A 144,179-nucleotide genomic window follows, 5' to 3' on the forward strand; every position below is an offset into this window, starting at 1 on the left:
AGACTCCTGGAAGAGGATTCATCCTGTTTTTCACACTTCCTTGCTCAAACCTTATATTGCATCCACCAGATCAGCTCACTGACCTAACCCAGTGCTTGTAAACTATCAGATTGAATTTGAGGTTTCCAGGATTTGCGAGCCTAGATATAGAAGAGGTCGGCTACAGTACTTAGTGGAATGGAAAGGATATCCTCCCAGCGAACGAGCATGGGAACCACTCTCTAACATGAATGCCCCTCGCTTTGTGCGGAAATTCCATCTAGCTCATCTGGGCAAACCCGGTGGATCGAGTCTTAGGAAGGGGCATGCTGTCATGACTCGCCATTTACGCCCCTTCTGGACTTCCTGGTCCATAGTGCACCGTACAGCTGGAGCCGTTCTCCTCTCAACATGGCCGGCGCATCAGCCACGCTGCGGTCTAGCATTTACGCCGGAGCCCCGGCTTCCTAGAAAATGGGCACGCCCCTGCAGTGCTCAACACTCCTTTTCAAGTTTGCAACTAGTGTGTTCATTGTTTCCTTCCTTTTCCTCATACCAATTGTCAGATGCCTTCCATATTCCCTTTTTCATTCCTGGAGTATTAGTAGCGGCCTGTTGCCTTCTCCGAGACCGTCCGTGCATTCCTTCCTGGGCCCACTTCCATGCTTCCGTGCTCGCAACTACATACCAGTACTTTGCGAGTAGTGCTTCCCTTCCCTGGTTCCGCGCTTAATCCCAGACATTGACTGCTCTTACCTTCCTGGAATCCTGAACTCTTGTCTTCCTTTGAGTTTGCTCTCGTTCCACGCTGGATACGGAGGACCACCGGCCTTACCTGTACAAGTCCCGGACATCCCGGAAGACAGAGAAACCTTCAAAGAAGAAGATGACAAAGGACAAACAGGTAAAACCGGGGGTAGAGTGTGACAATTTGCTTAGGCCAATCATTTACTATCACGCGGTATTCATGCCAAATATACTTTTACATGCAGACCTCCAAGGCTTCATGTTCCAGATACAGAACGCCTGGCCGCTGCCATGGGGGACCAAGCCAGGGCCTTAAGTGGTCAACCTCCCTTACCACCACCACCACCTTTGCATTCTACACAGGAAGTTGGCAACAGCAGCGACAGCCCTTCCAATCCATAATAGCTGTGCGGTCCATGTACCCATGGACGGAATAGTTTTTTCAACTTTCACACATGTGGGTATTGACGTGCACCCTGCCCTTCCCCCTCCTGGGTGGACCCTCTCCCCAGTCCAAGATGGATTTTATTTTCTTTATTCCACCCCCCGACCAGATGTTGGCATGTCATATTTTGTTTTGCACTTTCCTGGTGGTGGTCTTTGTTATTTTTTGCATTCATTGCCCTTGAAGTGTGCCATTAACTCCTCAGGGACTATACATGTGCACTGGTGTACGTGCAGGCATGCCTGGTAAACTAATCTAGCATGTTTGCATGGTGGTTCACTGGGGGGCATGTGTAGGTAATCATAGCCTTGGTTTTTCAGTGGCACGTGTGTGCTGTGACAATTGTACTGCACATTGTCTGTTCTGATATGTTTGCCCATGTTGTTCCAGTAATACATGATGTGGCGGTGACTGCTGTCCCGGGTGAGACACCAGTCAAAGTCCACACTCCTCATGCCCTTCACCAGACAATGTTGGTCGTTTATCAAATTAAGAAACACACTTACTGGTGAAGGTCATGTAGGATTTACACATTCGGACACCGTTATTTGGTAAGCATTTGCACTGTCTTGCATGTTGTGCATGCTTCATTGTTGGTCATCTTTGATGCATGTGTTGGTTCTCTTATGTATCCTTTTCATGCTCACATGGCGTTGTGGTCATTTTATTAGAGCTCATGTCACTGTGTTACCTACTTATGTGAATACCTGAATGGGCACACTGACAGTGCTATGCAGCATGTCATTGTACATTGTTGAACCAGGCCATTGACTCCTTGATCTGTCATTTCCTTGTTCATTCTCTGTGCCACTCTCTGTCTCTCCCTCCCTCTCTCTCTGGTGTAGTACACTGTACTCCTGCACATATCAATGTCAATGGACATTCACCCTGTGTTGCTCCTGCACTCTGTGTTGTATGCATATTTTCTTTCTGGTGTCAACTGTGATAATGTATGTGCATGTATTTTGTGCTGTTACTCTGCATTTCATTCCATGGAGGTGGAGCGTCTCACGATGGTGTGCATCGTATGCAAGGCAGGTGAGTTCTACGGACAGGTCAGTGCATGGCATTTGCTGACACTTTGGTGGTGTTTGCATGGGAATGGGACACTGTGTATATGCCCCCCACACCCCGTGGTCACCTGTGATATTGTGTTTGCCCCCCATGGTTGCCTGTGATGTTGCATATGCTCTTCCCTGGTCACCTGTGATGTTGTGTATGCCCCTCCCTGGTCACCTGTGATGTTGTGTATCCCCCCGGTCACCTATGATGTTGTATATGCCCCCCATGGTCACATGTGATGTGTATGACCCCCACACCCCCACCACCATGGTCGCCTGTGATGTTGTGTATGCCCCCCTGGTCGCCTGTGATGTTGTGTATGCCCCCCACCCCTGGTTGCCTGTGATGTTATGTATGCCACCACCCACCCACCCCCATGGTCGCCTGTGATGTTGTGTATGACCCACCATGGTCACCTGTGATGTTGTGTATTCCCACCCCCCATGGTCACCAGTGATGTTGTGTATGTCACCCAACCCCCATGGTCACCTGTGATGTTGTGTATGCCCCCTGGTCGCCTGCAATGTTGTGTATGCCCCCCATGGTCACCTGTGATGTTGTGTATGCCCCCCCACCCCTGGTCGCCTGTGATGTTGTGTATGCCCCCCCACCCCTGATCGCCTGTGATGTTGTGTATGCCCCCCACACCCCCATGGTCACCTGTGATGTTTTGTATGCCCCCCACCCCCTCATGGTCACCTGTGATGTTGTGCATGCCCGTCTGGTCACCTGTGATGTTGCGTATGGCCTCCCATGGTCGCCTGTGATGTTGTGTATGCCCCCCACCCCCATGGTCGCCTGTGATGTTGTGTATGCCACACCCCCGGTCGCCTGTGATGTTGTGTATGCCCTCCAGTCACCTGTGATGTTGTGTATGCCCCCCCATGGTCGCCTGTAATGTTGTGTATGCCCCCCAGCCCCCACCCCCATGGTCGCCTTTGATGCTGTGTATGCCCCCCCGGTCACCTGTGATGTTGTGTATGCCCTCCATGGTCACCTGTGATGTTGTGTATGCCCCCCACCCCCCCGGTTGCCTGTGATGTTGTGTATGCCCCCCACCCCTGGTCGCTTGTGATGTTGTGTATGCCCCCCTGACCCCTGATTGATTGTGATGTTGTGTATATCCCCCACCACCATGGTTGCCTGTGATGTTGTGTATGCCCCCATGGTCGCCTGTGATATTGTGTATGACCCCCCACCGCTGGTTTCCTGTGATGTTGTGTATGCCCCCCACGCCCCTGACCCCCATTGTCGCCTGTGATGTTGTATATGCCCCCCACCCCTGGTCACCTGTGATGTTGTGTATGGCCCCCCTCTCATTGTCCTCCCCCTTCCCGCTTCCCTCTCCTCCTAGCCACGGCCACCTAAATTGATTTTCTGCTTTTGGATGATGCTGCCACCCTGCAACATGGGGCTAGGCAACATGTATGTTTTGACAAAGCACTTATGTAACTGAGTAAGCCTTCTGTGACAGCGCTGTCATGGCCAAGGTCTGTTGTGCACTTTATATATGCAAATGATATTGAAAATAAATATGGGACGGTTTATGTGACACACAGGACATTGGATGTCTAGTTTGGCATGGTGCTAGTGGCATAGTCCCTCATCTATGTGTTTCTTTTGGAAAGCCAAAATAATAATTCATTTTAGTTCTAAGGGATTCACACAATGTAACACTTCCAAGGACACATTCTCAGAGTGGTTTGGTGGGCCCAGATGATTGGCCCTTTGTCATCATTGAATGGCACCTAGAATGTGCCACGGCTGTGTGCACTCCACAGGGGTTGGATTTTAGGTGAAAAATTGTGCGTCAAGCTGGGTACGGGCAGCCTCACAACGTGCCCTTTGCCCTACCATGCACAAGCGACGTGCATGTGGTTGGGGTAGTGGGGGTACCACCATGTCCACCAGTACACTGCGCTGTGTTGCAACATTATGCAGGACACATTCTCCCACAATGATCCTGCACACTAATGGTGGTGCATATAGCACCTCAACACCAGAGTGGTCAAGGGAGCGGAAAAGTGATTTGAGCACTCCGAATGTGCCCTCCAATATCCCCCGAGTTGCAATATGGGCTGTGTTGCATCTTACCTGGGGTGGTGTGGTAGGGTTCCGTATTGGCGGCATCATGTAGGTGCTCAGAGGGTAGGCGCTGTCCCCTGTAGAAGTTAAAATGTTTGTCATTGCTGTGTATTTGTCTGTGTGTGACATGTATGCATGTGCACAGGCATTTATACTCACAATGAGCCATGTGTTGCCATGCCTCCCGGCTTCCAGGGTCCGGTGTAGGGGTGACATTCTGAATATGAAGCTATCATGGGTGGACCCTGGATAGTTTGCATATGTAAAGAGACCTTTGGCATCACATACAACCTGCACGTTGATGGAATGCTAGTGCTTGCGATTGCGATAGATGTTCTCTGTGGCCCTAAGTGGACATAGAGCCACATGGGTGCAATCAATCGCACCAAGCACTTTAGGGAAGTGTGCCACCCCATAAAATTCTTGGACCACGGCCTGCATTTCTGCAGGTGTTCTGGGCATGTAGATGTGCCTGCGGACTGAGGGGCGTGTAGTCATGATTGCCAACACCTGGTGTAGGCAGCGTGACTGTATGGGCTGTGAAATGCCCCCAACTATGGCAGTTGTCCGCTGAAATGACCCAGTGGCCAAAAAATGCAGAACATGGAGCACCTTTTGCAATGGGCTCAGTGCTTGGGAGCACAGGGTGGGTGATGTAAGGTGATCCTCCCATTCCGTGACCAGGTCTAATATGATATGAGGTGGAAACCTATACCTGCCATAGACCTGGTCATCAGGCATCCAAAAATGCTGGTCCTAGGTAGACAAATCTGTGCCCTGGCCATCCTCCTCTTCCTGCGGTGTCCCACGATCACTGGTGCGACAAATGGTTTGTTTGTTTGTTTGTTTGTTTATTTTATTTCTATAGCGCTCCGGACCCAGGAGTATAGGGGCGCTTAGTACAAGGTTACAAGGCACAGAACAAGGTAATAAACAGTGATGCTAGAACAATTTAAAATAGCAGTTATATACAGGCAGTGACATAGGTGAGCACAGTACATGGTATTAAATAGTGATGCTAGAACGATTTAGATAGCAATTATATACAGGCAATGGTGGTGATAGCACCCAATATTGACCTAGGTGAGGCATGGACAGATAGTGCAGTATATAGCTATGTCTGGCTTCAAAGTTGACTATTTGTCAGAAGCCACCCAATGACAAGTTTCCTGAATGACTGAAAGAAATTGGATGATTTGATGCTCAGTGGCAGGGTGTTCCAGAGTTGGGGGGCGAGGACAGTAAAGCTCGAACCTCCGGCTCTTTTGGAATTAAATCTGGGTACTGTTAGGCATAAGGTGTTGGAGGATCTCGTGGTTCTAACGGAGGGTTTCATTCATCGTAGTTGTATATGCACATTTGTTGTTCACGCGCCCTTTTTATGCATTTGTTTTAGTGCGGGGTACCGCTTACGGCAGCTTTTGCGTGACGTACGTGTTTCCGGATTTGCACGTCTTTTTCAGCGCAACTGAGAGCCTTGTTCAATTCCATGAGTATGGGTTTTTAGCGCGCATATGGGCATTGCGAGGATTTTACTTTTGCAAATCCCTTGTTAGGCCCATATGTTCGCTTGCTATTCCCCACTCCACGTGTTTTATCAGCCCACAGCCACTGTGCTCTGCCACTAACCCTCCCCAACTGCAAAACCTGCTCCTTAAATAGTCCCACCCTTATCCCTTATACTGCTCACTCCCAAGTCCTTCCCTATCATTGCATGCCCAGTGTGCCTGTCCTACCTGTCCTCCTAAAAGCAGAATACCCGCCTTTTATGCACTCCCTAAAATCCATAAGAATCAACATCAACCTCCGGGAAGGCCCATTGTACCTGGCTGCGGATCAATACTCGAACCTATTTGCAAGTTCGTGGATTATTTTTTGAAACCCCTGAGTCAGGAGACACCCACCTATCTGCGGGACACGATGGCAACCATCTCTATCTTTGAAAATCAGCCGTTGATTCCCACAGAAGAAATACTAGTTACAATGGACATTACCAGCTTATATACTAGCATTCCACAAGACTCCGCTATCGAATGCATTAGACATCATCTCACACACAACATGAGACAGACCCGTGTACCAACGAACTTCATAGTAGAACTACTTGAACTGGCCCTCCGCAATAACTTCTTTACATTTGATGAGATCTTCTACCTCCAGGTGAGCGGTATTGCAATGGGCGCGGCATTTGCGCCCAGCCTGGCAGTGATTTATATGTCAGAGTACGAACAACAGTTCATTTTTCACGCCAACAATCCATTCCGGGACAAAATCTCACGGTGGTTCCGATACATTGATGATATTATTTTCATCTGGCGGGAGAGTGAGACATCTTTGGATAACTTTTTGAAATGGGTGAATGAACAAACAAGTGAAATTCAGTTCACTTTGGAGAAAAGCAATCAAAGCATCAATTTCTTGGATGTAACCAACTCGGTAAAAGAGAACAAACTAATTTGCTCCCTGTTCAGAAAGGAAACTGATCGTAACACTCTCTTGCATTATAGGAGCTTTCATCCTAATAACCTCAGAAACAACCTACCATTTGGCCAATTTTTAAGATTGAGGCGCAATTGCACAGAGCTAGAACAGTACAAGGCGAATGCATCCATACTTCAGACCAAACTACGGAACCGAGGGTACCCCAAAAAACTGGTTAACAATACAAGGAAAAGAGTCCAGTATATACCGCGAGAAACCCTCCTCTCTCCCAGAGTACAGAATCCGGACACGTCACAACAGATGACCTGTGTGACCACCTTTGGCCCGGATACAACCCATGTTAAGGCCATTATTAAAAAATGTTGGCCTCTTATACAAATCAGCCTACCTGATGAACCACTACCACGGATGGCACTGAAACGTGGAAAAAATTTGAAAGACATACTCATTCACTCCAGACTTAACAAAAAATCACAAAGATCAGAAATGTGGAGTATGCGAGAGATTGTAGGACACCATCCTTGTGGCACTTGTAACGTATGCAAACTAACCAAAAAAACTACATTCTTCAAGATTGGGGATCAAGATTGGCAGATAAAACACTTTTCCAATTGCAAAACTTCAAATGTTATTTATGTGATTGAATGTCCATGCGAAAAGAGATATGTTGGTCAGACCAAACGACAAGTGAACAAACGGATAGGGGAACATAGGTCACGTATCCGGTGCAGGGTACACACAGCGCCCCTGGTTTCACATTACATTGAGTATCAACATGGAGTAGATGACATGAAGTGGTGGGTTGTTGACACTATCTTTAATAACACCAACACCACCAATGCACTTAACCACAAAGAAGCATGGTGGATTTTTAAATTAAAAGCCACCACTAGAGGTCTTAATGAGGCGGTACCCACAAACTACAGCTAAAGTATACTTTCTCCGAGACTATATTGGAAATATACACCAAAGGGGCACATGTTGCCTTTCTAGGCAGGCCTAACCTGCTACACTGCCCAGAATGCCACTGCGACTCTTGCCTTGCTCTGATCCATCTTTCTGAACTCCGAAAAAAGGTGACATAATGGGATGCCTCATTTGATAGGTCTCGATCTGTTTAGATGCCTCTTGTCCCCTGCCCTCTGCCTTTGAGTGCAGTGATGCGTATGTCTTTGTGCATCTCCATGTGATGCTTTGTTGTATTGATTCAAATTTATCTACATATAGGATGCACTTTACAGTATATGTACATAAGACAACGTGTTGATTCAAATTTATCTGCATATAGGATGCACTTTACAGCATATGTACATAAGACAACGTAATGTGATGCTCGATATGTCGGACCCCGATCTATATGAGTATCTTGGGCCTTTGTGACATTGCTGTAAGGACAGTCATATGTACTTTGCAGTGCATCTTCCTGAGGTCTCTTGATGTATGGATCCTACTATTTCTATATACAATGTGCATTTTACAAAAATTGTTAGAGGCACATGAATGGTTAAAACGTTGGATTTTGGTATACACCTTACACATCTTTTTATGCCTCAGTTCATTGCAAATTGATATGCATTTTACAAAAATTGTTAGAGGCACACGAATGGTTAAAACATTGGATTTTGGTATACACCTTACACATCTTTTTATGCCTCAGTTCATTGTAAATTGATATGAGACGCTCCCTAAGAACGGGGCACGCCTTCACTGACCTATAGCCACTTCCGATGGCAAATTCGATGCGCCCACAATCCGCTACAAACACACTGTCCAGGTCTCCATAGACAGAAGCCACGGACGCAAGAGAATAAGCATTCCTTGTCTCCTCTTTGACATCCACTTTGCTGTCATCTCTGCCCATGCGCGATATCAGGGACACTCCACACTCGCACATGCGCAGGAGCCCGGTTCTATGCTGTGCGCATGCTCAGTAGCTATCGACACACAGCTCCATTTTCTAAATGCTAGCTACAGCGTAGCATTCCATCGCTGACACAGCGCGCTCCAGGTGACTCATCCTGCCGCCGCACAACAATCCTACCTTCTGCTAAGACCCTGTTTGTATCAGGTAATGCTGCGGCCCAAACCCCCCCCCCCACCCCAGTTAATGGGGCCGTCGCTGCCTTCGGGCAGGGACGCAACGGTGACAGGGCTCACTACACGTCATTTAGGACGGCCAGCCACCTAACCGTGTCTTCGTTTCTTCCCCTCTTTTTCTATACAGTGGGTGACTCAGCATCCACAACGTGGTACGTGCAGCCTCCTTATTTTTCCGTTGCAAGCGGGTGACGAAAATAGCCTCCTGTCCCTGCAAGCGTCCTGGCTCTGGCCCACAGCACTTCTGCACGCCCCGAGGTCGCCTAAAAATTACCATCTTACAGATATAGGTAACTTTAAGCTTGCTACCTGTGATGCTGATTTCTTTAACAGTTGATCCGCACACACAGTTTTGTTTTTTGGCCACCAGTGGCATATTTGAGCAACAGCACTGACGCTTACTACATGTATGTTCCTTTTTCTCTCTTTCTCTATCTTTCAGGCACAGAACAGTGTTTGCCTTAAAACTCTGTCCCAGGCCACTTTTCTCAAATCCACGCCAATGGAAGTTGAATCCCATTCCCATTTCTAACACATTCAGGTCAGTTACTGGATAGCACAAGCCACAAGTCGAGTATTTATTTTAAACCTGCTGGGGGGCATTTTAATCTCAATTAAATCTATTTGTTTTTGTTTGTATGCCATGCTAATATCCTGTTGTGTTTTTACAACAACACAATAATGCCCGATTTACATTAAATCCTTTCCCATCTGATTCCCCCATGCAGGGAGACTGGGTTTTTCCCTTGAAGAAGGCGCTTCCCGCCGAAACGTCACGGGACCACACCCCCTCTGGCTCAGACATGCCGGTCCCCTCACACCACTTGATCAACATCTAGACGTAGGCCAAAGACCTGGTTACCTCCCTCAAAATAATCCAATGCAGCTTGGAAACAACTACCAGGATGATCTATGTTAAAACCTAACTCCAGTTCATGACTCACACCTATGTATTGTCTTGATCATAATTGCTGAAATAACTGTCTTGCTCTTATGCTCATGCACTAACAATGTTACGACTATGTACAATAAGTTTGTGAATTATGTTTAGAATTTGCTTTCTGTTTCACTCCATTTCGAACATGTTTGCCAACCTAGAGGCAAGTGTTGTTTTGTAAAAAGCACTAAATATTAAGGGAAACTGAACCCTTGCTCTACCTTTTTGTTTTGACCTTAGTCAAATAAATAAGCTAAAAGTCAAACTTGGGGTTTCTTTTTGTACTTATATCTCTTATAATCACGAGTATACAGTGTCTCTGATATTCAGCATGACAAATGAGATAATATTTGCAGGAAATTATAATGCAAACTGACGTAAATGTATGTGGCAGGATGCCACCATTTTGTTTCAAATGCTTGTAGCTCTGAAGTCCTACCACTTGCTTTGAGCAGTCCCTCCTGTTACCCACTGTCCTACCTCACTCAACATCCCCCACTCTCTTACCATGCCCACTTTCCTCTGCCCTCCACCTTTCTGGTCCCACTGCTTTTCTCTCCCTAGCTCCCTCCACTGCCTGCCCACGTCCCTTCGAAACCCCTTCATTACCCAAACCATCGTTTCTACCCACACACACTCTTTCCTTTTCCCAATCTCCTCTTCAACCACATCCTTGCCTCCCAGCCCTTTCCTCCCTACACCGAATTTCGTTACCAACTATCTTGTACCAACCATACCAACTATCTTGTACCCACCATTTCCTCTTACTTTCTCCACACTTCTCCTCATCCTCTTCTACTCCCAACCCCAACTTGCCACCCTACCGCCCAGCTTTTCCTCCAAGCCCTTTCCTTCCTGACCTCGTTTAATTCCCTATTCCCCTCTTCCAAATCGATTCTCCTCCCTCAGCTCTATCCTCTCTATTCTCTCTCGCTCTCCTTCACTCACCCACCCTTCTATTTCCCATCCCATCACCTCCCCATTTGGGATCTCCCATGCCTATTGTCCATATTACCCCCCAAATCGCTTACTGAAACTCACATTTCTCTCACAATACACAACATCCCTTCCCCACCTCCCTATCCCTGCCACTCCATCTGTTCTCCCCACCTGTCCCTATCCAGCCCCACCTCTGACCCTTTCCTCTGTGTCCATCCTCTTCCCTCAGCAGATTTTCCACAGCCACTCCATATGCTCTTCCACACCCTCTCCCCTACATCCACCTCTCATTGTCCACTCTACTCACAGCAATCTCTTCCACCCATCTCCCCTTTCCTCACTCTTCCAATCCTGTGTTTCTCTCGTTCACACATCTTTACTCCCGAGCTACCTATACTCTCCCCTAGCCCTACCATCTCTCCTCCAACTGTTCCTTGTATACTTTACCCACCCCTCTAATCCTTCACAGCCCACCCCTCCTTCCTACCCCTCCATACCCACTCCAACTCTCCCAATGACCCTTTCAACCATCTGTTTTCCTATTGCCCTCTCCTCCTCCACCCCCCCAACTTCACTATCTAATTCGAAACTGCTCCTTTCCACCTTGTCCTCCTTTATCCTATATAACCGTCATCCAACACAATGTTTTCTCTCCCATGCTTTGCTTTCCCTTAAACCCCTTCTTCCTAGACCTCCTTTTCTTCCCCACTGTCTCTTCAGCCCCTTTCACTCCTTTCTGTTCCACACACCCTTCTTCCCCTACAGCCCCGAAAGTAGACAAATCCTGTGAAGAAATCATTCAGTCCCTGAGTAGGTTCCGCTGTTCTCTTCCAGCTGCAAATGCCACTCCCTAAAAGTTTGAATTGAAAAGATGATCTTGTGTGTCTGTTACTCGATGCAAGCTATTGTCAAGCCAGATGTTTAAAGATAACATGCTCAATTCTCAGTGCACCATAGCATAGGGTAAAAATCTTAGACCAAACATCTCGTAACTTGTCTTCTTTACACCTACTTCACTTACACAACCGACATAACTTCCCTGTACATTTCCATTCCTAGGTCAGATGTACATGCATAGCCAGAAAAAAATGTCCTCAAATCAAGTAATAGCAATATCCAAATCCAAATCTAAATTGTACGCCACTTTCTGTGGTCATCTGCTATCGTGCCCCAAAACGCCCTACCAAAAGAATTTGCAGAAGAAAAATGATAAGATATATCTACTACTCCATGCACGCTTCTCAACGACTTACAAGCCAGTTGATTAATAGCTAAAATGTATAAGTATTCTTGGCGCATCAACTCATAGGTTAAAAACTTTTGAACATCCAACTTGTAACTTGTCTGGTGTGTACCCACTTGACATAGTCTACCAGCATTCAAAACATTGCTCAACTTCACGGTTGGTTTTCAACTGCAGGTCAGGTGTAAATATCACATGAGGTACAAGATGCTGTGGAACCCAAGAGTGGCCAAAAACTAATCAGAAAAATCTGAAGAATCTGTAAAAAACAACAGGCTGGAGAAAACATCCATCCTGCTGATCTTTCCATCTTTATATCCTGACATAAACCTTCACTGCTCAGTAGATTTTGCATCTACTGCTCCATGAAAGGTCTGCAAATCTTGTTCATCCAGAAGTTCAAAAGGTAAAGTTCATAACACTTTGTGCACCATCACATAGGGAAAAAACCTTTAAACAAATACAAATCTAATTGCTGCTTTCATCCCACTTGACTTCCAGTGAGAAATGTCCTATAAAACAGTGGAAACTTACATGTTGCTTCTCATAACAGATCAGGTGTAACGCCATTTTTACACAAAGACTTACAAAAAAAACATCAAATCCTGTGGGACAGAGCATTGTCCTCTGCTACCTTCAAAAATCAATCGCTAAAAGTTTAAAGAGAAAATTAGCAACTTTGTTTCCCCCTCTATGTGAGCTCAGCAACTCCCATCAAGCCACAAGGCAAGGTTCAAAGTTATAGTTCATATCACTTTGGTGCACCATAACATAGGGTAAACATCTTTGATTAAACAACTTGTAGCTTGTCTGCATTGTATCCACTTACTTTACAGAAGGGGGAACTACTTACACCACATTGTCGAACTCACATGTTGGTTTTCATTTTCAGGTTCGGTATAATTTTCATGAACCAAAGAGAAAGCTAGAAAACTCACAGAAAAAAACATGAGAATCTATGAAAAACCTTTGATCTGTTGTACTTTTGTTGGTCTTCTGCTTTCTACAAGATCCACTGCATACATGTTTGAGGAAGAACTGATTAACAGTTATCTTCTACCCCTTGCTAGCTCCACAACTTTAGTCAAGACACACGTTGAAAAGGTAAAATTAATTTTTTAAAATTTGTTTATGGTTAAACTAAACCTTTACAAAAAACTAAAACATTTTCCATATATACAATTTTGAGTACATGCATATTAAAACATTAACATTTTAGTTGACCATTTTGTGTGAAATACAAAGTATTAAACAGTTTGTTATCAGTGAATGGAACACTTAATGTCCCAATCCGTCAATGCATACCTATTCAATCATTAGGTAGCAATAAACATGAAGCAACGCTTAATCTAAGAACTCATTTTCGTTAATTACAAACATGACCTTCGTGTCATAATCATCACATACCTATTGTAGGGGAGGATAGGTCATTAGGACCCCTCCCTCACATACATCTCCGATCCAGGTGGAGACTCATGACTCGTCGGCAGCCCCCTCGGCCTAAGGGCTCAGGAGGCGGGGGGGCTGCGGATCGACACGTGAGGCTGCACAACTACAGTATAAGACATAGCATAGACCCCATTTTGTATTAAGACAACTCCATTTTCTGTAAAAAGGCGCTAAAATCCAGTCCATGCAAAGTTGCTCACACACTCGCAACACAGAAAGATGCAGCCTGACCCCTGCTTGACTGCGCTCACAGGAGTATTCACTCCCCCCCAGCCTCCACCTCATTTTAGATCCGCTGAAGGCCTGTTCTCACGAGCAACCAGACATGAACAAACAACAAAATGAACACTGTATCACTTGGCCTTCTGCAGTACATCACTTGCCCCAGCCGTGACAGGGCTTGTTAGAAGGTAACTGAAACCAGCCCAATCCTGCATGCCCTGATGCTGTACCAAGCCCTCTAAGTTGGACTGTGTGGCGCCCCTCACCCCCACTAATCCGCGAGGCACCTTGCATAACAAAATAAGTACTTGTGTAATATATGTCGTGTTGACTAACGTGTGCTGCTATTCTGGAGATGTGTGATTTAAGAATAATATGCGATCACTCCTTTACATGATGTAACAAAGCGCATTTGTAATGCACGATGATCAGCCGAGACAGTGGAGCCAGATTGTACTGTGATGTAATATGCAGTGCTCTCTCTTACACACAACCCAACCTAATGCTACCTCACGTTCGTATGTCAACTACTGATGTGAAATACTGTTTTACATGGCAAAACCCTCTCCAGCCTCTGTTCCCATATTAATGTAAACATATGTGTATAATACCAGAAGCACCAAGTGTTGCCACCCACCGTTGCCAATAGTACGGGGAGCTGCCCTGTGCAGGGAAACAGGCCCAGAGCTGCAAGGTCGTCTCCCCGCTCCTCCCTCCCAGGCCCGCCAGGGATAGCTGGTGTTCGAACAGCACAGCCTCACCTCCCGTCCCAATCTTGCTGGACCCGCTTCAAGCATCCACCTCCCCCATGTCAAGAGGCCGCCACAGCTTGACTCTATGAATTACGAGCTACCTGGTCCTAAATCCCACCATCTCCCGGGCACCGGTTACATGCACCCCACGGCCCATTGGTATCCCCGTTCACCCCAAGTTAATGGCCCTCGAAGGGGGGCGCCCACCCTTGTACTAACAGATCGTAATACCGTCCCTCATTATAGCCACCAGGACCGGGACGATCGAATAACCCCCCCTCTGTACCCCTGGCCCTGCACATGGACTCTTGGGACTACCATACTTGAACCCAAATGTCACTACAACAGATGGATAGGGCTACCCCCTATCACATATCCATGCCCCTGTCTCCTCCTTGAGCTAAGGTCAATGTGTCACAGGATTTACCAGACACCTGACATTGTAGAATGTGACGAATGATTGGGAATGTGTGGCCACAAGGGCAAGTGTTAGAGCAGCCACCAATCATCAATACAAGTTATGTCCGGCTGGCAGCTCCACCCCGAAGAGCCCACCTGACCCGTCAACCCGCGTGGCACCTCACGGACGTCCGCCAATCCTGGTACAGCAACTGTATACAATGTATACCACCTAACCCTGACCACCCAATCCCTAAGACTATGTGCCCCCTATAGCTTGTGTCATGCGTGACGGTAGTTTTGTAATAAGTAGGACTGTCTTTGCTATTGTCAGACAGAGCGCTCTCAGAGTTTGCAGAGTCCTTTGCATGCCCTATATTGACTTAGATATAACCCTTTTGATCTCACCCGCACTTGGTCCTTGTCTCATTCCCCTCCTGGGGTGTGTCCATTATTGCCTCTCACTAAGGGGGGTACGTTTTTGGGGGACGCTCACATTCAGTGGTGACCCCATAGACGTGATTTATTTTAATAATTGTCCCCTTTGCACGAGACGGCCCCAGTCGCAGTGGAGACGCACGGCGTGCCCGCTCAACAGAGCCGCCCACCTACGGCAACTGGTACGCAGAGAGGTGCGCACGCAGTTAGGGTGAGAGTGTACGGGTCCCGTTTGAAAAAATCCTTAGTACTGCTCGCCGGAGCCTGGTGGGGACATTGAGTGCGAGGCCGCACCGCTTGGACGGACCAAGTCCGGAGAGTCTTGGATCAAGATGGGCACGTGAGTATTAAGTGTGAGCGGTACTAAAAGGGGAAACCAGGGGAAATAAGTTGGGGACATAGAGGGGACTTTCAATTTCTAATACTTTCTCTTTCTTTGCATATGGCCATTAGGAGATAAAAGTGAAAAAGGGAAAAGAGGACGGAACCTAACTCTGCAAGGGGGTAGAAGGCGGCACCCCATAGTGCTATCTCGACCAGTGTTGGGAATAAGTAAAACAATGGAAAAATAAATTGAGGGTGTCTGAATGAAGAGACACGGCAAATACGTTAGAACTAGCCTTTCTTTCTCTTATTCCTCTTATTTGGGGTAAAACAAGGTCCTGATAAGGGAATTAGAAATATATATACATATATATATATATATATATATATATATATATATATATATATATATATATAAACAAAAGAAGCTGTGTGAGGGTTAGGGGGTGTCGCTGTAGAGAAAGGCGAAGGGCCAGGCAGGGAGGGTAAATGCTATGCGTGTATGCCGAGGTATGATGAATGTCTGTCGTGTGTTGTCCACATTGTGTGTTTAATGGTTTTTTGCAATCAATTGTCTCTATATATCAATACTGATTAAGTGATTTCCAGGCGCTATGGTCAATGTAAGTGTGACCTGGTAAGATTTGACAAAGAAATGTCTTTGGTTGAGTAAAAGTATAAGTTGATTGTTAGAAACTGACAGTGAGTAGAGCCCCACATACACAGCTGCACACGTATAGTGACAGAGGAGATTGACTGAAGAGAATAGAGTAACACAGGTCTAAAAATGGGGGCAGAGACACCCTTAGCACACATTGTGTGCTAAGGACATGCGGAAAGAATAACTAAGTACCATGACCAGTGGGTCACGGAACTGAAGGGGCAGGGTCTCCCCCAGGTTTGGCCACAAGGAGGGTCCTTTGATAAGAGCGTTCTGGATATGGTAGCCACCTGCATATTCCTAAAATACAATGGACAACATTTTCATAACAGGAGAGAAATACTAGATCTGTGGCGGCTATTCGAGGAAATACCCCCACCGAAGAAAATAGACACCACACTCGATCAACCTGCCCTCACTGCCACCCCATCAGCAAGAGCAGAAGGTGGTAAGGAGGACTGGGGGAAAGAGGGTTCAGTAGAGGTAACCCGATTGTACCCACTCTTGAATAAGCCTCCACCTGCTGAAGGGTATAGTGATCCCACATACGTGCCCACCAGCACCCATGCCCCACCGCACGACCAACAGCACCAGCACCAAATGATTTCCCCCAAACAAGTGGGCAGGCGAGTACGCCACCAGTGAATATAAGTAAACTAACAGAAGACTTAGATACACGACTCTCAATAGCTAGAGAAGAGCTATCAAGGATACAAAGCATATGTGAACAAAGTGAGCCAGGCACGACAAGATCAGAGCGATTGTCCCGATCACACGCCCTAGATAAATCGAATGAGGAGGGGTGGAAAGAGGGGGAGATACTAGTCAGGATACAGGAGGAACCCACAAGGATAGCAGAACTGGGAGCACACAACCTTGGAGGGAGCGCAGAGAGGGAAGAAGTGGCGGACGAAGGGAGAGAAGAGCTATGGTGTGATATAGAAGAGGACGAGCTAGAAGCTGGGAGATTAGGGATGGCCACAAGAGGTGATTTAGTGGAGTTTGGGGAGACACCAATAGGAAGAACAATGGACCAAGAATGGACAGGGAGATTAAGTAACAGGATGGGAAGGATGACCCTGGTGAGAAAGAAAGGGGCAAAGGTGAGTATTGGGAGAGGAAGCAAGGGACGCCTACAACTCCCACTGATACACCGGGGTGCGGGAAGACCAAATTACATACCCTGGGCACAAATAGATAAGACTAATTTATTAAAATCATTGCCCCCGCTATCTGGCCATAGGAGATGTCAAGAGTTTACTTGTGTCAGCAGTAGGTGACCAATCAGACCGGGTATGGGCAAAAGCAGGTTTCCCGGGAATAACATTGGACAGTGACAGACATGACGGCGCTGCTTTCAATACAGTGCGAGCGCGAGTTTGGGACGCGTTGAGGGAAACCTTCCCGGACACGCCAGATTTACAGTCAGTGATGCAATGCACTATGAATGATGGGGAAGAGGCTATGGATTACATTTTCAGAGTGCAGGAGATGTGCAGAGCTGAAACGGGTACGCCGTATGAGCAATCAACATCCTTATTTTACTTCATAAAAAAGAGGGGACTCCCGAAATAAGTCCAAAAAGCGCTTGATAAAATAGCAGGGATTGAGGCGAAGGGATGGCCAGAAATACAGAGCATAAAAGTTCACCATTGCAAAAGAATCAAAGAAACAGAAAAGGCGGTGGTACAAAAAAGGCTGGCAGATTAAGTTAAACTAATACAAACAAAACTAGTGAAGGTCGCTGCAGCTGTAGCTGCACTCCCCCACGACAGAGATGCAGAGGAGGAGGAGGGATTGGTAGTGATACAGGGGAGGATGGCTGCTAACTGGGCAGACAACGGGCAAAGACAGTGGAATGGACAGGATGAATACGGAGGGCAGCAGTGGCAAGTGTGGCACCCCAGCAACAGGAGAGGTGGGTACAGGGGGCGCCGGGGAGGTGGACAGGGATACGGAGGTAATGGCAGAAATGGGGGACCAGGTCGCAGAGGAGGCCAAGGAAACTGTTGGAATTGTGGGAGGTGGGGACATTTCTCACGCGAGTGTAGAAGCAGACCAAACACAGCTTACCAAGATGAAAAGTATTGCGGGCACCCCCATCCAGGGAGCCCCTACGGATTGCCCGGGACGGGGGAAGAGAAAAGCCAGAATACAGAGGGCAAGAGCAAAATAGGGAACAACCACATAATTTTCAACAACGCCTACAAAGTAGCGAACACCTCCCCTACACAAAAAATAACCCCTTGACCACGACACAGAATGGCACACCTGGCCCATATGGAGGCGTAGCGGTAGTGTCAGGTAATGTTTTCAGTGAAGGGGGAACGACGAGACAGCCCACAGGGAGCACTTGCTTGTCCAATCCTATCGACAACCTTCAATGCAAATGAGGAACCATGATAGGGGCAGAGATAGGGAATAAGCAGTTCATCTTTATGGTAGATTCCAGAGCCGAGAAGTCATGTATACCTGAAGGCCGGTTTCCGCTATCTAATCGTAAATTAGAGACGCAAGGGTTCTCTGGGGCAGTGGTCAAAGTTCCTTACACAGAAGATTTGGATGTAACAGTAGGGGGAAAAACAGTAAGGGCACCTCTATTGTATTATGAGCAATCCCCTGTCAACCTAATGGGGAGGGATCTCCTCAGCAAGCTTAACATGACTATTTTGTTTACCAGAAGAGGAGGGATTGTTTGCTCAACCCCAGGGATGTGCTCTATGCGTGTAATGCTAGTAATATATTCGCGAGCAAAATGCCCAGAGGTGCGCGGCATACCGGTGGACCCAGAAATGTTCATCCATGGATTAAAAACATTGGCCCGGGTGGTCCCAGAGTTAAAAAAGCTAGAGTGGAGGGTGCCAGCAGAATTTGTTTTTCGTCCAATAGCCCGCCCAGAAATAGTGCCAGGGGCAGTCATGTCACTGGACATACATGCAGTACAAGTCTCAGCCAAAAGAATAGCTGTAATTGCAATGGAAATACACGGGTGCGAGTGGCGTACAGTGTTATGCATAAACGCCGACATTGCACTCCAAGATCTGTCAAATGAGGAGCTTTTTTCAGATTCAGAGAATGAAGGAGAAATCATAATGGAGATAGCGATCCCTTGTGAAATAATGATACAGCAAAGGCAGGTGCCAGTACAGCTCATGGCGGTAGTGGGGGCCCCACGGTCGTTTTTTAATGACGACATGCAATCAGTGCCCTGCCAGTTATGGACATCAGGACCCCATGACATAGGGCCACTACACCGGGTCACTCCAGTGAAAATTAACCTTAAGCCTGGAGCCATACTGCCCCGGGTAAAACAATACCCTCTGTCCTGGGAAGCAGAAGAAGGGATAAAAGAAACCATCAAAGCACTATTGACACAGGGGATAATAGTACCTTCAAACTCCCACTGTAACACATGCATTTACCCCATCAAAAAAGCAAAAGGAGAGGCATAGAGGATGATCCAAGATCTACGCCCACGTAATGACGTCATTCAGAAAGAGTTCCCTTTGGTCCCAAATCCTGCATCTATTCTATGCAGTATCCCAAAAGATGCATCTCACTTCACCGTGGTGGATTTGAAGAATGCTTTCTTTTCCATACCACTCGCAGAAGAGTGTAGATACCTGACAGCATTCACCCTAGGGGGAGGAGGTACGAACACTGCAGATTGTCCCAGGGTTACTGTGAGAGCCCCAGCATATTCAACAGAATATTGCATGAAGACCTTGGAAACATGACAGATACAGTGGGACTCAGAATTATGTGATGCATTCACCTCACTCAAAGAACTCATTTCAAGCGCACCAGTGCTCGCGAACCCAGACTATAAACGCGAGTTCTACCTGTTCTCGCAGTGCAAGGGAACAGTCATGACAGCAGTCCTAACACAAAAGACATCAGTAGGTCACAAGCCTCTGGCATACTACAGTGGGACACTAGATGCAGTAATGCAGGGACACTTCGCGTGTGAACAGGCCCTCACAGCCGCAGCGTTCGCCATTGAAAAAAGCGCCACCATAGTAATGGGATGTTCAGTGACGCTATACGTGGAACATTCCTTGTTCGCCATACTAGAACGATCAAAAAGCACACTGACCACACAGAGAGCCACTGCATATGCGCCAACATACATGTAGTAAGGTGTAAGGTAGTAAACCCACAAGATTCATTTCAGAACCATGCACTTTGGAGGATGTACAAGCACATGACTGTGCAACATATCAAGGAGAGGAACAGGGAGCAACAATAGTGAGTGAAAACGCACTGGCTGAAGGTGAAATATTTTTTATAGACTGGTTAGCCTCCATAAATTCAGAAACAGGAGAAAAACATGTAGGGGTGGCTGTCATGTGTATGGAAGAAGATGAGTACGAAGTTCTAATACAGCAGCGCCTGCCCGCCCATTTCTCAGCACAAGCAGCAGAGCTCATAGCATTGATTGAAGTGCTGCGTGCTGCAAGGGGGTGTGCAGTCACAATCTACACGGACTCAGCATACATGACCACAACAGTACATGGCGGACTTGCAAGGTGGGGGAGAAGGGGATTTAACAGGGCTAATGGGTCCCCAGCGCAACATGCAGAACTCTTGAAAGAGCTCATAGAAGCCTTGAAAGACCCCACTGCAGTAGCAATAGTCAAATGCCAGGCCCATACTACCAACACCGATTTCGTCTCTTTGGGAAACGCGGCAGCGGACGCTGCCGCAAAATAAGCATTCTATTTTGTAAAAGAAAGGACAGGCGAGTACTTAGTGAGGAAGGAAGCAGTGGAGGGCCTCCCAGACGGTTACAACACTATGCCCATGCCACAAATATTAGAGCTACAAGAAGGAGCAAGAGAAGAAGAAAAAGAACTGTGGGAGAAGAGGGGATGCAGCCAGTCAGCAACTGATTTATTGTGGCGACAAAACAACACAGGGAAGGTGGTTATGCCCACTAAATTATTAGAAGTGGCCTTCTAGCAATTGCATTTTCCCTTACACAATGCAAAACAACACATTGCTGCAGAAATACAAGAACACTAATTCATTCCTGCGTTGCAAGAACAACTTTCAAAATTATGGAATGTAAAATGTGCCAGATATACAATTCAGGCATGACTCTAAGAACATTAAGAGGGACAATACCCAAGCCAATAGGCCCATTGAGAGAGCTGCATATTGACTATGCAGACATGGGGGAAAGGTGCAATGGAGTTAGGTACATGATAGTGGTAGTATGCCCATTCTCAAGGTGGATCGAGGTGGGACCATGTGCACGTCCTGATGCGAAGTGCACTGGAAAATTTCTGGTGAGAGAGTTATTCCCCCGCTGGGGAATTTGCGATGTAATTTGCTCAGACAACGGCACTCACTTTGTTAATGACCTCTTTAAGGAAGTAACATCGATGCTGGGCATTAAGCACAAACTGTGCTCGATCTATCACCCGCAAAGCAACGGTGTGGTAGAAAAAATAAACGGCCTTCTTAAAGGAAGTCTCTCAAAGCTTTGCTTCACTCTTAAAAGAAATTGGGTGCACTGTCTCCCCTTGGCCCTATTCGAGCTGAGAAATCTGCCCAGCAAGGACCACCATCTGTCACCCCATGAGATTGTGACAGGAAGACAAATGCACACAGCAAACTCACCCCTTTGCAGACATTCTGACGCCCACAGGAGCACCACCATGCTGGGAGAGGAATTTAATGAGTATCTGACAAAACTCACTAAAGCAGCCCGCATGACAGCAAGGCAGCTTGCACCGCCATTCACCGGCGAGGGAGAAGCAGACGCATCAAATACAGGAAAAGAAACACCAACAGGGCAGCTAGAGCCAGGGGAAATGGTGTATGTCAGAAGCTTTGTACGTAGGTCGAATGCCCCAAGATTTCATGGCCCATATGGGGTAATTTATTGCACGCCCACGGCGGTAAAAGTGAAGGGCCTGAGATATTGGATACATTTAACAGACGTAAGGAAAGCTTATGACAGTGTGCTTAGGACAGTACTGAAACAGATCAGGTTCAGGACACACAAGAGTAGGAGGACAAAGGCATAGCTGCACTAAAGTTCACATAACTGTGCACATGAAAATGAATGCTGATATACGATGAGGAAAGTACAAGTAAAAACAAAAAAATAGTTGAAAAGAAAATCATAAATAAATGTAATGTATAAATATTCTATGTGTGCCAATCATTAAGAAGAAAGTATAAATAAGTGAAATATCTCTCTCTCTCTCTGCCTATCGTTCACTTCCTACTCACACTGTTGAAAATGTGAGGTTTTGTTTATGACAAAATGCTTAATACCCCTTTATGTTTCAATATGTAGGAGAATCCATGGCAACAAACAGGCAGCCTGCAATGACTAGGGATACGGAACATAAGAATGGACATGTAACATTCAATCTGCATACTTATTCATACCAGTGTGGCATGACTGTTTGTGCAATTATATTCTGCACACTAATGTTCAGGCTTGTCATTTACTGGGCCGTTGCATTTATCTCCATTGAGATAAATGAGGGGGGAGGTAATGGAACCACTATGGAGAATGCAACAAAACCGTTTAAGGAGGGTAATTATTTGATATGGGATGGTTTCCAGCTGGTATGGAGGTACGGCCCACACCCCAACCAGGCGAAGCAGCATAATGTTACCAGTAACAGCCCATCTAAGCTCCCAAAGCCCCAACTCAATGTAAACATTTTTAGTGTATATGATTTAAATGATCGCAATCCCTCTGCTATATCATGGTTATATGACACCCCTGCTACTCTGCCCAACCCAGCAACCAGTCAACCAACAGGAAATGTTTACATCACAGATAGAATGAAAGAAAAGGAAATGCAGAAATGACTAATAACTTCATGACCCTGTGCGACGAGTGGAAAAAGTGGGGGGAGGAGGAAAGGGATACACTACTACGAGCAGCCAGGAATGCGATAAAATTCCTTAAAAGCACTAGAAGGAGGAGAGAAGCGGGGAGGAAAAGGTATGATGAATACTCTGGCCTAGGGCTAGATACAATAGAGGACCCCAGACACCCAGACCAGTCTAATAAATGGTATGCAGACATGAGCTCCACAGCAAAGCAAACAACAAATGAGAGTTGCTATGTGTGCTCATTGATCCCCCATGCCTCAGGTACACATAAGGTCTTGCTGCCACAAGAATTGCCTCTCACAGATGCCCAATGTCTCCTTCATCTTACCCTGTGCAGAATTAAGAACACCTTCCAGGCACACACGGTATCTTTTGAAATGATGCAAAATGAAAAAACATGCTAATCCAGAGCAAAAGGAGTGGTGTGCATGAAAGAACCTTTTTTCGTTATAAACGGAACATTGTTTTCTGAAAACAAATGGAAGGATGACGTGATAACATGCAAAGCAGAAGCACTGCAAGGATTGCCAATAGAAAAATTACAGTGGATCGAGAAAACATTCACCCCGGTCTGGACCAAACATATCTCTAAGCTAACATGGGTGAGCGCAATCGAAAAACCATTCAAACTGCAAAAAGAATTGGACTATGAATTGTGCTTCCAAGGGGAAGGAAAAATGGACATGGGAAGAAACAAAAACTGCAGTAAAACGCTCACGATTCCTGATATGGGGAAGGGAACGGCAGCACTCATGGACACTTACTGGGTGTGCGGCAAACTAACATACCCGCACCTCCCGCTATCTTGGAGGGACACATGCTCTCTTGCGATGCTGCACTCTGCTCTAATGGTAATACCAGAAAGCCACATCGGAGAAGGGCGAACACCAGCAGCTCGAGACACGGAGAGTGTATAACCAACTGAAGAGCCACCACTGTATGCCCTGTCGAAGGACAACATCCAAGGGGTCGTATCCAGGAAACGAAGGTCGTCTAACTACATATCCAAGGCCTCATCTGAGCTACTGGCACAAATCCCAGACTGGTACAGACTGTTCAGCTCTGCCAAAACTTTCTTTGCAACCCTTGTCCCAAGCATCCAGGCACGAACGAATGCAAAGTGGCTCCAAATCACACATTGGCAGCTGATCCAACAGGCCAACGACACTGAAGAAGGGTTCAACGTGATTAAAGTGGAATTAAGGGCTCTGAGGCTAATGATGATGCAGAACAGGTATGTCCTAGACCTGTTGACGGCGATGGATGGAGGTGTTTGCCAAAAAATCAGTAGCACGTGTTGCACCTTCGTGCCTTCTGAAGACCAGATAATGGGACACTATCACACGTTATCACCGCAGTGCACAACTTGGGGGAACGCATGAAGAAAGAAGGCAGCACGAAGGCAAGCACATGGTTCGACAACATCTTTTCATGGGAGCCTTCCTGGATGGGACTCGCCGTCAAACTGCTGATGCCCCTCATCATGTTTTTTCTCTTGTTTTTTGTGTGTGCCAGCTGGGTCTTCGCTGCTGTGCAGGCGCAGTCCCCAATGGAGCAATGATGATGGTGACAATGGGCAATGCTAGAGGGGCATAAACGCAACAGGAGGCACACATGCAGACTGGTGAAAACTCTGAGCCAAAGTTTAGAATGGTCCCGATGTACTATGATGGAGATATAGTGGATAGGTTATATCACACTACGATAAAGGAGCCTTTGGAACTAGAATGGTACACGGAGGTATGGGTAGACCTGGAGGGAACGGGGACTGTATATGTATGGCCTGCATGCCAGATTAATACGCTAGAAGGGGGGAAAGCCTCCGGGGAGTCTGCAGAGCCTGGATGCCTATAAAAGGAACACCAGCATGGGAGGAGGCAGTGTTAGATGAGAAGGAACGTGAACGGTTGGGGGAGCTGCGTTATTTGTTACTTAAGTAATGAAAGGGGGGAGATGTAGAGGAGGATAGGTCATTAGGACCCCCCCTCACATACATCTCCGACCCAGTTGGAGACTCATGACTCATCGGCGGCCCCCTCGCCCTAAGGGCCCAGGAGGCAGGGGGGCCGTGGATCGACAAGGGAGGCTGCACAACTACAGTATAAGACATAGCATAGACCCCATTTTGTATTAAGACAACTCAATTTTCTGTAAAAAGGCGCTAAAATCCAGTCCATGGAAAGTTGCTCGCACACTCGCACACACAGAAAGATGCAGCCTGACCCCTGCTTGACTGCGCTCACAGGAGTATACACTCCCCCCCAGCCTCCACCTCATGGTAGATCTGCTGAAGGCCTGTTCTCACGAGCAACCAGACACAATCAAACAACAAAATGAACACTGTATCACTTGGCCTTTCGCAGTACATCATTTGCCCCAGCCGTGACCGGGCTTGTTAGAAGGTAACTGAAACCAGCCCAATCCTGCATGCCCTGACCCTGTACCAAGCCCTCTAAGTTGGACTGTGTGGCACCCCTCACCCCCACTAGCCCCCGAGGCACCTTGCATAACGAAATAAGCACTTGTGTAATACATGTCGTGTTGACTAACGTTTGCTGCTATTCTGGAGACGTGTGATTTAAGAGTAATATGTGATCGCTCCTGTACATGATGTAACAAAGCGCATTTGTAATGCACGATGATCAGCCGAGACAGTCGAGCCAGATTGTACTGTGATGTAATATGCAGTGCTCTCTCTTACACACAACCCAACCTAATGCTACCTCACGTTCGTATGTCTACTACTGATGTGAAATACTGTGTTACATGGCAAAACCCTCTCCAGTCTGTGTTCCCATATTAATGTAAACATATGTGTATAATACCAGAAGCTCCAAGTGTTGCCACCCATCCTTGCCAATAGTACGGGGAGCTGCCCTGTGCAGGGAAACAGGCCCAGGGCTGCAAGGTCATCTCCCCCCTCCTCCCTCCCTGGCCCGCCATGGATAGCTGGTGTTCGAACAGCACAGCCTCACCTCCCCTCCCAATCTTGCTGGACCCGCTTCAAGCATCCACCTCCCCCATGTCAAGAGGCCGCCACAGCCTGACTCTATGAAATACGAGCTACCTGGTCCTAAAGCCCACCATTTCCCGGGCACCGGTTACATGCCCCCCACGGCCCATGGGCATCCCCGTTCACCCCAAGTTAATGGCCCTCGAAGGGGGGCGCCCACCCTTGTACTAACAGATTGTAATACCGGCCTTCATTATAGCCACCAGGACAGGGCGATCGAATAACCCCCCTCTGCACCCCTGGCTCTGCACATGGGCTCTTGGGACTACCATACTTGAACCCAAATGTCACTACAACAGATGGATAGGGATACCCCCTATCACATATCCATGTCCCTGTCTCCTCCTTGAGCTAAGGTTAATATGTCACAGGATTTACCAGACACCTGACATTGTAGAATGTGACGAATGATTGTGAATGTGTGGCCACAAGGCCAAGTGGTAGAGCAGCCACCAATCATCAATACAAGTTATGTCCGGCTGGCAGCTCCACCCCGAAGAGCCCAGCTGACCCGTCTACCCCGTGTGGCACCGCACGGACGTCCGCCAATCCTGGAACAGCAACTGTATACAATGTATACCGCCTAGCCTTCACCACCCAATCCCTAAGACTATGTGCCCCCTATAGCTTGTGTCATGCGTGATGTTAGTTTTGTAATAAGTAGGACTGTCTTTGCTATTGTCAGACAGAGCACTCTCTGAGTTTGCAGAGTCCTTTGCATGCCCTATATTGACTTAGATAAAAAACCCTTTTGATCTCACCCGCACTTGGTCCTGGTCTCATTCCCCTCCTGGAGTGTGTCCTTTATTGCCTCTCACTAAGGGGGGTGTGTTTTTGGGGGACGCTCACATTCACTATCCATTACTTACATGTCAATAAAACATCATCTGATGTCACTCTACATATTACCATGGGCATAGACGGCTGCTACCTGCCTTAATGCCGGTAGGAACAGTATTTTACATAAGAACAATATCACAGCATAGACCTTGCACACTCATAGATGCTTGAGAACGTGCACCTCATGAACCCCCATGAGGGCTCATTTTCATTGATTAGATGCATTACCTTCATATAGTAGTTATTACATACTTGTCCATTTCATACATGCCAATAAAACATCATTTGATGTGATTCTAAGTGTTACCTTGGGTTTAGAAGGTTACTATCTGCCTTAATTCCAGTAGGAACAGTATATCACCTAAAAGCAGTATCACAGCATAAACCTTTCTCGCACATAGTAGATGCTTGAGTACTTGCGACTCATGAACACGATATAACAAATCTACCCCTTTGCAAGCATTTACAAGCTCAACACTAGTTCGGCTTCAATAATTTTTAATAGCTGTACGAGAGCAAAAGTAAGAGGATTATAATTGCGCACCATCATCCTTGCCCATAGGAGTTCGAGAGAGTCTTCAAAAAAATGTTGACAAATTTCATCGAAAAATTGGTTGTAGAAACCATAAATTGTGGACATTCGAGCACTAATTGCTTGCGTGTTTCTGTTGATTCTTCGCATCTCTGGAATCGACAGTTCTCCTGTTGATCTTTACTTTTACCACTTCCCCAATACCTGCACCGTTCCCAGGTGTGGAATTGGTTAAGTTTGAAGCGCATATAATACGCATGAATACACATACAGGGAAAAATACTGATGTATGTGCAACATGGCACTCTTTTCCAGGTATGCTTTGCATACTCTCTGTACGTACTATAATCCTTGAGCGGATCAAGAGTACGACTCCAGTCACTCTCGAATAATTTTGTTTTCACATATGCTGGTCTAATGCATAAGTCAGTGTTTGTCACTGCAAGTTCTTCGAGAATACTCTGCATTCTCCTCTGATATTGAGTAATTGAGGTATCACCCTTTGCTTGTAAGGCTTGTTGCAAATCCTGATACAGAGAGTTTTTAGGAGGATCCAAGAATTTAGAGTAATTAGCCAAGGCTTGCCATTCTGCTCTAAAAGACAGTGAAATTAGCCAGAACTCGTGTCGAATTACACAGTTTGGTATTGAGAGGGTGAGATGTAGTGAGTTTTTCATTAAGCACCCCCTGTATATTATCGAGTTTTTTATTGAGATCAAAGAAGCACAACAAAGGTAAAATTCATGAACACAGCTTTGTACACCAAACTTTTCTCACACATATAGCCTGATTCATGGAATTATTTGTGTGAAAAACGCAGATTTGTGTTCCTTTCTGCCCGAAAAGCCCCATACTTCAAACAGGGATTTTCGGGCAGAAAGGCGTGCAAATCTGCATTTTTCATGCAAATAATTCCATGAATCAGGCTGATAGTCTCCTTTCTCTCTCTACCATCATCCTCTTCTCCCTCTCATTTGTTTACTCTCTCCATGTCCAACTTATTCCTGCCTCCCTTTCCAGTCCCCTTTTGTCACTCATCTGTTTTCTACCTGCACCCTTCTGATCTCCTCCTGCCATGACTCTGCTCTCTTTGCTGCTGTAGGAAAAGAGGCGCTGAATTTTAACTAAGGGTCTGAATTTCAACAAAAATGAAAACTGACCCCGCTTGTCAACAAGAGTGTGAGACAAGAGTGTGAGACTCGGGCTGAATGTGGTCTGAGTCAGTATTGTGAGTGCTTTGAAACACACAAGGTAAAAGGGGGTTTGAATTTGGCACTGCAGAACAGCTGATGTTATCACGACACACCAGACCACAGTAATATGGACTGAGTGCAATGAAGAATAAAAATGAACACTTACTAATTCTACTAACGACCCCAAAACTCTAATTTATCCCATTACTAATATTCAAGGCAGATCAGTCCATAGCCATATGGTGCAAAATATTGGTGCAAAATATTGATGACAAGCTGGTTCATTTTAAAAGTGAATAAATGTGCAGAATGGAAGCTGCATTATTTCTAAGGAAGATTTCAGCTAAGTGAGGTGGACATTTGTACTGTTGTAGCTCCATTATTAATTTCAAATACCAGTGCAGAGATGTAACTTGTTGCTTCTGTTTTCCTTCTTGCTAATTCACAGTCAAAAGTGCAGGCTGATCACCTGCTTTTTGAAACGTTCTGAACAATTCGAGGTGGTTTGACTAGCACATGACATCACTGTGAGAGGCATGTATTATTCCTATACTTTATGTACATTTGTGGGAAGTCAGACAGGGGATTTAAAAAGGACTGTCAGTCAGAGGGCGTGGACTCTCTTTTGCTTCTCCCTCAGCTCATGGGGAGTGCTGCATTAGCTGGCAGGAAATCAGGCTGACTCGGAAGGCTTTGAAGGGTTCATTCATGCAGAGAGGGAAGAAAACCAGATTAAGAAATACTCCAGTTCGCGCAGTGTCCAAACAGATGGAAAAAAATAAGGTTCAGTCCAGGTTGAGGGGTTTCTGGCTTCGCTGTGTGGAGGCACACAGAACCAAGTGTGTTTTTGGTGCGTTCCAGTAAAAATTGAGGTGCATGGATTGAATTAATGTTTTTACAAAAATATTTCACAGGCACTTGTAGGCTGGCAAATCTTGTCATACATTCACAAACATGGGTAGTTTATTTCAGGTGCTGTGCAGTGCAAGTTTTTATATTTCAAAGGGTTTTTTGATAAGTATATTTTACAAACATTTGCAGCCTAGAAAAGAGCATTCACGTTCATAAATGTAGACAGATATCTTTCATGTGTTTTTGACCACCCATGTGACCATCTTTAGATGTAATAGAAGGTTTATGAGTCACCAAGATTAGTAACACATTTGAAGGTCAGTTTTAGCAGAACTCTTGCCATTTATTGCAAAGAAGCATGTTTGAAGTCTGTCTTGCAGAAAAAGCTATTTACCGTGTAGAAATTTACTCATGAGATGCATATGTGTTGATGTTTATTCTTACTTTTGAATCAGAGGAAATATCATGTGAAAACACTGTGCATTGCATGTTTTGTTTTTGTATTTTGCATAAATCTAATCTCTTATAAAGCACAAAAAAGAGAAAGGTGAATCAATCTCAGACTGCTTATTATGTGTCCTGCTTTCTTGTGATAACATACAGATATCTTTGTGTTACCGCAAGCGGTATCTCCATTTTAATGCGAGTGGTAAAAACTCAAAACCAGACTGGTCACTGTGAACTGGGTAAATCAAAGGGGCTGGTTATATGGATAACTTTTTTCAGGTTCTATGGTAAGTATATTCTGGGTTACCACCAAAGTGGTATTGGAAATAAAATACCATATGATAGTGAAATTTTGATTTAGGGCGCACCAGGTCCTGTTTTGGCTTACCATTTATGATCCCAATATAAGAATAATATTAAGCAGTCCTGTATATGTTGGGCTCACCAAAATACCACTAAATACCCCAACAGGCTCACAAAAATATACAGCACAATACCCCTAGCACTCCCATAATCCATCCTCTCTCTTCTCAAATACTCCTTCCCTTTCTCCTTCCTTCATTCCAACAGGCTCCAACACCACCTCATGTATTCTTCAGCATACTTACTATTCTACTCACCTTTTGTCCCATCCCTCCCCATCCGTGATGCCCTCTTTCACCACCACTTAATTTCCATATCCTCTCCCCAACCCATATCCCCAAACTCTTTATTCAGCTATTCTGTCTATTACTACACCGAATCCAACTCCCTCTGTCCTGTTACTCATCTACTGTATGCCTCCCCTCTCCGTTCCTTAAACTATGCTCACTACTGCCTGCTACTTCCTCTTTCACTCTTTCCCAACTACCCTTTTCTCTCCCCATGCCTATTTCCTTTGCTGCCTTTCCTCTTCCTGCACCCATTTCCACATACCACTGATTTCATCCATCTCCTTCCAACACCACCTCTGTACCACTACCAGTTGTTCCCCTCTTCTTTCCCCCTGCTGACCCTACACTAAACATCTTCTTCCCACATCCCTCACCTTCCCCAACCTCCTTATCTTTATAAACACAACTCCTCCCCTCTGCATCCACTCCTTGCTTCTCCCAAACCATCCATTCTTTCTCCTTCTTTCATATATCTCTCTCTCTCTTCATTCTGCTTCCTAGCCATTCTCAACCCTATGATGCTTTCCCCTCTCGTCCCCAACTCCTACATGACCCCTCTGCTTTCTCCACACCAGCACCCTCTTATTACATTACATCACATTATATCTTTATTTATGGTTGTTGGTGATTTGTTCAGCATCAGACATTCACCACACAACCCATGCACACCTCACTCTCCTCCCCAAAATCCTGAACTATGCACACCCTAACAACTCTCTTGCCAACAACCCTCTTCCCCACTAATGTCCCCTCCTCCAAAGCTCTTTCCCGCACATGCATTTGTGCCCATATTATCATGCGCACCTTCTGTCCCATCTTTTCACATTCCCGCCTTCTGACATCACTTCTCATTTCACCCCCTATCCTGCTTGCAGCACCCTTTTTTCCTTAGCCATTTAACTACTTCATCCAATTTTGCTCCACTTTTCGGCTGTTTTTCAATTGCAGGTCAGCTGTAAATTAAATATCAGGCACAGGATGGTGTGGCACGCAGGGGATAGCCAGAAAACTCCTAAAATACTTGAAGAATTAGCAAGAAAATGTTCATCCTGCTGAACTTTCCATCTTTATCTCCTAACATAAGCTCCACATTCTCCATTATTCCCCTAAGCATTTGCTCTCAACCCTCCTCAAACTCTCTTCTCTACCCACACCCATTAGCAGCCCCAGCCTCCATTTCCTCCCATACCACACTTTCCTTTCTTCGGTTCTCGCCAACTTCTCCCTTCTACACTACCATGTATTCCCACCTATCCCCATTCCCCACTATTCATGTCCTCCCCAATACCAACTCCTTCTCCCTACGTGGATGTCTTTTTTTTTAAACTCTTTTTATTACTGAAGGTCAACACAGATTAAACTCATTGCACCTGCATATGTCAGTACATACAATTCAATTGTTGTTAAAGGCATAGCTCAGAAATCATAAAACAATTTACACAGGCATTTCCTCATCAGAGGCCATTTCACATAAGTACATTCTAAACGGGGCCCATATGTCCTTGGGGCGACATCTCATTGTCACAGTCATGGTATATTGTTCCTCACATTCGTTTATGTAGGCCAGATCACGAATACAATGTTCAGTTTTTGGCGGCGATGTACTTGTCCAACATCTCAGTATACACCGTTTATATACACAGCACATGCTACATTGAACAGCCGTCTGATCTTTTCACCTTGTTAGCCTATATCTCTGAACAAATATTTTGGTGGATGCATGTCCACAGGGATTTATGTAATGTCTTCAAGTATCTCCGCCACTTCTCTCCAGAATGCAGCAACAGGGGGCATTCCCAATACATGTGATATGCTCCCGCTTGGCTAGCCTTGCATTTAGGGCAGTCCCCCGAGTGTGTCGTTGAGAACTTGGCCATCTTTGCAGGAGTGTAATGCAGTCTATTTAAGATCTTGAACTGAATAAGTCTGAGCCCTGCGTTCATGGATACAGCTTTGGTAAGCATACAATGTTTCGCCCATTTTTCTTCCGGGATATTCAAGTTCAGGTCTTCCTCCCATTTGGCTTTTACCTGGTTTGTGGTGGGGGTATGTAGTTGTACCAGTGCATAAGGTTTAGAGACTCCCAACCCCGTACCAGATGTGGTGGCTTGTATGCAGGGATGGGATGGTGGCTCGTCCAGGAAGAGTGGCCAGCGTGCACTGAATGAAGATTTCATCCTATGGTATTCAAGTGTTTTGGTTGGTCCCCCCCCCTAATGCCTCCCTGAGTTCCACGAGCGTTACAAATCTGCCATTCGGGAACATGTCTCGCATTTGGATTTCCCTGTCTGGGTCCCAGTGTCTTTGTATCGTCTTTTCCAATGTGGGTGGTATGCCGGAGTATTTCCAAAGGGGTACATCTGGGTCATATGGGGTATCTATCTTCAGTTTTTTATATAATGCCTTCCATGCGCGTACCGTGGTCCCGACTGGGTCGAAGGGACAAGGATCTTTGTATTGAGAATAAAATATTATAGAACGGAGGTCTATGGGATGTGCCGCAAACTTCTCAAGCCATATATGGGGCGATCTATCCTCGGGGTCATACCAGTGCTTCGCGAACTGCGCCTGTGCTGTAAGATAGTATAGCTCGAAATCCTGCGTGGTTAGCCCCCCTGTACAGTAAGGTTCAGTGAGTTTTTCCCATTTCATTCTAGGGGTTTTCCCATCCCACACAAAGGAGACCACCATTGATCTTATTTTCTCAAAAAAGGTTTTGCCTGGACAGATTGGTATATTAGTAAATAAATATAGTAACTTAGGGAGTACGACCATTTTAAGGATCGCAACCCTGCCATTCAGGGATATGGGTAGCTTGGCCCACGTTTGCAGTTTTGCCTTCAAAGTCTGCATTATTGCTTCATAGTTGTCTGCAAAGAGTGTTTCTTTGTCTCGAGACACCAGCACGTCTAAATATCGGATGTGTCCGGTTGCCCACTTAAGGTTTCCAGTGGATCCCGGGCATGTGGTTTGAGGTGTCAGCGGTAGTATTTCAGATTTTTCGTTATTTATTTTATATCCCGCTTATTTAGCAAATTCATTTATATCTTGCATTACAGGCCTCAGGTTAGTCTCAGGGTTCCTAAGGTACAGTAAAGTATCATCCGCATATAAAGAGATCGATTGGGGTGGGCCGGACATTCTGATTCCTTTATCCCTGTGTTTTAGCCTAATCATTATGGCCATTGGTTCAATAGTCAGTGCAAACAATATTGGTGAGAATGGACAACCCTGCCTGGTACCTTTGCCCAGTGCAAAGAACTCAGAGACCACAGTGTTTGTAAGGACCCTCACCCCGGTTTTTCTGTACAGTAATTTAACATAGCTAATGAAATTGGGGCCCATTCCAAATCTTCCTAATACTTCAAATAGGTACACCCAGGACACCGAAACAAATGCTTTCTCGGCATCCAGTGACACCGCCACAGCTTGAGCCTCTGGGTCGTTCTGCGCCATTATTGCAAACAGTCTGTGCAAATTGAACGCAGTGGATCTTGTAGGGATGAATCCGTTCTGATCCGGATGAATCAGAGACGGCATGCTTGGTAATAGTCTATTTGCCAGGACTTTGGCGAAAATGTTAGCGTCGACGTTAATGAGTGATAATGGCCTGTACGATGACATATCCTGTGGGGGACGGCGGGGCTTCGGTAATACTGTTATTACAGCTTCTCGTATGGATCCGGGGAGCTCCCCAAGTTCCAGCGCTTCCTCCCATACTTTTAACAAGATTGGGGCAAGTTCCTTTTCAAATTCTTTGTATAGTTCCACCCCCAACCCATCAGATCCCGGGGCCTTTCCCGAATGCAATGCTTTTATGGCTTCTATGATTTCTTCCTCCGTGATTGGGCTATCAAGGGCCAGTTTTGTGTCTGGTGGGAGGGTTCGGAATTCCAGGTCATTCAAGTATGCCTGTATTTCCGGTACAGTTTTCTCATCTGCATTTGAGTACAGTTTCTTTTAAAATTTCAGGAATTCACCATCCCATTCTCCATGCTTTCAATGCATGTTATCGGAGTGTGTTGGCGATCCGCCCTGATGATGTTGGCCAGAGCTCTTCCCGCCTTGTTCCCCTCCCCGTATCTACGTGCCCTGGCTGGGGCTGCTATGTATTGCAGTTCTCTTGTGGCCAGCTTATTAAATTCCTTTAGGAGGTGATTTATTTCAGCTAACGTATCCTTATTTCGGGTCTCGCTATAAGAGTTCTCTAATTGCCGAAGTCGCGTTTCTGTTTCAGTTAGTTCCTGTCTCACTGCTTTAAGCAGCCCCGAGGATTTGGAGATCAGAGTTCCCCTTATCCAGACCTTGAAAGCCTCCCATACTGTTGAATATTTATCCACTGTTCCCATATTGTTGTTAAAGAATTCTTCCATTTCTATATTTAATGCCTCCGCAACATTGGGGTCTTTGAGTATATGTGTGGGCATTCTCCATCTCTTCTGCGGTTTCGGGACATCCCCAAACATTAAGTCCAGGGATACTGGGGAATGGTCAGATGATGTTTGTGGGTATATTTCATAGCTTTCTAGCCCTTCCAGCATGTCTTCCGACACCCACCAATAATCTATACGAGATTCCGAGTCATGTATGCTCGAGTAGTACGTGTACTCCTTTGCATCCGGATGCAGTGCCCTCCAGGCATCACGCAGCATCAGCTGTGGCATAACCTGATCTAGGACTATAGATGCTTTAGACCCCACCCGCTTGGCTCTGGAGGATCTGTCTAGATTTGGGTCAAGTATTAAATTGAAATCTCTCCCCCCCAGACAATACTAGTAGTATCAAGTGTAATCAGTAATTCCAATATATTGAGATAAAAGTCCGGGTCATCTATATTGGGGCCATAAGTGTTATCCAATGCAATCGATTTCCCCACAACCTCTCCCCAGATCAGTACATATCTCCCCAGGGGGTCCTCTTTATGTCCTTTGGTCTGGAATCCCAGTGATGGATGTAGTATGGTTATGACTCCTCGTGCCTGAGTGGAATATTCTGTGTGGTATCTTTGCTTGCCCCATGCGGCCAGTATATTTGTGTTGCTGGGCCCCTGTGTATGTGTTTCCTGTAACATGACTATATGGGGTGAGTGTCTATTAATGTAAGTTCCTATTTTCTTAGTTTTGGAGGGTTTGTTCAGCCCCCTGACTTTCCACGACAGCAGTCTGATTTTCATCCCTTTGCCATTGTCAGTGCCACCAGCCATTGTATCTGCTCACCATAACAGTGTTATCCAAATACTGTGCAACATGCATGGCGCAATTATCTCTTCGACCTTCAACAAAACAACTTTTCAACTTTTCAACAAAAGGTCCATTTTCTCCCCTTCCCCACCACCCCCCACCCCCTTCATTCGCCCAAACTGGATGATTTAACCTTACAAACTGCTGGAGATCTCCTGGGGTTGCCATGTTGTCGCTGTATGGCCGCCCGCTCAAGCTCTCAGTCCGACTTCCACATTTTCCTGTGGTGCACCACCGCTTATTCTGTCTCATTCCTGTTCCGTTTTTGTGGCAGGTATGTGCTTTGGTTCCTCCTGCATCAGGGTATCATCGGTCGCCTCGGGGCGGGGTCCGCCATTTTGATCCGGGCCCCGGCCTACTGGGGGAAGAGGTATATGTGACTCGATATAGGCTATTTCAGCCGCCGGATTCTCAAAAAAGTGTGCTCTTCCTCCGTGCTGAATACGCATTTTGGCAGGGAATATTAATGCATACTGGACCTGACATGCTCGTAACAGTCTTTTCACTGGTTCGTAGGATTGTTGGTTGGCCTGAACGCCTGCCGAAAAATCCGGGTATTTGTGGATACAGTTCTCCTCATAGTGTAGTGTGCCTTGCTCACAGGCTTTTTTAAGAATCGCATCTCTGTCCCTATAATTTAGAAGGCGCGCTATGATTGTGCGGGGCGGCGCCCCTGGTTTTGGTGTCGGAGCCAGTGTGCGATGTGCCCTTTCTATCAGAAAGTGTTCTGAAAAAGTTTCAGGTCCGGAGAGGGTCTGTAGGAGAGCTTCTACTTGTTGTTCCATAGCTCCCTTGCCGAATTTTTCAGATACCCCAACAATTCTTATGGTATTTCTTCTTGAGCGAGATTCAAGATCCTCGCATTTAGACTATATTCGGAGAAAGTCGTTTTTTAATTACATTATGTCTCGAGCATGGCTTGCAATAGTGTCCTCGTTGTTACTAATTCTGCCTTCAGCCTCTGTTATTCTGGAGCTTTTTTTATCCACTCTTGCCTTCAATGACCCAATAGTTGAGACAATGTCATCCAGTTTCACGTTTATCGCAAGGAAGCCATTTTGTACAATCGTGGTTAACTTGTCGACCTCACTTACAACTTCAGTTCCGATGTTAGGGGCAGCGGATGTTTCTGCCATCGAATCCGTCCCTTGGCTGTTGGTGAACGAGTCCATTGGGCCCCTTTTCCTAGTCCTGCTCCTTTCGTCGGTTTATCAGGCATTAGTGCTGTCCTCGTGGCCAGGGCCAGCAGTCTCTACAACACCGTCTCCTCCTCGAAGCACTCACAATACGTAGCTTAATGGCGGATTTGGTACGTGTCGCTTGGGTTACTGTGCCGTCTACACTCCTCACCTGTTCCTGCCACACCTTCACTGTTCTTCTTCCCACCACAGACACGTTGGCCGCCTCAGCGTGTATGAAGCACCCTTTGGTTCATTCGCTTGTTGGTGTCGGATCGCCGGACCTCTATTGTCTGCTGGCTAGGGCGTCTGCGGTTGCTTCCAATATCCGTGTGGATCTGAGAGGCGGCCCGCGTCCCCCACTCTCACCGCCAACAGTTGCATGCGCTCTATTTCCGTCCTACAACAGCGTTTTTTTTCCGAGATTTCTGCCGTTGAATGCAGGATTGTTCCACTGCAGCCACCACTCTTCAAAATCATCCGCGGGGTGCTCCAAGTTAGGATCGTTTTATTAAGGATATTTGTCGGAACGGAGCTCGCTCTCGAGGCGGCCATCTTGTATCGTGCTCAACAGCGCCCCCACGTGGATGTCTTTCCTAACCCCCTTTCCTTCCCACATACCATTTCCTTGCCCACCCTGTTTCAACTCCTTTCCTCTTCCTGCCCCATTTGAACAGAAATAGACATTTTCATTGCATCCAAGCTCACCTAATCTCATTTTACTACGGTTATGTATGCCTTTTTAGCATGGTCGGTTGGGGCTACTGATATAGAAAGGTGGATGAGTGGTGAAGGAGGTGAGATGCGGAGTAAGAATGTGGTGTTTACTTAACCCACAGCACTCTACTATTCCTCCACTCTTGTCCTTGCACCCTACCACCTCTCCCTTCCCATCTTCCCTGCTCATCTTTCCTCACAAACACCCTTTTTCTGCCACACCTTATTGTCCCTAAGTCCTCTCTATTTGTTCACCCCACTTTACCTCTCTCCTTTTCCCAGTCCCCCTTCTCACTCACCAACAATGTCCTCCCTTTCTACTCAACCACCCCTTTCTTATATCTACCCCATTCCGTTCACACCACACTTGCCTCTAACACTCTCCCACCTCCTACCTATCTTGCTACTCACTCATTCCCTTCCCCTGCACCGCTTTACCCATGCAATGCCCTTGTTGCTTCTCACACCCTCTCCACCACATCTTTCTCTTCACTCCCATTCTCCTTCCCAACTGCACTCCCTATTTCCTCTCCACTTGACTCATCTTCTCCGTTCTCTCCTCATCATCCCCTATTGCCTAAGCACCCTATCTGTCTGCACCCCTTCCGCGTCTCCCTTCATCCACTATACCATCCTCTACTGCCTCACTTGACCCCATTCCAATACCTCTATCTTCTTCATATATCTTCTCCTCCCTACACACTCTGCTCAACTATTCTGCTGTTATCCACCACCCCTGTCCATGCATCCCTGTCTTCTCCCCACCAAACACCCACACAGGTTTTCCTCTCCACAAAACCCTCTCCTCCCCTTACTCTATATGTTCTTTCGTTTCTCCATCCTCAATCCTCCTTTTCCCCTGTATCTCATCACTCATCCTTCCTCTCCGTAGCTACCGTCTTTTCCTCCCCATCTTCTCTCCTCTGTAAACTCCTCTCGTCTCTCCCCAAGACGCTATCGCTTCCACAATTTATAACATGTCTGCTTTGAACACATTTTCCTTGAAGGGGGATCATACACTCAAAATGTTATATGTTCATGTTACTTGCATTTTGAGGGAACGCTGGATTTGAACCCAATGAAAGAGTGAAAACTCTCAAAACAAAGTCAGCAGAAAAATCTGAGAAATGTAATGTTTCCTTAACATACAGTTCCTCAGACATTTCTGTTGTTCTCATCTACCTTCAAACACCACTCCCTAAAATTTCAAATAGAAAAGATGATCTAAGGTCTGTTACTCCATGCAAGCTCTGCAGCACTTGTGCAGCCAGAGGTTTTAAGGATAACTTTTGCAGCAGTTCCTCTTAAACCATCATAGAGGGTGAACATTTTAGCGCAAACATACTGCAACTTGTCTTGTTTGAACCACACTTTATGTGGACAGGATACCTAACATTTGCTGATCTTCCCCGGGAGGTCACATTCCTAGGTCAGGTGTACATAACAGTAAGAAAAAGATTTAATTGAGCCCAGGCATTTGCAGGAAAACTCGTTGGAGATCAACACACATTTTGGTGACATACACTGTGAAAAAAATCCAAATCATATGGCACTTATAGAAAGCATATGCTACATATGCTATTGTACCCCAACACTCCCCAACAAAAGAATTTTCAGAAGAAAAACATTGTATGTACTACTCTATGTAAGTTCTACAACACTTGCCAAGCCAGACAATTCTTAATACCACAGCATATAGGTGAACAGTCTTTCAACGTATAATTTTTAACTTGTCTCGTTTGCATTCACTTGGCATCGACTAGCAGCATTGATGCCAATGCTGAACTTCCTTTCAATTGCAGGTCAGGTGCAAACGTACAAGGTACAAAATGCTGTTGGGTGGCAGGGATAGCAAGAAAAAGCGAATCTGCATAAAATAACACTGAAGAAAACATTCATCCTACTGAAACGTCCATCGTTATCTGGCCTCATAAGCCTTCACTTCCCAAAGGATTGCATACAAAATGAACACGAACTTCTACTCCATACAATATCTGCAAATCTTTTTAAGCAAGAAGTAAGGTAAGCACATAGGGAAATAACTTTAAACAAACAAATGTAGCTTGTTTTCTTTCAATCCACTTGACTTCCAGGAGAAATTTCATACAAAACAGTGGAAACTTACATGTTGCTTCTCATTATCAGATAAGGCGTACATTGAACATAAAGGAAAGCTGGAAAACTCACCGTAAAAACCCAATTTATGCAAACAACACTGAGAAGAAAACAGCCATCCAATCTTGTTGCACATTCTGTTGTCCTCTGCTACCTGCCTGATACCCTCCTTGTAAATTCAAAGAAAACAAAATGATTAAATATTTTCTACTCCCTAAAGCTCAACAAATCCAGTCAAACCTGAACTTTCAAAGTTAGATTGAAAAATGCTCTCCTACTCCATGCAAGCTTGATGACTCCAGTCAAGCCACAAATTCAAAAGGTAAAATACATAACACTTGCTGGCACACTGTCATATGTCATTTTAATATGCTGTTCAACGCTATATACTGAATATATGCCCACAATATTATCGTCCGGGAGGCCAGTCAGTCTCGAGAGACCAAAAGGGTGAGAGCTCTCGAGCCACCCACATCAGGCCAAAGTTTCTATAGACAAAAAACACAAAACTACAATATATTCCAGACATGAAGTAAATGCAAATCCCTATTCTCCTACCGGCTCTTGCCATTTACAAACCTAAAGATTGTCATACATTATCCTACTCTATTGGTTAGTACATCACACGTGACATTCCAAATCCATCCCCCTGCAGATGACCTAATAGGGCAATTAGTAAAAGTGAAATCAGCACCTCATTGCAACAATATTAGCTACATTAACATCCGTTCCCATTCCACCAGACATCTTGGCACCCTACACAGTTCTCAGAACTTGCAGCTGCCTCACTGTGAAACATATGTATGCAACTACCCCACTGATGCATGTTGCTTTACCCATTAGGCCAAGGACAGAAACTGTTAGTTTGCAGGATGTTCATTTTGCCTGGGAGAGAGAGATGCTAATAGAAAAAACATAACAGAAGTCACACTTTGGAGAAGTAATTCTATTATTTGTGCTAACAAGCCACTCTGCCACACACTCTGCAGTCCTAGGACTTTACTAGAGGGCAGTAGATCCCAAACCTGATTCAGTATTTTGGCAGTGCCTAAACCCAAGGCCCAGTTTACACCAGAGCATGTCTTTTGCAACCATTATATTTCTATAGGACGAGTGCTAAATATATAAATCATTATTATTCTGTGTGCTCAAATTCTCTGGGAAAAGTTTCAGGAGAAAGGATAACAGGAACATCATCTATGAAACAATAGCTAACATGATGAATATTTGCACTGCTTTGCTATCCAGTGGTGTATTTGGCAACTTGAATAGTTCTCTATGATGCAGCAGAAAATACAAACTAAGAAAGCCCATAAAACACAAGTCTGAAACCTCACCAAAGTCCAGAGGTCGGGATGTCATGCATGATACTCTGACACTCCTGCCATCCCCCTCCAATGTAAGATAAATAGTTGCCAATGAAGGCACCCACTCATATACGTGTCCCAATAATCATGCAAAATAAGATAACACACCCCATCAGGGAATGAGACCAAGAGATACATTGCAAGGGTAATAAAAGTTTATATCAAATAAAGAATGGCAGCAAAGAACTTTGCTGCCCGAGAGCGCTCTACCAAAAATTACATGGGCAGCACATTATAAAAGACATTTGCGTCAGTGATGCTGATTTTCAACTATAGTAGATGTGAGGTTGCTGGTTGGTGGTGCACCTATGGAGAATGGAATATAATATATTGGAATGCTGACCTCCACATTCAGGGCTTCTCTGATATTGTGTTTCCTGCTCCCAGGTAAATCAGGTATGTTTATAAAATCCTTTATTTCCGACCCAATCCGCAGGTGGTGTGGGGGTTGCCAGACTGTCTAACTGCCGCTTGTCCCCCAAATACATTTTATGGCATGCTCCATCACTGCCACCTGAGCAAGCTGGTGATTAGCGGTAGGGCTATGCCTATCAAAGATCCTATGAATACACCAGCTTGAGAGAGCAGATTTCTTTTTTTTTTAAATTCTAATATAGTTTATTACAAACCTTTCACAAAAACAACAACATAAAAAGGAAGAAAAAACAGGAAACCCATAAAATCGCCATAAAACAGCACAAGCAAGTAATTCCCATCAATACGTTTTCCTCCAAAATTAAATAAAATATATAATGCAATCTTCAAAACAATTAAAAAATAGATACAACTTTCCTCCAAAGGAGGGTAAAATCTATAATGCAGCCTTCATGATTCCCACTCATGAACAAATCGCATACTTCATCAGAGGGCAAAGTTATCATCAAGCCTGCAGCTTGTAACGAAGCTAGCCTTAAGTTGTGTAATGACTCACTTTTACACAAAACATGTTTTACAGACTCTATAAATCTCTCTGCACACATGCCCCCGCGATTTCCCTAGTCTTGACGATATTACATTTCAGCTGTTAGGCTGAAGGAATAACTGGGGGCTGTGAGTTACAAGAGCTCATCTTTGACTCCTCTCTCTCCTTCTCTCTTCACATCAGGGACCTTGTGAAGAAGGTCCCTGGTCCACTTTCGGCTGCACCGCCTCAGCCCATCCAGCCCCATCCTCGCACTTAGCATATGGACTCTCATTCCCCTTCAATCTCTGCATTCCCCTGGCACTTGTCCACCTGGCCTTCCCTTATCACTCGCCTAGCCCAGGGGCCACCCTTGCCCCCTTTTTCCTCCCCCCTGCACTTGTGCGCAGTCCACTCTGACCTGCACTTCCTTTCCCTGCTTAGCATCATTGCATTCCGCTCGGACTGGCACTTCCCCGCTCAGTTTTTCATATGTCATCCCTGCCCCCCAGGGCCCTTCTTGTCTTGTTGTGCCGTGAAACACTGGTTGCTGTTTAGGCACATTATAAATACCCAATAAATAAATTACAAAGGGGAAATATCATATGCAAACCAGTCTTGGTTCCACCTCAAAAGGGGGCCAGTCCAGCCCAAAATGCTTTGTCACATCCCTTCTGCTCAGGACCATAAGAATCCCCAGACATATTTCAGCCACATTGGGCCACATCAGTGAGGAGTAGATTGGATCTCTAGGCCCAGCACGAATGGGACCCAAGTCTGTGCATACCCGTCCCCCTTAGGGTGACTACAGAAAAACAAAAGAGGTGATGGCTGGAAAGATTTGAATACATCTTAACCTCTGGCATTGCTCTGGGCTACCCTCCAGACCATCATTCTTTGTCTACCAAGCCATTACAAAAGGAGAAATACCATATGCAAATCAGGTTTGGTCCCACCCAAAAGGGGTAGTCCAGCCCGAACTGCTAGACCACATCCCTTCTGCACAAGACCACAAGCATCCCCAAACATGTTTTGGCCTTGTTGGGGTTCATCACTGAGGAGTAGCTTGGTTCTCTAGGATCAGGAGGCACAGGGCATCACATCTGGACATACCTGTCCCACTTGGGGTGACTACAGCAAAACAAAAGAGGTAATGGCTGCAAGGTTAAGAATTAATCTCAACCTCTGGCATTGCTCTGGGCAAACCTCCAGACCATTGTTCTTCACCTGCCAAGCCATTACAAAAGGGGAAAGACCATATGCAAATCAGGCTTGGTCCCACCCCAAAAGGGTCAGTCCAGCCTGAACTGCGAGGTCACATACCTTCTGCATAAGACCACAAGCATCCCCAAACATGTTTCGTCCTTGTTGAATCTCATCAATGAGGAGTAGTTTGGGTCTCTAGGACCAGACACACGGCACCCACGTCGGGGCATACCCATCCCACTCAGAATGACTAAAGCAGAACAAAACAGGTGATGGCAACCTCTGGCATTGCTCTGGGCAATCCTCCAGACCATTGTTCTTTGCCTGACAAGCCATTACAAAACAGGAAAGACTGTATGTAAATCAGGCTTGCTCCCGCCTCAAAAGGAGCAGTTCAGCTCAAACTGCTAGGTCACATCCCTAAACATGTGTTGGCCTTCTTGTACCTTAACAGTGTAGAGTAGCTTGGGTCACTAGGCCCAGCAGGCACGGGACCCACATCTGGGCATACCCGTCCCACTCGGGGTGAGTAAAGCAAAAAAAAAGAGGGGATGGCTGGAAGGTTTAAAATTAATCTTAACCTCTGTCATTGCTCTGGGCAACCCTCCAGACCATGGCTCTTTGCCTGCCAAGCCATTACAAAGGGGGAAAGACCATATGCAAATCAGGCTTGGTTCTACCCCAAAAGGGGAAGTCCCGTCCGAACTGCTAGGAGACCCAAGCTACTCCTCACTGATGAGGTTGAAACATGTTTGGGGATACTTGTGATATTGTGCAGAAGAGATGTGATCAAGCAGTTTGGGCTGGAGTATTAAAGAAGTATACCATATACCATACCTCATTTTATTCTTGAAATTGATGAACATTGTGCGAGACCTGGCAGGAAAGTATACAAGGTCACCAGCAAGTCTGATTTTTCTTGGTGACTTTAATCTGTGGGCAAATAAAAGCTCTGATTCTGATGCCACCTCCCTTGTAAATACTCTTGAACATATTGGCTTTTTCCAACATGTCTAAATGGCCTCTCATGTAAAGGCCAACACCCTTGATTGGGTGCTGACCCAGAATGTCACAATATCCCTTATTTCTCTGGCAGAATGCCCATGATAAGACCACTTCTTAATTTCTTTTAACCTCTCCCTTCTTACATCCCTCTTATCTTCATACACATTATTCAGAAAATCTAAACAGGTTAGGGATTCTAAAAAAGCGACTCCTGATGATTCTGTTGCTCTGGTTTTGCCTCAGCTTGCCAACTTACCCGCTACCATCTCTTCTGAAGTTCTTATAAGCCAATTTGAACAAATTACCAATACAGCTTTTGATGATTTAGCTCCCTCACGCACTATAATTCCTAAAGAGGACATGAAGAGGAGTACCTGGTTTAATGACAAAGTCATTTCATCCAGGAAACAGAAGTGTGATCAGGAACATATGTGGTAGAAAAACCCATCTGCTGCTACTTTATCCTCACATAGAAGTGCAGTAAAAGAATATAAGAAGGTCATTCTTGATGCCAAACGTGCAAATTATACTGAAAGAAATACTGCAGCAAAATCTAATTCCAGAAAACTTTTCTCTATCTTGCGCAAACCTGAAGGAAAATCTCACTGGTGGCAATATGTTGGAGTTGATAATATCTGGTGTCAATCCATACAGGATGAGTTTGGAAAGAAAACTCATTGTGATCAGGAATCCATCAATAATTGCCTGGTTCTCTTAGAGAAATTTCCCTTAGCAATATATTAGTCAATATTAGATCAAGAGACACCTGTCGTTGATCAGCTTTTGTTCTCCTTCAGGCAAGTAACTGAGAGTGACGTTCATAACATCGTGAAAAATATGAAACCCCCCACTTGACAGGCAGATGTATGGCCGTCTCACCTCCTCAAATACTCTCTGAATACAGTATTATTAATACCTCCTTTGCAGATGCTTGAGTTCCCATATGTCTCAAAGAGGCCTGTATTACCCACCTTCTTAGGAAAGACAACCTGGCCATTCTTGCAAATTTATTTTGCTATTCCGTCTAGAAAATCTGGTTAGGGTCGCCTAGTGCCAATTGTATGAGTTAATTGAAGCCCATTATGTACTAGGAATTTGACAATCCAGTTTGCATATTAAACAAAGCAGTGAAACTGCTTTATTGGATTTAAAATCAAACATCAGCAATATTATTGATAAAGATTGTGTTGCTTCATGGATGCTCTTAGACCTATCCGTGGCGTTCCACCTGGTGGACCATGCCTAATTGGTGGAAAGCCTGTCTAAAATTGAAGATGCTCCACGGAGGCTGCTTCATGGAGTAAATCCTACCTGGGACCATGACTTGCAAGGGTGGCCAAGGAACACTATCAAGCCACACCCATTTCCTTTACATGTGGGGTCTGAAAGGGCTCCTGCCTGTCTGCGCTCCTATTTAATGTTTACACAAAATCTCTGTGTAATCTTCTGGATGGGATGGGAGTGTCATACACAAATTACGCAGATGACACGCAATGATAAAAAAAACAGAGCTGCTTATGATAGGATCTGCACCCAGACTGGAGAAGCTGGATCCTCTGTATAGTTAATTCTCCATTGGCGGCTGCCCTATCCCAGTTGTTCATCATGTTAAGACCCATGGGGCCTTATTCACAGAAGCATTTTACAATTGTGCAATCGGTTCTGTGAATTAGGCCCTTGGAATCTATTTGGATTCACAACTTTCTTTTAACAAACGTGTGGCTAATCTTCGATCCTCCTGCTCTTATACGACTAAACTTCTCTGCCAGATATGCCACTATCTATTGGAAAAGAACAGGGCATTAATAGCTTCTGCTATCATCAATGCGAAGCCAGATTACTGTAATAGTATTTTAATTGGCACATCTCTAGCCACTTCCAAGAAAATTCAAGTTATTTTGAATGGGGCTGTATGTGTAGTCTGTGGCCTAGGGAATCAAGAACATGTCACCAAAGCCCATTGAAAATTACACTGGCTTCCAGTGCAACACAGGATTCTGCATAATGCCCTTACCCTTGTATATAAATGTATCACTGGAGATGCTCCATGTTATCTCTCTGATTGCTTTAACTTTGCCTCGCATAGGAGAATTCTTCATTCGAACAAGGACAACTTGCTTGAACAACCATATTGTGCTCTGAAAATGTATGGAGGGTCGTTTGTTGATGAATGGGCTACATCACCATGGAATGCACTCCCAGCTCCTCTGAAGGATACCCCTGTTAGATGCAATTTAAGAAGGCCTTTAAGACTTATTTCTTCAACAGAGGAGTTGACTAACTGCCCTCCCTTTTGTTCTTTCTGCCCCTTTTCTTTCTTTTTGTCGGTAATCCTTTGTTTGTCTCTTTGTGCGCTGTGAGGCCTATGGGTTTGTAACATCTGATAAATAATAAAATAAAATAAACTGTGGCCCTCATTCCGAGTTTGGAGGTAAGTTCTGTCCGTTACTGGCATGGCGCAAATAGCGTGTCCGAGCTGGCAACAGCCGCTAAAAGCGGGCTATTACGACTTCGCGGGCACGAGCTTTGCGCCATGCCGGTAATGTACCTAGTGCCATGCCGCAAAAGGGCCCCAAAAAGACCGTACCGGCATGAAGTGCACCGTAGATAACACTACCGCCATAGTCCAATGCAGCATTAGCGGTGACCGTAAATAGCGGTGACCGCTAATCACGGTCACCACTATTTACGGTCACCGTTAAATAGCGGAACTGGAAATAGCGTCATCGCACAGGAATGGGAAGGAGCACGGCGGCCATCTTTAAAAACACAATCCATTGCCATCTTCACCACACAGGACCCCTGGGACACTGGTGATCGTCTGGAAAGTTAATCTGACCATCCAGGAATGCCTAAAGCACCCAAAAAGGGATCTGCCTGCCTCCGAAAGGAGCGTTTCAGCCAAGATGAACTCCAGATGCTCGTAGACACCCTACACGAGCATGCAGCAACATGAGGAGGGAGACTGTGTTGCGAAAAAAAGAAATTTGGGCACTAGTATGCCAGAATGTCAGCGCAGTGGGCAACACCCTATGCACGGTCAAGGATCACCGCAAAAGGTGGGATGACCTGCAGATGAGGGTGCATAAAATTATTTCTGCAAACCGTGCCCAGGCCTTGGAGACCGGAGGAGGACCAAATTCTCCAATTAAGCTCACAATGTGGGAGGAAACATGTGCGAGCATGATTGGGCCAGAATCCATAGAAGGGGTCGGAGAGATGGAGTGTGGCGCCACGTCATCAGCTGATGGAGGTGAGTGTCCAAAGCAAAAGTTCCTAATCCAAAAGTGATGACAGTCAAGGCCAATGTCTGTCTAAAGAGTGACGCCATGGTCAGCCACACACACACTCCCTGTGAAGTATGCTAAAGCAAGTGAGACAAAAGCCAGTGCCTGGTGAAAGGCCGTAACATACATGACACATACCACACAAAGTAGCAAATTCCATGAGGCACACAGCGTCCATGATCTAAATAGTGTGCATCTCAGACGGCACAGTACCTAGCCAACATGAGTGACACCGACATATACCTGCATGTACCACCCATGTATGGAATGATGTGCCGTTCCCTACACAAATGCCTATTACCCAACAATTGTGTGGATGTGCAATCGTACAAATGTATGAATGCTGGCTATCCAAACATCAATCATGCCGTCCCTCTCTTTCACCCCCACAGGCAGTGAGCATGACAGTGAGGAGCAGGACAGCAAACGTCCCTCCACATCCAGGGGCCAAGCCAGGGGCGCCGTGTCCCAGCAAGGAGGCCACCACTGGGACATATACCACCAGCAACAGCGAGGGCACACCACCCCCACCCCCACCCCTCACTGCACTGCCTACAGACACCTGTCCAATGCCACATTCTGAGGAGTACAGTGTGGCTGGGGAGGTGGCAGCCACGGCCCCCTCGCTGTTGAGGACAGCCCAATGACATCTGGGGAACCATTGAGGATGACTCAGTGGAAGTAGTCCACACCCCAGCACATTTGTCAACCCCTCAGGTATCCATGAGTGACACTGGTGATACCAACACACCGGAGCAGTCTGGGCAAGAACAGACATAGGGAAACATCAGTCCCGTATACAGTCCCGGGGAAGATGAGCCAGCTGGACATGGCAGCCCGATCCCCAGCAGGGCCACTGGTGCAACCGCAGGAGCACAGCGGGCTGACCAGCTCTCTGCCCTAATATTGGAATTTGTGCAGGACAACCGGCAGGCCAGGCAGGAGTGGCAGGTGGATTTGAGGGCACTGGGCCAGTCCATCACAGAAAACACAAACCGCCTCTGCTCGGCCGCATGGTCGATGCTTTGGAAGCAGCTCTTCCCGGCCAACAGCCTCAGCATGAGGACACACGGTCCACAAGCAACTCCACACAGACCAGCCCGCTCTGCCGGTCGCTCCGTGCACTGCGCCGACGAGACATGCCACCCCCTGGCTCCGGGAGCGCAGAGTGACTGTACTTGCAGCCTCATGTGGGCTCCGTGGACCCTATGGGACTTGGGCTCCGTGGACCCTATGGGCTCCGTGGACCCTGGTTGGCTGTGTGGGTAGTTGGGGGAGGAGAGGGAAGGGGGTGAGAGTGTGTGGGGGAGTTGTGGGGGGAGGGGAAGGAGGCTGAGGGTGTGTAGGGGGAGGAGGAGGAGGGTGATGGTGTGTGGGGGAGTTGTGGGGCGAGGGAGATGAGGGTGGTGGAGGGTTTGTTATTCACGTTCATATTATTACTTTCAATACACTGGTTGTGTTACAAGAAAAAAAACAGAGTGGACATTCATCATTGCTCATGTGTCATTTAATCTTGCACAGTGCATAGTGTACATGTATCCCCACACCCAGTGCCCTATGTCATAACATTATGTCACCCTCTGCTGACTTGTGTGTCAGAAATATTGTGCGATCACTGACTGCCGCACAGCACGTCCCTCCTGTGCATCGGCACCGTGATGATGTCCTGCCACTTCTTCCTCCTCCCCTTCATCATCATCAGGTGGTAGCAGTTCCATGTCAGGGGGCAGGGGCACATTCCGGCAGATGCACATATTGTGCAGCATTACACATGCCATGGTGATCTTGGCCACCTTCTCATGGCTGTAGAGAAGTACCCCACCCGACCGGCTGAGGCAGTGAAATCGTGCCTTCAACAGGCCAAAGGTCTGCTAAATTACGACACGTGTACGGGTATGGGAACGATTGTAGTCCTCCTCATGCCTATTCTGTGGGTTCGGACAGGGGTCAGGAGCCACAGCTTCAAGGGATAGCCACCATCACCTGCATGAGAGGGGAATGAAGGTTAATGTTCGCACATTCATGTTGGACAACTGTACTAGTCTCACACGGCTGCAGGTAATTTGTGCCCACATGCACATGTCCCTGGATGCATTGACCCCATTTCAGGTCCCGCTATGTGTCCTGTGCAATGTACTAATGGTGTGGGTTGCATCTTCAAGATGATTCATGGTGTGCACTGACATCTTGTTGCACATGCATCGTATATGCATACAGCAGTGTTAGTATAAAATTAGTGATGTGTTGTGCTCTGTGAGATTTAGTAGTAGGGAGCGTTGCCTGTAGTGTGTACAATATTGGGCATTCTGCGCTGATCATTTCCATGATGACATGCAGCACTCCTATGGGTGTGCCAGACCAGTGACACACTGTGGAATCCCTGGTTGGCTCAGTTCAATGCACTCCCAGGGATGATTGTCCTGTGTGGTGATATGCTGGAGACAGCAACATAGTGCATATGCACTGCATGGTGCAGGATGGCCTCACAGTGTGTGAGGCCGCTGATGAGTGGTGCATGTGTTGTGGGATGTGGTGCATGTGCTGTTAGTCATGTAGTGATAGGTGTCGGCCTTACTTCATCACTATGGGATTTGGGTGTCATGTATCGTTTCTGATGCTTTGGGGCACAGTGTTCGGTGATGTGCACATCGTGCACTGACATCAACATTCCCACCCAGGTGGAGTATGCATTCGCCCCTTCCCACACAGGTGGAATATGCATCCCCCCTTCCCACCCAGGTGGAGTATGCATCCCCCCCTTCTCACCCAGGTGGAGTATGCATCCACCCAGCTCACAACCCTGATGCACTGCCATGGCCCAGTCAGGCAACTCACCAAGCAGCCAGGCACGTCGCCCAGCATGTTGCTCCATGAAGCGTGGTAGCGTGGAGTTCCGCAGGACCAAAGAGTCATGAGTTGATCTGGGATATCGGGCACAGCAATGTGTGATGATCTTGCTGGAGTCGCATACCATCTGCACATTAATAGAGTGGTATTGCTTGCGGTTGCGATACACCACCTCCATGGCATGCAGGACCACCAACTCCACGTGGGGACCGTCGAGGGCACCTACACAATTCGGAATGCCTGTCAGTGCATGGAAGGCAACTTTTGTATCAAATATCTCCTGGGGTGTCCGTGGTAGGGATATGTAGTCCCTTGTGTGCTTGAGGAGGGCATCCAGCCCTTGGTTCAGAATCCGGGAAAATAAGGGTTGTAATATGCCATGCATGTACCCCACTGTGTGCTGGTAGGTGCCTGTGGCAAGGAAGTGGAGCACAGACACTACCTTCAGTAGAGGGGGGATGGCGGTGTGTATTTCTATGAGGCTCACTATGTCAATGTGTATCAGGTCCACTATGGTGGTGATGGTGTCCCGGTCAAGCCGGTACAGAGTGTGGATCTGTTCAGGGGTTAGATTGAATGGACTAGCTCTGATGCAAGGGATTGTGGGCTGCTGGGGTGGTAACGGTGGCTGCACTGGTGGGGCATGCTGGGCCTGTCTCACCATCCTTCTCCTCCTGTGTTTCCTCTGTGGTGGCGGCTGTTGTTGTTGATGTTGAGGCATTGCAAGAAGGGCCTCCAGCTCCAGAAATGCTACTACTATTGGTATCATCTTGGTGTGGGAGGGGGTGTGGTGTGTGGGTGTGCTCCTTTTGTACTGGCCCTGACTCCATTGCCTCCACCTGTGCTGATTGTGTGCACCTGTGTCAGTTGGTAGCACTGCTCCGGGCTCTTTACGCCTGATGCCAGTATTTACGCCATGCCGGTATGCACTTTTTCTGCCTTCATGAGGCCGTTATTTGCATGTCTGCCTCACTTGTGATCCTCTCCGGTTTATGGCATGCCGCTAATGCCGGCATGGTGTGTCGCACGCGCGCGCCCAGACCGCTATTTACGGCATCGTACTTTACGATATCGTTAATAGCGGTCTGGTTGGTCAGAATAGCCCGTAGCGGTAAGCGATGCCGGTAATCCTTTACCGGCATAGTTTTTCCCTTACCTCCAAACTCGGAATGAGGGCCTATGTGTTGCTCGATGACCACCTGTTCTAGAACCTTCCAGAAATAACAAGAGTGGGATCTGTCTTTAGGACACTATGCATAGGTATGCAGGCCTAAGAGATTTTACTTGCTTCTTCTTTAGGGTGTGTGTTTGACTTGCAACCACCCCCTTGGTTATTTTATGTTGGGTGCCTAGCTGAGATAGTGCCCTACCGCCCCTTGTAAAAGCATTGGGCATGAAAAGAGTCCCTTAAGATATGTATTGGGTTTCTAATATACTGTGTGTTTTTAGTACTTTGTGCAATGTTATAAGTACTTATTTAGCCTGATAGAGAGCTATATGTATAAAAAAATATTAAATTGAGCTTTTATATTGTGGTTAATGCCGGAGATCAGCCTCCAAGCGCAGGACTGGGATTCAAACTCGTGATGCTCTGCAGTGTCTTGATTACAAGACTACTACTTGTCCCCTCAGCTATCATCCCAGTAACATAGAAAATGTATACCTTTCAGTACAGTTTCAGTGGTGCCTTTCTAGAGATAAGCATGTGGATGAGTTGCAACTGTGAGAAACCAGACGGCGTCTCACCAACTAGTCCTCAGGGATCTGTCATCCCGGTGGTCAGCACACAGCCATCGCTTTTGGATCCAGTTCCTGGGGCTGGATCAGTGCGGGAGGATTACCTGGGTGAGGGGTCTTCTGGGAGTGGGAGTGGGTCACTGGATGGTAAGACGTGATATCTCCTTCCCTGTAACACCTTTACCCCATCCTATCAGGTGGGATATTTAGAAACTCAACCCCCCATCCTTTTACAACACAAACCCATTCTCACGGACAGCCCGCTATGAGAAAAACAGACCAACACCTGAGCCGTATACCTGACGTGTCCCATTATAAGGGTCATTCAACATCAGGCAATTACTGACTATCACACACCCCTGACTTCCATTACACTTACACTTCCCCACATGGATAAAAGGTGGAGCACAAGAGCACACTCTGAGCGAGGCAAAGCACACGAGAAAACAGCAGTTACAAGAGGAGAAAGGTGGCGAAATAGAAGGGGATTGCAAGGAGGGAAGTTCCCTTGACCTTTTTCGACAAGGAACCATTACTTTCATGAAACCTTTAGAATAGAAAACGTAAGACCAAGAAACCCAGGTGAAGAATTCTGCATTGTGTGCCTGAGGTACCCGGCACCTCCTGCATCGATAACCCAGACAGGGAGAATCACCAACTGCCATGGTATTGTCCTTGGCTCCAACGACAAAGCAGCATCAGTGAAATCAACACAACCAGTGAGTGGGAGAGACCGATACAGGACCGGTCTCTGGTGAAGCCAAGGTTGCAAGCAGCAACATTGTATGGCGAGGGCTGAAACGAACATTGTTTGAAATGCGTGTCATAACCAGTGCAAGGAAAGTGGAATGGCAGATGAGTGATTGAACTTTGAAACCAAGATACAATACTTTTGACAGAGTGGTCCGGCACCGTGAGTGTGCATAGTCGAAGGTCTCTGTAAGGTATCTAGCTGAGAGTTAACAAAAGTGAAAGAGTGGTAAAGGATTGTGAATCAAAGTGGTCCTGCGAAAGGGTCAAGCAGAATCCTCTGCACAGCCAAAAGTCTTCAATGTTGATAAAGAAAGTTTATAGCAAAGTAGATACAGTTGGTCAGACCCCAGCAGAGGGAGATCAATTGAAAGTTTTGGGTTAAAGCAAGTGTGCGTTATTGGTCCGAGCCTGGCAGAGGTAGACTGATTGAAGATTTGATGTTGAAGTGGATCTGAGCCTGACGGAGGGGGATCTGGGGTGAATAGTGTATCACCCGAGAAATTGGATATGTGAAAATCCTAAGAAAAGTGTTTAAAGTGGATCTGAGCCCGGCAGAGGGGGATCCGAGGCGGATAGTAAAACACCTAAGAAAATTGTGTATATGTGAAATACAAAAGGAAAGGAACTTTGTTTGTTGTATCCGGCCCTCTGAAAGAAGAGACTTTGAATGGCAGAGACTTTGCCACAGAAGGCCATGATGTTGAAGTTTTGAACTGCACCCTCGGCTAGAGAAGCCATGGACTGTGCTAAACTCAAGCGGTTCACCTTGCCCCATGCTAAAAACATGGGGAAGGGAAGCCTAAAGCTTGAATATCCTGACATATGATTTCTTGAAAACGTTTTTGTTTTGCATAACATTGTTTCCTACACTATTTGTATTTAGAGGTAAGGATTGGCAATATGTTTATTAGTATAGACCCTTTTTATTTTTACAAGTAACCACTAGATTAGTGAGTGGATGGCCTATAATCAGCTCCAATTGAGTGCTGAAAAACAGAGTGTATTCTGTTTTGACCTGAACATCTCCTTACTGCCATGAAAAAACAGCCAATTCCTAATCTACTGGGAGTAGAACCTACATTTGCTGTTAAAGTAAAAAACCTTGGCTACATCTGGCAGGACAACTTGTGCTGTGAAAGCCAGGTTGGAGCCAAGCTGAAAGCAATCTTCTACTCCCGAGACTCCTTCGGCAGATTCTTCTGTATATCCCGGAAGAGGATCATGCCCCGTTTTTAGGAGCACTTACAAATGCCCATTTGGACTACTGCAATAGTCTATTGATGGGTATTCTAAAAAAACAACTATATAGGCTCCAAAAGGCCGAGAATGCCACAGTTAGGCTGGTCTGTGGACTGAGCAAAACCTCCCATGTTTTTCCCTCACGCCGATTACTTCATTGGTTAGCAGTTGAGGACTGCATTAAGTTTAAGGTGGCATGTCTGGTATTTAAGTGTTTGAACAATCTAGCACCAGACTACTTGAAGGACACTCATTTGTGCCCACATGTAATTATGACTATATTGAAATGCAAATTGACCTATTTAAGTTTGTACGTAAGCTAAACAGGGACGTAATTTAACCAAAATGCCAGGGGTTGCGGAAGTGACATCACATGGCCTTTGACCTCTGATGACTTCACAGGAAGTGATGTAATTTGACCCCATCCCGAAGTGACATCACGAGAAGCGGTGGAAAACAACCTTTCACCCCTTGACAATACAGAACGTGGCATCACATAGCATTGTTCCGAAATACACTATGGAAAATATGGTTACGATATCACTATAATGTGATATACATTTCATACAGGAATGGATAACCACATGTATTGTTAATATCAGTGTGTATAGGCCCATGTTACCAAATTACTATGAATGCAAGCAGATGTCCAAGGACAAACGATAATGATGTGTTATTATATAGCACTTATGCTTAAGCGCTTTATATAGAACAAATATACATACATTTTCACCCAACCTGTGTTGCTACTAATTTACCGACCTCAGAAGAATGAAAGGCTGAGTTGAGGTGTTTAAGAACAGATTCAATCAGTGACTCACCCACTGAAGGGTGCCTGAAACAAACCTTGAATGAGTCTAGCAATTATTGTATAGAAGTCCAGAAAGACATATTATTTGTTATTCCTATTCTTTCTTATTTAGCGTCACTGCTAGAAGTGTTACACTTTTGTAACCCCATGTTTTTTTAATATGCCTGAGCAAGAAAGCCAGCCACTTCAAAAATAAAGAGGCACATGGCGCTGGCCACAGCCCAGGAGCGTACAGTTTAAAAAAATATATATATATATAATTTATTTCTTTTTTTTTAGAGGTAGCAAGGGAGACCACAGGGGTTTCAAGGGAGATCTCAGGGGACACAGTTGCGACCCCTGGCAACCCCTAAATGATGTCTCTGAAGCTAAAGCTAAAAAAGTTCTTTGCTACACAAGTAAAGAAACCTTGTACAGTACCGGAACATCATAAGAAAAGTTCACTAGTGATACAGTAATATACACACTTTAAGATCATTGGAATCAGAGTTAATAGAGATGCATGAAATCTTACAGGATCTACGAATAACACCGGCAAGCATCATGGAAAAGGAAATTAAACTAAAATCAAAATTCACGCCTCAATTGGCGCCGGATAACTTGATTGACGCCTTCTTCAAATCAGTCTTGAATGACATCAATAGAATAGCTGAACAGGAAAGGCAAACTGGGAAGAGATGAAAGTACAAGAGCAATTTAACGGCGAGTGAACAGCAAGCACTTAAATAACTAAAATGGCGATTCAGAAATTGTCATTAAAGAAGCCGACAAAGGCGGAAATATTATTATTATAGACAGAAAAGATTACATACAAATGGCACTGAACCATCTAGAAACACCACTATGCTATGAAAAATTACATTCCAACCCTACCAATGAAATAAAGAAGCAATTAAATGATTTAATAAACAATTGGGCAAGAAAGGGATTAATTTCAGATGATGAAAAGGCCTACTTACTGGTGAGACACCCAATTGTACCAACCATATATTTTCTACCAAAAGTGCACAAGAGGTTTGAGCACATACCGGAGGGAAGGCCTATCCTCAGCGGTATTGGATGGGCAACAGAAAATGTATTTTATTGACAATGCTCTGCGACCAAGGGTGCCGGAGTTAAAGGCATTTATCAAGGACTTCACTGAGGCAATCATAATCATTGAACAGATATATTGGCAATCCACCTACCAATTAGCTACCTGGGACGTTTGAGCACTCTACACATCCAATAGGTATGATTCAACCATACAAACCATTGATTATGCATTCAACGATTAGTCTGCTTCTCATTACCATTACAGTGAAATGTTGAAGGAAATGCTGATTGCTACATTGGAATACAATATATTCTTGTTCAATGACCAATATTATCAACAAAAAAGGGGGGCAGCTACGGGCACGAAGTATGCCCCGGCTCTTGGGAACCTCTTTATGGGTATGTTTGAGGACCAACTAGTGTACAAAGACAAAATATTCACAGAAAAGGTTGTACGATGGACCCACTATATTGACGATGTGTTTTTAATTTGGAAGGGGGATGAAATAGAACTTGATGATTTCAGACAACGAATGAATCACAATGATTTAGGAATACACGTTACTGGACACGTCAGCAACACAAGCATCAATATTCTTGATCTAACTATATATGTGGAACAGGACCACCTTCAAACAAAAACCTACAGAAAAGAAACAGAGATAAATTCAACACTTCATGCAACTGGTTGCCACTACCAGTCAGTAAAACAAAACATACCCACAGGTGAGTTCATCAAAGGCCGAAGAAATTGCAAAGACCAGAGTATGTTCTCCAAAGAATGTGAACTGCTAAAGACAAGATTCAGACAGAGAGGATATACCAACACGTGTACCCAAGAGGCACACAAGAAGGCCACAAATTTGATGAGGCAGCAAACCCTTATACCTGGAAAAAGGAAACAAGCAATTGACACAGATAAAGTAACATTTATAACTACATATTGCGATAATAACCACGTAAACAGAAGAATTCTTAAAAAGAACTGGTACCTTTTGAAACTTGACCAACATTTGGAAAAACATATTGATGACCACCCTAAGATAACCTACAAAAAGGCTAGAACACTCAAAAGAAACTTGAGCTCTTTACTACTCCCAGAGCCACCTACTAAAATCACCGAAACCTGGTTACCAACTACAATACTAGGTTTCAGGAAGTGCAGCAAATGCAGGATATGTAAATATGAACACAAACGCACTAAGACTTTCCAGGATGCAAGAGGAACACGAATGACAATCAAAAACAATATTAATTGCAGATCAAAATTTGTAATTTATTGCTTAATTTGCGTATGTAAACGTACAATAAGGGAGTTGAGGATAAGGATTTGTGAGCACATCTCATCAATTGGCAGCCAAGATGAATCACTCCCACTTGCGCATCACTGGCAACAAAAACACTAGATGGAAGACAAAAGGAATTTAAGATTAGTAAGATTACAGAAAGTAGAACTCGGAAGAAGAGGGGGAGATAGAGAAACCATGATGAGACAAGCTGAAGCATGTCTATTATGTACATTTCGTTCAATTGAATTTGGAATCAATATGGACAATAAAATGGTGCATTTCCTATAATAATATGTACAATACTTGCAAATAGAAAGACGATGACATGCGTTAGTTAGGAATATGTTAAGGTAATGGTTAATTATTCACAGCTGTGAGGACATCGAATGGATGGGACTGAATACATGTGAGTGGTGTGACACTGACAAAGTTGGGACATGGAATAATACGCTAATTGTAGAAGGAGTAGATGCACCCATGATCAGCCTATGTGGTATAGGGATAGACATATGCTGGGGTAGATATAATGATTAAGCTGGTATGTGAAGTAACATGTCAATTTTAAAAGGAGTGATTGCACCCATGAGCTGTCTTTTTGTGTATGCACAGGAGGTGAAAAGAGCTTCCATCGCCTATTGAAAAGGGGTAAGAAAATTAGCTCTTTATTCAGGTATGAGAAGCGGGCCTCTGTGCGTGTATCGATATAGATTCACATGAAATACGAATTTACAAATAATCTTACATACATTAAAATAATTAACAGCTCTGTAAATTACATTAGACACACAAATTAGTGTTTATTTTGAAAAAGCTAGAGCATTTACATCAAAGTATGTGATCAAACACATAGAAACAATGCAGAAAGCCGTTAACTGTAGCCCAAAATATGGCGTCCAAGGTTGTAGGGAAACAAACACAGAAGAGGGACTGTTTGGAACCATGACAACAGCCAGAAGCTGAGTACCTTGCAGCACCACGCCGCCATTCATATTAGGAAGGCAACGTGAGGAGACTGGACCTCCAATTTGTAGGTAAGCCCTAACCCCAAAGTGAAAAGTACCACGCGATAACGATTATTTAACAAGTGCATGATGAAGGGAGGCAGTAATGAAGAGGGTGCGACTACGTAACACCAGACACATCAGGAACAATGTGCTTAAATAACACGATGACAACAATAAACTGAGGCTTTGAATTTAGCGGGACTGGTAAATACTAACATGGCCATTTACAATTAGGATTAAAGAAGTATTAAAGCGATTTCTGTTGTATGCATATTACTACGTAATAGTGGCATTAATTACAATGATACGGAATTAGACGGATAGTGCGACAACGTAACACCAGGCACAACAGGAACAGTATGTACAAAAAACATAATGTTAACAATAAAACAAGGTTTTGAATTTAAAATTACAGCAGAAATGGCAGATCCTAACAGGGTTACATACAATTAAGATCATATAAGTATCACAGCGACCTTTATCGTACACGTACTACTACGTAATAGTCACATTATTTATCTGAAGTCAGGAAGCTCCACGTATGAATGTGAGTGTGACATATGACTGGGACGTGCAGAATAGATGATAACAGCAGATAAAATCTATTTCAGATGGGATTTGAACCAGAGAAACGTGTGGACCATTCAGAGATTTCTAACGAGGATGAACCCTAAGTAATTAAAAAAGAAACCATGGGTAAGATCAACTGTACAAGGATTGGGGGAACTAGCTACACTGTTGTCAGAATGGGTTCTTGAATTATGGAGTCTTAAGTAATTGAACACAATATGGGCAAATTGTAACTAAACAGATTGACTAAGAGAACTCAATGGAGAATGAACTAATGTAAGGGCTGCACATTAATAACTATGCAGGCTATGATTAATTACAGCAATACTGAGATTGTATGTATTAATGGACCATTCTAATATTCGGTTTTTATTTTTGTCTTTTTATTATTTTTTGTCTCAAACCCTACTTATCCGACCCACCCATCCTCATTGTCTGTCTTCAAGACTATTTTTAACATTGATTATTTGTATATATATATTTTTTCTGATTGTATGTCTACATGAAGTGATTTTGTTTGAATGGGACATTTGCCCTGGTTTGAGAAAGGCACATGAAGTGCAGAAACACATGTAATCAAAAGGGCTCTCTTTCTCCTTTAGGAGACACGATTATTTGGTTTACAAAACAAACCATAAAAACTTTGAAACTAATTAACAAGTGTGGCGCACTATCTACTTCTACTTCTACTTCTATTTCTACTTGAAGGACAAGATCAGTCAATACCAGCCTTCCAGATGTCTACGTTCAAAGGACCAAGATTTTCTGGTTATTCCCCCCGTCTACATTTGTATCAAGAGGGGGACAGAAGATTTGCAGTGTTTGGCCCCAGACTCTGTAACAGTATACCAAGGGAAATTAGGACCCTTGATTCACTCTCCAAGTTTCGTAAGGCCTTAACAACTTTCTTGTTTAAATAAGAATCAGCCATTTTTTGTTCCTGTTAGGAACCTTTCTGGCTCTAAGGATGGGATTGAGTGTATTTATATAATTATGGCAAATGTTTTTCTCTGGTGTCATCAGCACCATTATGCCATTGTCCGGGGGGGAGGAAATAACTGACGGGCCCATAGGTCAGCGCTCACCCACTAGAACTTGTAAGACAAGATAGCTGCACCATGTGATGAAAGGGGGTGCAGGATTCACTTACTCAAACACGACTCAATAATGAGGACTCAGTAAGTTGGCAAAGGGAAGTCTGTTTAATGACAAGTACATCAAACAGAGAAACAGAAATCAGCAGCATTGCGATCACCTGTCTCGCTCCAACTTCCTCGAACTTCAGTCGAACAGTCATTGTTATAGGGTAAGATCGTCATCACTGACGTCTAATTCTATAAAAAATCATCATGCAATATAATTGGTTCGAAAGGTAACTTAAGTATAGGTGTTATATCTGTATATGATAATAGGGCATGCAGATTGGATAACTCTTATCGGGTGGGCGTCTACGCCCATACCTCTACATCACGCGTGATAGACGTCACTACAACTACAACATCCTATTGGTTACAGTATCTATAGGACTCCAGATAACATGGTCCATTGAGATTGGGCAGGTTACACCCCTGGACATAAATTTCCACTTTTAATTAGCAGCATACAGAATGGACACCCCTGTGCCTGGTGTCCCAAGTTTCACCCTGCCTTCCTTCCATCAATCAGTGTTTTAGGGCGATGTGTCAATTAGTTGGCTAAGGATGGCCTTGAAACTGTTGTCTCTTATCGGGAAAAGTTACGGCATCCTCGGGTCCTGGATGACATCAGGCGATGGTACTTCTTCGCGCCTGGCTGGTCACGTGTTAGTTCACCATGAATCTGCTTCAGTTTCCAGCCTTTAGTGCATTTAATTCTGTTTCAGCCTCACCACCCGCATGGGCCCCCCTTATCTTAACCTTCATGAGGCAGGCTGGTATGCTCTGAAGTTTGAGTCTTGTTAGCTGACACTCTCCTCCCCTTCTCTGGTTGACCTCGATTTCCTATGCATGAGCTGCTCTTTGTTGAGTTTCGATTCCGCTCCTTCTCTTGCCTTTGGCTGGGTTACGAAACTTGGCCTGTCAGGCCTCTGGCTGCCTGGGTACATTTCTGCCTTCCGCCTGGCAACATCCTGATTTCACTACCAACAATAGAATTGTTTTCTGGGGAAGGTATATCGATGATATTATTGTAATATGGAATGGCACAGAACAACAACTACAAGAATATCACTCTTTTCTGAACAACAATGACTACAATTTGAAATTCACCATCTCCTACAGCGAGCGGTCTATAAACTTTCTGGACCTCCATCTCTACATACAGGACCAAACCATCCATAGTACTCTATACACGAAAGAGACGGCTGTCAACAGTGTTTTACACCCACCAGCAATCACCCCCATCATATCATCCAGAATATACCATTTGGTGAACTGCTGCGAATAAAAAGGAACTGCACATCAGCAGAGGAATTCAAAAAACATCAAGATATGGCAATCAAGAAATTGAAGAATCGTGGATACAGTCCAAAACATCTACTACAGGACAAACTACAGGACAAACCTATGAAACCATCAGAACCAGATAAACACAGGTTCATCGCAACCTACAGTTCAAATAACCATGCCATTAAAAAGATTCTACAAAGAAATTGGAACATTCTGACTACAGATTCGGAACTAATTACCTTTTTAGAAAAAAAGCCCAATATGGTCTTTCAGAACGGTATTCATTTGAAGAAAATGATAAACCCATCTTACTTTGATAACAACAAATATGAACAGTACCAACAAAATCAAACTAATATCACATCATCATGCCTAGTACCACCCTCAAAAGGGAATTTCAAATGTAGCAACTGCCAGATCGGTCCATATATGTGCAATGGGAAGAAAGAATTTGTGCAACCAAATGACAAAAAAATTACAATCAAACAACTTATCAACTGCAACAGCCAATTTGTGACATATGCCATATTATGTCCATGCGATAAAATATATATTGGCAGCACAATCAGGAAATTTAAAATTAGAATGGGAGAACATCTGCGAGAAATCAAAAATAAGGACATGAAATCACCATTAGCCTTTCACTTTTATCAACACCATGAGGAGTCTGATATAACCAAAATCAAATGTTATGGAATAGAAAAAACTGTCCACACCAAGAAGAGGAGGGAACATAGAGAGACTCCTTCGTAAAAGGGAAGCCTTTTGGATATGGTCCATGGATTCAATTCACATGGGTCTAAACGTGGTCAGGAACTTCACCATTTTCTGTGACAAACATAGTGTTATATGATGAAAAAAAAAATGTTTTCTCCTGCGGTGTCATTTTCTTTACTTTCTCTATTCGATTTAAAAGGAACATGCAATTCGAAACATGCATACCAGCATGATCACATATCTAATTTTGGTTCAACAGAAAGAATGTTTTGGAATGTATATATTATATATATTTTTTTGTTTTATTGACATGGTTATATATGGTTTATGGCAGTGTGTCACTATATACTATACGTTTCAAGTTCTATCATGCGTCAGTACCAAGGACGAACCATGTAACTGATTAGCATGTCACGGCACATCGAGTAGATTTATTATTATCGCCTCCTTGGAGAGTTCTTTATTTGCACCATATCAAGCTTAATTGTTTCTTAGCCTGTCAAACACTGCATTTTACAACAATGAGATCTTCACGACAGTTTTCAGTTTAAAAATAGTTATAGTTAACTTACAATTTTTCGAACCTACCAGAATCAGACTGTTTTTTCCTGTGTATTTTTACAAAAATGACACAATATAATTCGAAATACAATACAATACAATTGAATCCGCAACAATTTTCGACCATAACATGATTTTCACCCCAATCCAACATGGCGCTCTGCGAATGGCACCACGTCACAAGATCACGTGACACACGCGTTCGAAATCAATTGCTCGCATTGCTGGTTCAAACGCGATCGTGCGAATTACTGAGCTCTCGGCAATCGAACTGCTTGCAGAAACGATCTCTGCTCACAGCACGGCAATTTCCAAATCCAGGTAAGACGACCACATTAAAACTCTATAGAATGTACACCGCCGTTAGATAAATACAAACATCCATATGGCAAACTTATACAAACCTACTTTTTGTTTACATAGTGCCCTTACGAACTCCATCCAGGAGACACCTTTGCATACTCCAACTGGAGACTCCATGTATTACGAACAGACTTACAGATTATACATGTAAGTTGAAACCTTTTTTCTTCCCCTTTTTTCCATTGCCCTTTGACTTTTGTTTTGCTTTTTAACACTAATCACCTGTGAATATTCAAAAACTAGTCCTGAAGATCTCATCTTATTCATGTCAATAATTCCAAGTTCCTTATCTATTTTTTACATTTTATGTCTCAACAGATATTCTTTTGTGACAATTATTAGCCATTAAACCCCTGAAGAACCGCCAGAAATTAGGCGGGGAAACACGTGTCGGGAACGGCCTGGACATTAAAATTATAATTTTGTTAAGAAATAATTGACCTTCATTTCATCAAGGACATCATGTTTGAGTTTAAATGACTCTACAATTCAAATTGAAGACATTATTTCTAACAACAAAGTCAATAAATTTAGGCTAAGAAAATCAGACCAATTGCCTTATTTAATAGTGATTTTGCGCAATTTGTTTGCACACAAAACAAGGTATTTTTCAAACTTTTCCCTTTGTTCAAGCACGGACTACAACAAGGTCTAGTCCTAATACGATTTAACATTTCTGCTTTTACAAAATGGAGTCGCACTTGTATAATGTACCTTATTGAGGTAGATATATGGTTGGCGCTTGCCGCTCTATCTTCTACTAAGCATTGCAAGCAGTATCAATTTCTTAGCATCTTGCGTTTCAAGCCTATTTACACACGTTTAACAGGTAGGTTGCTTCCATCTTGTCTCGTAGCACCGTTTCCTTACGTTTTAACATTGTCTCTTCTCTGTGTCCATTACATTTATTTTCGTAGTTACTCGCACTGGCGTGCTTGTCTTCGATAGCCGCTTTTGTTCATTCACGAGTCCGTTCAGGCCCTGGTGTCATTTCCACTGCCCTTCCTTTAAGGCTTTTGGGGTCTCTTCGTGGACTGTGTGTAGGTACTCCTCATTTCGTATCAGCGGCTGGTATGGCTGTGTGATAGGGTACTGTGCTGCCCAGGGTTGTCTGGTTATGGGTGCTTCAACCGGTATGGATCTTCTGATGTATACTGGGCAGAGTCCCAGTGCAGCTCTTTGTAGGTTCATTTGCTATTCATACGTCACATACCTTGGCGAGTACGCTCCTGGTACCTCGAAATGAGGGGAAGGGGTGCAGGCCATGTCTGGGACCTCCTCTACACTCCCCCCTCTAGTCGGTTCATTGACCACTTCTACAACCTCCTTTGCATTAATTTCTTTTGATTCTTCGTTGTCATGCTCATCGTCTTCAGCGTTTGTACATGATCGTGTGAATGTGTGAGCCTTTGGAGTCCATATTTTTATCTCTCCCTTCAAACTCTCTGCTGTTTTCACATGTTTGTCTTTGTTCCATGTCATTAGCTGACATTGTCCATTTGGGCTGCAGTAGATCAATTTTCCTTCATACCTTCTTCGTTTCTTAGGGTATGTGAACCTTGTTCCCTCTGGCGCAAATTTGCTGGCTTCACAAAGTCTCTTATTTCTTCATCAGTCAGGTCTCTGGGCTTCCACCCTGGCTCAACATCAACCATTATTTTCATTCCTATGGCTTTCTGCGCAGTTTTCTGGCACTGTGTAATGATTATCTTGATAACACAAAATCCTAGCAATACCATTGCTAGTAGAGCTCCCAGAAACTTGAATATATCTGCCATCCATTGTGGGACCCAAGAGAATAGGTCTCCAAACCAGCTGTCATCGTCCACTTCATCACTTTCATCGATCATCTGGTTTTTCAGGATTGTCAACATGCTTATGGCCTCTGTTAGGGTTCCGTTTTCTTCATCGTGTGATGGTACAAATGTGCAACATGATTCTCCGATTTTTGCACAAACACCTCCATCCATTGCAGTGATCATGTCAAGCACATATCTGTTTTGGAGGGTCATCAGTCTGATTGCTCTCAGCTCTTCTTTGATCGCGTTGAATCCTTTTATAGTGGTATTGATGGTCTGCAATAACTCCCATCTGGTTATCTGCAACTATTTAGCATTCACTCCAACTTGGATGTGGGGCAAGAGTAGTGTTGTGAATACTGTTGAGGTGATTTGGGAGAAAAGTAATTTTCCCTCTTCATCCTGAATACCAGTTCCACAGATCTCCTTCTTCTTAGATGAGCATCTGCTTTCAGGAAACTGTCCAACTTCAGGTCATTCTTAGGGATCACTAGCGCAGGAACATGAACGTTCACTAGTCTGCATATGCCTCCCCAGTTTTTCGGCAGCCTTATGTATGCCTTGGATCCACACGCCCAGTAATGGTCCATAATAACTGCGGTTCCTTGTGTCATTCCTGGAGCTTCAAAGATTCATCCACAGTTTTGATTCTCTCCCATTTTCCTTGTGCCATTGTTTCTGAAACATAGTTTCGGGCTCTCCAGTGGCACTATCTGCAGGGGTCCCCCTCTATCTTCGACCCATGTTAGTAGCTTTACTAGCTTTGGCCACAGAGGTTTGCATAACCTCTGCAAATTCTCTATTGCTTCCTTGCAGGCTCCAAGGACCATCCACGCTCGGCAGATACTACTCCATCCTCCCATCCATCTGAGGAGACCACTGTCCCCCAGATCTGCATTTGGCCTCTGTTCTTCCAGATTTGAGCCTCTTCTGCAGTCTTCCCTTGAATGTTAAGCCTCGAGTTAACTTCCCATCTTATCCCTGATCCTTTGATGCCAGGGTTCTCGTACCTGATCACATGATTTCTGGTGTGTGCTCGGTTTCTTGTTTTAATGTCCTGGACGTAGCCATCTTCATCCGGGTAATCCTGTTCATTGGCCAATATCAACGAGGCGTCTTTTCCCATAAATTGTCCTCTGGTGTTACACATTGCTACATGTGACATACAGTGTGCTGTAGGGACATCAATTTCTACAGCCACGAAGATCTTGGATTTTCCCATGCTGTATGGTAGGAGAGCACAGACGAAGCATTCTCCTTCCGATTGTCTTCGTCCTACTTCCTTCATGTGCTGGTACCATATGTTGTTTCCGAGATGGGCTGTGCTGTCCAGGTAATCATTAAGTTCATTGTTATCTTTGTGTGGGCTTCTCTTGATTTTCAGTGTTCTTCTGTAGTTTGCTATGACTATGGGCCTGATCACGACTTTGGCGGTAACCCTTAAATCTGGCGGTAGCGCTATTACCGCCGGATTTAAGGGTCCGCCAAATCAGGACTTCGGCAGATTTCTCCCCAGCTCTGAGCTGGGGGAAATCCGCCGAAAATTCGCGCTATTACTGCCGGCGGGAAATCCACTGGCGGTAAGAGGGCACATTTTCCCCATTGAGCCCAATGGGGAATGGAGCATTCCCGAATGCGCTCAATGAGGAATGGGGAATTACATTACCGCCGAACTCGTGATCTGGCGCTATTAGCGCCAGGGAGTTCAGCGGTAGGGCTAATACCGCCGGCGGTAATACCGCCGGCATTACCGCCAAAGTCGTGATCAGGCCCTATGTCTCTAAATGCGTCTGTGCTGCTTTTCCTCTCTCGGTGTCTTAGTGGAGCAGGCTGCCTCGACTGCATCGCTGTGGTAGGAGAAGGTTTTGTGTTTCTCTTCCTCTCCTCTTGTTGTTTTTCATTGTGGTTCTCTGGCCGCCATTGGCTCACCATCTTCTCAACGTGAGGCTGAGTCATAGATCTGGTGCTTGTTTGCAGTGCTCGAGCTGGCGTGTTTGTCGTTATAGTCTCTGCAGTTCTATGTTCCAGCTCCTCATGCAGTTTCTTTGCTCTGACTATGAAAGGGAACAAATAGTCTATCAGCATTTGTGTTTTCTCTGTGAATTCCTTCGTGGCTACTTCTGTTCTTTTGAGGGATTTTGCTATGCCCTCTCTCTCTCTAGTGTTTCACTTGGCTCCTCTTGGGTACTTCCACTGTTTTCTGGAACTGATTGTTCAGCAGGCAGTCTCCTCTTCTCTGCTGCCTTCGTTGGAGGCCCTGTAGCCATTGACACTTGCCCTTGTCTGTGTGCATCCAGTGTGTGGGTGCGTGCAGTGGTCAGTGCAGCGTTTTCATTCATTCCGTGCTGACCCTGTCTCCAGCTTTTCTCTTCATTTGTTACCTCAAATGTGTCTAAATCATTGCTCATTACATTTAAATTTAGTTCGCTACTTTTAACATCAGGTTTTCTTGGGACTGGGATGACTATATAGGGTCTGGGTGCTTTCGTAGAACCCAGATGTTCATTATCTGGTGGGTGCACTGAGATTGGGACACTTTGTGCACCAATAAAGAAAGCAGTTCTGATTGTTAACCACAGAAAAACAATAATAATAACTGTACATATACACATAATCGTTCAGAACGACAATTTGCAGCATTTTCTTCCAGGAAAGTGGGGGCGCCCTTCTTCTGGGGGTAAAACCAAGTTACTGTTCTGGGCCCCCATTTCGAATTAGTTCATAGTCAGTTATTTATTCCTTCTCTTGCTCTGGTCTCGTAGTTCGAGAGTTCTTTACTATTAAATGACGAGTGCTTCTCCAACTGTCCCCCTCATGTGAGTGACGACGGTAGTCTATGGGTACTCAGTACAGCTCCTGTGCTAAACTATGGAAAAGGGTTAGGCTAGCAATTTTGGTACATCACATTCATTATGCATATCGATAGTAGGTGAGGTCCCAATGCACACCTCCAATTTTCCTTGGTCCTGAAGAAATGCTGGAACTTGCTCAATGCGAAAGAATGAAAAGATGGAACTGCTAAAAATCACACAAAAATAAAATGTAAAAATAAAAACTAAATAAAAAATAAAAGTGAACATATGCAAAAATAGGAAAAAATTAGAAAAATGAAGAAAAATTTAAATAAGATGGTGAAGTTCTTGTGTCTGCTCCTTTCACTCGGTCTCTCAGCAACAAGTTGAAGAACAGTATCTCTCTCCTCGATCTGCTCCACGGCGGAAAGTTTATTGGGATCTCCTCTTCACAAGGCTCTCCTCAGCAGTTGATGAACATAATTACTTCTCAGTTGCGCAATGATGGCTCTCAGGAGCTTGTTTAATTGTGCGTTCTTTACTGGGTCTCTGAGGAATGCGGGTACGTCAACATTGTTTGGTCTACCCACTAGTTCTGGAAAGTTCTCAATTAGGTGAAAGAAGACATGGTATGCATATCTGCTGTCTTCTGTTGACAATGACATTCGCTCTGATTTTCTGGTCTCTAGATCACAGGCCTTTCTTGTGACGTGAACAGTCTTTACACTTTCCTACAGCGTGGATTGCGATCATGTAATTCAGTTTGTACCACACTCGGTTTAGGAATTCGTTGTTTCTGGGATCTCTGATAAAGGATAAGGTATCTGTGGTTCTACCGACGAGTCCTGGGCATTCCTCTATGATGCGAAAGAAAAGCGTGTATGTCAGTTCATCAATGATCACTTGTGGTGGAAGCATCTGTACCCTTATCACTGTACTCGGGCAGTACAATGAAGGCTTCCGTGATGACAGTCAGTAGTTGCCAGATTATTTTCTTGTTGGCCGGATCTTGAATAAAGTCTATGACACTGGCTCCTCTCCCTATGATTGTTGGGTATGATAGCACCACGAGTTGGAAATAGGTTAGCAAATCCCACTCGAGACTTCTGCTGGAATGTACCATAAATTCTGCAAACAGAGTCTCACTACTGATTGCTTCAGGATACTGTGTTACACTCTCAGGCAATGTCTTATTCGCAGTCTATCAGAGTCTTGATTCTTTGTATCACTTGGGCATATCATGCTTTCAAAAGTTCACTTTATCAATGTTGTTGTGGCTTTGGATGTGCTTCTCTTTACCCTGCAACTGGGATGTACAGAGTGTTCGTTATGTCCTTATTCCCCTTAGCTTGTGGAACCTGTCCAGTTTTATGCCACAACTTGCATCCAGGTTCTTTGTCTTGGTTTTCTGCTCATGCGTCCATCTTCCTCGCCATGGTTCTTGTCTGCACGTGCTGAGGTTCTTACCCGTTGTCTGTGGTTTCTTTGCAGTTGTAGGCAGCAGGAGGGCTCTTTCCTATATAGGGTTTAATGTCATTTAGGAAGATCCATGCCCTTCTTCCCTGGAGCTTGACGTAGGAGGGGGTGCAGTCCTCTACGATGAAAGGGCCATTAACTCTTGGCTCGTCCCACCTTTTCCTGGTAAAGTTCTTCACAAGCACGCTGTCCCCAGGGAAGACGAGGGGCGCATGTACACCTTGCTCGGTGTCTGCTTCAGCACTTCCTGCTGTGTTTCGTGCTGCGCCGTCCCCTTTTCGCCGTCGCTGCAGCTGGCCTGTAATGACAGAGGCGCTGGATGTCATACAGTTAAGGTACTTTTGCATCTCTGTTCCCAGAACCTCTCTAGTCGGCTGGGCATCACAACTAGCTCTATCTCTGGGGGTAAGATGGGTTCTCATCCTTCTGCCTGTAACTATCTCGTGCAGCGTGAGATGATGGTCGGAGCCTGGTTGGTTCCGAAGTGCATGCAATGCCAATGGTAGACAGTGCAGCCATCCCTTCTTTAATGTGAGCTTCAACTTGGCTATCCTCTCCTTAAGCAAGCCCTTGATTCGTTCACATATCCCATTCCCCTCAGGATGATATTCCGACAAAAACTTGTGCTTTATGCCAAGCAACAAGCTAATCTGTTCGAAAACTGAATTTACAAAGTGAGCCCTGTTATCTGATCTCATTATTCCGCACACTCCCCATCTAGGGAACACCTCCCTCACTAGGAACTTGGCAGCACAGGTAGAGTCTGGGTGTGTACAGGGACCTGCTTCTATCCATCTAGAGAATGGACACACCACCACAATTAAATACCTGTACCCGTTGCACACTTGAATCACGTCGACGTAGTCGATATGTAAGTGCTGGAATGGTCCATTTGGTCTGGGAATGATTCCTCTCAATACTTTTAATGTGTGCCCAGCGGTGAATTGCTGGCAGATTATGCAGTTCACCATAAAAAATGCAACATGCTCTGCTAAATTCGGTGTGAACCAGTCTTCTGCGAGCGTTGCAGCAAGATTTTCTTTTGTCATATGGACGGGGTAGTGTAGTTGTTCTAATGCTACCTTTCGAAGGGCGACAGGCCTTACTGGTTTACCAGTGCTGTCTTGCCTCCACAACCCGTCAGAGGGGTTTAAAGAACACCCTTGACGCTTCCACACATTTTTCTCCTCCTGAGGTGCCTCCCCCTGGAGCTCCATTAGCTGAGTCTGCCCCGTATTGCTATAGGCTTCTGGTGTGGCTCGCGCTACCATCATCCGCTCATGGGTACGTGCCACCTCCACGTCCATGATTGTTTAATTCTTGGATGCCATGCGCTTGGTTTCTGTGTCTGCTTCATGATTTCCACGTGACACGAAATCCGTCCCCTTGGTATGAGCGGCGCATTTCACGACCGCTATGCCCACTGGGAGCTGTAGTGCTTTTATCAGCCTGTCCAATAAGGCTGCATGTTGCACTGGCGTGCCGTCTGCTCGGAGGTAGCCCCTCCTTTTCCAGTGCGCTAGACATGCATGTACTGTGGACGTCACATAGGCTGAGTCACTGTACACAGTTACTTCCTGGTCTGCATGATTATCAATGGCGAGTATCAGTGCCAGCAGTTCTGCAGCTTGCGCAGAATAGTGAGAGGGTATTCGCGCACTGATGAGTACTCAAAACTCTCCATTTGCTAGGTGTTTTAGCACGGCCACCTCTATATACCTTTGTCCGTCTTCTTGGTCGATTCTCGAAGAACCATCCATAAAAACGATCTCTCCACTTGCCAGGGTGTTTTCCTTTCCCCTGGGGATCTCATCATAGAATTCCTCATAGTTTGCACAGTCGTGTATAGGTTCACCCTCTGTGACTGGCTCAGCTATGAACGTAGCAGGATTTACAGTTTTACATCGCACTATTTTGATCGATGGGTTAGAGATAATCACCTCATAGGTGGATGCTCTCTGAGATGTCAGTGTGCCCTTTGGCTTCTCTAGTATGGCGAACAGCGAATGTTCAACATACAATGTCATGGAGCACCCCATCACAATGGATGACACCTTTTCGATAGCGAATGCAGCAGCAGCTAGATTATGTTCGCATGGGAAGTGGCCCTTCATGACCGGGTCCAGACTCCTGCTGTAATATGCTAGGGGCTTGTACCCCAGCGAGGTTCGCTGCGCGAGCTCTGCTGTCATAAAATTACCATAAGAGTGTGAGAACAGGTAGAACTCCTCTGCATAATTAGACATCCTGAGAACTGGGGCCTTACAAATTGCCCCCTTAAGTTCTGCAAACCCTTTCTCCATTACCTCAGTCCATTCAATTTTTCATTTTGTTGCCTGGGCTTTCTTCAAAGCCTGAAGCAAGTGCTTGGTATACGAGCTGTAGTCAAAGACCCATGCTCTGACATAATTGCACAGGCCTAAGAAGCTCTGCATTTGTTTTATCGTGCGTGGCTTGGCCATGTTCATGATGGCTTCAGCCCTTTCTGGGGTTACCTTTTTCCCCTCATGAGAGATTAGTTGCCCCATGTACAACACCGCCTGTTGACAGTACTGCAACTTTTCCTTATCAACCCTGTATCCCTTTTCAGCCAGAATAGTCAATAGCTGGACAGAGTCACGCCTGCATTGCTCTTCAGTGGTGCTGCAGATCAGAATGTCATCTACGTACTGCAAAACAACACTGTCCACCACAATATTGCTTAGGTCCATTTGCAGGACTCTGTTGAAAATAGACGGGGACTCGCAATACCCCTGTGGCAACCTCGTACTTTGTCTGAAAGTGAATGACGTCAGGTCTTGAGAGTCATGGTGCAACGGGATTGAGAAAAACATATTTTTCAAATCGATCACCGTGAAATATTTTGCCTCAGTGGGTATGTTACACAGTATTGTGGATGAATTAGGGACTAGAGGGAACTCGGCTTCAATTATATCGTTTAATGCTTGTAAATCTTGGATTAAATGCCAAGACCCTCCCTTTCATTTTTTGACAGGGTAAATCACTGTGTTGCAAGGTGATTCTGATGTCACTAAGATGCCCTGCTCCATCATGGTGGAAATTGTCTTCATGATCCCTTCATCCGCTTCTCTGGACATGGGATATTGTCACGCTCGTGGTAAAATTGCTCCTGGTTTCAGTTTAATTTTCACTTCACCTGCCCCCTTTAGGAGACCTACGTCATAGGGCCCTGTAGTCCATACTGCGGCAGGCACTTGGGCCATGTCGTCATCAAAGTATTCTGGATGTACCGGCGCCAACATCATTCTCTGTGGCACCTCCCGTCTAATCATTTTGACCCAAAATGTGAGACTTACTTCCACTCTTGTCTCCTCTAGGTCAGGGTGCTCTTCGAACAGATCGTCATCGGTGACGTCAGTCACTCGATACCCTTCTTCGATGGCGATGATCGCACACCATTGTCTGCCTTCGTCATCATATCCTTCAACCAACACCACTTTCCCTCGCACTGCGGCAGATTGTATCATTAAGGGAAATACTTGTCCCTCCTCTTCGTTCATGGGTATTCTTGGTCTGAACAGAAACTCATCAGGGGTTCTCATTGTTTTGTCTGCAAGGCCTGCAGTCCCGCCATAAGCACCCGCACACCATATGCAAAGACTTCTGGCTCTAACGGTACAGCCCTCATGGCTATACGTCCTGAGTATGCTCTGATCATTTTGCACATGGTTGAATAATGCATTCCTGGAGTGGAGCACACTATACCATTCTCGGTAAACGAGATGGTCATGTTTAATTTAGTCTTCAGGTCCCGGCCCAGAATGTTTACTGGGGTCTGACGTGAATATAATAGGGGTACATTCATTTTGCGTTCTCCCACTGAGACTGGGAGTGCGTCTGTAAAGGGAACTCTAATATGAGCTCCAGTGAAACTCTGAGTATCTATAGCCTAGCCGGACCAGGAAAATGTGCCCTCTCATATGCACAAGCGCGTTGCACCCGTGTCAACTAAGAAGGAATATTCTTTACCCCCTATGGTTACATTCACCCTTGGTTCCCTGCTAGGGTCTGGTGTCACTGATAGGATAGAGCACATCAGAGTCCCCCGAGCTGTCCTATTTCATATATAAGTTCGGCCCACTGTATACTTGTTGATTTCCTTCAGCCCCAGGGTTGACTCCCCCACCGGAGCTAGCGCCCTCTTACATTTGCGGTGGTGCCTGCTGGGATTGTCCCTGTGGCAAGTTCCCCATGTTCGGTGGTTGAACCACTTGCTGTGCACCTTGCTGCATGCCTGACGCCTGCGGGCACTGTGTAATTTTGTGCACCGCCCTGTTGCTGGACGGCAGGCTGATTTACCATGCCTGCCCCATCCCTTGGCTGTTTTGCCACATGCTTTGGCTTCTGCACATGCGTGCCATGTGTCCTGTCATTCCACACAACCAACACGCTGGCGGTGGTCGGCCATCTGTCCATCTGGCATAGCTGGACCGCCCATCTGCGCATTCTGAAAGCCATTTTGATTATTCTGAAATCCTCCTTGGTTACCTCGAAACCCTCCTTGATCACTCTGCCATCCTCTTCCTCCAAAATCCCTTCCTCTTGGGTAAAATCCTGCGTCACCCTCTTTATTCTGCGACGGGTTGGTCGCTTGTTGTGCGCTTGGTTCGGCTGGGCTGGTGAGCATGGCTCCCTCAAGACCATACTTCGAGAGCTTCTTTTGCACCAGCTTCGCCTCCTCGCCCTTACGAGTTGCCTACTTTTTCCGATTCTTTTCTTGCAACAATCTACAGGAATGTGCAATTGTCAACTGTATTTCGGCCCATGGTTTTGCTTCTACTCCTACCAATTGTTTTAGCTGCTTCTGCACCGGTTCAGGTAACCCTTGGCATAATATGTGGTAGAATACAGGGATAGATTTTGTCCAAGACTCATTCGTTTCGAGCACCCACGCGTCTTGAAAATTCTGGTTATAAATTAACGGATCCTCTGACTCTTTCATTTTTTGAGTCATTATAGCCCCCATATCAGAAGTGTCTGGATATAGCGTTCACAGCGCTTTCCACACTGCTGCCATACAGTTATTAAATGGCGCTCGGTCATGGGAGGTGTTAGTTAGGGTTACCCTAGGATAGCCTGCCCGTTTCCATACATCATCTGCTCTTTCACCAAGTATGGCAATTAGGAGGCCCATAATGTTCCCTATAGCTAAGGTGACACCCCCCGTCATTTTCTCTAACTCATGTATCCACTTTCCGGCTTCCGATGTCAGTATTGGAAGCTTATTTTTAAGGTTCTCTCAGTCCATGTGTGGCCATGGAATATATTGTGGTCTTGCTCCCCCCTTTTTTAGCAACGGGAATTGGAATGCACAGTCCTCCTTCTCTTTCCCCATAGCTCTCCAGTCTATCGCCGGGGTGGCATTCCCACCTTGCCGTCTACCTGGCAATGCCCTTAGTCTGTCTGTATAGGCTGGTGCTGATGCTCCCCTCTGACCGTGGGGTGTTCCTTCATGTTGGCCGGACTGCGCGGCAGACTTTGGTGTCCTCGTTACGGACTCGCTAGCGTCTGACCATCGTACCCCTCGGTCCCCTGGGAGCCGTTTTTCAGACCGTCTCCCTTCTTCATGCACCACATCATCCATTTCCCCCACCGAGTCAGATCCTGAATACTCCCAGTTTACACAACTCCTAGCATCTTCTTTGTTCTGCCCAATCTCCAGCCTGTCTAGGGACAGTCCCTTGCTCCCACTACTTCGAGTGACATCCTCAGTGTCATATAGCTGAGTGCTCTCCAAGCGCTCATCTTCCCTTTCCCCATCGGATATCTGCTCTAGCCCCATCTTGTATATTTTATAGATCGTTTCCCCGATGCTTCTGGTGTCAAAGTCATCTTCAATATTTGTCCCGCTTGTACCAGGTACCGCATCGCTTGCAGGAAATAATTCTTCTATGTCTTCCCATTCTACTGCAGGATTGGGTTTAATCAATTCCCGCTCCAAATATTCAAGATCCCGTGCCCTCTGTCTGAGCTTTCGTTCTACTTCCTCGTCTATTTCCTTTAGCTTTTTGTGCTTCTTCTCCAGCCTTATCTACTTCCCTCATCCATTCATTTCTACGTTCCTTTGCCCTTCTACTTTCCTCGTCTTCCCGCTTTTTTACTTTCCTTTCGTGCACTCTCCTTTCTTCCTCTAACCTTAATATGTTCTGCTGTACTTTTCATAGGCTGCGTATTGCGTGCGACTGAGCGGTATTCCTTGCTCTTCGCGATATAGTTGTTCTCGCCTTACCCTATCTTTCTTTCTTGTCCTTTCATCCCTTACTTCCATCCCTTTCTCTCTCTCTCTCCTTTGCGTCTCATCAGACCTCTCCCTTGGCCTCACATCATCACTTCCTTTTCCATCCAACTTCAGTAATATTTGACCTCCCATCCATTCGTCTTTCGCGAATGCTATCTCATCACCTCTACCTTCATTTCCATTACATTTATTTCTCCTTATCTGGAGGTGCACAACTCCGTGCCCAATCTTTCCCTTCATCTTCGCATCTCTCTTTGTCCCTTAAGACCGCAGAGGCGATATTGTTTTCCTGTTCTTTTCCTTTATTATCGTCACTACTGCACGAAGGCGACTCATATGCGGGGTTGCTATACCCCGTGGCTGCCTTACGTTCTCTTAGTGAGTAAAGACCCTCTGACTTACTTCCTTCAATGACTGGCTCAGGCGGGGCTGGTGGCGCGGTAGGCGTCTCACCCCCCTCCGTACATACATTTAGTATCCAGTCTGTGGGTGGTTCTTCCATCTTCGTTTCTTCAAACATCTTCCACAATTCTAGAACAGCAAGACGTTTCTTTAACTTCTTGCCCGTATATGTGGCGTGTAGGAAGGTAGTCATATGCTGTAAAACAGTCTTAGAGAGTGACCCATTCTGGGGCCATGGCATAAACATCTTATTGGCGGTACCCTTAATCCAATCTCTGCTGTATTTCTTTAGTTTTGGTGCATGCTTGGGTAGCTGCTTGCACAAATGAGCAAGCAGGGTAACTTCCTCCATTTTTAATTTCGTCACTAACAGTATTTATACAGTTCTTTAACCTTCCAATAGTATGAGCGAGAACCACATACGCAAGCTCCAATCCAATCTTTTCCCGCCAAAATGTATACCAACAATTTACTCAAAACCCATCAATTCAATGGTGATTCCCTCTTAGTTACAGAATCGCGTAAAGCCAAAATGCATTTCAACCAATCATTAATACAATTATTTTACATTTGACATACAACAAGACACATATGACAGACACTCGACAGACTAGACGAACACCAGCTGGACACACATATACCTGCCTTCTAATCAATACCCCGACATGGGGTGTAAACAAACCCGTTTGATGCCGTCTTTAATCGTCACCGTATCCTAATCGTCCCCCCACTGTGGGCTATGAGTTCACATTTCTTCTGACCACTCTTTAAAGAGCAGGAATAAGGCGAATCCTTACGTTTTTATCTTAGGTGCCCCCCTGGTAATCCTTATGTTTTATCTCAGGTGCCCCCCTTGTAATCCTTATGTTTTATTTCTGAAGTGCCCCCCTGGTAATCCTTATGTTTTATCTCTCAGGTGCCCCCCTGGTAATCCTTACGTTTTATCTCTCAGGTTCCCCCCTGGTAATCCTTACATTTTATCTTGGGCGTCCCCCTGGTATCCACTCTTTATTTCTTATGCTCGAGTCATTAACCCCCTATATATATATATATACAGTCTTCTCTACTTGTAACTACTTTATTTTTTCTCCGCTGCCCTCCGTTACCTTTCCCCTACTTGCTTTAATGACTACAAGACATTTGCCAAAGTAACGAGTTTATTGTTTCACTCACCAATCGCATCTTTTCCTCTCTGGAACTTCGGGATCACTGGCCCTTCCTCTTCCAGCTTTTAAGGTTTTCGTCCGATCCGCTGCCCGTGGGAATGAGAAGGGTTATGCTTGGAAAGGCAGGTTCCTTCAGACCCACTGCAGATGTTTGAAATTTGACTCTATCGTTGTCCACAGGGAGCTTCTCAGTCTACTCAGCCGGAATGGCGAAAGGACTCATGATCTTGCCGAAGGCCCGGAGTTACTTCGTGCCGTCGGTCTATGGTGTCTTATTATTATATAATCAATACTTAATGGTCGAAACCGTCCTCACGCTACCAAGTGTTCCACGGGGGAGGAAATCACTGACGGGCCCATAGGTCAGCGCTCACCCTCTAGAACTTGTAAGACAAGATAGCTGCACCATGTGAGGAAAGGGGGGGCAGGATTCACTTACTCCAACACGACTCAATAATGAGGACTCAGTAAGTTGGCAAAGGGAAGTCTGTTTAATGACAAGTACATCAAACAGAGAAACAAATGGAAATCAGCAGCATTGTTATCACCTGTCTCGCTCCGACTTCCTCGAACTTCAGTCGAACAGTCATTGTTATAGGCTAAGCTCGTCATCACTGACGTCTAATTCTATAAAAAACCATCATGCAATATAATTGGTTAGGAAAGGTAACTTAAGTATAGGTGTTATATCTGTATATGGTAATAGGGCATGCGGATTGGATTACTCTTATCGGGTGGTTGTCTACACCCATCCCTCTACATCACGCGTGATAGACGTCACTACAACTACGATGTCCTATTGGTTACAGTATCTATAGGACTCCAGATAACTTGGTCCATTGTGATTGGGCAGGTTACACCCCTGGACATACATTTCCACTTTTAATTAGCAGCATGCAGAATGGACATCCCTGTGCCTGGTGTTCCAAGTTTCATCCTGACTCCCTTCCATCAATCAGTGTTTTAGGGCGATGTGTCAATTAATTGGCTAAGGATGGCCTCGAAACTGTAGTCTCTTATCGGGAAAAAATATGGCATCCTCGGGTCCTGGATGACATCAGGCAATGGTACTTCTTTGCGCCTGGCTGGTCACGTGTTAGTTCAACATGAATCTGCTTCCGTTTCCAGCCTTTAGTGCATTTAATTCTGTTTCAGCCTCGCCACCTGCATGGGCCCCCCTTATCTTGACCTTCATGAGGCAGGCGGGTATGCTCTGAAGTTTGAGTCTTGTTAGCTGACGCTCTCCTCCCCTTCTCTGGTTGACCTCGATTTCCTAGGCATGAGCCGTTCTTTGTTGAGTTTCGATTCCGCTCCTTCTCTTGCCTTTGGCTGGGTTACGAAACTTGCCTGTCAGGCCTCTGGCTGCCTGGGTACATTTCTGCTTTGACAAAATGGAGTCGCACTTGTATAATGTACCTTATTGAGGTAGATATATGGTTGGCGCGTGCCGCTCTATCTTCTACTAAGCATTGCAAGCAGTATCGATTTCTTAGCATCTTGTGTTTCAAGCCTATTTACACACGTTTAACAGGTCGGTTGCCTCCATCTTGTCACGTAGCACCGTTTCCTTACGTTTTAACATTGTCTCTTCTCTGTGTCCATTACATTTATTTTCGTAGTTACTCGCACTGGCGTGCTTGTCTTCGATAGCCGCTTTTGTTCATTCACGAGTCTGTTCAGGCCCTGGTGTCATTTCCACTGGCCTTCCATTAAGGCTTTTGGGGTCTCTTCGTGGACTGTGTGTAGGTACCCCTCATTTCGTGTCAGCGGCTGGTATGGCTGTCTGATAGGGTACCGTGCTGCCCAGGGTTGTCTGGTTATGGGTGCTGCAACCGGTATGGATCTTCTGATGTATACTGGGCAGAGTCCCAGTGCAGCTCTTTGTAGGTTCATTTTCTCTTCATATGTCACATACCTTGGCGAGTACGCTCCTGGTACCTCAAAATGAGGGGAAGGGGTGCAGGCCATGTCTGGGACCTCCTCTACACCATTATACGGTTTAGTCAGTTTCGAGCGTGTTACACATTTTTCAAAATCAAAATCAAACTAGGACTGCGTTATTATTATTTGATGGTCATAGCTTGCTCCCATCTTTAGATTTAGGATTAGATAGGCGTTTTTTCAAACCCAATTGAAGTTCAATGAACCCCCTCGAACTGTGGTCACTTGTGTCTCTCTTACTGTTGATACCAGGCCTTCCTTACATACCCTTGTGTCAGCCTGCTACCCTTACCTGAGAGTTAAGACCCATTGCTCTATCCACCGGCCCTTCTCTTAAGAGAGGTCTGGCTTCCTTTTCTTGAAAAGTGTGTGAGCCCCCCATTAATGTCAGTGGGTATAGGTCACTTAAAGGATGGTTATACAAAAACTGCCCTAACAACACCCATACACAACATTCACACTGCAGGCTCTCATTCAACATGGACACTCTCATTCACATATGCTCTTACACAGACAGACACAACCCCTTGCGTGTATGGATATCTAAATACACACACACACACACACACACACACAAACACACACACCTTGCATGCACGCATGCACACATAATAAAATGATGTTTTCCTACTTTCTCTACTTCATCGCTGAACTTAGCAGTACCTCCTCAGCTGCTCTAGACCCTATGGCTCACTTGCACCATGCAGCCAGGAACCAGGGAATACCCTTCCTGATTCTTTGAATGTGCACCAAGGAAATAAGCCTGTATGTATCTGGAGATATTGTTTCTGAAAATGCCACTGTACTTACTTACCTCATGGGCCTGCAGCTTTATGATTATTTTTTTTATTTTTTATTTACTTGTTTGTAATCAAAACAAAATTAGATTTTTACAAGAAAATCACATCTCGCATCTCACATAGTAGAAAAGAAACAATGTTACACGGAAAACATAGAATGCGAGAAGGACACGATAAGAACATAAGGCAGAAGCTCGACGAAATGGTGAAATGGTGAAGCTTTGTTAAGTGATACTGAGTGAACTATCAGTCTCTATCACTAGTTTAAGTGCAGCCTCCAGCATCTTTACTGCCGCTGTAGACCATTTAGTCTTTTCACCTGCGACCAGGCGACACCACCATATGTCCTCCTCTCGAAGTGTCACATCGTACATCAAAGGTAGCAGAAACGCTTCTCGCAGATATGCTGTTTTGGCACAGTTGAGAAGTAAATGTCTTACGGATTCCACCTCTTGTGTCTCTGGGCATAATCTGCATGTTTTGGATAATGATTTTGTCTGAATGGCTTTGATTTCTTGACTTGGCATTAAGTTAAATCTCATTTTCATGAATGTTTTCTGTAGTCTTTTGTCAGGGAATTTTATACAATAGTTCAGAGGTAAAATGAGCTTGTTTGTTGTCGGCGGTAGGTGAGCAAGTAACTTGTTTGCCATAGTTGCCTCACATGTTTGGATCCAATCCTCTTGAGCTATTTTTCTCTTTATCTTGTTAGGATTTTGCATTAAGTCCTCCGGCGTGCAGGCTAAGTCTGCCCGATTTTTTGTAGTTTTTGCTCCCATTTGTTCAAGGCGATGCAATGTCCTTGAATAAGTTCCTTCTGAATTGCCTCGAACAGTGGTAGAGCGTCTGGTGAGATGATTTTCCGCAGTATTCTTATCTGACTTTGTTTGACAGACACTTTCAGCGATAGTAAGCCCAATTCGCGTCTAATAGCTGAAATTGATGTTGATTTTGGGAGGCCCAAAACTGCTTTCCACAGAAAACCTTCCAATTTTGGCCATAACATGTCTTGAATGTTCAAGGCCGCGTCCAGTGTCTACATTATCGATGGAACCACCTTTTGCTTGTAGAATTGTATTGCTGGTAGTAGGGAACATTTTCCGTATTTCCGGTCTACAAGTTTAGTCTGGGTGGTTAGTGTTTTTATTTTCGTCCACAGGGCCAAGTGGATAGCTTTTTCTGTGCGTGTGGCATCGAACATTATTCCCAAATATTTTATGCTGGTAACAGTTTCGATCTTCTTGTCATTCAAAAACCAGCGTCCGTTGTTGTTTATGGCCGATTGATTTTTCACCAATATCAACATTTTGGATTTGGTGGTGTTTATTTCCAGATCATTATCATCAATATACTTGGCCAGGTTGTTGAGTTGGCGCTGAAGCCCTATTTGGGTCTGATCCATAAGGATCAGGTCGCCCGCGTAGAGTAGTCTGGATATTGAAGTATTTCCCACTTTTGGTGGGAAAGCTCTTACCGCCAGTTGGGTACATTGAAAATCGCCCAGAAATGCAATAAAGAGGGCTGGGGCGAACGGACATACCTGCTTCACGCCGCGTTTAGATGAAAATTGATCTGACATCATGCCTTGTCTATTAAGATGAATTCTCAGCTGCGTGTCCATGTGGAGAGCAATCACCGGTTCTAGGATTTCTCCCGGGCAGTTCCATTTTGATAGTATTGACCATAGCTTCTGTCGACTGATTTTATCAAACGCTTGCGTCAAGTCTATGAACGCTATGAATACTTTTGGTGCACCATTCTTCACATTTTCTTTTATGATGTTTAGTATCATGATATTGATACTTGTGCTTGCATTTTTGACAAAGCCCGTTTGCAGTTGGTCCAAACATGGAGCTGTTCTTGCCCATCTGTGAAATCTGGTGAGTTATGATATGATATGATATGGCATTTATAACACGCCTATACACAAGTGTTTCAAGGCGCGACGAGGCAGGGGGGGGAACAAGGGGAGACACACAACGATCCTACTAGGCCAGGTGTCATTCAGATCGCGCAAGTGCAGGGTGGAGGGGAATGGAAAAGTGCAAGGGGGAAAGGGAGAGGAGAAGTGCAGTACAGGTTTAGTAGAACAAGATAAATAATAAGGGCCAGCTGGTGGCAAGTGCAAGATAAGTGCAGACAAGTGCTGGGAGGAGGGGCTGTAGGGATACAGAGACAGTCCCACAGTGCAGGGGTTGCCAGGGAGGCAGTGCAGGGGAGAGTGGCAGGGCCACGGACTGGGATAGGTGAGTGGCCCCGTAGCAGATTCAGTGCAGTTTCAGTAATATTAACAGGGGAGAGAGGGAGAGAAAGCGGAGGCAAAGAGGAAGGTTTTGAGGTGTTTCCGGAACCGGAGATGGTTCTCCTCAAGTTTCAGGGAGGCAGGAAGGCTGTTCCAGAGGGAGGCCCCTGCTGCGGAGAGAGGCCCCTCCTGGGGAGGGAGTTGCAAAAATCTTGCCCATGATATCTAAAAGGGCTATAGGACGGTAGTTTGCTGGATTGTCTCTATTTCCCTTTTTAAAGATGGGCACTATTAGTGCTTCCGTCCATGTTTTGGGAATTTGTTTCTTTGCCTGGCATTGGTTGAAGATTTTAGTTATTAAAACTGACCATTCCCGGGGATGTTGTTTTAGGTCCATATTGGTTAGGCCGTCCGTTCCTGGTGCCCTAGATGTTTTCAATTTCAATATTGTGGCCAAAATCTCTTCTTGGTCTGCAAGGTCAGCCCATGTTTTCACTGTGGGAGATGTATAGTTTCACATAGTTTCAGGCAAGGATGCAAATTGAGCTGCGAAAAAGGTTATCCAAGTCGATTTCGATATTACAATCGATAATTGATTGGTTGTCTCATTGCTTTTGTTTTTAATTAGCGCCCAAAAATCTCTAGAGTTTTTTGACGTTAAGGTTTTCAGCATTTGTTCTGCATCGTTCTGATACATAGCACCTTTATGATGTTTCCGCCATGCTCTGTATGATTTTGCGGCAGCTATGGCAATTTCTTTTTGCTCAATCTTGTTCGAGACTCTGGCCAAACGCCTCAATTTGCAGACGTCTCTTCTTTTCAAAACCAGTTGAGCCTCATATTCGTGGGTCCTATTTTCATTTGATGGAATTTGGTTTCTTTGCTTTTTCCTATACATCACGAAGAATGGGAGATAGTTTGGTCTAGTTTGCGAGGACGTGGTGATTTCGTCTTCCTCGTCAAATTTCTGGGTGATCTCCTTGATATTTATTGTTGTAAGTTGGATTCGCAAAGACTTGCGTGAAACCTCCACGTCAAATGGATAGGTTTCTTTTGGAATGCTCACTGACTTGAAAGTCGGAGTCAGCAAGTTATGATCGCTGGCTTTAATTCTGAAGACTTCGTAAAAATCTACAGACGATAGAAGAGAATGTGAAATGAATATGTAGTCCAGCGTTGCTGAGGTGTCGAGTCGTTCCCAGGTTGGGATCATTGGAAGGTGGCCTCGAAGTGTTGCCACATTATGAACATTTCTGGAGTCCATGAAGTCTGAGAATAGTGCACCGCGTTCTAGAGATGGCGATGGATGGATACTTGTCAGGGGTTGCTCACACCAAGCATTCAAATATCCACAGATGACAATGTGATCGGTGGCCAATTTGGTGGTAAGTTTGTCAAGGGTGTCCGCAACAGCACTACAAAAGTCAGTATTATTTGTTCTTTGCGGATTCCAATAGACATTTACGATAGCTAGATTGGATTTTGTTCTCCCTCGTGATGCCTATTCTGGGTGAAGCCACTCTGTTTGTATAGCCAAAATACCATAGGTTTCTGTCACTTTCTTTTTAATAGAGATGCCTGAGCCAAGTTTGACAGCAGTTAAGAGGCCTGATGATGGTCTGCCGAACATGCCTTTGCTCGCTGGGGAAATACAAGTTTCGTATCCGTCGATCGATGGTTGTTCCATCAACCAGGTCTCCTGGAGGCAGATAATGTCGAATTGTGCCAGATCAAATGCGTCTGGTTTAGTCAAATGTTCGTGGCCTCTCGTGTTCCACGAACAAATGGATGTTTTCTTGGGTTGGAGGTCTTTGAGAGGTTCAAGAATTGTGTGACAGGTCGACGTCGCTGAGTCATTTCGTTGTTACTGTTGGGGATTTGTGTTTAACACCTTTTTCAACCATTTCCATGGACCTGACGGTTCACGTTTTTTGTTGTGAAACCACTCAGAACTTTGGTCACTTGTAGAGTCATGTCTCCAGTTTTTCTCCGGTCTGTAGTTCTTTTCTATATATTTTGCTTTCTTATAATTGACGTTTTCATTTGTTGCATAGTATTTTGATTGGAATCTCCCTCGCCGGCTCTCCCCGTCCTCCTTGTACGTCTCACTTCTTTTCTTTGGGATCTGGGCTTCTGCGTTCATTCGATGGTCAGGATGCTGTTCCGTCACTCTACTCGTGGGATGAGTGGTTTTGTCCGCTAACACTGGTGTTGTAATTTCCGCAAGGGCAAAAACCATTTCGTTCAAAACGAGGATCACGTCTTGTTTCAGATCAGTGCTTGCATCCTTCGTGACATGGAGGTACGCTTTAGCCTTCTTGTGTCTGTGATATGGTTCAATCAGCACCAAATCTGCCATGTCTAGGGATTTCAGCTTTGGTATTTTAGCTAAAATTTTGAGGATTGTCTTTCTGTTTAATATTAGAAAGTTTTTCCCGGCCGTCAATTGCTCCATCTTAAAGATCCGTGTTTGGGAAAGTCTCATAATCGTTGTTTGTCCTGTCCGCGGTTTTGCCATATTTGGCTCCTTAATGATCTTCTGCCTTTGCCGGGAGGTTTCAGTTTTTTCTGGAGTTTGGTTCTCATTTTGTTGTGTTTTCTTTAGTGGATCTAATGGAGCTTTTTCCACTTTTTCACGAACAATGTCTTTGGGGTTCAGAGTTCCCAGGGAGGTCGTAATTGTAGATGGTTTTTTGTATTTCTCTCGAGCGGCTGTGTTTTCTGCTGTGTTTGTCATCCGCTCTTGGTTTTGGTGAATGTCATCTGGAGAGTCATAGACTCCTTCATGGTCCAAGTGAACTGTTAAGTCTGAAAGTGATAGATTTCCTGACGAGTCTACTGCAGATGCGCTGGAGTTATCTACTTCATTTATCGCTTGTTCCTTCGTTGAATTGTGGGAAACTGGACCTCGGGACGTTGTAGAAGTTTTAGATAATGGTACGGCTTTGACAGGAATTGATGGAGTCGACTTTGCAATGTTGAAAATTGTGGCAGCTTTGGACTGATCTTTGTTTTTTTTCCCGTTGAACGATTTTGGGACAGGGAGTTGAGTCGCCCTACTAGGTGCATCATTTGCACCGTCGGTTTCTGGCTCCTTTATGCCCAACGTCGAGATTTGTTCAATTTGGGAGTTCAGCTGTGCTTCTCGTAAGCGATTTGCATTAAATTTGGTTTCAATTAAATTTTCAAGTTGTGCAAGTTTTTCGTCTTGTTGCCTTTCTTTCTCGATGCTTTGCTGGGTTAACGCTGTAATAAAACCCTCAAAGAAGGTTACTTTGGTGTTTATCAAGGCTGATAGTGATAATGAGTCTTTCATTGAGTCATTTAATGACTTGTATAACTTTACAAAAGGGGCCAGTCCCACCGTAATTGCTGACATGATCGTAACAAGATCTGTTTTTTTCGTTGGTGTCTCTTTGGGGAGGTTTCCAAAAGTGTTGCTGGGTCTTCCATTTCTAAATGGAGTTGAGATGTTGTTTGGCTGATCGCTTTGGATTGAAGATCTCCTGGACGGGGAGCCAAAGTTGTTCCTTATTTGTCCCAGCTGGGCCAACACTGGTTGAGCCAGCAGAGGTTGAAGTGTGCTTCTTTGATCCCGTCCACTGATTACAGTGGAGTTGACTGACGGTAGTAGTAAATCATTTCCTAGTCCAGACCTCTCAGCACGATGAGGTGGGACGTCATCATCAAGCAAGATGATTTGAGCCATGACTACGCCTCTAGGCAGTAGGTTGTGAACTTTGTTCCTTTTGTTTAGATCGGCAGAGCTTTCTGGGCCTGGGACAATGGCCTGCCCATCAAAAGCCTCTTCTGAGATGATTTGGGTGGAGCTGCTGTGGTTTTACTTTGTTTAGAGGCTGGGAGAGCTGAGGGAGCTTCTGAGACTGCATCTAATATTTCGGCGTCAGAGAGTTCTACCTCAGATTCTGATTTCATTTTTGTTTGCTTGAAAAAGAAGTCTTTTAGGGAGTGAGACGTCAGAGGATTTTGCAAAAATAACTTTCCTGATTCTCCCTTTTGGGCTGGTGCTCTAGGACCTTTTCTTTGCTGTTTGCGATCTTGGTGCAAAAGATCCACCTGCTCCTTGAGGATCTTTTTTGTTAAAGCTCTTTTTTTTAGCAATGCCATTGCTATGTCCCTTTTGTGGCTAATGAAGTCATTTGCTGAAGCGTTTGATAGACTGTGCATTGATTCGCGATCTAAGTCCGAATCCATAGGCTCGGTCCCCTCTTGATTGTTAGGGGTATTTTGAAAGTTTTCTTTCTTTTTGTTTAGATGGGTGAGCCGAAGGGAGGCAGTCGAGACAGCAGAGGGCATCTCTTCGTCTTCGCTGTGTGCCTTTGTTGTTTTGCCAATCTGGCTGGCGTGAGATTCCGCCAATGTACTGAGGCGTGAAGCCTCTCCTTCGGCCACTTTCGCCGGGTCAATATCCGCCACTATGGCTGAGGACACACCGTCCCCCGCCGTTTGCCGCGCGAGATCAAGCGAGGCGTCTCCCCGCTTGGGTCAACGCGGTCCGCGAGCTGAGGTCGGCCTCGCGGTGTCCTTTGACACCGTTTGGCTCCACCCCACTCGCCGCAGCGGCGGCCCACGGAATGCAAGCAGACGACAGCGGGGGAGATCGAGCTTCCGGGAGCGCATCCAGTGGCTGCAGGGGCGGCAGAGGCGGTGGTGGAGGCGGTGGAGGCGGTGTGATCTCTCCAGGACGGACCTCCGCATCCATGTTCACAGGTAAGAGATGAGCCGGCGGCAGTGAAAGAGGAGTCAAGGAAGGAGTGCTAGGAGGGAGTAGAGTTGTTGGAGTGGCGGGTGCATCGTCCCCACTACTTTCCTCAGTGCTCTCCTCTGATTCTCTGATCAATGCTCCCTCCTCCACATCCTCAAAGTTGGTGGTCGCATCCTCCATGAGGCAGGAGGTCATTTTGCTAGGAATTGGAGATATTTGCGTGAGTGTAGTAGATTCTTTTTTCTGTACTCTCATGGTAGAGTTGGTAGAGTTGGGATTAATACCACCATTCTTCCCCACACTCAAACTTTTACAGATTTCTTTCTGATTTTGTACTCAGGCGTATTTACTCCTCAGCACCCTGCCTGAAGGACTTTTTTGCTGAGGCTGAGGCTGGGGCTGGGGAGTGGGAGTCAAATTGTCCGTGCTGAGTGGCTTAACACTGTGTAAGTCCATCGCTCTGGGGAGCAAAGGCAAAGTTTTAGGGTCAACTTGTAGGACCATATCTCCTCACCTCCTAGATTCTGTAGACTGCTGTTGACTGCTCGCATCTCAGCGAGCCAACTCTGCGTGCCGCTCCGCGTGGTTGCTGGGGGTTTTAACCTCTGATGCAGGCACTGCAGGCACTGTAGTAAGACTCCACACAGGAAAGCAAGGAGGGTAGGGACTGCTGTTGACTGCTCGCACCTCAGCGAGCCAACTCCGCGTGCTGCTCCGCGTGGTTGCTGGGGGTTTTAACCTCTGATTATTCAAGATGCTCACCCTAAAAGGTACCTCTGGTCCAGAGAAGAGAATCGTTCAAGGCGAGTCTGAACCATGTTTTGCATTGACTTATATTTATGTTCTACATTGATGGAACTTCTTGTGGGGCTTCTAGTTCTGCAACCGACCAATGCATCTCTACATTGCGTTGATCTTTGGCCCTCCCTGGAGTTCTTTTTCATGGAATTTGCAGCTGTGAGGTGAAACAGAATTTCCTCCATGCAAGTGATGTCCGTTGACTTTGTCCCATTAACTACTATGGAACATTTTGCCTGCATGGGAACTCTCTCAAAGTGGCTTTGTGGGTAGTTACCCGTCCCTGGCCATATTTCCTATATCCACAAGGGTGTTAGGGAGTGCTTGTATATATTTTTCAGTGCATTGTGGTTGTGCATGTTCTAGAGATACACATGTAGACGAGTTGTACCTTTGTGTCATCCATCTACCCTTACCTGAGAGTTAAGCCTTGTCTCTCTGTCCATGATATCCTTTTTTAAGCAAGATTTATCTTCTCTTTCTTGTCAGGTCTTTTAGCCCCCCTTTAAGAGGTTGCAGATCCCTCAACAGACGGTTGTAGAAACTAACTTAACAAAACACGTATATACCATTCACACTGTACATACTGATTCAGAGGTGCCCTTAAAATTGCATGTTAAAGAGGAACCATGTTTCGCTGCTTTTCGGTTTTTGTTGGCCTGGCGTAACTTCTCCATAATGTATGGCAGACTGGCACTTCATTGCACATGATGGACAGGCCACTACTGAACACACCAAATGCAGCACAAGGCACACATTTATTTTGTAGACAGGGGAGGATGCCAAAACAGGGAGACCCACATATGTGTTGACTTGGCAGAGGCAAACAACAATGCGGGCAGAACTATGTGTGTTTTGCCTGCAGGGAGAACACCAATATAGTCGTAAGTACACATGCACAGTTTGTAAACGGGGGATAATGCAAAGGCTGGGAGAACCACATATGCATTTCTAAGGTAGAGCAGAATCCCAAAGATTTGATAATCACACATGTATTTTACAAGCAGGGGAGAATGCCAAAGAAGGGAGAACCACATGTGCCTTAGTAGGTGAAGGAGAATGTCAAGGCGGTGTAAGGTACACTTGCATTTTGTATGCAACATTGAATGACAAGGCAGGGAGAACCGAATGTCAAAGATCTGATAATCACACATCAATCATGTATTTTACAAGTAGGGGCAAATGCCAAAGAATGAAGAACCACATGTGCCTTAGTAGGTGGAGGAGAATTCCAAGGCAGCATTAGGTACACTTGTATTTTGTATGCAGCATTGAATGCCAAAGTAGGGAGAACCACACATTAATTTAATAGGTGGAGGAGAACCCCAAGACAGGGAAACCATATATGCATTTTATAGTGGGAAGAGAATACCATTGCAATTCTAAGCAGACAGTGTTAAGCAGGCAGGGGTGAATACTAAGTTAAGGAGAACCAAACATGTATTTTGTAGGTGGAAGAGAATGACCAAGCAGTGTTAGGCACACATGCATTTTAAAGGTGGTGTGCATGCCAAATCAGGAGGAACAATGCATGCATTTTATATGGAGCTAAGCATGGCAAGCAGCGAGAATCACACATGCAGTTTGTCAGTGGAGGTGCATGCCATGGTAGTGTTAGGTGCATGTACATTGAGAACCACCCGTCTGTTTTGTAGGCAGAGTAGATGTCAAGGCAGTCTTAGGTACACATGCTTTATATAGATAGGGGAGATTGTCTCAGTCGGGGAACCACATGTGCCTTCTGTAGACAGAGAAGAATTCCAAAGCAGTAAGAAACCACATGCATTTTGTAGCCAGAGAAGGCTAAACCAGTAATAGGCACACTTGCATTTTGTAGGTGGGAAGCACGCCAATGAAGGGGCAACCCCACATTCATTTTGCTAGGTGGAGCAGAACACCAAATAAGGTACACCCTCAGTGCATTTTGCGGATGGAGGGGAACATGAATGCAGTTTAAGGCATACATGCATTTTGTAGGCAGAATGCCAAGGAAGTTTTTGTTATGCACAAGTGCACTCAGGGGTGTGGGGGGATGCTGAAGCAGGAAGATGCACAGATGTGTTTCGTAGTCAGAGAAGAACAGACTGGCAGTGAGAACCCTATGTGCATTTTGTAGGCTGAGGAAAAAGCTAAGGATGTATTATGTACAGGTTCCTTTGTAGACGGCAGATGCCAAGCAATGTGAGAATCACATGTGCCTTTTGTATGTAGAGGAATAGGTCATCGCAGTGTTAGGCTCATGTGACTATTATAGGTGGGTAGAAATCAAAGCAGAGAGAACCACATGCACATATTGTATTCAGAGGACACCAAGGCAGGGAGAACCACGTGTTTCTTGGGAGAAAACCAAGGCAGTTTAAGGCACACATGCACTTTGTATTTGGGGGGAATGCCAAAGCATGGCTTAGAAATGTTTGTTTGTTGTGTGAACACTATTTTTAGCTAGTCCAAAAACTTCACAGTGATTCACCCTTGTTTAGTGTGTAATTTCCTATTTGGCCATATTCTCTCTTCTGGTGCACAGCTCTGGGATAGCAGTAATCAATCCATTCCTGACTTATTCCAGGGCATCAGCAGTACCTGGATCAGTTGCAGGTTAGTTGGCATGCAGGTTAGTTGGCAGACCACCGCAGGCACACCCTCATTCATATCAGCCCAGTCAAGATTATAGCATTGAATTACAGGAGGGATGTATTCAATGAAGCACTGAGACTCTTTGCATATGTTTGGAACCTCTTTTGCCAAATTAAACAATTCCTTAAGAGTCCAAGGAACCTAAGCCTTGAGTAGCTTCAGCTGCCTGCCCCTGAAAAAATAACAAGGAATCCTAAAGGCTTCAATAATTCTTTTGCCAAATGTCAGTTGAAATGTCGGTGTAAACCACATAATTTCAGTACAGAATAAGTGATTTTCATTTTGTTTTTCTTTACCAAATAAGCTATTTCTTGGGCAACCGTTTAAATTGTATCTCAGAACCTTTTATTGAAACATGGGAAACATTGGGCCCATGTTGCACAGGACAGTCTCTAGCAGCAAGTGGGAAATCACACTGGGGAGGTAATTACTAAAGACTCTTAAAGTAGGCAGATGGGGTAGATCACAAAAGAGTAGCCCAGAGAATAGTTTCATTCCAGAAAAGGGTACAAACATTGTAGAATCTCCCAGGCTTCACATACGTCCTGTGGCCTGTCCCCAATTCCTGCAGACAAAACACTCTGGTACTGACCACCAGGAAAAGACACTTATCACAGCATTCAGTATTGGGCCTTTGATACTGACTGCTTTTTGATCATCTTGAGCCATGGAAGAACCGCATCACATTGCCAGACCTCGTCAAACTGATGCAACCGCTTTGAGTTTTTAACTCACCCTTACCTTACTTGTTCTTCACCTGATTCCAATTCAGCAATGCTGCTGGACTGCACCGCATAATTGTACTCTGTCGAGCTCACTTAACCACATTTGATTGACTTTATCTATTGGGAACAACTGCCTCGACTGTCTTGGCACTGACTCAAACCATTGTACAGTGCCTAGAAGCTGGTCCCGATGATGCCAAGCCTCAAGAATAAGCCTACAAGGTGTTTGTAGTGATTCTGTCTGGTGTCCAGTTATTTTAACGAAAAGAAACATTTCAAGGAATTTTTTAACAAAACAAATAAATTGAAAAAACAGTTTTAAAAAATATATATGTGGGGGGTAATGTGTGAAAACGTGTGGGGGTGGTTCGGGTTGTGTTATAAACATAGCGAAATTGGGGTTTGTGAAGGGGGAACCACCCCCAAATAAAAAAAAAACTGCGAGTCAGCAAATTTGTCGATAACTATTTTTCAGTAAAGAATCCTTCGGTAAAATCACAAAGAACCATTCTGTTCACCCGGCTTGCCTTAAAAGCCCATTGTAACTTGAAAGACACAACTGCTTACCCTTTTAAAGACCTCTTCACTGAACTTTAACATTGCTGCTGAACATACTAACGGTGTCTCCCTACTTTAAGACACAAAGTACCCCTTCACATCTTAAAGTCTGCGTATTCCAAGCCTTCTCCTAAGGAGCTGCCTTATTCATGTTTTTATTAGCAGTGTGTATTTTTATTTTTATTAAAGACCCCTCATATTTTTTAACCCTGCTTGGCCATTCTGTTATTTTGGTACCACAGGACTAATGTTGGTTGGATGCTTCCTTCCTAGCTTGCACCCCTCCTCTAGTGTGTGGCCTGCCTCCGTGGCCATTAATACAAGAGACCAAGGAGGTATATCTGTTGGGCTGTGCCTGTTTCACCTGTTTAATTGGAATCACTGATGGTTAAGTAGTAGTGTGTATGAGTGTTATCCATTACATATCCTTGTACTATTGCAGAGCAGAAGTCATTTCAACACATGATCTATTTCTATTGTAGCACTTATCGATTCTGGAGTAGCAGACACTTTTACTTCTAAAGCATTTGCAAAAGCATATAATGTGCACTTGTGTTTTTAAGAAAACACCAGTACAAATATTCTCAATACATGGTGCAGTATTGACCTCGAGAATATGTAATATGAAGTCAGAGGTCTATTTTTAGCATCTGAAATTGGATTGTGGCTATAATGTAGTTCGATGATACTGGATCATCTGGCTTCCCAATTATTCTTGTTATAGCATAGTTACATAATTATAACCCAAGAAAAGAATGGGTAAAAATATATCAAATGTTCCTCCTGTTGGTGTAGACACAATTGTCAGACCTAGTGTTTCGCACATCTAGTCATTAATATGTACTGTTTGTAAGGTGCAACAAAATGAGAATAGCATCCAAGTACAGTATGAAAGCATTCCAGTAGAAAAGGAGGCAGAAGGGTTACTACCACATAGCCCATATGCTTGTCCTACCGAGTTAATATCAGAAGCCAAAATTCCTCCTGGAAGAATAATGTATTCCCTTGGCATAAAGAAATATGAGAAACTGAGAAAATTCTCCTTAACTGAAAACCTAAGAAAGGCGTATATTTGCCATTCAACAACTTCAGTAGGGGCTCCGATAAATGTTATGCCTAGACCAGTGGGGGACATGAGGCACTGTGTGGACTACAGAGAGTTGACTGCCATTACAAGAAGAAATAGGCACCTTTCACCATTAATTGGGTGCCAATAAACAATCTGAGGACCGAATAAATAAGTTTCAAAATCTGAAAGTGGCCTATTATCTGATTACAGTTATGTGGGGTGATGAGGAGAAAACGGTGTTCAATCCTTGATATGAACATTTTGAATATTAGGAAATGCTCTATAGGTTATGTGTGCACCAACTACATTTCAGTATTTAAGTAAAAATGTTTTTTGAGACATATTGAACATTTATGTCATCGTATATCTAGTGACCATGCCTCAGTTACCCTGACCCTGAGTGGGGGAGGGGGAAGGGAATATGGGAATGTATGCAGTAACGTGGTTATTAACAACCCAGGTAATCGGCTACAGTGGACCCAGTTCAATATTGAAAGAATGAGGACCTTGAACTTCCCTGAGGGATGTTGTGTGAAGAGTATATTAAGGGGGAAATCCCCGTAGGAGATAGAGGTATGGATAGAATCCCTCACTCAGTCCCTCTTCAAGTGTCTTCAAGTATCAAAAACTAAATGTAAAGCAGTTGAAAGGGGCAAGTTTGACATTAAGATCCGGGACCTTAAACGGTTACTGCGGTGAGAAATACGAGCCTGTAGACAAACTAATAATATGAGCCAGCAGGAGAGGTTGACTGAGATTAAGCACATCAAACGGCAGTATCACTCATGGCTTTACCATCATAGTAAGTCGCAACAACGTGAAAAATGGGAACATTTTATACAGACCCTTATGAGTAGAAATACTTGAAGAATCTGGCAGGCACTAGGAGAGGCAGGAGGGGACCCGAGATCTAAAATAGTGAATCCCATTGGTGAAAAGCAGTGGGTAGAACACATTAAGAACAAGTTCTTTGATGTAAATATACCCGATCCCTCCACCGTATTAAGAACAAATAAATGGCCTCTACCTCAAAGTCATAATATGATAAAGCGGGTTATTGTAGCACTTAAACGCTCTAATGCTCCAGGCCCTAACGGGTTAGCAAATACCGTATTGAAAAGGGATACAGACAACTGGGCACACGTACTTTTGACACTCTTTTCGTGTGTTTGCAGGTCTGCTGTGATCCCGTCCTCATGGAGAAGGTCGGTATTCATACCAGTGCATAAAAAGGGAGATCGATGTAATGCTGGTAATTACCGACTTCTCTCCATGCTTGACGTAACCAGCAAAATATTCATGACTCTTGTCCTCAGGGAACTTGAAAATTGGGCTGTAACAAATACAGTCTTGAACTATGCCCAGACGGGGTTAAGACCTGGCATTGGGACAGCACATAACATCAGGGTCCTGGACCTACTGATTAACAACACATTGAGCAATAAAAACGCCACTCTTTACATAATCTTTATTGATTTTTGTAGTGCCTTCCATCAAGTTAAAAGGGAGACCCTGTGGGATAAGCTAAGTGACCTAAAGTGCCCTGGCTGGATACTACATGTATTGTTGAGTTTACATAGTAATAACAGTGCCAGGGTCAGAGTTAACAATGAGGGAGAGGCCACTGATGCTATTCCTATCATTATGGGAGTTAAACAGGGCTGTATGGGGGCACCTATGTGCTATAATCTATATAGCTGACTTGCTACCTCGGATGGCTACTAAAGCAAATTGCCCTCCAAAGTTGGGGGATACGCCCATTGTAGGCATGCTCTATGCCGACGACTTAATATTATTTGATCGCACATTGTCAGGAGCTAAGAGCATGCTTGAGGAGTTGTCCCTTTACTCGGCGCAACTGGGTCTTACCATTAACTTGAGGAAAACAAAGATTTTGGCAATTGTGAAAAGTGGCCCCTTGTCACTCAGGGGTTGAGACAAGTCTGGGTAGAATAAGTATTGATCAATCTTACCCATATTTGGGGTTAGATTTTGACACCCAGCCTAACTATAATTTGATTATTACTCAAAAAAAGAGGTGGGCAAAACTTTTCACTTTGCAGACTTGTAAATTCGCCAAAGGAACAGCAGGGTGTAGTATTGCGGGTATTATTAAACTTTACCAACAGTGCTTTGTCCCGGACATCTTGTATGGCTTGGAGGCATTAGCCATACAGGTTTTGAATTGGCTCAATACATTAGAGGGACAGTACTGGCGCGCAGTACTGGGCATGGGCCCAGATTGTTCTGTCCAGTATCTAAGGTTGGAACTGGGTTTAACTTCACTGAAAGGCATGGCTTTGCGAGCACGAGGGGTGTTCTATTTGAAAGCTATTTCCACTTTATCATGTAAATTGCTTAGTCTGGCTGGTACTAACTTTGACAATGAAAAGTCACCTCAGGGTAACAATTATAAACAGTTAAATGAGTCCCTTTTTGCCGATATAGACTGGTTTTATGACAAGAAGCGAACAATGCCATTCATACACTTAAAAAAATCGTTCATACAAAAAATGAACAGATGGGATTGGACCCAGAATTATATCCATCTGTCCACCCTGAAGGGGTATGAAGCCGTAACCCATGTAATCCATAGATACAGAAAGCCCCAACAATACCTGATACTATGCCCAGACCCGGAGGTACGTCAATTTATGTTAAGGCTGCGGACGAATCAGCTTCAGGTACTAGCGGTCATTGGACCTCGGCTGGGCCTTTTACAAAAGGATAGGTGCTGTCGTATCTGTGAGACGGGAGAACATCCGGAAACTACAAGGCACGTTTTAACATTGTGCCCCCGAATGGGTCCTCTGTATATGTGTATGCTGAGAAAGTTGGTAAGCAATTATGACACCATCAAGGGAGAGTCCTTTTGGGACTATTGTCTAAATTCAGAGTCAATTGGGACTCAGTTGGCACTATACAGGGTTTGGGCTTGAGTTAAAAGCTCATTACCAAACCAGCCGACTGCAGTGCAACTTAGAACGGCTTCTTAGGAACTGGACCTTGTCCTTGCTGCTTAGGGTCTAGTGTTTAGGGCCTGGCGCTAAGTGCTACGTGTCAGTGTCTAGGGCCTAGTGCTACGTGTCAGGTACTTAGTACTTAGTATTTAGTGTACATGGGTGGTATATGATGTATATGACGCATGACACCCATTATTTATTTATGTATCACATTTGGATTTACATGTTTAAATTTTTTATATTATTGTATATTTAATGTGTAGATTGTATTTATGTTTGTAATAAGTTATTGGATGTATTGGTATTTTGTATTGTTTGTGTAAAGTTCAAATTTGAACAAATTCACAATAAATGTATTATTATATTATTGTTTTTTCCCGATCTAAAGAGCAACACAGGGAAGTTCTCACAACATTATGCATAGCTATCAACCATTTGTGTTGCAAAGGAGCGTGCAGTCACTCGATTGTGTTTTTGGCGTGTGAGACGCCCATTGGAATGAATGGGCGTGCAGGAGGCTTGGCCGGTGAGTCAGCCCTTTACAAGGCGGGTGACACCAGCCAAAAGCGTGTGAGTTGAGAGCTATGATTATGGCCGAATCGCCTCCTTGTGAAATAAAAAAAATTCGAATTTTAAAACACAGCAGTAGACTTCTTGGGATTTCATATTTCAGCAGAGGGTATCATTATGGAAAACAAAAAGGTAGAATCTGTACTCGAATGGCCAACACCAAGCAATGTGAAAGGTATTTTAAAGCTCTAAAAGTATTTGCACATTTTTATCAGTGGTTTATTAAGCATTTTTTGTACATAGTGAAGCCTATTTATATGATAACCAAGAAGAATGTGGAGTACAGATGTAGTAATCCGCAAGTAAATGCGTTCCAAATTAGCACCCATTTTAAGACATCCAGATTTACATCTACAGTTTAGAATAGCGACAGATGCTTCAGCAAGGCAATTCATGATATCAAAAAGAGATGTCGTTTCAGAGGAAGTGCCTACAACTGCATTTTCTCCCCAGGACATTGCCTGGCTCTGAGACCCATTACCCAATATATGGAATAGATCTGCTTGCTATTAAGCAAGCAGTTGTACAATGTAGACACAACCTCGAAAGTAAGGAGGCCCCAGTAGTAGTTTGGACAGATCATAAAACATATGGGGGCTAATTACAAGTATGGCTGTAAGTGGTAAAATTGGCAGTAATAACGTTGCCGCTAACTTTACCACTACTCCAAATCACGACCTACAGAAAAATGGACGGAAATTCCCCTAGTGGAAATTACCTCTGACAGAATTACCTGTGGTAGTAATTCTAAGAAGAATTGGCGGAATTAGCACCAGGGGGAATTCGTCAGCAGAATTACTGCCAAAAAACCAAAACCCATTCCACCATATTACAAGTCTAAAATCAGCAGAATAACTGCAACAAATCAGCAGTAATACCAGCAAAAACACATCACATTACCTCAACTAATAAAGTGGAGGTAAATGCATACAGGTGCCAGAAATCAAGGCACAGCTGCACCAGAACCACTCATGAGGAGCATAAAAGGCCCAAACCTTCCACAAACACATTACCCAACATCATGCTGCCACTAGCTGCTGCATACTAGGACATGCAGCTGCCCCTGCCTACCACTGAGTTGCACAGGCTTAAGCATCAGTGCAGGGTACAGGACACATAGAGGAGGAAGAGGTGGAGAAGTAGCAGGAGGAGATGCCATGCAATGCGAGCCCCCATCTTCGGGTCATGCCCCACCTTGTACCTCAACTGATAAGCAGCTGAACAGCCTGCACTGTCCGCAAACATGCAGAGCCAGAGTGCAACAGACTTGGGTAATGGATGAGTACAAGTGCCATCACACCAACTGATTCTGCAGCACCAGCTGAATGCAATGTGAAGGGGGGAGAACACAACAACCGAACAATGCATGCCCAGTCAAGGCCCTGTACATGCTGGACCTGACCTCCCAACCTGCACATTTTAGCCACCAACACACTGGACCACTGCATGCCAGACAATGCAGTAGTATGTCTGTGAAACCTGTTGCACCAACGGGCAAGCAATACAAACACACTGGACTGTAAGTGCCACAATGCAATAGAACACACCGCTACACAAAGAATGTCACATTTCAACGCAGCACGACGACAAAGCAACACTGACAGTGAATCATGCCATGTATTCCATCAACCATGATTGTGAAGCCATAATGGAAGTAACACATACCCCAATAAGAAGCACAGATACAACAAATCACCCATCAGGACACATGCATGATATCAATGCAAAGGCCCAACACAGCCAACATGCATACCACCATGCCATTCACACACCAAAACAATGCAGTGTGCTGCCTGTGAGCCATTTGCCTGTGAGCCATTGGGATGGTGTGGCATGACAAAGAACATTCCCCCGTAGCAAATGACTACACAGACAAGTACTGTGAATAATATCATGTTGTGCCGACAATCCTGAAAAATCCACCCACACAGTGCCCATCCACATGCCGTTGTAATAGCCAAAACATACACAATGCACTGTGCAAGACATCTATGACCCTTGCCTTTGCACTTGACACTATGTCAATTCCCAGACAAAGACTGTTGGGAGATATGTAATGTATACCTCAGGTCACATCTGGTAAAAAGCAGTCATGGGTGAGGCGTGAGAACTCTGCAAGCTGGGTTTCAAAATTAATCTTGTGGAAGAGGAACCTAAATATTGTGAGGAATCGTAAGTCACTAAAAGGGAATTTAATTATGATAGAAACTTAAAGGTTGTCTATCACTCAGACGGATGCAATACGTGGCAAGGGAGGCAACACTTGAGAGGAAACAATAAAGATGTCCAAGATTGGGCCCCAACCACCTCTGCCTTGTGGAAATGACCCACCTACCCTAATTCATCCAAGTGCTATAGATCTAGGAAATAAAGATGTTACCCTGAAGCTCCTGTCTTAGAACACTAGGGGGCACCTACACTTACTTGCAAACCCTGCCACCATCGATATGCTGAAAGAAAACAGCGTCATTTTTCTAAAAGAGACGTGGCACTCAGCCAACCTCTCTTTGGATGGCTATGAGGTTTACTCTCAACTAGAGAAACAGAATAAGAGAGGTAGACTGTTGGCAGGTCTTATGACAGTGATTAAGGGTACCCTTGGTCTACTGGGTAAAGTAGTCCCAAACCTTCCTTTGGGTATTCTTCCAGTTAAGGCCTATTCTTTGGATGTTTCAGTGGAAGTCCCCCAAATCAATGTGTACTGCACAACGGAATGGCTGATTTGAAGATTTTTCTTGCATTAAAAGATTAGTGCAAGACTGGTAATGCACCTCCATTAAGGGTAGAAGGTTCCTGGCAGGAGATCTTAACTCGGACTGGATATGGAAATATCTTGTAGGAGTAGAAGAGGAGATCAAATAAAGTGGGGTAAAATGTGGAATCTAACGTCGGAGTCTATAGCTTTTAGATGCCTAACTGGAGAACTCGACGCAGTAAAATCTTCTAAACCTACTTGGCAACAAGGTGCAAGTTCGTCGACAATAGATTACATTTTTGTGGATGCCTGGCCGTTTAAGTCTAACACTGGGGTTAGGAAAGTCACCAATTCGTGGAGTGACCATAGTACACTTAGGGTAAAATTTCTTCTGTCCCTTAATACGTCTACGAAAGGAAATCTGACCAACCTGAGAACCATTGGAAAAGGAAAAGGGATAAGATGGACCACAAGAAATATAGAGTCACTTAATGAGGACATTTCTAAAATAATAAATGAAACCACTATGGATTGGAAACTACATGTTTTAACCCTGATGGAATTTAACAACTTCTTGGGTGATCTATTTAATAGAGTCTTGCCTTATCTGAGGATCAGCGTATCAACAACTAAACAGGCATATCTTTGATAAAAGTTTGGCTAAAGAGAAAACTAATTTAAACCAGATGTGAAGATGACTGCGTTACTCGGGATATGACCAATCAGAGAAAAATGTCAAAACCAAAAAGGCTAAACAGAGATTTAAGAATTATTGTCAATCCAGAAAGGCGAGTATGATGCAAATGGACGCAGAACTGATGCAGTGATGCAGCGTATCCTTGTGAAAAGAGATTTTAGGGCCTTCTGGGAATTAATTAATCATCAGGAGCTCCCAGCTATAGTCGACCAGTTGAATGCGATTTCGGGAGCCCAATGTTTTTTTTTTCAGATCTGTGCGGGGCTCGACACCAACAGAATTAGAGAAACATGAAGAATTGAATGTTAAAGATAAGGTACGCTGGGATCTGAGTGTTAATTACGAGGATGTATTGAAGCTAGTTAAAAATGAAAAGAAATTGAGGGTGGTTTGACCTAACGGGTTGACCAATAACACCTTTAAAGGTAACCCGGCTGCCTGGGTGAAGGTCCTTACAGAGTATAGCTAAAGATGGCGCCATACCGGGTAGCTGTCAGACAGCTTACGCAGTACCCATTTTTAAATGAGGGGAAAGAGACTAAGCCAGACACCATCGTCCAATATCTTTAATAGATGCGGACTGTAAGATGTTTGCATCTATTTTGATAGCGCATGTTAATGAATGGATGTCTAGCTCTCATTGTCTCGACAAACTAAAGACAGGATTTAAGTGGGATACTCGACAAATCAGAATGGGCTAGTAATGAGGGCTAAGCTGGAATCCGCATGGGATAGCACGGGAGATGAGTTATATGTTGCGTCCATTGATTTGTCAGCAGCATTTCACTTCGGGTGATCCGAGGCCGCCTTTGGGCTAAACTGACTAAATGGGGCATGCCAGGGGGCCTGCTGAATCTTATCATGTCCCTCTATGAAAATGCAGGAATCTGCGTCAGGCTCAACCTAGAATACGACCTAGCCAGGTGGATTAGGACTTACATAGGTTAAAGACAGGGGTGTTCTTTAGCACACTGTCTTTTCAATCTTTATGTATCAGAAATCAGAGAGTTTCTGCAGGAGGTAGGCTTGGTCATGCCTAAATTGGGAAGTCTACACATTTCTTGGTTGGCTTATGCTGACGATTTCTTGCTCTTAGATCACAAAAGGGTAGGGCGGCAGAGATTGATTGACAAATTCGCGGAATATCCTGCTATGAATGGACTTATTGTAAACCCTAGAAAGACATGTGTTCTGGTATTCTCCAGAGGTAAGAGAAAGAAAAAAACTGGGATGGAATATGGGTGGAACATCTATAGAAATTGCCTCAAAGATACTGTGTTTGGGTTTTTCATTAATAGCGCAACCATCCAAGGGTGGACTACATGTTTTCCTTAAATAAAAAGCAGATCCGTTAGCTAATCAGCTGATGAAACTTGATAAAAAATGTGGTCGCTTTTCTATTAAATCTGCAATGACCTTCTATAAGTGGAAGATAGTACCCAAAACGATATACTGAATGGAGCTCCATTATAATGAACTGTTACATTTCTGGGAAACCCTGGAGGGCAGGCTGTGGAGGAAGACCCTTAGGGTCCCCTCTAATATTCCAATGGGGGCTATCAGGTTTGAACTTGGTCTGTCCTCGCTGCAGGTTCGGGTTGAATGGTGAATGATGACTTTGTTTAAAAATATGATTAGGCCTTTAAAAACACACACTTCATGCAGATCTGGATGGGCTTATTCCCATCAGTACAATGGGGAATCCCCCCTGCAAATATCTGACTATATTCCAGGACATTTGCGATAAGTGGCTGTCAGACCTGGGTATGGAAAGGCCCACCCTGATTGCCAACCCTGACAAAGTTAAACTACCGCTTTATGAAAGGGACTGGATTATAACAACTGAGAAATGTCACACCTATCAGTCACTAAGCCATTTGCAGTGGGACCATAAACAGCGTGGATCTGCCTCATTTCTACTGATCCAATTTCCGAATCAGTATTAGTGCAATCTACTGCTTAAATTACATTGGAATATACTGCCAATGAGAGTGAGAAAACAGGAGAAACAGAAACAATGGAGCATTTGCCCAGCAATTCAAACAAGGAGACAGACTTATCTGGAGAGGTTTGTAAAGTGAGGGACAAGCGGGGATGTCAATTATATTTGGTCCAGATGTATTACTATTCAGAATATCTCAGAAGGTCTGGCCGCAGCATCCTTTATTAAATCTTGAAATCTTTCTATGGTCCTGGATCAGGAACAATAGACAGGTCTTGCTTCTTTGCTTTAAAAATTAATAAGACCGTATAAAGAGAACTATTGCTTGGGCTGGTAAAATATGCTGCCACTGAGGTGTTAATAGATGTAATGTACATACCTCTTGACAGGGATCTGTTTTATACCGTGATTAGGTATGTCTTCTGGTAGTTGAGTAGTATTCCTATAGATGGGATTATGAATAGCAAACTTACTACTGGTCATGGGGAAGGTATTGTATTTTGAGAACATCAAATATACACCATGAACATTTGTTAGTAGGTGCCCTGCTTTATCAAAATTGATGTACTGTATGACATTGCTGCTATGATTTTAGTATGACCATAGGCTTTTTAGATGGTAGATTGTAGGGTTCTGCTTAGGTTTAACCATTGGATGCAATGTGTGATATTGAGGCTTTTAATCTTGGTGCTGAAATGTATTATGCTAACTTTATTATGCTAATTTTATCACATGAATCTGTGTGTCTTATATGTATATGTTTAAATTGATGCTTTGTGTTGTAAAGGTTTCTTTGTAAACCATAAACAATAAAAAGAAAATTGGATACCCCCAGCTACCATGGCTAACGACACCTACAGCACATGAGGAAGCCTACATTGATGTACACGTTAGGACCAGGCTGTGCACAGAGCAGATATATTGGCTGATGAAGTGACGTCCTGGGTGACCACACCAGACCAGAGGGGCCTTGATGCCTAGGCCAGAGAAGGACGGTTAAATATTGTATGTGTGTATCATGCTGCAAAACATCTTGCTCTAGTGAAATGGCCCCCTACACTCTGATGAGGACAGGCCACCCCCAATGTCTCCAGGTGCAGTGCTGCCAAACAGTGATTGGGAGTAGGGAAGGGATGGACGTCTGGTGAGACAAAATCTGTAATCCAATGATTGATGTTCACATCGATTTACACATGCTGCTCACCTTTGTGCATTGGCACGTATAGTGGGAATCACATTCACATAAGAAGGGATGTCCCAGCATAGTTTTAAGTCAACTACCATTTACTGCTCAAGTGTAAAACATCCCCAACATGATACCCTCCCTCACCCTCATCCCCAACATATTACCCTCCCCCACCGTCATCCCCAACATGATACCCTTGCAGTATGTGTGAGACATGTGTCCATTACCGCCTCCCGTTGGCACCCTTTGTTGCAGGAGTACCATCACGTGAGGTGCAGCGCTGAGTCTGCCTTGGTGGCATGCTCACCACAGATATCTCTGTAGGGGTGTTGGATATGGAACTGCCAGGTTCACTGCCCCAGACATGCTGCAGAGTGAGGGTGATGGCCCTGGAGATGTTCTAATTGGTGGCCGGCATTTGTGCACACAACTCCCATCCCATTCGGCTCATGAGGGTGGTGCTTGCAGTTTCTGCAGCAGCGTGACGACACAGTCGGTTCAGGGCAATGGACACCCTCCTGAAGCCATTGAGCACCATGTCATGCTTTGCCCTTGTGTTAGACTGTTGCCACAAAACCATTTGCTCAATTGCATTCTGATGACACTCCATCTGCCTGAGCCCCTCCCAGATGTCATCCATGGTGTGTTGTTGCACTGGCCTTGGTGATGTATGGTGGTGTCTTCATGGGTGGCCAGACACCTACTCACCAGGCATGTCATTGTCATCTGCCTTTGGATCTGTGTCTTCAGTGTTGGGCCAATGGAGGGCATGGCGAGAAGACAAGGGGTAGGGAGAGGACTGCATGGGTGAGTGACCGGACGGGGGGGATGATCTCTGGAACACCTCTCTCAAAGGGGCAGCTGGGGAGGCAGAGCCAGGGGTGCAAGTGTCAGGTGCTGCTGTGACAGCAGATGTGGTGCAGGTGTCCACAGTGGATTGCTGTTCCACTGCCATGACTTTGGCTGGTGCGCCTTTGTCCCCAGAGGTAAGAGCAGCATGGCCATAGGACTGGGGCGTCCTGGAGGTCTCTTTCTGGGGAATGTCCTCCATGAGTGTGGCATGGCTTGCTAAATTCTATTTACTTGGTTATCCATGTGTGCCAGTACCACTGTTGTCCTCTGTGGGATCGAGGGTGTCTTGCATGCCTGTTGGGAGACAGTAAACAGTTCATCAATTTAACTTGTTAGTTGTTTGTAGGGTGTGCTCACAGGCAGTATATGCAATGTGCAGTGGGGTCACAGTGACACACCACCCGAGGGTAGCCTGATTCATGTGACAGGCAGTTTGATGGAATCAGTGACATCATGTTTCTGTGTGTTCCTCACGTGTTGGGCATGTGCGCCTTGCCTGGGCCATGTTGGCATGTACCTGGTGTTTGTGCAAGGGAATGTGTGCCAATGTAGGGCTGGTACGTTGTTTTGTGCTTATCCTCTTTTCCTGTCACGTGAGGGATGCCCTGATAGTCAGTGGTGTTTGTGTGACTTTCATTGGGAGCTACTATTAACTGAGGCTGTTCCACTAGTGCTTTGCAGTGTTTCGTGGGTGTTTGAACAAGACATCTGCAGCTGTTCCATGTATTCCATTTGTGCAGTGTGTGTTGGCTCTTTGGCGGATGTAATATTACAAGGGTGTTGGACAGGTTTCCAAAAGATGGCGGCTAAATGGGTGAATGTCCATGATGCCTACAGCACCTTGGATTTTGTGTATGCCTTGGCCGCATTAGTGAACACGAGGAGCTGACGCACGCTGCCTTTCCGACAACTTCCAAACTATTGGCTGGTGGACGTTGCTAGATTGATTCATAGGCTCCAGCCATCTAAGTCTATGCTATCCATGCCAGAGGGAAATAAGGACCTATAATGACACCATTTTGAAGAAAAAGAGTGGCTGGGATTTCCATACACCAGCTCCTCTCTCAATGATGGATAATACAACCATCTGTACACTCAAGCTCCAACTTCCTTTGGGGTACTGATGAAGGCAGCAGAATTCGACATCTGCCGAAACGTCATGTTCCTACACACGGGCAATTGAATATGGCATGTGAACTTCGTGGGGAGCTACACTGAAGATGTATACCTGGGATGTGTGTTCAGATCGTACTGGGCATTCATAGGGCATTCATAGGACATAGGACATGGGCAAACATGTCACCTGCTATATATGGTTAGAAAGGGACAGAATAGGATAGGTATATGTCATGTATGGAATCAATCCAACTGAATCTTTTGGGATTTTATGTCCTTTTGTTATGCCCAGATGTTTATCTATGTCCTTGTTTAACATAACTGAATACATGGAGAGGTTGATGCAGAATTATTGATGAACAGCTTCGGACCAAAGGAATAATAAAGATTGTTTTATATAATGTTTATGTGTGCCGGTTGTCAAGATTTAATCAGCAATTGAAGTCATGGTTGAGCCAAAATAGGGGCCGACCACTATAAATAAATTGCATTTAAAAATGCTTCTGAATGGTTTGCTCTGAGAAACCCCCATTGTGTGCATATAGTTTGACTCATTTGTCCCCAGGAAGCCCTGTGAGTATTATTTGCCCTTGTGTTAAATATGTTGTGTATGTCCTACATGTGGGACACTTCCTTGCTAATGATGTGTTTTAGATGGGGTTCACACCTAACATGCCCATTATTGTACTGTACCAAGGTGTTTCATTGGTTGTTCTTGCATTGGAGGGGTGATATCAAGTGTGTCTGTTGCCAATCCATTGTAGTTGTGCATGTGGGACATGATCAACTTACTCATGTACTCACCAGGATCTTCCTGGCAGCTGGCTTTACGATCCGCTGTATCCACAACCTCATGACCCTGCTTTTAACCCTCTCCTCCCGTGGTGTGAGTTGTAGCGGGGCCACATTGCCTCCAACTGTGGCTGCTGTATCCCTGCAGTGGGTGTTGATGAGCATCCGTACCCTGCTTCTCAGGTTGTTCCACCGCTTCCTTATTTCATCCATGTCCCGTGGGTGGTTTCCCCATGCCCAGCCACCTTGTCCCTTATTCCGGACCATAGAGCAGTCTTGTGCTGGGGGGACATCGTTTGGTGGCATGGCCCATATAGCTCGTCTGTATCAGCCACCACCTTCTTGGCCAGCACAGAGAGCACCCACCCACTGAATTATGGCTTTCTTTGCCTAATTTATGTCACCTTCCCTTTGCCTGAGGACATGTTTGGGGTGTGTTGTAGGCTTGGATGACAATCCCTTTATGGTAATTTTCAGTGGATTGCTTTTTTCAAGATGGCCACCGCCATACTTCCTTTTACCACAATGATGGATTTCCGCTGGCTGTAATTTCGCCGGCAGAATTTCTGCTACATGACTTGCCGGAAATGGTAATTCTGCTCAGTTTTGACAGATTTCCCAATTTTTGGTGTTACCGTTACTGTCAGTGGGGTGTACGCACACCCACCAAGTTGGAATACTGCAGTTATTCCTCTGTTCGACACAGTGGCAACACTAATTCTGCTGCAGCGAAGTTACCACCGGTTTTGGCCCAGATTCGTAATGAGGCCCATGATTTATTCAGACAATCAAGTGTGCCAACCCTAGGCATGCAAGGTGGATGATTTATTTGCCAGGTTCAACTTTAATGTAAATTATAGACCCAGCAATAGACATGGTAAGGTAGACACATTATTAAGGATGACTGTAAATCCACAACTAGACAAGATGGGAGAAACATTGATATGGCCAACTGAAAAGATAGCTTCACTTTTACTTTTTGAGACAACAAATGATGTTGGTGAGAAGTGTAGGTACAGACAGACGAAGTAGCGGCAGAGGAGAAGGAATGAACAAGGAAGATGCGGAAGAGGTAAGGGAATAAGAGGAGCAGAGGAAAATGAGTGGAGGAGAAGGGGAGAAAGAGGTATTGCAGAGCAAAAAGGAGGAGGACAGAAGAACATCAAATTCAAAGGAGAGAAAGCAGGAGATGAAGCAGGTACAGAGGGCAGAAAGGAAATGAAGAGCACACATCAAAGGAGGAGAGAAGAAAGGAGGAGTAGGAAGAACAAAGCAGAAGGAAGTTGGAACCAACTAGAGGAAAAAGATGAGGAAAAAGAGAGAGGCGTAGTAGAAACAGACTACAGAATGACAAAATGCTAAGGGGAGGAAGAAAGAAAAACAGGAGCAGTGGAAAGCAGAAGGCATGCGATTCAGTAGCCTGAGAGTGCTGTTTGGGATGTAAATTCCTGAAAAGAGTGCTTGCTTGGTTTAGAAATACAATTCAAAGAAGTCTCCAACAGCCTACCGAGAGCGTAATCTTGATAACGTCATAGTCCAAGATTAGTCCAAGACTATCATCGAAAATGTCTCAAAGTTTCTTATCTCTGGCACACCTTTAGAAGATCAAAGGCACTTGGATCGTGCTGACAGTTTCAGTTGAGAAAAAGTGCAACATCCTAATAACATAGACAAAAACCAAACAAATAAGTTCACAGCCAACAAAAGATGTTCAGAGACACATACAATCCCAAAGACTGTGAGTGACGTTTTGTGTTTCATGCTTGGAATGCAGATCCTAATTGAGCGAGGAAAGAGCAAAGGCCCATGGTCCCATAAAAAATCTTGATTTCTGTACATTCGGTTGATTTTCTGTTTGCAAAAGAAAATAGGTCCGTGAACAAAATAGATTTGAGTGGTCTGTTGATCCATCACCTTGTAATACCTTCCAAACTACTGTGACCCACGATTCATTCTAATTGCATGTTGATTTTTTCCGAGCCTTTTTCGTTCCCTGAATACATTTACAAGGCACTTAGCATTTTGAAAGCAGGGAGAAGCACTACTTCTTTTCTGTGTGTATTCACGTGACACCAGAATAGGCTTGTGCTGAACACTGAAGGCTAAAGGGAAATGTACATTTTGCAACCAACAGGACCCTTTCGAGAAGGGATGGGGACCCCTCTCAGCCGCAGGTGGAAGGCCTACCGGGGTGGAAATCATAGTCATTCCTACCCCAGAGGGGGAAGGTGGCAGTTGGGAGGGCCCCAGTCGCTGTTCCTTCCCTTTCTGCATGTTTGCTCACTAATGGTAACATTCTTGATCACCCCACGCCTCTGCATGAAAATACTGGCCAGTCTCTTTCTTGTGCTTACAGAAAACAAACATTCCTGGTGGAAAACCCACAACAAGGCGGCCCACCAAAGTCTCAAGCTAGATACCTCCTACCACTGTTCTAGAACAGACACCGGCGAGAGAGTGAATTGCTAGGCACGGTGGCATCAACAAGAGTACCGAGTTACAGCAGGGATCACTATGTGCCAACAGCAGACACAGGTTTGCTTACTGGCATAGAAGCAGGGGGCAGCTCTGTGCAGAACTCTGTCATCATGACACCAACTTAGACACTGCCCAGCGGAGGCCCTTTGCCTGTACGTCATCCAAGGAGCAGCTGCATAACACCAACTTGGATATTATTTTGGACGGATTGCTTTCCTGTGGATTAGCCGTGCAGAGGGTCCATGACATGAACTTGGATATTGTTCAGCACAGGCTGCCATTAACAACAACCAGTGGAAGGGCAAAGAGAAAATGGGTTGGGCTGTCGCGTATTTCCTTGAAATTACCTGGCTATCTAGGAAATGCTGAGCTTTACGGAGGAGAGAGGACCCCCACCTGTGGCCTAGCCTACAGGAAAGCCCTAGCATCCTACTAATGCGACAAGGTAGCACAGGGTTGTTACTTATAACCTTGGTAGACATTTCCACCTTTGTCTGAGTGCACACTCCTACTGTGCCTGCCACCATGGGAAATATGTTTGAGAATGTGAATGTGGGTTCAGTATTACCTCATGGTACTCAATTGTAAGCCCACCGCTTCACCTACCATGTAAGCACATTGATTCAAGCCTGTGACCTTATTCTAGATAAAGTGTAACCTCATAAGCACATGTGTATGCTAAAGAAAGATAGGGTAGAGCAAAACAGGAGTCAAACAGGAAGAAAGGCATACACTATATCAATATAAAATGTTCACAAAAATGTATAGAGTCAAAAGAATGCAATGACTATTGATATGTAAATGAATACATTTTATCATAAAATACTTTCTCTCCACTCACTCTTTTAATAAAGAAAAAAACCTAGACCATTCTCTTTACAGTATACAATTCACATTTCTTAATAGGCCACACTCATAACCAGGGTTTGCAGATACCACTTTTCAAATCACCAATAAGTCATGATTGCTCTATTCATGATGCCCCAAGGATAATGCACAATTTCTCTTTCAAATGCCAAAAAAACATGAATACCAATGTTAGTCACCAGGAAACCTACACATGCCGTTTGGTAGCTGTCCAATTGTGAACTAAGCAAAAGCGTGTATCATGCTCCTGCAATGCTGGAGTGAAATTCAATTATGCAATGCAAATAGCATGTTAATGTAATAGCAACTGAACCATTCTATGTTGCCGAATTCAAAAGCAAGAGCAATAGTAACAGTTGATAGAGGCTACTTATTTCAGAAATGTATCAATCAAAAGGCTAACTGCGAGATGCAAAGTCAAATAGCAAAATGCAAGGGCACTAATTCAAGACAATCTACAAAGAGAAAATAAGACGTATTTTTTATGATTTCGTTTATATATAAACTGTTCTATTATTCTGATTACATACTTCTTAATAAAATAATTTTAACACTTTAAAAAAAAAAACTAAAAACTAAGAACCACAGACAAAATTCACAGTTCTTTTCTTTGGCGCTTTCAGATTTGCTTTGTCGATCTTCTATCTTTCATTCCTTTTATATTAACTTTCCTTTTATCTCTCCCTTTTCACTCTTTTTCTTTGCTTTTCTCTCTTCCCCTTTCTTTTTTTTTTATAGTGCAGGAGTGTCTATTTTCGACTTGATGATCTGAAGTTTGATTATTGAATGCTTGCTTTCTAAATGAAGCAAAGCATTCCCTGTAGAATGTGGCTGTCAATTGTCTGACACAATCTTCAGACAGCATCCTCTGCTACACCCCATCTGAATAGTCAGCTTTGCCATCGCCCTCCCTAAGGCTTGCATGGCATGTTCATATTTCTTATTAGAAAAGAAAACGAATCACTTTACTTACATGTCACTAGATGGACATCCCTCTGGGTCTATTGTCCGTTGAAACAAACCTTTGAAGCAGGGACTTTGAAAATCCTGCCCCTAAATTATGATGTGTGTCCATAATTCACTAGCCACGTCCCCCACAACCTCATGTTGGTTGCTAACTTCAGGTTTGTTAAACAATTCTCAGTGCTAAACGTCATATCTGTCTGCACCTCATTTTGCCTCGCATATCTTAAGGCGACGCACTTATCTTGTGCGCAGCAAGATGTTGGTGATTAGTGCTGTCATTCGGCGATCATCCGACAACTTCCTGCTTCCCTGTACAGAGTACAAGGACTTTCCACATAGCATCACATTAGGGCTGCTTGCTCAAATCCCTTTTAAAAGGAATGAAATGGTTTTCTATTCTTTGATTTTCTGGTTGCTGGTCACTATACACGTTATATCATTCTATGTAGAATTATATTCTAAATGAGAATATATCCTAAAGCACAAACATTCAATAAGAGGTTGATTTTGCAAGGAAAAAGCAACCTCGTTCCCGTTACTTCCAACATCTAGCACTTTTCAGCAAGCACTTTATTGCATATGCACTGTAACCTTGGAACACTTTCAGCACTGTTTTTCAATCAACCTGTGCTACTACCTATGAAATATTTGTCATAACTTGTATTACTGCTTCTGAAATACCTGTTCTAACATGTATTAAGTGAATACTCTGTAACAGCGCCACGATGCCCCCGGGCCGCTTGGGTGCTTTATAAATCCAAATAAATAGCATTAAGCACATAGCACTTTGCTTAGCTTCAAGGCACCATTTTCTATCATCAGTATATGGTCAGTCCTAGGCTAGTTTTGCTTTTATCAGGGGGATTCTCGCAGGACATGGTGTCTTCTATGTTGCTCACCTGGATATGGGTGAAGACACATGTCAGCGTTTAGCACCCTTTGTATGCATTTAGCACTTTGTGCACCCTCCCAGGTGAAGAATATAGGGATCAATTGGCCCAGGGAACCAGTAGAGAAAGCCCAATGTGAGGAGAAGGTTGAGGATAAAGCCAGGGACATGAATCAGGAAGGTGTGTTTCATTCAGATGATGTTTTAGGAGGTGGATCTAGCGGACCCAGATGCCAGATGGAGGAATGATGGTGTGGAGGAGTGTTGAGAAGCATGATAGAAAGGGTGAGTTATTGGTTGGTGACAGAAAGTGGCATTCTATGGTGTATATGCTTGCTATTACTTTGAGTATGAGTGGGAATAGGAAGGTAGGGAGTGGATGAAAGGGTGTTTGAGGGAGAGAAAGAAGAGTGACTGAGTAGTGTTGGAGAGTGGAGTTGAGAGAGAGGAGTGGCGGTGGAGTTGTGAGGGGAGATTAGCAGTGGAGTGGAAAGGGAAGAGTAGTAGTGGAGTGAATAGGGGAGAGTACTAGTGGTGTGATGAGGTTGGAATAATAGTGGAGTGGGTAGAGTGGTATTGTTGAGAGGAAGAAGAGGGAAAATAGGAGAAGGTAAGATCAGAGGGTGGAGGTAGACTGTAGAGAGAGAACATAAGAAGGAAAGAAGAGACAGAATCGAATTGGGCCATTGGATAGAGCAGAGTGGACGAGAGTAGGAGGAGGAAACAGGGGTAAAGAGATAGATTGAAGGAGAGGAAAGGAATATTGAAGTAGGAACAGGGAGAGTGAAACCTACCATGCCTAGATGGCATACCCCTTGACCATCCCCTGGGGAAATCCTGGATATGAAACATAGATAGTTCCATCTCTGGGGGTTTGGGTGAAGCCTGGGATAGTGTGGGATCACCCATCCATAGGTTAGAAAGAGAAAGAATGCCTTTAGGCCCTTTGAGTCCGAATTAATAAAAAACCCCTGTGACAGTGGTCTCAATAATTTTCCAGCAAAAAGTCTCTATCTGGAAACCCACGGGGAGCCGGGGGAGGGGAGGGGGGTGAAGGGTGCGGGTGCTTGCACCTGCTGGGGGAAAGGGTGCGGGTGTTTGCACCTGCTGGGTGTTCGCGTCCTGTTGAGTAATGGGACACCCAAAGTTCCAGAGGCCATCTGGGTGGCCCGCTGACAGGCATAGTTCCTCTATGTGAATTATTCACCGGCACTTGATACTGGATGGAAATCCCGGTGCTAGGAGTGGAGACTGTTAATTGGAAACCCAGGTGAGAGTTATCGAGACTCAACATTGCAACCCTGCTTAAGAGTGACTACTGATTATCGATTTTTGATTTCAGCAGAGATAAAAAGCGAACGGGCTCGTACAGTGTATAGTGTATTGGTGTGTCCAGTGGATTTATGGCTACGTTAACCTCAGGAGACCACGTTATTTGTGACATGATAATGAACTCTGCAGTAGCGCCTGCCGTTATATTACAATGGATACAATTGCAAACAAAAAGGAAAATCCCATTGGCAGGTGCATTGTCCTTATCATGCGCATTGGGGCTGAACCCAGCGACCTCTTTAAAGCCGTCTGGAGAATGCCTCTCTCTAATTAGTGAAATTAACATTTTTTAGGATCATCTGGAGTCCCAGTTAGTTTGGACCCCTGGGGGTGGAAGCTGTTGCCCCTGACACTGCTGTCCTTAATAAACCTGGGGGAAATAACATGTCTACGCTCATCAAACGAAGCCCATCTGCCGACAGAGGCACCCCAAAGGTCCACCGACGGACAAATAAACTGCTGAGACTAGAAATAGGGGGTTTGTGGAAAAGGGGACACAGGGTGCATCGCCAGGGGCATCCAACAAACTATTGTTAGTCACATGTTTTTTTTTGCCCCCTCACCACAAAGTAACAAATCAGCAAACTGTGTCCCTAACTGTCTTGAAGGTGGAGGTTAGGATCCTAAAACCTGCAAATGTAGCCCTGTCCGGGCTGAAATTTCGATACTTAAAAATCTTGTTTTACCTTTGATTGACTTGCGTAATAAGGGGCCATTGATTGAACAGGGGGCAAACCGAGGGATCTGTTACATTAAGTGAAAACTGGTTTACCAATACCTAATATTAGTACCATCAATACTAACACTGTCCAGGGTGATAGAGTCTCAAACATTGGGGTTAAGGCAAGTAATTATCCTACTCCCATATTATTGGTTGATGAGGCACCACCTAAAATAGATAAAGATTATTGTGTCCATAGTAGGAATGTCTACGGATCTGTCCCCTCTTGGCGGCACAGTCTCTTGGCCTCAAGGCAGCTGATAGCATTTGTCTAGAAAATGGCCCTCAAGTGACATCCCTTGGCCTGGAACCCTAGGGTTCATGGTCCATTAACAGCATCACGTTATCACTGTGCCCTATTTCTTTAGCCATCTCTTTCATGAATTCAGATAGCAATGGGTTTTAGTTCTAGATTCATCTTAGATTATCTGTAATTGTAATGTCATGTTTAATCTGATTGTACCTGTTTAGAAAATGTACTTGCAATGCTTTTTACTGTGTAATTCGTTGCTCTATGATTGATGTACACACTTTTATGATTTCACACCTACATAAAGTTACTCAATATATATATGTGTGGTCTATCTGGAAATATACCATGACCGTGCATTCCATGCTTCACTAGCAGCTGTAAACATGTGTAGATTAGAAGAAGTGCAACTAAAGAACAAATCCAGAATCTTGGAACAAAACCACATCAGCCCCAAGCTAAACTGAGGAACCAAAGCAAGATAAGTGAGAGGAAAAAAGGAAGGAAAGGAAGAAGGAGTTTAGAAGGAATGAGGTGCTGTTCCACCCTGTTCCTCAATTGAACAGGCATCTCTATCAGAGAAGAGCTAATCCAAGCTTTTTACAACCTGAAGCATCTATTGTCGGATAGCTCAGCCATAGCTCATTTGTACAAGTAGTTAGACGTCTGAGGAGTGCGGGACCTAGCATATGACCCTATGACAAGGAGGCAGAAGCCTGAAGGGAACTTTCTTCCTGAAATACACATGGTCGCAGTGTGTCATAAAATTGTCTGTCTTAAAAAGACCCTCAATGAAGGGTCAGAAATACAATTTGAACTTAATGTTGTTGACTCAAGGTCTGAGTCATGTTGTGAAACTTGGAAACAACCAAAGTCTGAAAGAGACTGTCACCTGTATGAAATTTGATCAAATACCATGTGTGAAAAATATTGGCTATGAAAGCTGATGACTGTCAAGGTCAGGGAGCTACCAGGTGTAAAACTGGTGAAACGAAAGGGAGATACATGAAATACTGAAGGAATGTTGTGAGAGGTTTAACATAGATTTGAGTGATTCAAAGGTGAAGTAAAAAAAGCCTCAGAGAAGGCACCTGATGCAAGGACCAAGATCTCTGAGTGTTCTTCAGCGAGGAGGTGAAAGCAGGACAAGTGGATGAGTCAAGACTGTGAGTAGACCTTGGATGTTTGTTTGTATTGATTGGATTAAGGAAAGGGATGCAACGGTGGCCATTACTGCCTATCTCCTCATGCTCCTGCTCACAGCATTGTACACAGTGGAAACATGGTTAATATTCATAGCATGGCTTTGTTGATAGGCCCTTCTTGTGAAGTCACTGCTCATTTCTCAACTGTGGAGTGACGTGGGGAAAACATTACTGACTTCGCTTGTTTTGAGATTTGTCTGGCTTTCTTACATAATTATTTGGGTTCTATTAAAATGAGGATGATAAAGTGAAGGAAGGTTGTCTGTTACTTTTCCCCTATCAGGATGCAAATTTCACAATGCTTTCTTTGCAAAAAGTGTTGTTTATCCTCCTCACATATGGAGCCTACACCATGCATGCTCCCTTATGATATGATATGATTTGGCATTTATAACGCGCCTATAGACAAGTGTTTCAAGCGCAAAGAGGCATGGGAGGGGGAACAGAGGGAAGACAGACAACGATCCTACTGGGCCAGGTGTCATTCAGATCGCGCAAGTGCATGGGAAGGGGGAAAGTGCGAGAGAGAGGGGGAGGGGGGAAGTGCAGTACATGGGATAAAGAATAATAATAATAAGTAAAGTACGGCCAGCTGCTGGCAAGTGCAGACATCAGGTGTCAAGTGCTGGTAGTGGGACTGTAGGGATTCAGAGACAATCCCGAGTGCAGGGAGTTGCCAGGAGGGCAGTGCAAGAGTCCGACTGGCGGTGGAGGGGACCTGGGGACCTGGGCCTGAGAATAGAGGGTGGCCAGGTAACCAGTGCAGGTTCAGCAAGGGATTCATCAAGGGAGAAGAGGAGAGAAAGCAGAAGCAAAGAGAAAGGTTTTGAGGTGCTTCCGGAACCAGAGGTGGTTTTCCTCAAGTTTCAGTGAGGCAGGGAGGCTGTTCCATATTCAGGCCCCAGCCGAAGCGAGAGATCTGCCACCCACTAGTTGCTTGGAGTAGCGACTGACCCTGAGGGAGTTGGAGGCGGATGAGTGAAGAGCTCGAGAAGCAAGATACTTAGGAAGAGAGAGTTGAAGGTATTGAGGCCCCAGAAGGCCTTGCGGACAATGCAGAGGGTTTTGAGCTTAATCATCGCCGCCACTGGGAGCCAGTGCAGAAATTTCAGTCCAGGAGAAATACGGTCCATGGGCTTGAGGCCAGGGACAAGTCTTGCAGTCCTGTTCTGGATAAGTTGCAGAGGGTGGAGAGTAGAGGCAGGCAGATTTAGAAAGAGGCTGTTGCAATTGTCTAGCCTAGAGAGAACCAGAGCTCTGGAGACAGTGAGCTTCTGGGGGAAGGAGAGGAAAGGAAGAATACCTCTGAGTAGGTGCAGCTGGTAGTGTGACTTCTTAGAGACGTCAGAGATGTGAGGAGAGAATGAGAGTGTGGAGTCAAAGATGACCCCGAGGATTTTAGCCTAACAGGTGGGAGCAGGAAGAGGGCCAAGAGAGGCTGGCCAGAGAGTGACAAGAAAGGAGGGAGTGGGGGTACCGATGAGGAGAATCTCAGTCTTACTGGCATTAAGGCAGAGATCACTGGCAGCACACCACTCCTGGATGGTGGAAAGACAGTCAGAGTTGAGAGAGGGAGAAGAGGTGGCTGAAGTCTTCCTTCCCGACCTCTCCTCTTTTTGCCAACATGGTGACTGGCTCCTCCATGCTTGAATGCCCCTCCAATGTCCTCAGCCCTCTAGAACCCCACACCTCTGTAATCATCCCTACCCCTTTCCACCCTGTCTATATAATCTAATTCCACTGCCCCCTTCCACAGTGCCATTTCATGCCATGCCTTCTGCTCAGTTCCCTATCATGCTTACAAGATTCTGAGCAGAAACATTAATTTGACAGATAATGCACATCAGTTGTGAATACCTTGTGGCGACAGAATCCCTGTCACCAAGCACCTCTATCAGCATTGCAATCTCAGTTAAGATGGTCCCTAAAGATGCCACCTCTCTTACAATAATTATCATTCTAGACAGAATGTCACTGGACGCCCCTCCTCTCTGACATTTCTGTTCTGATAGGGTTAACATCCATTTCCCTTCTGTGATATTTTTCCTTTTTCTCTTAATTCAGTTCATTTAATGAAGCCTCTCGTAGAAGGGGAACATCTTTAATAGCTATTTTCAAACTTACCATGTTGTGCTTTTTCTTATAAATAATGAACCACGTAGAGATTGCAGTTCTGTTTTTTTTCTTTCAGAGGCAATTCTTCTGAGATTTGGCACTTAATTGTTGTTAGCTTTAGTTGTTCTCCACCATCTACATTAACAGTACCTTGGGGGTGGCTTGCAGATTCGAGGGAATGTGCAGGAACACACAATTTTCTGTCCACTTCATCTTCTTAATCAGTCTCGGCCACAGCAGGGACATGCGATTTAGTGTGGTGTGTGTCGTCTGGACGCAGAGCCTGCACGACCCATCTAGGACTTTAATGGGTGAGCAAATGGCATCGCTTTAGGAGACAACAACACAAATACAACGTTTCAACATATTCTCAAATATAACCTTTACTACGGCATGAACAAATGGGAATAGACAAAGTTTATATAAGCCAACGATTAAATGCTTGATAGAATGCCTGTCTTGTATGACAGAAAAGCTCAGAGCAACATACCTGTCTTGGAAGCAAGACATCCACCAGCATCATGGTTTTCAGCATGGAACTTCAGCATGAAACGCGACATAAAAGCACAATTTGTATGTATTTATGTATTTGTTATTAGCAGCTCCAGGCGCTGTGTGTACAACAGCGTCTTCCTTTGCCTTTTGGCCTTTTTAACCCCTTTGAATGCAGTAAAATGTAAGCAGTAGCCAAGAGGGGAGTAGTACAATTTCATCAGTGACAACAAATATATACTTCTGATATGTTTTGAGTGTACATAGAAATGTTCATGAAAAGTGTCAGGAGAAAAAGGAAATATGTATCAGGTGAGTTAGTGGGAAATGTTTAACATACTATACACAAGATCTCAAAACAACTGGACACAGCATTCCACAGCGAGTACAGTAGTGTTGATTCACCAAATGGCAGGGGTAGTGAACATGATATCACATGCTTGTTGACATCTCATTACGTGACATCACATGGCATTTGACGCTATGACAACACAGGAATTGATATAACGTGGTGTTTGACCCTCATGAGATTACAGAAGCTGATGCTGAGTTTAAGAGTAATAAAATAGCAAAAATATAATAAAGCAGACAAATTGTATTTTTAGTAATTAGCCACGTTGTAACTAGGGTGTTGCCTTGATATGACATGAGGTGTGTGGCACTGTGTGTTTCATGCTGCAGAGTCTGCTCGTCTTCCTGCACTTTCGAGGTCTTTCTGAGTCTTTCGTTGCTTTCCATTGGAAGGAGGAGCATTTTAATATAAACACTACACCAGCGCAGAGCACGGCGCGGTGTGTGGCACTGTTTCGTGTTTGGTAGTTGGTGACAGTGACCGGAGAAAGCTAATGGTTCCCTCTCTTTCGGTTGGACTTCAAGCCATGTTGATTGTATCCCCCTTGAATTTTAATCGTAAACTTGGACTAATTTTACTCTGAGACACAGAACCAGATCTTTAACTCTAGTGGCAACTCCAATCCACCTGAAGTAGACTGTGAAACAGCGTGGTCTGTGAACTTGTCTTTGAACACTAAACAGGGCCACACTGAGTACTGAATAAACCCACACTTTTCAGGTTAGTTCCTGCTTGAGAGTGACTGTGGGATTTATCCCTTGAGCTCTCAGTAGGCATAATTCTGAATGAAAATTACTTGGCCTTAGCACGCCTCCTTGAGAGTGACTGCAGAATGTATCCATTGAGCTCTCTGGAGACTAAACCTTGAATGAAAGTAACCTGGCCTGAATGTGTCTCTTCATTGTGAACTGCAGAAAAGAGTTGAAGTGATTAAAGAATTTGCTTGCTATAACTTAGCACTGTTGCAATCTATCCAATTATACACTTACATACGGTGTCTCCTGGATGAAAAAGGTGTTGAAATTCAACCAATAGTTCAATCCCTCTGCTACTTGAGATAGTAATCTGAACCCAGCTTTTCTGATCTTGGCTGGATATTAGTACGGACTGTAAAGTGTTTTTTAGTATCCTATTAAGAAACACAATAGAGCGTGACAACAAATTAGTGAGGCCAGATAGCGGGCATACATTCGGATAGTGCCGCTAAGAGAGTGACTGTGGGATTCATTCCTTTGAGCTCTCTTTTGGCACAATTCGATGGTTAAGCAATTTTGCCAGAGCACGATCGTCATGCACATTAAGTAAGAGTTATAGCAGGTAACTTTACGACTTTTCTTATTCAGCGCTGCATGTTTTTCTTTTTATAAGATCACAATAGGTACGGTTTGGCATACCACAGAGTTAAATCATAATTCATTGACAAGTGCACATTTCTTTTTGTCACTTAGGATTGTAACCTACGTATGCCAGCATGCTCAAAACTGTATGAATTACATAGTGGGGCAAATTCAACATGCTTAGTTAATAAACAGCAATCTACTTTTTCCAAACAATCTAACAAAAGAAACCTCATCAGGCATAAAAACAAGGTGGGGTTTGTGGATTTGCTTGGCACTCTTTGTCCTCAGCATCTAATTCAATGCAAGGAATAATTACTATATTATTGAAACCTTTGAATAACTGTAATATTGAACCAAGTGATCAGGATAAGATTGTCACTGAATCGTCAATCCATGAAAGTACTCCATCAGTGAACACATCTGGTCTTTCTCCAATTGATAATAATTCCCTGCTCAACTTCATTATATATTCATAGAGTGAGGCAAATGTGGTGAATGAAATCCAAGAAGGTATGCAAGCTAACAAAGGAGAAATAATGCAAATTGGCTCCTTACCAATAACTTCTACTAGTTTATCCAAATCCCCAGACTTGGCGCGTATAGTGGTCAAATCACATGACCAGCCTCTTATGAATCATAATGATTCCTATTCTTCCACCTACAGCTCGAAAGAGGAGGGGCAGAGAGATCTAGGTCTAGAGCAGCTAATTAGTTTAAAAGCCCCTTATACGATCTGCTCCAAACTAATAAAAAAAACAGCCGACAATAAAAGAAGGCCTACTCAAATTGGTTGATATAGTGCTTTTCCTTCCCCCCGGGTGGAATCCCAAGAAATTATGAACTCTATTTGGCAGACCCGAGATTATCATCTTCTGTAATCAGTATCAAGGACATCGCTCCAGCAGACGAAATAGTGGGTACCTCTCGAGTTCTTCCTCAAGGAGTCGTGAATAAATAACAAACCCTGGTGGACCAGACCACCATAAAAAAGAGTGTGGCCAATTAAAAAACTAGGAACCAAAAGTATGAAAAAGAGGGTTAAAAAGAAACATGGTAAGATGTAAATTCAGACAAACACATCACAATCTTTGGCGATGACAGCTAGTGATAACATCGCCTGTAATGAGACTGAGAATGGGTATGAACTCATCACAACAAGACAGCCCAGAGTTGTTTGGAAAGATAGAGGAGACAATCTTTCCCAGGCCCTCTAGATAATTGGATAATGAATCAAGGTAGAACATCCAAACCTGAAGAAATAGCTAAATCCTTCAAAACAAATGCAACTGGTGGTGGAAATAATAACTATCCGAACAATAATGGTGGTTTAGACCCCCCAAATCCCCCTTTCTTTGCTCCATACTTATAAGGCTAATACTGTGCACAATGACAGAGTAAAATCTAGCACAGTGGATTTCTTGTAACAGATACAAATTAGTGAAAATGAAGTAGGACAGATAAAAATTATGGACACATATGCTACTTGTAACAACCCATTTTTTAACTGCTTTAATGCATTGAAAATCATCCATCGCCTTCCTCAACTCAAAGCAATTATTACCAGTGATCTATCACTGGTGGACATACCTAAAGCCATCACAGAAGCAAATGGGCATTAATCCACATTCCTTCTCCGATTATATTGGAAATAATTATGTTACATGCACCATGTTTCTTGGAGCTTAGGTATGAGTTGATTAAAGATGAGGAAACTATTGAACCTAATAAAACAAAACAGAAGGATAGCAGAAAAAGAAATTAATTCAAATTGACTGACTTAGATATCGAAAAGATTGCTAAGAAAGTGGCAGGAGCAATCGGTTTCAGTGCACCAAACACCCATCCAAAATGATAACCCATCGGAGGAAAACCAAGATGGCATTGATTGACATTCCCTCCCCCCTTTAAACATCAACATATTGTCATGGAACTCTAGGGGCTTCAACTCATTCATCTTAAACACCTATTAAAAGCAAATATAATTGCCTTACTGGAGACATGGCTTATGAGAGAAATAAACACCATTGGGTACCATGTTATCCACAGACCTGCTAGAAGCAACTTAACTGGGAGAACCTTTGGCAGGTTATTAACAGGTGCAAGAAATTAATTAATGTTAAAAGAATATATCTTCAGTCACAGTCTCTATATATTAGCTGGGGTGGTTGAGATATAAATGAACCTTGAGACCTCCCAGATGTTACTTTTTAACATCTATAATCCCCCAAGTCAAGGGGGTCTTATTGATCTTATAGAAACCATTGATATCCTAATTAATGATTGGCTGACCCAGAATAAAGAAGGGGTATACATTATAATGGGTGACCTAAATGATCAAAGACCCTCCTCCACAGACACAGATAATATATTTGGCATGAGAGCTATCCATTCAAATGACATTTCTACTGCTTTTAATGCTGATCCCTGGAGGGATTTTATGGAAGTTCAAGGTCTCAATTGACCATGACCCGTATAGAACCCGGAGTACCCACATACACTTAGTCTAATGTCCGACTGAATACTTGGATAGATTATCTTTTGTTAACCAGGGAAGAGTTCACAAAACATGGTGAGTTCAGGTTGATCCTGAATCAACTCAATAATCATATTATTTGCATTGTCTACTGTTGGAGATATGTTGTGGTTATATCTAGTATTTCGTTTTATTTTGTGGTATTTTTCTATGGTGGTATTTTTATAGTGTTGAGACTAATTTCAGAATACTGCCTAATACATTTTTCACCAGGGTCACTAACAATAAACAAATACTGAACATAATACACTAAATACATGGTTCATGCTTTCCTGTGAGGCTTTATTTACAAAATCACACTTATGCCCTTTTGGCTGTGTTTCAAAAAATGTAAAGCATACAAATGAAATACAAAACATTCAGTCAGCCTCTCTAAGTAAAACACTTTACTGCAGCTAACTTTGCTTTGATGTGTGTGTTACCACACGTTTCTCTCTCTATGCATGTCAAATCAATGAGACTGAATGCAGAAGAAATACACTGAAACTAAATGACCCTTTCAAACTTGTTATTTATCATAGAGTAGAATTATGCAAGTTACACAGAATGACATGTGTGCCCATGTTGTGATTCACAACATGAACAAGGTTTTATCTGTGATAAAGTGAAACAAAACTGGCAGGAAAAATACACTCTGAATAACAGCAAAACTTTGAGAAATATAAACACAGTTTTACATGCACATTTAAGTTTGTATCACTAATGCAGCACCTAAAATGAACTGAACTTTTTAAGCTATGCTACATAGTCTCAAACAGCAACTTCACACCCCTCAATTAACAGCATTATTACCTAGATTAAGCTGGTGACATTCCCCGACTCAGTTTGGCAGTGACCCAGGGTCATTCACAGATAAGGTCGCTCGATACTTCGCAGCTCTTCTAAGGATTGCCAACCCTGGAAAGAGACAGCCCAGCAGCCTTTTGCTCCCTCTGTCATTGAGTGCAAGAATAAGAATGTCCAACAACTCTGCCTGAAACCCTTTTCATAAAACCCCTGTCGCTCAAGAGCACCCCCTTTGACAAGATCATCCCACTAAACCATCACATGATTTCCTCTGGACCTTTTAGCTGAAACACACACTGCATTGCTGAATAGAACTTGCTACATTTCTTCTTGCCCCACAAGAATTCCATGATTTTAGTATAACAGATCTTCACATTCCTCAGCTTACAACACAGATCCAGCCTGCACGTTTAAATCATTTTTCTTTTCCATTTTCAGAGGATCATGCATTTAGCTCAATCTGCATCCAGTTTATTTCATGGACTAATTTGCACTAAATGTCATTACGGGAATCAGTTACATGTTAAATGGGGTTAGCTTAATTAGTAGTATATTACTTTCATACAAGTATTATTTTTTAGTGTAACACATCATGTAGCAAAGTGATCATTTTCTAGCATGTATTCTGAACATTGGCATCTATTTAAATTCAGCCTGAGACTCATACTCTTGAGTCCATCAGTGAGTCTCACACCCTTGGCCCTAGTTAAAGTGCAAACACTTGCTTTAATGCAAATGATGAAATGCAGAGTCTAGATGTTGAAATGCAGAGCCTAGATTCCTACACTACCCACAATACCCACAAAAGATATCTAATAGAATAAAGGGAACATTTTAAGTAAATAGGGCGGGTAATAAGATTTGTTGGAATGACACAAACATAGGAATTTTCAACCAACAATTGATTTATGGTTTGACAAAGTTTGATAGGCTAAGATTCTGTGATGAAAGATTTGTTGACATCGCTGTGAAGGATGCCTATGAATATACATTGACCTGTGGAAAAAAGATCTGTTCCAATAGGAAAAGGGGTTTGAACCAGCCTTTTAATGCAGCTATAAGGGCAAAAAAGGTATTTATGCAATAAAGAGAGTAAACAGATTAAGTTTCTGAAGTTGGAAGGCGCAATGGAGAGGGAAATGCTTACTAAATTGAACGTTAAATGTAAAAATGCAGTGAGAGAGCATACGTGTTCTAAAACTACTATACAATGGCACAATGTTTTTAAAGCTTTACAAGAGCTTGATTCCTGTAGATTCTGGTCCCTATATAATTCTTGGACAAAAAATCACGGATAGCTAGAAAGAACTCAATCATATTGATGTAACAACTTAGATTGCACATATAGTCACTCTCTACAACATACCTATTGGAAGTATAGCCTTTAGTGGCATTAGCCAAGTGGAAGCCTCAGGTAGAGATTCGATTTCCTACACGGACCACATCAAAAGTCTAATATGGAAATTAAAGCCTTCTAAAGTCCCTGGTCCCTATGGTATCCCTAATATTATTTTAAAAGCAGCCCCTGACTTGTGGTCAGTTGTGTTGCATACTCTTTTTGGCAATATATTTTTCACTGGAGCTGTTCTCAAAGCTGGAAAGAATCTATTGTTATCCCTGTCTACAAGAAGGGACACAGGTCAGATCTTACAATTATTGACTATTAGCTATGGTCAACTTCACCTCTTAACTATTTGTGCAAGTGATAATGGAACATATCAACCAGTGAATTAAAACTCACTACATTTTCAAAAATCAACAAGTGGGCTTTAGGAAAGGCTTTAGTACACTATTCAACTTATGGGCGCTTTCATATTTGATAAACCAGGCTAAACTTGACAAAGAGTGAGTTTTATATGGCTGCTTCATAGACTATAAAGCAACCTTTGACACAGTAATTAGTTCTTATCTCTGGAACAAACTGAAAGATTGTGGTTTCAATCCCGTTTAACTCCATCTTGTGATGGAGATGTATTCAAACACTTCAATGAGAGTCCAAATTAGTCAAGAAGGATTTCTTAGCGACATTATCCCAACTAATCATGGACTTAAACAGGTTTGTGCACTGGCCCCCCCCTTGTTTTTAATCTTATGTCGCAGATTTACAGGACAGCCTAACGAAATGCCACAATTTCCCCCACCCATAGGCCTCCAACCAGTATCCTGGCTCTTGTATGAATACAATACTTTAATATTAGACCAAATCCTTGTGGGATTACAACACACACTTATAGCCCTGCAGAGTTACATCCTAGAAAATGATCTAGAAATAAATGATAAGAAAACAAAAATAATGATATTCCACAAAAAGCATAGGAAAAGAAAAGCTTATAATTGGAAAATTGGGAAGAACCCTATTGTAGAGTGTATTGTATACTTACCTGGGCATCTTTCTTCGGATAATGAAGATAAATTGGGAAACTCCATCATTATTAAAACATTCAGAAAGTTTAATGCCATAAACAATTATATAAAATATATAGGGGCTCACTCTCTTGAGGGCCTGCTGAAAGTGTACAAGGTTACAATTGTAGCAAGCATTTTATATGGTTTGGAGATATCTTCTGATAAGGAGGCTTCATGGCTGGATTTGTTGGAAGGGTTATTGTGGCGATGCACTTTGGGCTTACCTAACTGCACACCTGTAGAAGTCATTCATAGTGAATTGGGTATAATTGTGCTTAGCACTTTAAAGAAAATAAATAGCGCAGTGTTGTTTATAAAACTGTGGGCAGAGGAAAATAACCTAAACACAATGTACTGCCATTTTAAACATCTTATGCATGTGTCCTACCCTACAATTGCTTTAAAATGCGGGCTAAAGAAGGTTTTTATGTTTGAAGATCAGTTTGGTTGTGATGTAAGATCTTTTAATGATATTGGCATAGCTATTAAAGAAATTAAAGAAAAAGCTGGCGTATGGGGTAGAGACAACAATTTTAGACAACTATCGGCTAGAACCCTTTACAAGAGATATGCATTCGAGACATTTCCTATAAACACTCCTTTTAAATACCTACAGACAGTCAGAGATTAAAAAAACAGAGGTTTTAAATTGTTACTACACTTGGGACTGCTACCTACCTTAGCAAGAGTAGGAGCATGGAGGAATATACCACTTGTTGATGATGTCTATAGACTGTGCAAATTGGAACTGGAGACAGATAGACACCTACTAACGCAACACACAGCAATCACCCATATAAAAGATATGGAACATTGTCTTATACGATTCCCTTTAGACATCTTGTACACCAACCAAACATTGGCTTTCATTTTCTATCGTACCAGTTTGGTATTGAATTACACTGTGTACTATATATGGTTGGGAATAAAGATTTTCCATAATGTCTTACTAGAAAGTCTTAATTCTATTAAAGACACGGAGGCGAGCATTATGCTTCTCTTTCTTTTATTTAATTATTTAAGAAAGGCTCAGCAGCAAAAATATTTTCTTTAGTGCATAGAAAATATGTAACTGAAAAACATAAACAGGTAATAATGTCAAATGTCTTTAACAGTCCTGAAACACATAAAACTCAATTTCCCAGGAAGCCTGAGGAAAGTCCAACGTGATGTCACCAACATGTGACTAAATCCTCGAATGAGTAAGCATATCCCTCCATAAACAGTCCAGGATATGATGACACTTCCTTTTTCGAAGCTGTGAAACTGTCCAGTAGAAAGTGTGGAACTGAAGCCATCTCATAGAAGCGAAAATATGCCAAGTATTAGGCAGACTTGTCTGTTGACGCTGTCAAGAGAGAAAAAAAAAATCGCAATCAGTTCATGTATATTACAACCCTAGTTCTCATATAGGGGTGGGAGAGAAATACGTTGTTACTTTAATGAACAATACTGTATTCAAAATCAAGCAATCATTTTGCAATATATGTATAACCATTCAGAATGATGTGTTAAAATTTCTCGCCGGGTGGGATAATGCTCGCCTCCGTGTCTTTAATAGAATTAAGACTTTCTAGTAAGACATTATGGAAAATCTTTATTCTATGTCAAGACCGGAGGCTCCCATTATGCTAGTTTAAAGCTTACTTACCACAACGGATGCCGGCTGTTCTACCGGTTTCAGGTAGAATTGCTTAAATACAGATTCACTTGCCCAGTCTGCCATTTTCATGATGTCGTCTAGTCGGATCACGAGTTGGAAGGCCTTGGAAGCCATGGCTCCTCTCACGGAGTGGGCTCCGAAGTGCAAGGTATCTATTCCTGCTTGGGTCAAGGTCCACTGCACCCAGCGTGCTAGAGTTGGGGCAGAAACTGCTTTGTGAGGTTTGCGTAAGGCTATCAAAAGTTGCCCCTCTGGCGCAGTCCTGGGATGCGCCGTAACCTCTTCGTAAGTCTTCAGGCATCTGACTAAGCAGAGCTTGGGCTGATCCTTAAAGGCAGGATAAGAGATCACTCTTGAGTTGCACTTAGTCCTTCTATGTATGTGGAATATAATGCCATCGGGGGAAAAGGTTCTGCCTGCTAGGTCTAAGGCTTTGACATCAGAAACTCTCCTGCAGGAGACGAGGCAGAGCAGTGTAGTGGGTTTGCCGGATAGGGCAGTGCGGGATAGTTCCTTATTATCTGGCCAGGACAGAAAAAGGTTGAGCACTTTATTAACGTCCCAAAGCTTGCTGTAACAGGACGGAGGCGGGACTGTAAGTCTGATGCCCTTGAGTAGCCTGCAAATTAGATGGTGCTCTCCTGCTGGAATCCCTTCTATAGGATTGTGGCCTGCTGAAATGGCAGAACGGTACGCGTTGACTGTCCTGTAGGCTAGACCTCTTTCTGCTAAGGATGCTAGGAAATTCAGAATTTCCTCTATAGGTGCTGAAACTGGATGTAGTCCTTTTTCTTGACACCAGTTTCTCCAGGCATTCCAAGAGTTAGAGTATCTTTTGAGAGTGGCAGGAGCCCAACTTTCTTCGATGAGGCTGACTGCCATGTGGGACATGCCTGGAACTCTCCACCTTGACCTGAAATCCTCCAGGCTGCCAGGGTCAGAGATCCGTGGAGGAGTAGAGGGTGACGATGTCCCACTGGATCTAACAGGAGATCTGGAAATTGGGGTAGAAGGATTGGAAAATCCGAAGAAAGTTCCAGAAGAACTGGATACCAGGTCTGAGAGGTCCAGACTGGTGCTATAAGAACCAATTCTGTTTGTTCCTGATGGACCTTCGCCAGGGTCCTCACAATCATGTTGAAGGGGGGAAAGGCATAGTGCACCCCTTCTGTCCAATGTTGGAGGAAAGCATCCGTCGCCGTCGCTGCTGGATCCGGATTCCAGCTGAAAAACACTGGAAGCTGGAAGCTGAGTGTTCAGGCGAGAGGCAAACAGGTCCTTGGATATGGGACCGCTGTAATCGGTCGTGTTCCGGGAGTACCAGTCTGCCACTACGTTCGTAAGGCCTGGCAGATACTCCGCTGTGACCGAAATCCGGTGTTGTAGACAGAAATGCCAAAGATCTTTGGCTAATTCCGCTAGAGGTCGAGATCTGGTTCCACCCAGATGATTGATGTATCTTACTGCAGAGACATTGTCCATTTTCAGTAAGATACAACAACTCACTTTGTCTTTGGCGAAGGAGCGTACTGCGAAGGAACCCGCCAAGAGCTCTAGGCAGTTTATATGCATCTCGAGTTCCAGAGGAGACCAAGTTCCTCCTGTGGCTACTGAACCGCATCTCGCTCCCCAGCCGGAACGGCTGGCATCTGACTCTATCACTATGTCTGGTGCAGACCCGAAGATAGCTCGGCCGTTCCAGGCCTCCATGTGCCTAAGCCACCAGTTGAGTTCTGTTCTTGCTTCCGGAGACAGAGTCATCCATTGTGAATAAGAGAGACTGCGTCTTAGGTGTTGTCCTTCCAGTCTCTGTAACTCTCGATAATGCAGAGGTCCGGGAAAGATAGCTTGGATAGAGGAGGAGAGAAGTCCTATTACCCTCGCTAAATCCCAAAGAGAAATCTCTTCTCTCTGTAGGAGTCTGCGGATCTCCCGTTTGGTAGAATGAATCTTGGCAGTGGGAAGACGAAGTTGAGCTAACTCGGTGTCTACCACAAACCCTAGAAACTCTAGTCTTCTGGACGGAAAAAGGATTGATTTTAGGTCTATGGCTAACCTGGTCTGTTGCTCTACCAGTGCTTGAGACTGAGCCATAAAGATCATATCGTCCAGGTATATGATCAGTCGAACGCCTTGTTCTCTTAAATGTGCTACTACCGGTCTCAGGATTTTGGAGAAAGCCCAAGGAGCTGAAGAAAGACCGTAAATTCCCAGTTTTGAAGATTCCAAGAGAATCTCAGATAGCTTGCGTGGTCCTGATGCATGGGTACCGCGAGGTACGCATCTTTCAGATACAAACGCATAAGCAAGTCTTTGGGTCTCAGAAGGTCTCTGAGCATGTAAATACCCTCCATTTTGAAATGGCGGTAGACGATGAAATCATTGAGAGCCTTCAGGTTTATCACTGGACGCACTTTCTCTTTTCTGCGTACCAGAAATATTGGACTGAAGAAACCGCCTTGGCTTGTACAGGGGCGAATTGCTTGTTTCATCGCTAAACTGCGAATCTCTTTGTCTAATGCAACCTCGTCCTCTTTGGACATTGGAATGGGAATGGGACGAGCTGTTTGAAAGGGCTGTGCGAAGAATTTTAGGCGCATGCTATGATCTCTGACCCATGCGTCCCCTGACAAGGAATCCCAAGCATGCGCAAAAGGAGCAGGCCTCCCTCCTATAGGCATTTGCGGCGCTGGCGCTGCAATGGGTAGACTGACCTGTGGCTTGTTGTTGAGCTGGATATCGGCCGGCTCTCCTCCAACCGCGACCTCTTCCTCGCCCTCTCGATGGGAAGAAGGTATCTGTGCGATCTTGCCAGGCTTGTTGATCCCTAGATTGTTGAGGTCTTCTATCGAAAGAGTATCGGCCGGAAGATCGACCTCTGCCTCGTCCGGCCCTGGTGAATATTTTTGTAGAAAAAACTCTTCTGATGGATGATTGCGCTTTGTCCAGCGCAGTGAAGGTGCCCACAAATTTTGACATCTCCTTCATGAAGGAGTCTCCGAAAAGGAGACCTTCGGCTGCCGCTCCAGATTCAGAATCTGCTAATTCACTTAGCTTAGCGTCGATTTTATAGAAAATACCTTTGCGGCGCTCAGCTGATATGGCACAGCTGGCGCTTCCAAGCAAACATGTGGCTCTTTGAGCCCAACCTGATAGTATCAGAGTATCAATGGGTTCCTCTGTATTTATGGCTGCTTCAGCCAGGTCCATTATCTTTGCCAGTGGACCGGTGACGTCCAGCACTCGGTCTTGGCATGACCTCCAGGCACGATCTATGCCTTTACATGGATCTTTAGTATTCTTTCCAAGGAAAGTAATCATTTTGGAGTCTAACTCCGGTGTCAGGGCCACCTTATCTGGGATCTCTGGGCGTGGACATTCTGTCCTGAGTCTTGCTCGGACTTCTTTGTCCAATGGCTTACGTAGCCTGTCTTTAATGTAGTCTGTCGTCCTAGAAGATGGTTCCCAGTGTGAAGACCTGGGGTGCACTAAGTCCTCTGGAGTAAACATCCCTTTTGAGGAAAGGGAATCTTTGGCTGTCTTATTAGGGATGGGGACTGCCGCAATCCCTGAGGTTGAGGGTTGTGACCCTATTGTCTGCGCATCTTTGTCCGAAGAAACTGGAGATTGACTGTGACGGTCATATTCCTCTGGGTCAGAGCCCAGATGATATCCTTCTGGGTTAAAGGGTCCGATGTCCCTGTTTTCTTCCTCGTGGTAAGAGGGTTCGTCACCGAAAGGGAGTTCCTTCATATTCAAAAAGGCCTTTTTCAGCCTGGTGAAGGCGTCTGATAGGGCAGCAGTGGCTGGTACTGGCTGGCTCGGGGGGGTCGTAGAGTCTTTACTCAGGCGAGTCGGTGTACATCCCCCATTTGAAAGGTGCTTTCTTTTTTGTGTCTTTTTTCTTGGTAGGGATTTTTCCTGTAAATGCTCCTCCATGTTATCTAGGCGTTGCTGTATAGGCAGGAACATTTCTGACACAGCTCTCTTGATGCTGGTCTCCACCGTGGAACCCAGCACTTTTTCCAGGCTGGAAGCCATAGCCACTTCATCAATATCAAAAGTATCTTCCTCGTATCCAGACCAATCCTGGCCCTCCTGAGGGAAGTACTGAGCTGCCATGTTGTTAGCACCTTTCTATTTACCCTACTTCTTTTTTTTGTTTTTCTTTAAATATAATTATCTGAATATATTTTCATATATTCTTGTTTTTTTTATTTTTTTTTTATATGTGTGGGCAGACCACCTTCTCTCGATGCCCACAGTATGGAATGGGGAGTCTTGTATCAGCCCAGATCCAGAAGGGCATGAATCAGCTGTTCGCTGTCTCCCTTTATTTTCTTTCACTTCAAAGTGACAAAACTACGTTCTAAATGAAGCTGCAGCTTCTGGCACTCGCAATCGCTAAATTCGTTGTGAAATGCAAAGGAAAAGCGATTGCGGGCGCCAGAAAGCTGAGGAATGGACCTGCAGCAGCAGGTGCTCCCTCTGGTGACCGCGAGTGGAATCGCGGTCACACAGAGACTTAACTGCTGCTTCCCGAGGCCCGGCAACGCAAGCCGCCTCGGGAAGTAAAGCGGAATACGTTTGCGAGGGTCTGTGAAGACGGGCCCTCGCAAAACAAGGAAAAACACGGCTTATAAACGCCTAATGGGGTATAAACACCTTGCGCAGTACTCTCCGACGCCAGCAGGAAGCAGCTGGCATCAGAGATAATTCCAGTCACGCTCGACTGATGCGAGTGCGTCGGACTGGAAAGGAATTAACCCTTTATATAACGTGCGATGAACGCAGCGCGCGTAATCATAAAATATATACTAAATATTCAGTAAAATCAAAGTAAATTCAATACATATAATGGAAACAACATAATCTAGAATATGAGGCACTTATCTCTTGCTGTGAGCAGCAAAGAAAGAGGAAGTGTCATCATATCCTGGACTGTTTATGGAGGGATATGCTTACTCATTGGAGGATTTAGTCACATGTTGGTGACATCACGTTGGACTTTCCTCAGGCTTCCTGGGAAATGGAGTTTTATGTGTTTCAGGACTGTTAAAGACATTTGACATTATTACCTGTTTATGTTTTTCAGTTACATATTTTCTATGCACTAAAGAAAATATTTTTGCTGCTGAGCCTTTCTTAAATAATTAAAGAAAAGAAAGAGAAGCTTAATGGGAGCCTCCTGTCTTGACATAGAATTGAGAAACGTTTGAAAAATTGTAAATAAGGATATGTATTTTTTTTAACCAGTTTTTACATAGCCTTCATTTTAAATTGATTATTATTGCACTGAAATCTGAATATGAACTGGTTTTAGTATTGTATTTTATACAGGTGTCATATGTATTTTACATGGGTATAATATGTTTTGTGATTTAGATGATTGTTGTAAATTATTTTTTCAATAGTGTTAAATATAAATATACATTTAAAAAAAAGATATGTCAGGAGTGGGGCAATTGCAATATGTGATAGGGTGCACACAGCAAAACCAACATATACTGGAGGCACTGCCTTAAAAAGCAAGAGAAGCTCCATATCGCCAGTTACTGCAATCTTATGCCAGTTAAAACATATAATGGTATTACAAAACTGTTATAGCCTCACAAACCATATCCCAAATGTAGCCATATTAAAGTACTATTTTTGGATGCCTGTTGTAGCCTCGCATGTCAGGTGTAATCATAACATTTAAAGTACAACCTAAAATGTCAATGTCCGGCCACTGTCAGGCACTGCCTAAAATGCCCCAGTGCTGCAACATATCCATCATTCACCTGGTATAATTACTATGTGTAGGTATTGGTGTTATATAACAATTGCTGGCTCCGATTCCTCAGTGCAGCGTCACATGAGTAGATAGATGCTACATCATATACCAAGTGCAGATTCATATGCCTCAAAATGTCATGTAATAACAGTAAATCTCTCATATGCACACTATAGTCCCAAACTCAAAGTGTAGGATTGCATGTCAGTTTTCCACCTACATGTGCTAATTACAGGTTGAAATGCCCCTGGACTTCCTTTTAATGCCTCATATACGTTGTATATTCACCATACGTAATGTGCTTTTTTTTGACGGCCTGAAGCACTATCCAAAGACAGTTCATCCTCATATTCATGGTGTAGTGACGATATTCAATGGGTGTGGTCACCATATGTAATGTGCGCCTTCACATGTCAAGTTGCTGCCATAATATGTAATGCTCCACAAATACAAGTTAACGCCTCCCAGTCATGGTACAGTCAATGGCCCTCATTACAACACTGGCGCTAAACCATGGCGCTATTAGCACCATGGTTGGTGCCAGTGTTGTAACGAGTCCGCCATGGTGAAATGGGGAAATACCGCCCCATTCCAAGGTTGGCGGGGCGGTATTTCCCCATTTCCCCATGGCCCTTCCCCATTCCCATTTTTGCCCCATAGGGCTCAATGGGAATGGGGAAGGCGTCAATTACGGTACCGCAAATTGCGGTACGTAATTGCCTGCGAGGTCCCTTTGCGGGTCCCTACTTTTGTGGCGCCGTTAACCACTTAGCGCCTGGGTCGTAATGAGGCCCAATACATGTATATGTGCAACCTCACAAGTACAGATGCTGCCATCAAACAGTACTTGTACTGACAAGTTTCATTATTGGATGCCATGCAATGCATCCTTTTGCCCTACTATGAGACACCTTGCCTGAGCGAACTGCCTCTGGCCAATTTATTTTTCTTTTTTCTATCGCTGATAGGGCTGATGCAAAAGGAACAGCACATCTCTGCTCCCTCTATAGTGTGTGCCGCTGGACGCTGGTGAAGTAGCATGCAGTGCTCTAACTTATGTATGTTTTTATGATTTTCAGGAGCACTGCATTGCTAGTGACGCAGTACTATATGCCTGCTTGACCCCAGAAGGTGTAATGCTCTGGCTTGGCCTAAGCACTGGTGGTAATTAATTGAGTTGAACAGAGTTGTCATTTACAATGCCTTCAGAGGTAGTCCGAATTTATTAACGCTTTAGTAAAACATTGACGGGGAGACGAAGCAGGGAAAGCAATGTATTGCAAAGTTTCATAACGGGAACCTTAAGTTGGAATCCATTGTTACGGGCAAAACACTTCCCGAATGTACTCCTATAGGCTGCATATTCGATCTCAAGCCAAATCGGACCATGTAATAAGGTTGCTAAGTGTAGTGGGGAAGATAATCGATTCTTGTCTATTAACGGTTCAAGGGCTTTAGGAGAAGACCTACTGTTGCGCTTATTCTTGTAGAATGTACTTAGGAAGAACTCTATTGATCTGTTTTATCATTACTGCTCTATGTGTTATAAATTGAAAATCTAATAAAAATACTTGTATAAAAAAAAATCTCACCTCCTCCGATGACATGTTTTTAATTGGGTTTGTTTTCAATTTAACTTGCTTTTTTTTCTTCTCATCCTCAAACAGTACAAAGACATAGATCAATAATGTGGCATCCAACCTTTTGTAATAAAATATATCAAGGTGCAACTCAATTCTTTGAAACAGTTATTATATATTAATCAATTTCTGGTGCTGGGAAAAACCAGCTACTCAGAATATACAAACTATAAAATCATATTGAACTCCCTTCCGGAGTTGATTCTCCCACACTCTTTATTTATTTTATTTTATTTATTGAGCATTTACTTATTCAACAAAATGGTGTTTCCAAGAGCCACAAGGCAGGTGGGGTGGGAACAAGAAGAGTAAATACAAAGAAAAGGAACAATAAATATAAAACCTGGTCCTACTAGGCCTTGTGACATTTGCACGTGCAAGTGCAGTGAAGAGAAGTGCAGGAAATCATAAAAGGGAAGGGGGGAGCAAGGTAGGAGCAACTGCTGGTGAGCCCGGGAGGGAAGTGCTAAGGAGTGCCAAGGGAGGAGGCCACTGGCTAAGTGCTGGGTGGAGGGGTCCCAAGTGTGGGATGCGCAGCCGCCAGGCAGGGGGCCCACAAGGGCAGTGCTGAGGGTTGGAGGGGACTGGCGTCGACTGGGCCGAGGGCCTGGTAACCTGTGAGATTCATAGACCAGCCTGCCACTGTCAGTGGCAGTGGGGCGGTTAGCGGGGAAGGGAAAGAGGGAAAGAGGTAGAGGAAAGCAGAGTTTTGAGAAGTTTCTAGAACTTAAGGATGTCCGGCTCAGAGTATGAGAGAGGCAGAGAGGCTGTTCCAGACAGCGACAACAGAGAGAGAGACTTGCCCCCCACTCTCTGTTTGGAGAAGCGTTTGATAATTAGAGAGTTGGAGTTAGAGGAGCGGAGGGCTCTAGCAGGGAAGTATTTAAGGGAGAGAAAGTTGGAAGTAACGAGGACCCAGGCCTTAGAAAGCATTGTGGATGATGCAGAGGGTCTTGTCGGTAAATAGGTTTTTGAGCTGGAGAGATACAGTCCCTGGGCTTGAGGCCAATGATAAGTCTTGCAGCCCTATTCTGGATTACCTGAAGGGGTTGTAGGGAGGAAAATTGTAGGGGGGATCGGGGAAAAGGCTGTTGCAGTAGTCCAGCCTAGAGCTCCAGAGCTTCTGGGGGAAGGTGAGGAAAGGGAGAATGCCTCTAAGGAAGTGAAGCTGGTAGTGGGCCTTCTTGGCAACGTCCAAGATGTGAGGGGTGAAGGAGAGAGAGGAGTCAAAGATGACCCCAAGGATTTTGGCCTCACAGGATGGTGAGGATAGAGGGCCCAAGGAGGGCAGATAGAGGGTAGGCGGGAAACATGGCACAGGTGCTCCCATAAGAAAGTTCTCCATCTTAATGGCATTAAGACAGTGATCGTTAGACGTACACCAGGCCTGGATAGCAGTCAGGCAATCAGGGATCAGAGAGGAGGAAGAGGAGGTAGAAGAGGGAAGTTTGAAAGAGAACTGTGTGTCATCAGCATAACACTTGAAATGAGGAGGGAAGGAGGAGATTAGGTGAGCAAGAGGGGTAAGATAGATGTTGAAGAGCCACAATGATAGGGTAGAGTCTTGGGGAATGCCGCAGGTAAGGAGTACAGTGGCGGAGTAGAAAGGGCCCAGTTGTAGCTGGTAAGGGCAGTTAGTGAGGAAAGAAATAAGCCAGACTGGTGCTCAGTCGGTGGTGCCATGGGTATCACAGAGCCGTTTTAAGAGGATAGAATGGTTGACCAGAGATCACAGAGAATGAGAACAGCAGGAGAGTTAGAGTCAAAATCTGCAAGCATGTTTTCACGGGTGTTCAGGAGAGCAGTTTACATGTCTCTGGATGCCCGGAATCCAGATTGATGCTCATGGAGGCAACCAACAAGTTCAGTATGAAGGGTCAGTTGGGAGAGGACCAACTTCTCCAGAAGTTTACCAAGGAAGGAGGTGGTAGAGATAGGGCAATAATTAGCCAGGCAGGAGGGGTCAGCAGATGTCTTTTTTTAGGAGAGGGTGCACAAGGGAGTGCTTGAAGGATAGCGGGAAAGAGCCAGTGGCGAAGGAGTGGTTACAGAAATCAACAAGAGCCAGGGCGAGAGATGATATGTTGTCCTTAATGGTTCTGGAAGAGCAAGGGAGCACCTGTTTGGAGGAGACCTTCATAGAGTTGACAATTTTAGAGACTTCATCAGGTGCGATGGGCAGGAGGGAAGAGAATGTGGGGGTGGGGGAGGGGAGACGAGGAAGGCAGGGGAAAAGAGGCAGGAGTGGAGATGGGGGTGGTGGAGAGTGAAGACGGGATGTCCTGAGTTTTAGAAGTGAAATGGGAGGCCAAAGCGGTGCAGGGAGCCAGGGAAGAGAGGTGGAGACTACAACTGGATTGGTGAGTTCCTTGCAGATTTTGAAAAGTTCAGCCATCTTATTAGTGGCTCCAGAAATGCAGGCTTGAATCTGGGCCCTTTTCTTGGAGTGGATAGAGAAACGATAGTGCCTTTGGAGCAGGCGAAAGGCCAGTGTGTCGCAGGGTGAACCCAAGGTCTGACACTTCCGTTCAGGAACTCTGCACTTACATTTCAGAGAACCTAGATGAGAGTCATACCAACCATTGCACTTGGAGGCAGGCTTTAGGCACAACCTCATGACAGGTTAAGGATGTCAAGGGTGTCAGAGGTGGAGAGGTTAAGGTTAGCAAGGACAGAATCAGAGGAAGAATCAGAGGCAGGGGTGGGAAAGCAGTGACTGACACTTGCTTCATCTGTCGAACAACGGTGAAGGAGGCTGGCAGTGCGGGAGGCGGCCTAGGTAGAGGGCTGAGGGATCCAAAGTGGGAGGAGAGGAAAGAGTGGTCAGACCAGGAGAGGGGGTCATGACCGGGTTAGCGATAGCGATGTCTCCAAAGGCATCCAAAATGTGTCTGGCTCAGTGGGTCGGACCACAAGGCAGCATAGTAAGAGTGAAGGAGTCACAGAGGTCACGGAACATTGAAGTGGCTGATTCAGGAGAGTCAAGGTGAATGTTGAAATCACAGAGGAGGAGGAGTTTGGAAGTAGAGGTCAATAAGGAGGATGCAAGATGGGCCCATTCAGAGAGAAAGAGAGAGATAGGGCTGGGGTCCTTTAGATGGTAGCGATGGTGAGTGAGAGAGTGGGAGGAGAGACTCCAAGCCTACAGACAAGGCATTAAAAAGACAAGTAGGATTGAGTAGGTATGATAGAAGCAGGGACCCACTCAGGGAAAATCAGGGCTACTCCACTTCCGGACCAGATGGGCCTGGGTTTGGTGAGGAGTTTGTAGTATACTGGAAGGAGAGTGTCAAGAGACGTGACAGAGCTGGCATTGAACCACATCTCGGTAAGGGCGAGGACGTCGAGGTCAAGGCCTTCAAGAAGGAGAGAGATTTCAGAGCAGTATTTGACAGCGATATAGGCATTCAGAGTAGTGAAGCTGATTACCACCTTTCAAGGTTTTCTGAGGAGGGGTGCAGGAGCGTGGTACTCCCGTCGGTAGTGGTCGAGAAGTTAGAGGATGGGAGTTGAGAGGTTTAGCAGGACAAGGGAGGACATTAATGAAAGCAGGCAGGCGCAGTCAAGAAAAAGCACAGTAGGTTGAGAGCCTGGGGCCATGATGGTGTGATTATGGTAGACATTAATGATTCATCCAGAGGATGAGAAGTATACCAAGACTACTTCCCATCGAGTATCACCATTAATGGGTTAAGAGGATGAAGGGTGTAGAGTAGAGACCAAGTGGGGAGGGGCCAGAAAAAAGGATGTTGCTATTAATCTGCCTGGAAGTAGCAGTGATGTAGCTGTCAGCAATAGGTAGGCCTGGATTAGATGTGAGGAGGACCTTTTTAATCTTTTTTCTTCCAGTCTTCGTGATGGAGATAGGGTAGGCCATAGAGTAACAGTTGGAGTGGATAGGGGGGATAGTGAGCGCCATGTTAAGTGGTGGGGTAGACAGACAAGGGAGCTGCACAGTGCATGAATAACTCACCAGGCGGCCTAGCAGCCAAGCAGGCACAGAAGAGAAGGTGCTATAAACATCAGCAATAATAGCAGGGGCACAGTTACAGGGAGCAAGGCTTGACCACACAAGGGGGACACTGGAGTGCAGCAAAATGCAGTTTAAAGTACATGCAATCAGTGTGTCAGACATAAGTATGCAAAGGCGGGAGAAGAGAAAACAGGTTGATAATTGCATTCAGGACATGAGGCTAGTTGCAGCAGTTAACTCACAAAAACAGACACTGCAGCACAGCCAGATTTGAATCTAACAGCCAATTTACAGCAACATTGATGAGGTCAGATGTGTGAGGAACCAGAACGGGTTTTGCAACAAGGGCAGTATAGTAGTTAAATGGAGACACGGATGTACGCATGATTGTCATTGCAACTTATACATGAGGGGCCCATCAAACATTGTGTGGGCAACTTGTGAAGGTGTCAAAGGAGCCACTCCAAGTGAGTTAAACAACACACCTAGGTTTGGAAATCAAACACACATGGCAAATGGCAGCATTTTAAAATGGCAAAGGTATTGAATACCCAATCTGGTGTTTCCAATAGGAGTACAGGGAAATGCAACAAATCACATGGGTAACAGATGAGTTAGAAAACACACCTAGATAAATCAAACACATATGAAAAATGGCAGCACTTTAACAGGGCAAAGGATAAGAGTAGAAAATATGGTGTATCCAGAAAGAGCGGGGAATACAACGACTTTAGTACAGACAACAGGAAGGAGCTATTTGGAACAGCCTGCCAAATGTGTGAGAAGCGTTGACTTTCCTGACACGGATTGCAAGCAAAACAATTAGCACACAGACCGCAGTTGGCAAATAGAAAGATGTCCTCAACATGCATGTGGAGGAACAGAGTGATGCTTTCTGGAGAGGCAATCAGTACAACAGAGAACAGAAAGTAGTAGGAACAGTATGGCACAGTTAGACGAGTGTTGGCTTCCCCATGAAAGTTCAGATGAGGTTGGATAGATTTCTGCAGAGAGCCAATAAGAACCACAAACAAAAGTCAATAGCAACCATGCTGGGCTATAGTGAGCAGGTGGGCGTGGGTGAGGTGGGTCACGGTTCGCTATGGGAAACCATAATATGGGAAGGAGAACGATCTTGAGGTGCCTGCAAGACCACACAGGGGGTGGGTGACGATGCGTCAAGGAAGGCGGTTGAGGGTTTACTCATGCCTGCGAGACGATGGTCACAATGGCAGTGGTAGGCGGGATCCTACATCGTAGCAGGGGGCCCTCACTGCCCTCTTAGGCCCAGGTAGGGCTAGACAGGGAGACCCTGGAGCCTTAGGAGAGGGCTGTGAGGAGGGGCAGTTTCAGTCTGCAAGTTCCCAGGATAGGGAAGAAGACGATGCTGCAGCCAATCAGGCGGGTCACTGGGCTTCTGTTGCTGCAATGAATACAAGATGAATACCTCTGTTTGAAATGCTGGAGGCCTCGGGAACAGCATGCGGGTATAAAGTAAAGTACTGCAGTGCTTCCCAGCATTGTAGATATTATAGAAAAGGGCAGACAGATAGACAGAGAGACCCTGGAGCCTTAAGAGAAGGCCTTGAGGAGGGCACTGGCTCAGTCTGCCGGCTTCCAAGATAGGGCAGAAGAAGGATGCTGCGGCCAATTAGGTGAGGATAGGCAGGTCACTGGGCTTCTGCTGCTCTAATGAATACTGTAGAAGTGGAGTCGGCCATTTTGGAATGGCCATGAGGAGGCCAAGATGCATCACAGCCCCACTGTGCTGTTTTGAACTAAAATCTTTTTGTTCCACAAAGAGGCACAACAGAGGAATCGAATGCAGAGGAACCCAAGTGAGTTCTACCAGCAATTGTGCAAAGAATATTTTTCGGTAATTGCACCAATGGCACTAGTGTGCATATAAAAGATTAGTACCTCAGTTTGAAATACCGGTGGCCTCCGGGAAAGCAATCAGGTATAAAGTAGAGTGCTGCAGTGCTTCACAGCATCATATATATGATCCAATAGGCCAGAGAGGGGGACCCTGAAGCCTTAAGAGAGGGCCTGGAGGAGGGGGCCAGCTCAGCCTGCCGGCTTCCAGGATAGGGTAGAAGAAGGATGTAGTGGCCAATAAGGCGAGGATACGTAGGTCACTGGGCTTCTGTTGCTGCAATGAATACTGTAGAAGTGGCGTGGGCCAATTTGGAATGTCCACGAGGAGGCGAGATGCCTCACAGCCCCAATGGGCTTTTTTGAAATAAAATCTTTTTGGGCTTTAACGAGGCACAATGGCGGAATCGAATGCAGGAGGAACCCATGTGAGTTCTGCTCACAATTATGCAAAGAATATGTTTGACTTTTTCGGCAATTGCAGCAACGGCAAAAGTGTGCCTATAAAAGATGAATACCTCTGTTTGAAATGCCAGAGGCCTCGGGAACAGCAGGCGGGTATAAAGTAGAGTACTGCAGTGCTTTTCACAATTGTAGATATGATAGAAAAGGCCAGACAGAGAGACCCTGGAACCTTAAGAGAGGGCCTTGAGGAGAGGACCGGCTCAGCCTGCTGGTTTCCAGGATAGGGCAGAAGAAGAATGCTGCGGCCAATCAGGTGAGGATAGGCAAGTCACTGGGCTACTGCTGCTGCAATTAATACTGTAGAAGTGGCGTCGACCATTTTGGAATGGCCATGAGGATGCCGAGATGCATCACATCACCACTGGGCTTTATTTAAATAAAATCTTTTGGTTCCACAAAGAGGCACAATGGAGGAAACCGAATAAAGGAGGAATCTAAGTGAGTTCTGCCCACAATCGTGCAAAGAATATTTTGACTTTTTCGGTAATTGCAACAGCGGCACCAGTGTGCCTATAAAAGATGAATGCCTCATTTTTAAATGCTGGAGGCCTCCAGAACAGCAGGCAGGTATAAAGTAGAGTGCTGTAGTGCTTCCCAACATCATAGATATGATAGAAAAGGCCAGACAGGGGGACCCTGGAGCCTTAAGAGAGGGCCTGGTGGAGGGACGCGGCTCAGTCTACAGGCTCCCAGGAGGGCAGAAGAAGGATGCTGTGGCCAATCCGGCAAGGATAGGCGGGTCACTGGGCTTCTGCTGCTGTAATGAATACTGTAGAAGCAGCGTCAGGCATTTTGGAATGGCCACAAAGAGGCCAAGATGAAGCACAGCTCCATTGGGCTTTTTTTAAATAAAATATTTTTGTTCCAGAAAGAGGCACAACAGAGGAATCAAATGCAGGAGGAACCCAAGTGAGTTCTGCCCGCAATTGTGCAAAGAATATTTTGACTTTTTCGATAATTGCAGCAATGGCACCAGTGTGCCTATAAAAGATCAATACCTCAGTTTGAAATGCTGTAGGCCTCCGGAACAGCACGCAGGAATACATTAGAGTGCTGCAGTGCTTCCCAGCATCACAGATATGATAGAAAAGGCCAGACAGGGAGATCCTAGACTCAGGGGTGGACTGGGAACTTAAAGGGGCCCTGGAAATAATTTTCCAAGTGGCCCAATATTACATATTTTCAGCAGGTTCAAACCTTTTCCTATGAAAATAAAAAATGAAATAAAATAGTTTGCCACACCAAAGAGGCCCAGGGTGCAGAGGCCTACTGGGAAATCTCCAGACTTCCCTATAGGCCAGTCCACCCCTGCCTGGAGCCTTCATAGAGGGCTTTGAAGAGGGGGCCGGCTCGGTCTGCTGATCATGATGATAGTTGAAGATCGACTTGAAAACAACTCATGTCGAAACACGTGTCGGCTGTCATTTTGTATCAATAAAGAACATTGATGATGTACTTCTAGACACCAGCAATACATGATTTTGTACTTAGAGATTTAGAGAATCTGACTTTTGTGGGCAGGAGCGCGAGGGGAGTGTCATACTTCAAATCGCTCATTATAAGTATGGTGGTCCGGAAATAAGAGTGCAGGTAGCAACATACCAGCACCCTTTCAAGACTGCCATACAACAAAAATGCTGGTAGAGGCCACAGATCCCCTGGAAGGCCTGACCTGCTGGGTTTTCAGTCCCCTACCCTCATGGTTGTCACTGAAGAACTGGCACCATTAGCAATGGTGCGGTTGCTTCATTGAACTCATTTTGATGGAGTCCTATGGGACTCTGTGGAAATGGAGATTAAACATTACCACTGCCGCCGCTTGTGATATCCCTGTGGCACTGGGATATCAGGCAGTGGTAAGGGTGTTATAGGGTTGCCAGTTGCCGGTAACCAGCCACCTACCGGCAGCTTTTACCGGCAACCCCATAATGAACACCTTGCTGTAGTGTTTACTTTTGTTTTTATGTTGACGTTGGCAATATTTGGGGTGCATCTTTTATCCAAAAAAGCGTGTTATTGTGGTGCTCCTCTGGATTGATATTCTTTCCTCTGCAATAAATGTTCTACTTCTCATAGCAGATGGGTGGTTTAATTGCAGATTAAGTGCAGCATGGCAATAATGCGATAGTGAACGCATCTTGAAACATTGACAGGATCAAGAGAACAGAGTTCCCCTGGACTTTTTATGTCTAATCCCTCTTTATTTTGGTTTGCAGTGCGAAGGGATCATGTAAGTCATCCCAAGCATATTCTGCACAACTTAAAGTAACTAACCATGTGGGCAGGCCTAGGTTCCGTAGCATGCAACGTACATCAGTGTGACATCAGAACCAGTTGTCTTTTGTACCTCACATCTTTGCCGAGAGATTTGTGAAACTTGACTGCAAAAGTTCATCTTTGTCTTTTATCTTTTGAAGGAGTTGGGTAGCTGACATGTTTAAGTAATAAGATCCTGTCTTTAGTATGTGTGCAACTTCGTAACGTAGAGTTGCTAGTTTGCTTTCAAACAAGAGGTGGAAAATGTATTCTACATTTTGGCTGAATCTTACGTCTTCAGAATACATTCATAAAGGACAATATTCTGATGGACTAATTTATGTGGACCTTTCATCATATCTTCCTCCTTTTCCTGTAGGAAAGATTAGAGGAAAACAACGTGCTTCTACACTTGTTTCCCATATGCTCATTGGAGATCCTTTGGCTTGATGATGCATTTGATATGTTTCTAATGCATCTTCTATGGTGTCTTTGGAATGTAGTCCGTGAATTGTATACTGCACTAGAATGTTGGTTGCAGTAAAACTATCCACATGTTGAAATCGGTCAGTTTGTGGTGGATCTTCAATTATTTGGGTGGTTTCTTTTAATTTTTCATCTATGTTTATATCTCTGTAGTATTCATTATTTTATTTAAGATATTCTACGGCTTGTCGAACTTTGTTTAGGTAAACTAGTTGTTGCAAAATGTTTTTGTCTTTTGTTCTATTGGTCTTCCTACTCCTACAGTTTCTATATTTTCATTAAGAATCAAAACAATATACTGCTTTGTCAGAAAGGCCTTTGAGTAACTTGGATGGATGCAAATTGGCAGTTTTGGGTTGAAGACATATTATACATTGAAATGTGTGTACTGTTTGAATTATGATGCTCTCATACAAGTTAAGTTGTTGGAGAGTTTTGGGAAGTGGGAAGATTTCTTAGTAATTAGTGCTAGCCCGTGATGGCATTTGGTTATTGTAAAGCATTGTATATATGTGCAAAGTATTGAGGGGTCAGTTATTTTGTATTTATTTTCTGCTGTTAGATATAAAGCTAATTGTAACCATTGGTATTCCTCATTGTCTTATGTTCTGTAGGCCATGTCTACTATTTTTGTACTCTTTTTATGTAAAGTTCTGCGACAAGAGACACATACTTTGGTATTTTGGTAGATGTGTTCTAAAACCTTTCTTCTTCTTTTTTTGTGTGTGTTTGTAACGAGGTTGCTGGTTGTGAGGTGTTCGCTAACATTTTCTAAAGTAACTGAATTTTCAAAGTCAAGTTGAGTTCCAAAATATTTAGTTTGGATGTCTTCTGTTCTAGTTCTCAAAATAGTTCTTTGGCTGTTCCATTTAGGAGATTGGCATTTTATTTTAGGAGTTCTAGGGCAGGACATTTTGCATAGTACAATCTATGGACAATGTATCACATAGTAGAATGTTGTGGTGCTAACATTTTGATGTGATGGAAGGTGCTTTTACAAGCAGTTCCTGAAATGAAGGCTAATGAATGTCTTTGCATGCAGTCCACTGCGGATGCGTTCGGGGCAGGAGTCCATGGTTTGTAAAGTTTAAATTCTACCTTTGTCTTCTAGTTTGAAATAGTGATGGAGAAATTGTGATAAACCTTTGAAAGACTGTTTGCGCACGTTACATATTGAGCTGCATGTTCATTTGTACACTGGACGAATAGTTTGAACAAAAAGAACATTTGGTAGAAAATGAGTTGGGGAATATTTTTCTATTAGGGTTTCTTTTGCCATATTATTATCTGTAGCAATTTGGTTTCTGTGTTCTTGTTTATAAGTTTCTTCATTGAGGTATGGTTCTGTGCTGCTGGTGTGAAAACATTCACATGCACAGACATTTGAAAAGATGTCTAGATTGAAATTGCGCATGTTTACACATAGTCTGTGTAGTTTATTGATTCTTTTTGTTAGTGGTTTAATTCTGTTTAAAATCAATAAAGAAAACATTCTCTTTAGTTTAAATGCACTCTCAATCAGAGCTTAAAGGATGAGTTTTTTGCTGTAGATTTTAAGTGCAGAATGTGGCTTCACAGATTTTTATATTAGATTGCTGAGAACTAATTTTGTAAAATGTACCTTTAGACTGTTTTACTGTGGCTATATTGCTAGATGTAATGTGAGATCCATTTTCATGTCAAGTTTCCTTACTTCATATTTTTTAGTTTTACTTTCTCACAGGAGGGGGCTTACTTATTTTAGTGCTGACTGCTTTAGTTTGCTTCAGCAAGTTTACTAGCTCTTCTTTTTAATGTTTTGTATACATTGGGCCTCATTACGATGCCGCAGTAACCCTGCCAGTGCTACCAGCATTGAGACAATTTACCAGCACCTAGCTTGCCGGAGCCACTGGGACAAGTCCCGTCAGACTGGCAAGCTAGGTGCTGGTAAATGTTGTTCCCCATTCCCTTGGAGTCCCGTAGGACTCCATGAGAATGTGTTCACAGACGCAGCAGCACCGTGATAACGGTGGCGCTGCTTCCGTGATCAGTATGCCTACCATGACCGCTGCGCCCGGCAGGGTCACACTTGTCAGGCACAGCAACCCCGCCAGGCAGACTTCTAATTTGCTGGTCCAGAAACAAGCT

Source organism: Ambystoma mexicanum, chromosome 8, assembly GCF_040938575.1.
Source record: "Ambystoma mexicanum isolate Mex_15411 chromosome 8, UKY_AmexF1_1, whole genome shotgun sequence".
NCBI classification, from domain to species: domain Eukaryota; kingdom Metazoa; phylum Chordata; class Amphibia; order Caudata; family Ambystomatidae; genus Ambystoma; species Ambystoma mexicanum.